The 121896-nt window shown below is 38.9% G+C and overlaps 2 protein-coding genes and 1 long non-coding RNA gene across 7 annotated transcripts; all 3 read right to left on the reverse strand.

Moving 5' to 3' along the window:
* Window positions 1–2122: 2122 nt before the first annotated feature.
* On the reverse strand, window positions 2123–6035 carry LOC139822897 (uncharacterized). The gene is made up of 3 exons (XR_011734637.1): window positions 5761–6035; window positions 5183–5318; window positions 2123–3921 (listed from the first exon to the last, which is right to left on the reverse strand). It is a non-coding gene; the product is annotated as an uncharacterized lncRNA (long non-coding RNA).
* A 24016-nt stretch (window positions 6036–30051) lies between these two features.
* LOC139823435 (CYFIP-related Rac1 interactor B) lies at window positions 30052–48344 on the reverse strand. 4 transcript variants are annotated; one of them, XM_071795989.1, is made up of 7 exons: window positions 47530–48344; window positions 35321–35457; window positions 34805–35029; window positions 33813–34147; window positions 32770–32849; window positions 32546–32672; window positions 30052–32266 (listed from the first exon to the last, which is right to left on the reverse strand). In XM_071795989.1, exons 2-7 carry the CDS (start codon window positions 35403–35405, stop codon window positions 32129–32131), a joined length of 990 nt encoding a protein of 329 aa, XP_071652090.1. In that variant the 5' UTR covers window positions 35406–35457; window positions 47530–48344; the 3' UTR covers window positions 30052–32128. The 4 variants fall into 4 exon arrangements, with proteins under 4 accessions (XP_071652090.1, XP_071652092.1, XP_071652091.1 ...); XM_071795991.1 differs by lacking the exon at window positions 47530–48344 and adding an exon at window positions 42239–42263; XM_071795990.1 differs by lacking the exon at window positions 47530–48344 and adding an exon at window positions 38301–38632.
* Window positions 48345–51541: 3197 nt separating this feature from the next.
* On the reverse strand, window positions 51542–121690 carry LOC139823437 (tRNA dimethylallyltransferase). Of its 2 annotated transcripts, XM_071795993.1 has the most exons (9): window positions 121419–121685; window positions 104123–104260; window positions 103024–103382; window positions 84070–84205; window positions 63459–63574; window positions 53262–53358; window positions 52493–52606; window positions 52132–52317; window positions 51542–51832 (listed from the first exon to the last, which is right to left on the reverse strand). In XM_071795993.1, the coding sequence occupies exons 1-9, from the start codon at window positions 121557–121559 to the stop codon at window positions 51695–51697; spliced, it is 1425 nt and encodes a 474-aa protein (XP_071652094.1). In that variant the 5' UTR covers window positions 121560–121685; the 3' UTR covers window positions 51542–51694. The 2 variants fall into 2 exon arrangements, with proteins under 2 accessions (XP_071652094.1, XP_071652095.1); XM_071795994.1 differs by lacking the exon at window positions 52132–52317 and having other exon boundaries at window positions 121419–121690.
* Between the last annotated feature and the right edge of the window lie 206 nt (window positions 121691–121896).

Genomic DNA, 121896 nt, shown 5'->3' on the forward strand with positions numbered 1-121896 from the left:
TTTTTAAAATTGAATCAATCACCACTTTCCATATTATAATTGATAAACGCATTTTGAACGCCAAGTAAACAAATTAATAATTCAACAAAGTTATTTTTAAATAATAAACTCACATTATTATTTAATAGCAATAATATATTAAAAGGACTGATTATTAGGACAACTGAATTATAATAAATTCAAACAAGTCAGCTGCATAAAAATATTTATTATTAAATATTAAAAGAAAATGTATTTTTAGTATTTAAAACATTTTGAATAGCTGTAACATTGTATTTCTGCTCATCATCTTCCAAAAATTCGAAAACATCGAAAATTCGAAAACATCCCGAATGGTGTGCGAAAATGGATGCATGTAAAAAGGAAAAAAAATACCCACCAACGATCCACCTTGCAGCAACGATTTATTCTCAGCGAAGTGTCGCAAGAACCAAATTGACGGAATCGTTTAAAGGCGCAAGAAAGCCCACCATTCCGGCTTCGCGCTTAACCGAAGCATTTCCCGTTTTCTATCTTCGCCTTATTCCTCTCGCGCTCCCTGCCCCCCAATCTTCGCCGCTTCTTTCCTCGCAAGGAGACAAAACACTGTCGTCTCGTGTGACGGTGCAAAGAAAACACTAACAAAACACCCCCTGGTTCTCCGAGCCCCGTCTAACAAACGAGCCATGACACCCTCCGCGCCGCCTCTCTTCACCCACCATCCCATAATGGTGTTGGTAGGGCCGCATATGACGTCACACGCGCCCAGAGATACACGTACATGAAGATAGAGCCCGAAGGAAAACCCGCGGCCCTGGAGGAGAAGTAAATCCATATTTTACACCACCACCACCGCCGCCGCCGCCACCACCATCGCCGTCGTTCTCATCTCGACCCCACCATCACCATCACCACCACTAGTAGAGACACCGTTAGACGCCTTCGCTTGTTTCGCCGCTCTTCACTCCTGTCTCGTCCCTTCGCGACGCCTCCGCCGTCCGCAGCTTACATACATCCCCTTAAAGATCACGCATCGGCCGGCGAGGGATGAATCCGACAGCGCGAAGGGGGTTTCTTCGTCCGGACGGACACTCGTCACCGAATAGCTTCTCTTCTTCTCTTTCGCGGGCCAATAATAATGGGCGCTACACGTGACGGTGAGCGAGGGGACGCGTAATTTATGGAATTTCATATATGAGGATTTATATATCCTGGAAATTTTGTAAACGCGGCCTGAGAACTGTCGACAGCATCGCGCGCCAAGGCCTGCGAATAATTGGCAATGGGGTGTTTTAGAAACAAACAGCGCGACATACGTTCATACATTCTATAATATACAATAGTGTAAAATATGCATGAATTTAGATTATATATGTATCACTTTATTTTATTATTTTATTTTATTACTATTATGCTTGCAATAGTTCACCAATTGAGAAGTCGTTTTAAATCACAATAAATTAATAATTAATATGTTTGCATAACTAGTTGCGGTCATGAATTTTAATCGGCAAATTGATAATATGAGAATATATGAATAAATATGCCATCTTTTAACCACAAAAATTCTGACACAGAAGAATGGTATAAATTACGTATGATTAACATCAGCAATAAAAATCTTTTTTTTTTAAACGTCAATGATACTAGCGAGATGACATCGTTTCTTAATCCTTTTAATCCTTTACACCAACACACCTATTATAGCTCTGCCGACAGTTAGTTCGCTTTAATCCGCAGTTAAAACAGAACTGGACATTGACCGATCGTTGTCGGACAGGTCGGACATCTGGTTAGCCGGATTTCACGATTCGCTCGGAGCTAGATTAATTATTTGGTTGCCGTGTCTCTTGACCACTTGCGATAAATCGCGAACTAAGCCTTTCCCGACTCGCTGACGAAGCAAACTGTAGAAACTATATGAACAATATGTATCCAGCAATTTAAGATTTGTATTTTTTTATATACATATCGATTTGAAATACATAAAAAAATATCTTAGCGGTGGAATCTTTGGGTTTTATTTTTATATAAATATTATACTCTATATTTATTTATCGGGATAAAGAAGAATGACGAAAAAAAATTGATGCAAAATTTGTTAGAGATTTAACAAATTTTTCGATAGAGTTGATTCGTTTATTTAAGATATTTCCATAAATTATATAAAATACTTATTACTAATATATCGCTATATATAGATATTATAGTTATAGACGTACAGCATAATGAGAATCAGTTTTACGAAAATAAGACGAAATTCCATCACGGAATAAGATATATGTCGCACAATAAAATACTTACATTAGTTCGTATATTTTTAACGTTGTATTTATAAATATATCTTTGATGTGCCGCTTTTGAAATAGTTCTGGCAGCATGCCAGCAACGCCGACTCCGCTCCAGCTCGAAGGAAATAGAGGCGATACATTTTGGAGTTTGCAGTTCGTTAAAACCGTAAAATTGACACGTGGGGTCGAAGCAATCGGTCGCGCCGGCAAGGATCAATAATTCGATCTCGATATAAATTCGGTGGGGACAGGGGGATCGTTTCTCATCCGCTGGGGTCGCAAACATACCTCGTGGATGGGGTTGAAACCGATCGCCCTTTTTTTTTCATCGATCACTCCGCCTCCCCGCCCCGATGCATCGCTTGCTACTCGCGTCTCCGGAATCTAATTTCATCGGTACGCCGGCACGTTGAAAGTATTATACCGAGAAAATGTGACGTAACGTCGATATTTCGCGTTTAGCCGTTTCTCGTTTCTGGGGAAACTCGACAGCTTGCGCGATTTTTAGACGGATCTTAAGAAAATTGACAAATTACATTTGTTCTTAATAACAAATTTTATTCAAACAGAAAATGAGGAGGTAGAACGGGAACAAGACAAACACGTTATTTGTAGGCTTATTTAAATTAAAACTTGAAACTTATATGAGGTATCGCGTACGGTACTCGACCTCGCCACTTCAATACTATTTCTCGTGCCGATTACGCGCAGGATCCCGTTGATTCAGCGATTCCGACAAACTGGTTGCAGTTTGGCAGTAAAACCGATACTTTTTTCCACGCACGTCCGCACGGTTCGTGGCGTTTCGAAAGTTTTCATCGAGCTGTCGCGCGATGTCGCGACGGGAATACCGGGAAAATCGGGGGTGGAAACGACGAGGATCCGCCGATTCCCGTGCGGCACAATGGCAGCTCGATAAAAATTGGCACAGCTTTATTATGCAGCCCGGGTGTTAAAGCTAGGGTCGTCTGATGAGTCGAGTCGAGTTCCTCCTCTGGGAAATACTCATCGCCGCCAACCCCGTCGCGTAACCCCGTGCTCTCGTGGCGGGCATCTTTCGCACGAAATAGCTTGCCGTTTTTCCTTGCGCTTACTTGTCTCCTCATTCGATCGAGTATTGAATGTGCTTACTATTCCGCGAATACACGACTAGGGAAGTAATCGATGCGGATTTTAAATTTGTGTCCATACATTCAAAAACGATGTTTAACATAAATCAAATATTCATGAGCTCTATATCGATTGTCATAACCATAACATCAACCATACATGATATGCGTTGAAACTTATTTGATTACAATAGTACCTGTAACAAATTACAAGAGCGGGCAATTAATAAAAGAGCAGGGTTTATGTAGCTTGAAAAGTTAGGCATTCTGTCTACGTGCGAAATTACATTTGATATTAATATTTACTCGAATTGTACTTCTGCAAGTGCAGTTCTGTATAATTAATCATTGCGAGACAGGTAGAAGATTATCTTTTATAAGGGCTGGTGGGAAAAAAAGGAGGGAAATTTTGTGGGAGGAATGAAGAAGACAGGAGAAGCAGCAAAACGTAGGCGAGACGTGCGTCGCTTACGTTATTTCTCAGCATAATTCTGTTAGCCTCTTATACTCGATTGTGACGTTTCATCTTATACAACCTCTTCCTGCAGAGAGAATATATAAATATGTAGTTTCGTTTTTTAACACCTTTTTATCTCTATAGTATCCGTGACTTATTATTACTTCATTAAAGTTATTTTGCCAACTAATATCCATTTCTATCAACGCAGATTAACTTTAATCAAATCTAAAAAAAAAAAAAATAAATGAACGTAAGACATTAACAAAACGCGTGCAATAACGATAAAAGCATGTAGCTGAAGTGTGCAATTGTTGGATACGTTGCGTGAATTAGACGCAGCAACATAAAGACCGTTTCACGGAAAGTGTCGTCGTTGAGACACGTAAGGGAACCATGGTCATCCATAAAATCCGAAGGGTACGAACGACTACCATCTCTTTTCCCGTTTCCCGGCTCTGTCGTTAACCCCGAATAAACTCCTGGCACGAAGCTAATCATATTTTCTAATCCGAAGCTGGAGGGAAAAGAGCAGAACAGAGTCAGGGGAGGAGGAGAAGAAAGCTCGCGCGTTCCTGGCTATCATATAATTTTTCCGACAAGAAGCACTTACGCCTCCTCGTCCCCTGCTGTAGCCCATCTACCCTCTCACACGGAAACATGTTTTGCGCCGAGCGGAGGGCATGGAAGTGGATTTATATCAAATTACGTAGGAAATTTCTTAAGTTTCACACGAGGAATTTATTTGATTTTTGCACGACAGAAATAAAATAAAATCTACGGTTAATCAAGTTGCGTACGTATTAATCAACATAATAATTAACATATATTTCATGTTTTAATCGGTTTGTCGCGTGGTAGTATTCTTTTTTAATTATTAAATATAATCAAACTTACGTAATTGAGTCTTAGTTATACATTTGATTGGTTTTTGATTAATTAATATATAGAATTATATTAATAAAATATCTTTCAAGCAATAAGAAAGAAAAGGATTATATATAGAATAATGCAAAAAAGAATAGATTGTAAAAGAGTTGCGTATTTTCTATATTGATATGTATATAAAATGTTCGTGTATAAAGTATTCGGAATCAGAATTAAATTTGTAGTGGTTGAGAATTAACGAACAATGACTAATTAGAGAAAATTTAATTTTGGCTGATAGGATTTAAATAAAACTGTTAATGAAAATAATGTGAATAAAATAATGAGAACTAAGCAAAATAAATTGCAAAGATATTGTCTTTTGATACTTATATTTAAATCAATCAAGAAAATATAAATTGACGAAAATTTATTAATTTATACAACATAAGTACAACATTTTACAATGAATTACGAACTGCATAAAGCGAATAGTATACGAGTGCCGCCATCTGTGATCAAGAACGTTGCGTATGTTTAGTCCTCGTTCTATATAACCATTCCTCTGACTGGATACCGTACTTGCATTCATTTATTTGACCGCCAAATTGACATCTATGAATATATCCAATAATAATTATTATTTTGTTACACACACACACACACATATAATTGTCATATTTTAGTAAATATTAAATCTAAAAATAAATAACCAGAATAACCGAAGTATTAAAAGCATTCTGAGAATCTGTTTTTCTTTCTATATCAACTTGAGCACCACAGAGTACTATTTTTATTACATTTATTCCGTTTAACGCAGAAGATAGCTGTCATACTTAAATATAAACTAATCTAAATTAAGATATTGCAGAAACTTAATAGAAAATATAGTCATTTGACGTCATCAGCACGGCGAGAATACGGCCGAATGTTTATAAAAGGTTCCATTAAAGCGGGCTGTGCGTTATCTTCCCTCCGGATCGTGTCGCGGCGAAAAAGTTTGAAGGTCTCCTGCCGGAGACTCTCGCGATAAGGATTATATCGAGCAAAAACTTGCCTTCGAGGAGTCTTCGAAAAATCGGCACCGACGTTCCAACGAGAAAAGTTACACCGTGGTTCAAGGCGTGTAACGAGTGAACTCTCCGCTGCACGGCGGGGTGAGGGAGCGCACGAGGAGGCGAAACATGTCGGAAAGGGGGTTGGTAGAAATTAAGTCGCTTCCCCAGTCCCGACGTTCCTCGAAACGACACCTCTTCTTTCACCGTCTTCCTCTCGCTGCACGTTAGATTCCGGAATAAGCTCGGCCACCCCTTCGTCGTGCCAACCCTCCTCCGCAGCCCCCCGGCCCCCTCGCCTTTACCTTCCCCTGCTGTGACTTCGAGCACCTTTCCGCGCGACGGCGCGTGTATGCTTGTGTATGCACACGCGCATATGTGTACGTGTAGAACCCCACCAGAAGGGTGGAGGACCTGCGCGTGAGGGGTAGGTGGTACCAAAATGGCCGAAGCCGCACCCACGAAGGACGAAAGTGGGAGCGAATGAGGGGAATGAGAGAACGGGTGGGAGGATTATACACGACGATGCATGTGTGTGGCGGATACACGTGAATGTAGCTGTACGCGTGCGATACATACGTCTGGAGTTCCCTGTATCCTGCCAGAGGGATGGCAGGATACACAGTTTTGGCCATACCTATGCGCTATTCGAAAGGTATGGCTCGGTACTTGAAGCAATTAATCTTGATAATTAGACTAATTAATTAATTAATTTACCTGCTAATTAAAATTAGGAAAATTGAGAAATTGTTAGACCGAGTTTTCTTCACTTGTTAAATGAATATTTTATTATCTCAAAAATACACGTTAGAATTTGAAAAGATTATTGTGTCTTTCATGTATTGCTTGCATCAGGGATTTCTAATTAGGCAATATAGTAATTAATTTCATAATATAATCAATATCTGGCAATTAATGTGACAACGTTAATGTTACTTATGTTACAGGACTATAAATAGTTTTAGTGTTGCTAGAGATAAAGATTTAATTAATTAAAATACAATTCTGCAATGTAATTATCATCAAATTGACCAAAAATACCTTAATAACTTAAAAGAAACTTAATAATTTATTTCTCTCACATAAAACTTTTCGAAATTAATTAGTATTTTAATAGAAATATATTATTTAATCTTTCTTTGTCAATTTTGCTAAATATCTGTATAATAAGAGTTCTCATTAAATATTTGTAGAGAGAATGTATCATTCTTTCTTTCTCTCTCTTTTCTCTTTCTAATAAATCAATTAGTAAAATTTTCTGGTAATGGCAATTATACAAGAAAGCGCATTTAGCGTGATAGATTGTTAAATATTTAATTAACAATCTCGCGAAGATTTGAGCAGACAAATATGTTTTATGAAACTGTGTAGAATGACGTAGACTCAATCATAAGATTTGAGCAACTAAAATACAATTAGCAAAGTCTATTTAAACTCACGTAGTCACGTCAATGATCGCGCGAGGAGCAATATCGCTTTCCTCGAAGTAGAAAAACATGCAGATTCGATCGATCGACGAGGACGAAATTCCAGCGTGTTCTTGGGGGCTTCCTGCGGGAGACAGAGTGTCCTTTTTTGTCACCCTAAATGTCCACCCTCTTGCCAGCAAAAAAACGGACACGGAAAACACGCACGGATCTAGATGCGTGTGGGGATACTCGCGCACTTGTATGTGTGTATGTGCGCGTGTGTTATTTTTTCCGAGGCATTAAGCTTGCTTTCCTGAGGGCAGGGATGCCTACTTGTCGATGGGGATGAGGTATAGTTTAGTTTAGGGATTCCACGCGATACACAGTTCAAGGATTCTGCCGTTCTAATGTGTCCCGCTGTGTGTGATTTGTTCACAACAATAGTTTTTGAAAATTCTCAATATATAATCCAATAATATAACTGGAGATAGTAAAGTTTTGCCTGTAAGCATTTAATCGAAATTTAGCATAGTACACTTTTTTGATGCTGCATATAACTGCATATAAATGTTTTCATCTCTGGAGTCCACATTCTTAAAGACATCATTTAATACTCTTTATACCAAGTGGATTTTGATTCGTGGCGTTAAATGTTTTATATATATATAACGTCCCGTTATAACGTCATTAAATTTCTCATTTTTCTATTCGATCACTAACAATAAGTATCTGTAATAAAAAATGCATGATTATCGCCAGCGGTAGTCGTGTCCGCGTTCGTTAGTAAATTCCGTTATATGAAAAACCGTTTTTACAATCTACGCAACTTGAATTTCGAAAACGACTATAATTCTAAGGACAGCTACACACACAACGACTATAAATCTCCTGATCGCCGCTTCATATCAGCGACTTTGCTATCGTTACATTTCCCCAAGACGCGTCCGCAATAATGCAACAGAGTCGTCCCGGAGAACAGCGGAGGCTTTTTACAATCACAAATGTAACTCGAGTTAACTCAGCAATCCATTCTTATTGCTCGTGCAGGCGACGTGGGACGATTCATCGGCTGCGCCGTGCCGCCATACGCCGGTGCTCGGTCACCGCTCGGGCCTCTCTCGCCGAGGAAGACGGACTCGATTTCCATTCATTTATTTTCACTGCCATTTCACTGATTGCCAAGACTCCTCCACCCCCTCGCGCTCGGCCACCTTGGCGGACGTCGCAACCTTCGCGATTCCGCCTCGCTCTAAATTCTCGGCTTCACTTTAATCACCAGAAGTGCAACCTGTTCCTCACCCGGTTCCTCCTGAGGGTCAAGCACCCTATAACCTGTCCCTGACGGCTTCGAACTCCAACCTTTCTCTTTCTTCCATTGCGTGCAAAGCACTGCTTGCGAGATGCTTCAGTCAGAATCTTATCTCTTTCGTATCGTCTGTAATATTAAAATTAAATAAACGAGTGTGCCCGATGTTATCAGCTGGTGGAAAAACATAACGATTTGATGCGAATTGCGCTCTACGCTATGACTTAAGATACCACTATCGTAATGACCAATCCTCGAAATACGCCTCCGCTGATGTCGATTGCCAACTATTTCTGAAACAGAAAAAGGGCTCGAAAGAGGAACAGAAAGACTGAATATCGTGAGTATGGCCGTTCATTAATAACTGACCGGGACAAAATGTGTTTTTGGCAACGAAAGTCACGTATCCCGGATAAATGGTCATGGAATGAGTGGGGGAGGGGGAGGTGTAAGGGGAGTGGAATCGGGCTCGTGACATTAATGGCAGAAGTGGGACGCATAAAGCACGGGAAATCCACGGAAAAAAGGGCAATTTATGAGTGCTGGCAAAAAATAATGGTATGATAATGAAACGTATCGTAGTGAGCGCCGACCGAGCGTGCGCTAACATACTTTCTTTCGAAACTAGTGACGAAGGGAAAATAGGAAATGATGAAGAAGAAGGAATAGGGAGAAATAAGCAGAGCGAGAGAAAGACAGAGAGGAACACAATGAACAGCGAGAGAGAGAGAGAGAGAGAGAGAGAGAGAGAGAGAGAGAGGGAGAGAGGGAGAGAGAGAGAGAGAGGACGAAGGAGACACAACCTTCCCCGCTTCGAGCGGAGAACGTGGGGAGTTGACTTCGGGGGTGGTCGAGCGTGGATCGGAGAATGACGCGTGCGTGAGCGAGAGGGTAGATAAGGAACAGAAAAAGAAAAGAAAGAGAAAGCTCCAGTAAGGATAAGGGCAAATCCACGCTTATGAGGCGCGCCAAGACAAAAGCCTCCATTCCGAGAGAGCCAATATACAACCGAGCTGCAATTCGATATAAATGCATCTGCGCTACACTCGTAACCCCTATGAGCTTCGCGGATTCGGGAAGGCGGAAGGGAGCCAGAACGGGAGAGATAGGGCGGGATGGCCGACCGAGGATTAGGGAGCAGGTCGATGGATGTCTCTGCTTGAGCGAAAAGGCCGTCTTATCTGTCGCGTGGATTAATTAGGAGATCGAGGGTTTTTCGGGATTCCGTATAAACAATGGCGTCTTTTAGATGGAAACACGAAAGCCGTTCCGATAGCAATTGGGATAAATAGAATCGTCCTTTGACGATGGAGATTAAAATCTAGGTTTCGAGTTTTCGAATATAAAAAGAGATGAAGGCAACAACGTTTTATTGGGATATGCATGTGAAACCTGCTATTTAAAAACATGCACATTTGCTGTAGATTCTTTTCATTTATTAATTTTTTACATAATTTAAAATGTTACGAGCATACTCTATAGAACAATATTAATTATCAAAACATAATTTATATTAAATTTTATATAATATGTGTCATAAGATGAAGCAACGTTTTCAGGAGTAAATTCTTTGATTTACAATTGTTGAGGGAGGTATCGAGTTTTCAAGTTATTTATAAACGAGTGACAATATCATTTAGCAATTATATTTTACTGTTAAATTCAGTGCATCTCTTGATATTATCTTCTTTAAAATTTCGATTTGCGCTATTTTTATGCATAAAAAATATATCATTAAGTCGTTATATAAAATTAACAAATTATATTATTACTTACGATAATAATCATTTAGTTTTGAATTAAGATAATCGCGCTATTAAGCAATCACGAAAGTGAAATTATCTTGAAAACAATATAGCTTGGGTGAATCAAATCCAGATGGTGATCAGTCGCGACATAAATAATCGGCGTAAATATCCCCGGAAATTGCACCTACATCCCGCCATAAATCCGCGACGTTCGCTGCGAGGGTGGCCGCGTTGGTGAAAAATTCCGGGCGATCTCGCGGCGCTTTTCGGTAAAAGAGCCATTTTTGTTTGCCGCTCATTCGACCCGCGGATATAAGCCTTTGAGGCGAAGCCGCTGGAAGCTAATCTAATCCTCGAGTGTATAGCTGGCTCAGCAGTGGACACGCGCGCGCAGCATGCATACACATACATACGTATACGTGACGTACATATACGAAGGATGAGAGAGATGTTGTGTAATACCTGAAAGTAGCATTCGTATGTATGTGTATGTGTGTCACCGGCGTGTGTGCGCGATGAGGGCGGCGGAAAGAGAAGGCGCAAGGGGAATCGGGCGAGGGGGTGGCGGAGCCAGCAATGGCGCTCCGTGTGCGGGCGTTTATTATTATGATTATACTTGATATCCCCTGCCCGAAGCAGGGCCAGCGAGCCAGCTAGCGAGCCAGCCAGCCAGCCTGCGAAACTTTCCCTCCTTTCCTTTCCGATATTAATATTATTTTTGCCCGGGCGTAGCGGCCGCCATATATCTCGCTCTGGGCATAAAATCCATTCCCCGTTCCAGTCCCCCCCTTCCACCCCCTAGACCGCCCCACCCCCTTTCCGTACGAGGAAAGAGAGACGGAGATCGCGGAGAGAACTACCCTTGTTCGCGCGTCTCTCTTCATCTTCTCTGGTCTTTCTATTTTCCATCTCGTTCTGTCTTCCCACCTCCCCCTGCTACTAGTCGTGAGCAACTCCGCTGGGTTCTATTATTAATTAATGGCGGGCCGGCCATTTTCCTTCTCTGCGCTCAGAGTCCTTTGCCTCCGCCGAGGATACGGCGAGTAGGTACCTTCGGCTGATTAACGTGTCTGCCGCACGCGCCTTCCCGTAATAGCGAGTCACCGAGATCAGGTGCGCCGGGTAATGAAAAGAGGACGTTGATGAACACTGATTCGCAGGATGAACACTCGTAAATAAGCTTTTCGTCGTACTTCTATCTCGACGACATTACGAAGACTCGTAATCGCAGCCCACGAAATTGAATGCGCGAAGTCTTTGAAAATTAGATCAATAAAACTTAAAAATAGAAAACCTACCTTTTTTACGCTGAATACGACACGCGAGTGTGAACTCGTGCGTTTGATGATTCACTCGAAGTGATCGAATCGAACTGCTTTTCGCAAAAATTTCTTGCAAACGACGATTCACTTTTATATGGTAAGAGTATATAATTTCAAAAATCAAATCTCTCTCTCTCTCTCTCTTTCTCTCTTTCTCTTACTCTCGCAACGTCGAGGTTTTATTTCGTGCCTCGACATTTACTAGTGAAGCTCGCGAGCATCGCCGATGTATATTCGTTGTGGTATGAAACATTCGAGAGCGACGCGATACGTTTCTTTCCGCTGCGTCTATCCCGATATCTGAATAAAGAACATCCAAACGCGCAGCTCTCACCGATGCATCAGCCATGCTCGTATAATCGATGAGTAATAGCGCGATGCACCCGTGGATGTTGCAACGTCAATCTAATGCAACGCATCCACCGGCGAGATTGCGAGGCTGGAACTCGCGAAAAATAATTCGTCAGCATTCGTGGCAGCTGGGAGTCACGAGTGCTCGGCGGGACGTATGGGTAGATGGGTGATTGTCGTCGACATAGGATTGGAAGGGGCTGAATGGAGGCAGGAAGGAGGAGGAGGAGGAGAAGGAAGCGCGGGTGGTTTCCGAGCTCCGTGTGAGAAATTTTAAACTACGATCACCTCGGGGGTAGCCCCGACGTTAGTACATAGAAAGCGGAAGAAGATCGAAGACGGTGCGGCGGGGAGGAAGAGAGCCTGGGGGAGAGGGGGGAACCTGTATGGCTCGAGATCGACCCAGAAGACGCCCATTGCCAGGTCCTACGTGCAGGACATCATAGGACACGGGGGTTGAGAGAATTGCTCATTTGTTCGCCGTAGTGACGGGGCCGGAGGATGCCCTGTAATGTCCTACAGCCTCCTTCTACTCTTCCTCTCCCCCATCTTCCCATCTTCATCTCTCTTTTTCCCTCCGCGCTCTGCCACTCTCCCGGTCCCCCTCCTCCGTGCTACCGCCACCCCGCTTTAGCCGCCCCTCTGGCTCTCTCCCGTCGTGGCGGTGTTCGATCGAAATTCAATTTCCACCGACCCACCCCTCTCACCTACCTACCTTAAGCTCCTTCCTCTACCTCCTTCTCTACATCTCCTACGAAACCCCTCCTCACCATTCGGGAGACCCTCAGCACCCGGGAAAGGAAGCCACCGGCTGCATTCCGCACGATAAATTACGCGGCTCAATTATTCACGGGAATCTCCTGTTTAAGCGACTACCACCACCGCCCGTCCGCCGCCGCGCCGGTATCCCGCCAGGCGCGATGTAAACACGAAAACAGGTGATTTTAAGTGGTCGGCGTGACGCAGCAACTATGACCGATGATGTAACCACGGTCTCGATGTCGGAAAGCATGAATTTCAAAATACTTCGGGTGAATTTAATTAAATAATCGCATATTATTCTGTAATTAGCGAAACGTTGCAATTTGTCGAGTCGAAACGTATGAAACGGGATTGAAATGATGCGAATCGAGGTAAAATTACATATTTTTATTTTGAAAAGAAGCATAATGATAAGACACAAGAGTAATTGCATTTTGGTGAACAATTGAATAAAATATATCAGTTGAAATAAGTAATATAGGTTTTATAATTTAATAAGATAAATATTCATTGAAATTTTATATTAATTAAATATTTATATTAAAATATTTATTCCATATTCTCCCATTTATTCATCGTGTTTAATGCTTGACAATGAGCAATTTTACATAATAAAATTTATTAGTAAGTTTTAGGAAAATTATCACATTTCTTTTTCTATTATTATCTAAATTGTAACTTGCATCTCTTTTTGTAGAAAATTTAATAATCACAATATAATGTTTAAAGATGATATTTTTTTTTGATGTAGTAAAATTCTTCGGGATGTGTTCAGGATTATTTTGTCAATTTGAAGACATACAACAAAAATTATTTTAAACACATTGCGACATAATCAATATTAAAAAATCGGAGTAAAGTGCATTTGTTGCATACGGTTTTGTTTATGAAATTTTTTCTTCCGAGGATTTTTCTGGTATCGTAGCCATGTTACGTATTCTTATGGCCGGTTGCCTCTCGTCTGAATGAAGCAATGGAGAACCAACCCACCATCAAACCAACCCCACCCACCACGGATCGTACCTATTTAAATAGCTTTTTTCCAAGGGGAACTCGAACGAATCCCACCCCTTCGTTCCTCAGTGCCGCGCTAGTTACTGCGAATTCCAAGATCCTTTTCAGAGCCTGAATAATTCAAAGCGAGGATATCGCCATTTTCTTTCTATATTCCACAATCGTAACATTACTAATATTCTTAAAACAAATAATTTCCCTTTATAACTGAATCTAAATAAACACGTAAAAGACATGCCATATGCCATATCTAACTTGATTTTGATAAACTTAGAATAACATTTTTGTGAAAGAAATGTCAATAATTTGTAAATTGTAAGCAGCTAGAAGTGAAAGCTGACGTTGAATTAAAATTTAAGAATGCAAATAGCCAATAACATTTTATTTTATGAAATTTTATTTGCAAGTAATTAATACTTTAACATTTCATCTTGATTTGTCTTATTAAAGCATTTAATATTAAAAGCTTCAAAATTATTTATAATAATTGATGACATCTAATAAAATATTTTTTAAGAAGAGATTAACGATAAAATGGCCAAAGAATGACTATCTCTCTCACTGTTTGTAAACGTATCTCGTTACGCAGAATTTCGCAACGTTATGCCGCTAACGTGCGCCATGAATTTCACATTGGATTCATAAATCCGCAATTTTACCGACTCCATAAAATGGCAAACAGCTACAACGTTAGATATCGTTTAGAAAAATTAGATATTCCAAGTATCTCGTCCAGCTGGTTAGTTTAGCTACCTTTTTTGTTTTAAAATGGCGAGTTTAACTCGCGACCCAAGTTGGATCACAGCGACACATAGAAGGGCGCGATATAGGCGCATATACGCGCCTCCGAAGAAACGACTAGCGCGAAGGAACGGCAGGGTGGAAGCGGGTGGCGATGGAAGAAGAGAAGAAGGAGGAGGAGGAGGAGGAGGAAGGGGATGGAAACAGCCGTCCTTTGCACACAAAAGCAATAACGCTGGGCTGATATTCTACGTGGAGCCAGGCCACGTCGTCTCGGCCATCCGCCTCGCCGTGAGACCTTCTCGCGAGAGCAGCGAGCCTTCTCTCGCCCAGGAGCATATGAGGGTGGCCGCAGAACAAATACATTAATTTCACCCTCTCCCTAGCCTCTCCGCCACTCACCGTCTCTCCGTATAAACACACGCCTGGTCTCCGACACGCGCACGAATTCGCCCTCATCTTTCCGTTCTTTCCGCCTCGCTCCCTCACCCTCTCGCCGTTTCTCTTTCTTACTCTCCTCCGCTGGAGATACACGCGCGCTCACGCTCGGAGACACGGCGCGCGAATACACATACACACACACTCGCACGCATATGCACACGCACAGAGACACAAGGGAGCTACCATCGCTAGCTAAGTCGCGCGCGCGTAGCATGCACACACGCCTATATGTGTGTGTGCCGATGCGCGTCCTCTGGCATATAAGTAAACGGGGTGCAGAGTGTATGAGGGGGTGTATATGGGTTGGGGTAAGGGGAAGAGGCCGGCGAGGGAGGAGGGAGGGGGTGAGAAGAGGGTGGTGTGTGGTTGCTATGGAAACGCCCAGTCCCTCTCTTATAATTATATGGGGAAAAATGGCTCGCGGACTTTTACCCCGCGTTACACCCCTACCGTCCTTTCTCCCGACTCCGCTTTCTCTCCCTCCCCTACCTTTGCCATCGCGGTGGCAGCTCCGCTTCTTCTTCTGCTTCCACCTCGCCTTCTCTCTCTACGTACTCTGCCTCGCTCTCTTCTCTTCCGCCACCTCCTCCTCATCCACCTCCTCTGCCTCACCTCCTCTGCCGACTGCTTCTTCTACGCCTTCTACTTCTCATCCGGCTTCACCTCGCCGTCTCATCGCACCGCGGCACCTACTTTGCCCGCCTCGGGAATATTATGCTTGCACCTTACCGGGGCGACTGTGTAACCATCCTTAACTCGCTTTAAGGCTGACTGCTCGACGCGTCTTGGATTTCACGTTACTTTCCTGACACCGCCGTCGTTTCTACAGTCAGATTCAAAATTGCTCGTTGCAGACTTGGCTGAAATATTATTGTCATTTATTATATTAATTATATTAATCATTCCTCTAGTATTACTATATTATCAATGAGGATGCTTAATTTCAAGCAAACAGGTCATACATCCTTCTTTTTTTATGATTGTTTTGCACACAACACTATATGATTGCAGTATATTTATTTTACTATATTTTATGTATTACTCAAAGATTCTTGAATTTCGTATTCATATCAGCGATCATGCATATCACATTCAGACCTTTTTTTATTTTTACGTCCGCATGTAATACGTGTATCTTTTGGCAGTTGCTCCAGAAATAAGAGACGTAACGTATTTCGAAGCGATTGATAACGTAACCGAATCTCTTCCGCGAAATAAAGAGTCTTTCTTTTGCTATTTTTATAATATGCACCGAGCGAACATCACGCTCGTGACTTGCCAAGTCGACTACGTGCTCGTTCTTAAAACTTGTCTTAACATCGCTTGATGTCTCATGAACATACCACGTAGAGCTTTCTTTGTGTTTCTATCGCGTGTTTCAACACTCGTTGATCCATTCAGTACTTGTGTTTCGATTTTAATTTAATCTTTGTTCCCCTAATGTAATATATGAAGTATGAAGTTATTAAGGAATAATTTCTAGCTTTAAAGGTTTAAAAACGTTGTTGCGAAAATTTTGATCAAAGAAGATAATCGAGAATGCTCTTGAGACACGGTAGGATCAAAAGGGGAAGAGAGACGGAAGTGCGAGGGAAGGACGGGTGAGACAAAGATTCGCCGGCAGATAGCTAATAGCCTTTGGTCAGCATTTAGTGGCATGCTGTAACGTCCAACCTCTGCAGCAACGAAACACCCGGCAAATTCTCATTTCAAGTCGCTTAGTAACGGCAATTGCGCGCAAGATATATATTTGTGTGTCTGTACAGGTGCATATTGCGCTTGCGAATGTACCAATATCTTTTGTACATGTTTGAAAAATGTTCCATAAGGTTTGCAAAAATTCGCGAGAAAACGTTCAAATTCGGGATCGATTCTTCTTTTAACAAAATATGAGTTTTATAATTATAGCTTTTTTTTTAATTAAAAGTAAAGATATTAGTAATTTATGCTTTGGAGAAAACAGAATTATATATATATTAAATTACGAATTTCTGTCAATGTTTATAGTTTTTTAACTGAAACGTGCTCACGCGTAAATACACAGTTGAATTTGAAGCAGTTTAAACAAGAGGATAAAATTTAACGAACATAACTGCGATTTCTTTCGTCGGCATTTAGCGGCAAATCTAAGCGACTGGCTGGCGATTTCAGCGCACACACACGGCGAATTCTTATTTCAGGCTGCTTCCCCAGATAACGGCCATTGCCCGCGAGATAGGGTAGCACGTGTGTATATATTTCGCGTGCGGGGATGTCTTCGGGTAGGATGTGCGGGGCAGCGGGCAGGTCAAGAGTGGTGGAGAAAAAGAGGCAGCCGAAAGAGAGAGGGAGCATATTGCTCCGAAGTAATCCTACTTGATCGCGGTTTTCGGTTTCTCCGTCGTGTGCGTGCGCGTTACGCCGACGCAAGTGTGCGCGTGCGTGTACGTGTATGTGTTCATTTTATACGGGAGACTAATACTCGTACGTGAGAGCTCGAAGGATTACTGCCTTAGGAGCCGCCCCGACTTCGCCGCTTCTTTTCCCACCCCTCCCCTCCCTGCCCCCCGGCTTTCGTCCCGTCGAACGACGGAGAGTCTTTAAATACCCTCGGGATGCGAGTGTCCTGGACACTGAGAACGTGTTCGGACGACAAAAAATATAATTTCAAATCGAACCTGCCGCCCCGTCGTCTGCGGCCTTTACCGTTCTTCGATCCTAAGAATTAACGCACTTTGAGGAACTTAATACGGGAACTCTTGAAAAAAATTGCAACTAAACTGAAACTGAAAATGAAACTGAAAAAATGTGTATAGAAAAAATTGCATAATCACTCTCTTATTTAAACTTTTTCTTTTTTACAAATTGCAAGTATCATGTTCTTAATTTCTAATTAATGACTTCATACTTAGCTCTAAATTGTTTTTCTCGAGATGCAATCGAGTTGAAGTTGATCGGTACATCTCTTATATCTTTCAATTTTTGTATTATTCTTTGAATAGATAATTTATTTAACTCGTACGCACTTACTTTGATATAATTAATAAGTGTGTGGTCATGTATTAACGTGCATTTGACCAACGCCACTTGTTAATATTACAAATGAAGTCACGAGTCGTTTCCTCGTTACAATTTATCAGAGACCGTTCGAACAAAGCGGGTGCATGATTAGTCGATTTAATGAAATAATCCCCTTTGATCGGCCTCCTTCCCCGATCTCGCCGCTCCTCCCTGACTCTCCTTCGGGATTCCCTGGCATCCTCAAAGGGAAACACTTGAACCAGAACGTTTTAATTGCGAGGCCCGTAGCGATCTCATTGTTTCCGCTCGGTCTGCGAGTATACCGCCGCGATAGCGGTCGTGGAAAAAGGAAGAAAATGTGCTTCTTAAAAAGTCGCCGAAAAATCTGAGGGGACATGCCCTTTGATTCTGAGAAAAGGACGGTTGGGTGTGCGCACACTTCTCTAAAGTCTCTCTTTACCTTTCTCTCTAACCCATTGCCATTTCTTTAAACTCCCCATCTTTTTTCATTGTTCCCTCAGTACCCCGCGGCGGTCAAATTCATTATAATTGATGTGCTTAAAAGCTAGCGCTTTTAAAATTCTCAAACGTAGATTATCACAAACGATTAACGCGTCAAAAATTAAATTATGTGACTTTACGTTGAGTTATTTGAAAATCTCCGTTTTTTACAATCGAGTGTTTCTATATTTCGTTTATTTGATTAAAATGACATCTTTCTGATAAGATATAGTTATGTAAAACGTCTGCAAAAGAAATTTGCACACCGCAGTGACGTAATCACGGGTGATCGTAAATGCGCGAGAGGACTTACTGTTGAAGGAAGATCGATAATGTCGGAGCATTCCTCTTTCTCTCTACCTCTCTTTTTTTTTCTCTCTCTCTCTCCTTCAAGAAATCTTGGAAAACGCAAGAAAATCTTGGCGCACAATGACAGGGGAACAACGGATCATTGGCTAAGCCGCGGATCGTTAGGATTAATGAAACGTTTCAGCCACACTGCGGCGACGAAGCGGAGCACGGAGGGGTGAGAAACGAGGAAAAATGGAAAAAACGGAGGCGTAGAGGCCTCCGGCGAGGACGCGAGAAAGAAAATCAAGATAAAAACGAGTGGATGTTGACATAGAAGAAGCAAAGAATATGAAGAGGCAGATTGTAAATCTGAATGAAACAAGTAGAGAACTGCAAAATTAATTTTACATTAATTAGCTTTTATTTCCCGCGTGAGCAAAAGGGGGACGCAGAATGAGATTAAAACAGGTGGAAAATTTTAACCGAGATTAAGAAATGAGATATTATAACTCAAGAGTAATGTAACAATATCTTTAGTTTAAACATAGGACAAATCATATTTCTTATCTATAAAAAGATAACATCTAAATGGCCAAAAATATTTTCCATGTGAGCTCTTAAAAAGAAAACTATCTCGAAAATATTTTTTCTAAGAAATAACTCTAAAAGTAGAAATTATACAATTTTACCATTCCACGAACGGCAGGCAACGTGCGAATAATGGCGGTAATGTCGCGTCACTCGACGACAATAAAGAAAGCCGGGGAGGAAACAGGACGAAAGTCACGAAAATATTAATAATTATGTTAATGTCGTAATATAAGACTCGGTAGAGGAACATGAGCAGGGATAGAGTCAGAAAGAAAAAAGGGAGAGAAAGAGAGACAGAGAGAAAAATAGAGAGAGAACGCAGGGGTGGCTCTCTCGACGTCAGAATATCTCCTTAGTTCCCTACGATGGGGCTGGCTCGTCGGGGGTGTGGGTGGGGGTGGATCTTATTTTTATCAATATCTCGCGAGTTGCGCACGCGCAGCGCGCAGCATCCCTTCCGACGAACCTTCGAGGTCCACACGTAGAAACAGACAGAGGGAGCGAAAAAAGAAATGAGAGGTAAGAAGAGAGAGAGAGAGAGACGAGTGATAGGGGAGGAGAGACGGAGAAGGAGGAGGGTGAAGGGCGCGCGTTCGTATGTGTATGCGCGTACGCCTCTAATGAGTGTGTGCATCGAATACAGGTGGTGGTAAGCAGGGAAAGAGAGAAAGAGAGAGAAAAAGAGAGATGGAAGAGGGCCGCCTAAGGACCCCCCTAGGACAAAATGGAGCCCGCTTATACTCCGCTGCTACTGCAAAGTGCATCCTTCTCCGGAATCCTCCTCCCCTCAACCTCCTCTCTTACCGTCTCTTTCTCATTCTATTTCTCTTGCATTCGTCTTTTTCCTTCCTTCTCTTTCTGCAATACTCTCTCCTCCTTCTTTCTCTCTTCCACTTTCTCCCTTTACCTTGTCTCCTTCCACCGGTCCAGGTATTCCCTCATGCGGATGCAAAATCGACGGAGCTTCTCGGGATAATTGCTGCTCCGGGACTCGATTCCAGACGCGAGTACATCTCGAGTACACTTGGAGGAAAGCTTTGCCCATAGTCGAGGGGAGGGAGGGGGGATGGAGAGAGGAAAAGAGGGCGCGTAGCGATTTCTCGTTTGTGAAACGTTTCTTTGGACACGATACGGTTTGTTATCGTTCGCCAATATATAGCTTCGCGCGCTAGCAGATACGGCGAGTCCTCCAGGAAATCTCGCGAATATGTCAGGAATGTTTCTCCCGACGGACTACAGATAGATGTTGGCCTGCTCCGAATACGTTACAGCTTGCACAGCTTCTTGAAATGCAACTTTACTATGCATTGTTTAATGGCAGGAGAAATCGAAACTCCTAATTTTGAATTTCTGATATATATACATATATACATGTATGTATGTCGATTAGAAATGTATATGAGTATATATGATCGATATATTATAGTTGAACCAAACGATTTAACGTAGATTTTCATGAACTTGATATTCACAATGTCGTTCATTTCGTAATAAAAATAAGTGACAAATATGATGTAAAGAAAGATATAATTATACTCAATTTAAATAAGAAAATACAATTGTATAACGAATAATTATGTAAACTGCATTTTATACACAAAAAGAATCGAGATTGTAAAGTAAATTATGAGTAGGATTTAAAAAGTGGAACATAGTATTTTTTATTTGTTTCATACGTAAATCGAAAAGCAATTTTGTTATATCAATAACGAATTACTTTCTCGCTCGAGATGATATAAAATAATCAACTAATTTCTTTAATATATTACACATATTAACTTCTTGTAATAGTTATAAAATAATAGCAGATATATTAATATGATCAGAATCAGAATAGAATCTATTATAGATTTGCATATAAAATTAGAATTATGATCAGCTTTATAATTTTCGTGCACAACTATTTAAGCGTTTGCATTGAGGGATATCGCGATATATTGCTTTCTGGCGTGCAAAAGGGTCGCCCTGCCTCTTTCTTTGTCACAATTTCTCCAACACATGCTAGCTCTTCTTTTTTCACTACCGGACAGTCGTGGTCGCCTTGTCGCGGGCTCCGATCCCCGGCTCCTTAATTATGAATCACCACCGTCATTTACCTTTATTTATCGTTGTGCGACTCCACTTGATTTACCGCCACGATTCTCGCGCCTATTATTCCTGTTTTTTGTTCCACCGCCTTCGAATTTATTATTCCGCCGCGAGATTCCGTTTCGTCTTTTATCGGCTGGCGTTCGTTCTGTTCCGTAAGCCGATCGATAAAATCCACATTGTTACATTATGGTGAATCAAATCGCGTTTCTGCAAAGCGCATATTGACCATCTCGGCGATGCACGAATCGCAATCGTATGCGTATAGCAATATCGATATAAACGCTCTACCGTGATAATATTAACACCGTCCGTATTAATTGTCATTAAGCAAGCGAAATGGTTTCAAGTGTTAGGGCCCTCTGGAAATTGCGTTTCCTCTTGGATGACACAACGCGGATATATCAGCGACGACTGTCTCTGCCTTTCTTTTCTCAACTCATTCTCCGTTCTCGTCCTTTTTCCTCTCGCACCAGCGAGAGATAGATATTATTTTCAGGCGGCGTGGCGGGGATTACCAAAGGCGAGAGGGTAGGTGGGGACGTTGGCACAGGGGTGGATCGGGTGTTTTGCAGCGCGAAATACCCTCCATTACACCGTGGGCGTCGTATATAAAAGATTATTTTTCTTTTCTCTCACCTTCTCTCTTTTCTCTCTGTCTCTTATTTTATCTCACTTTTTTCGCTCTCGTCGCCCTTTTCTGGCGCGCCTCTCGCTTTCCGACGACGTTGGGGGGTGAGTTTTAAGAGGTGACGTGGAAGAGGTTTCGCCTCGGCGTTTCCTTCCTTTCTTTTTTGAGAAATTGTGGAAAATTAGCTGCACGATGCTCGGCGCTTCGTTACGTGACTCGTCGCGAGAAACGAGGAGAGAAAAGGATCGTTTGTCGGCGCGGATAGAGAATGGAGGGACGGAGGCGCACATAAACGACAAACGAGTTCACGAGTCGCTCGCGAATGTTTTAATCTCGGGGGAGCGTAGGGCGCGGGAGAGAGAAAGCGTTTTCTTTTTAATGGAAGGCCACGAAGACGGCGGATAAAAAGCGACCTGCTCGAATCTATGTCCCTCGTGTCTCGAATTTTTCATATCGCTTTTGTCCTTCCTTTGTACATCGGGGCAACATTCAATCGCGAGTCGTGAGTGTTCCTTAAAACTTTTTTAAGAATTTATATACGCGTGCATCTTATGCGATTTAACGTACCATTCAGCAATGTATATTTAAAAGTATTAGAATTGTAAAATACTTCTGTTGAAAAAATTTGTGTGCATAAACTCCACTATTTTATTTTCGTAATGTATACTTCACCTCGATAATTTCGTGTTTGTACGTTCATACTTGAGACTAACAATTCTTCTCGATATGACGCGCAAAGTACACATATGTGCAATGTTTATGTACCACACATATATATTCTCACTATTTATTTATATATATAAATCGCTAAAATCCACCAAACTCCCTAATTTTAAAATACACATTTTCGCTGTTTATTTATACGTAAAAATCTTGCAAAATCCACCAAACTTTATAATCTTCACGAAATATCAATGAAGCGCTCTTCTTATTACACTTCTATTGCACATAATTCTCTATTGTTTATTTGCTGCTGATGGAGTTCGAAACGTTCACAGGTTGCACTCGAAATGTACGAAACTCGTGACGTTAGACGAGACACGAAATTTTCCGGGTTCACCGTCCCGAAGTAGGCCAGGTGAGTGACTGGCTGACTGAAAAATTTTTCTCTCCTAGCCACGAGGGTACAGATGCTGGTCTATAAAAAAGGACTCCACCCCAAGCACGGGTGCCCCTCAGAGTAAAAAAAAGTCTCCCCCCAGGAAAACCCTTGTATAAAAACCGAAGGGGGTCACTCACCTACCTACCGGTAGCGAGGGATAGAAAATGATCGCGAAGCGTTCACACGTGGAACATTTATGAAATTTATAATACACCATTATCCTAAGAAATAAATTATTGTATAAAATTTATTTTTTTCTGGATTCAGAGATTGTTATAATTACTAATTTTTATTACTCAGTATTTAATCATTTGAGTGTTTGCTAATTCGTGTTAACACAAAATTATTGAGATAATTATTATAGAAAATATGCATATATTTAAATTGGGTTATTGTTTAATTGATATTTTATCTTATAATTAATTGGTGGATTCTTTGACAGAATAATACAATAAAATAAGACAGTTTTACAATATGTATCTAACAATAACTAATCTTATATTATTAATTAATTACATAAAAATGTAATTAATTACATAAAAAATTTATAAAAAAGGATTAGATTCGAGACGATATAAGAATTTGATTTGAAACGAACTTTTTGATTTTATTACTATCCACAAGGAATCAATTAATCTGAAAGTAATAAGTCACAGAATGACAAGCTAATGGTAGTTTCTAGACGTCCCTATGACGCAGAGGCACAAAACACTATCCCGAAGAGATCGTGCCCCAGCTTTTTTTTATTCTCACGTTGCCTAACTCCACCCCTCCTTGCCCCGGACATTACCACTGGGTGGTTTTGAAACCCCACAGTGCCCGTAATCAAACACTCGTTATTCCTGTCCATCCAGGATTACGGGGTTTCTAGGATTTTTTCTCCAGGAAAAGTCCCGAATCCATGTGTATCACAACGGGATTACACGGCTGCCGCCCCGGGAGATGACCAACCGTTATAATCTTCTAGAAAAAAAAGTAACGGCCACCTAAGTTGCGTTCTGTGCCTTTGCGTAGCATCGAAAGCAGGACTCTATGATAAAATCTCCATTAATGTTAAATCACAAAGGTTTTATGCTCATTTTACTATTCGCTATATGTCAAATATATGCGACAAAGAAGTCTTACAAAATTCTATGGTGGGAATAGAAAAGCTACATTTCCATCTATTGTTATTTTCTTTTCTTTTTATTTTAAAATAGAATATTGTTGCTGATTTAGATACACGATGCGCGGTGATTTATAACTGGACTGAGAAGAAGAAAACGATAAGCGATACGAGATCGATGCTTACGAGCTGTTCGACGAAACGTTTTCCGAACCCCTCGAAAGGGAACGATCGGTTGGCGAAACATCCGTTCGTGAAACGGGACATGATCACGTATGTGCGGAAGCGGCCGATCGGTTTCGGGGTACTTTTTTGCGAAAATAACGGCGTTCCGTCGAAGAGAGGGAGTGTGAAAAAATGGGAAACATCTGTCGGTCCTCGATGTCTATCGAACGGATCGACTAGTTCTCTGCGCACCAAGATAGAGTGTTCTCAACGCGCGACCCTCATAATGATTGGCTTCAGTATAATCGCGTATAATTGAATTTAGAAAAAAATTTTTTAAAGAATTAAAATTAAACGCCACGTTGCGCAGAGAGGAAATGTCACTCAATGCAACTCGATATCACAGTTTTGAAAATAAGATCTTATTATATAAATGAAGCTATACCGTATTTAGCAATATTTTTAGTAGAAATAATTTTTCAAATGATATATTTTAATATGATATATTTATGACATTTGCATTTTTTAAATGTTAGTTTACCATTGATACAACATCAATATAATAACAGAAAACATGTCCTAAGAAGTAAATATACTTAAATGCAAGAATATGAAGCATATTTGGCACTTGGTCAAATTCAAATATCAAAATGTTAATAAATTCTTAATTAAAAATAATTAAAAATATATATAGACGTAGGATAGATAAAAAAGTAAATTTTACTAGAATATGTTGTCAGTTATCTCGAACTATCTTATAGGTGATAAATAATATTTAAAATATTCTACGCACATGCACATACACAAAAAGAATAACTTATATTACGAGGATGAAATTATCTTTCGTCCAATAGATATAATGATAAGTTTTACGAGAGAGTCAGCACGAAAATTGCTGACGACCAGAACGATGCAATTCTGTCAGGCACCGCGGGGCATCGTGTGAAAAAAAACAGAGGAAAAACTATTAGTTCTGGCCGAGAGGGGGAGGGGAACGCGAGAGGTTCGCGGGGGTGAGGAAGGTACTTGTAGATGGAGAACGGCAGGGAGAGACTGGACTTCCCTCGCGAGAGAGCTCACCCTCGAAGGACTCGCGCGCCGCCTTTCACGCTCATTTCATAAATTCTAATTTATCGCCCGCGGAAAATTGGATCCGGCTAATCCCCGTGATCGATGCCGGCCTACGTTCACGTATCTTGTAACACGTCGATGCCCGTGATGCATTATCGTCGGCAGCACCTGGAAGAAAAATATTTCCACGGTTCTAATCGATTTCGCGGCTTGATTAAAAGGTGAGCTCTCTAAGCAAACGATGAATATAATTTCATTATGAAAAGAACTTGAGATTATGATTCCATGATATGATGAGGCTATTTTGTTAGTTATTTATTAATTACAATAATCTCAGAAAAGTTATCTTTGCCACAAGAATGGGTTGCGGGAAACATTTTATCTTTAGTCTATTCTAGCCGTTAATAGATAATTTCATTCTCGTATTTATAATTGTTCATAAATTTATTATAAATGTAACAGTATATATATATATATATATATATATATATATATTCTTTTGTAATTTAGATAAACAACAAAATATATATTAACGTAAGAATTTTAATTCTGCATAGAGTCGCAATTACAACAATCGCAAAGTGTTCGAAATGTTTTACGGAACATTTTAATGTGGATCCCAAAATTAACAAACACTTAGTGCTTCATATACCTATCGAGTGCTATCAGTTTTTAATATCGCTGTGACATATCGTTTCGTAACTGCATTTAGATGCCAACTACCCTTTAAAATAAGCGCCAGCATGACGAGATTGAGGGTAGTTAGCATGTATTCTTCGATTAGTCGTTTTCCCTTTGACTGTTTTTTTCTCTTCCCAAGTAGTTTTTGTCTCATGCCGTGATAGTCGCCGTTTTTTCTGCGTCGGCCAATTTTCGGGTGTGCAAACACGGCCCATTGTCGTGGCGCACGCGCCCTTGCCGTTCTCCGTCTCGTTCCGTCGTCACAGGGGTAGCATGGCTCAGAACGCACCCTTTTTTCGCCCTATTCCTCCCGTCTCGCTCGCTCTTTACGCTTCGTGTTTCGTCTCTCCCCGTTGATTGTACGAACGGGATTTAAATATGCAAAGCGACTTTTTTTCAACGCCGCGTTTGCTTCTTCCCTTGTTTGGTCCGCCGCGCCCACATAATTACCGGGTGGCGGGAAAATAACGGACAAAAAACCGCGCGCGCGAGGAGCAAGCGAGCGGGACGCGGTGATGAGTTGGAAAAAAAGATAAGAAAAAAGCCGAGCGAAAAAAAGCCGATATCACAATTAGACCGGCCGCACTACGGGGGGAGGCTGCGTAATGTCCCGCATAGCGGATAGAAAGGGGTGGTACGATTTAACCACGTGAGGGGTGCTAGCCGGAACTGTAAACTCTGACATTATGCTCGCCCGCTGAGTAGACTTTTTTTTATAGCGAATCACAAATCGACACACTTGTGTCTTGTTACGGAAAACTTTTTAGGTATGCGCGAGGATATTCCATTTGCTATATTTTTTTATACAGAACAAAACATATTTTGCTAAATTCATTCTGTTAAATAAATAGTTCAATTATGATATGATTCTTAAATGAATGCTTTTTCTATAAGAAGAATTAATCTACTAATCTTTTAATGATTTTTAAATGACGGTATATGCGATAAAATATGGAGAAAAATTAAAGAGAATGTTAAATAAATAATATACGACTTTTGTACACATGTGTGAATGCCATTTTGTAAAATTATATTATTATATTATTATATATTATTCCATAATTTGCTTTTTGACGTTACAAAAAATACAAAATAGGGAGTTTTTGCAATACCATCTTTCAGATACGGTAACCATATCTTAATTGTTCAGATACATATATAGTGAATGTATCTGAACAATTCAGATACGGTTACGGTATCTGAAAGACGGTATTGCAAAAACTCTAATATTATGCATAACTTCACTTTTAACGACAAATCTTATTTATTCATCCTTTCTAATATTATTTCATATAGAGATAAATTTGATCATAGAATTACAATACACATATTACATTACAAGAATTTTAATGGAAACATAAACGATATTATTAGTTAGCGTTATATTCGATTTGTCTGCAGAAATCATTATCTTTTCTATCGACAATTCAACCGTTTCTATTATCCATTCTCCTTAGGTCCATATTGCCTTTCTTCTCTTTAAATTGTCGCTGTTAAAAAAAAATCGCGATATGTATCACTGGGATTTTCAAGTGGTCGGTCCGAGAGAAATGTTTCGTGCGAGGAATTAATGTACAAGGTGTGTCGCGTGGATTAGTCTCATTATTATTCCCCCGAGCGAGGCGACGTCGTGCCTCAGGGTGGTAAAAAAGAAGAGGAAAAAAACGTCTCGGAAGATTAACGAGCGAGCAGCCCTTATGAGCCATCTCGACGCCTCGAAAACCGCGAGTGAGAGGGACGAGAGATAGAGAGAAAGAGACGGGGGGTAGCGAGAGAGGAAGGAGGCGAAAGAAAAGATGGATTGCGAGGAGGAATTGGATATCGCAATTAAACAGTCCGCCAACCTTACAAATTGGAGGTTGAATTTTTTTCCTACTTTAGGATCGCCATCAGGCGTTGCTGCAGCCCTTAAAACATCGCGAACGAAGAAGGGGTGCGGAGAGAGCGGGTGCTCTCGTGGTACGGAAAAAAAATCCATAGGGGTCCCTCTGCGCTCATCTCTCTCGCACCGCAGCATCCAGCTCGAAAAAAAAAGAGGGTGAAGCCAAAGCGAGTTGTGCGTGGCGTCAGGGGATGAGCGGAGGGGAAACTTACAAGGGTGGTGCTGATGGTGGTGGCGGTCGTGCTAAAGGCAAAACAAAAGCTGGGCGACATTCTCGGACGCCTTCGGAAACATGGCCGCTCGAGAGAGAACGTAGAAAGGAATTGCGATTGTCAAATTGACTGAGATCGATGATTTTTAAACAGATTTTAAAACAGATGCGTCAAACGATAAAAATTATTTACGATAGTCGAGCAGATGGTTTCATTAGTTTAGGTTTCATTTATAGTTAATAGAGCGAAAAAGAGCGGGGGATATAAAAGAAATTTTATTATAGGATTATATACAATACACAGATTGAAAGAATAATAGAATAATTTTGAATTTTTTGGTAAAATATATGGCAATCTGTATATGACAGTAAAAAAATAATTGATTATTAGTAACTTTACGAAAATACGATGTAATTATTTTAACAATCTGTTTCTCTCAGAACATTGCAATGTTACGTCTTAATTTTTTATTAGAGAAATAGGAATAATTAGGAATATTAAAAAATCACACATTTAATACAAATTAATGTGAAGAAACTTATGGTGTAATGTTAAAAACAGGCTACTTATATAAGTTGACTCATAACATATTATTACTTAATTTATGATTAATGTAATGATGACGATTATAATTAATTATGATGAATGTAGTTTATAATAATGGAACATGTAGACACAATATGGATTACACAGCATCCGAGTGTAAACAATTTAAAAATATCATTCGCCAATTCACATAAGAGAACCACGCGATCCTATACAAGATTAGAAACTATCTTGATCAAACTTTTTTTGCAGCGGGCCGATAATTAAAAATTTATCTCCGCTGTGGCTTGCATTTATAATGGCAAAAAATCCATAGTGAGCGACCGCGCCCATCATATATAATAGATGGTCTCCCCTTCTCGGTCAACCTTCTCTCATCTCATTTCGCCGGTTCGACCAACCTCCACCTTCCGCTTCCATCCCTCCGGCCTCCCCCGAGCACCACCCACAGACTCCAGCCCGCTTTCAATCAATATTTAAAGAATTGCGCCTTAATAACCGTCGTGGCGTCACGTAATGGCGGGCTTCGGCTCTGATGCGTCACCTCTTATAAGGGTCACGAATCTTTCTGCCTGTTCTCCCTCCTAAAGCTTTGCTCTTGTGAGTTATCGACTGATAATAATCAGATGCAACTGTACACGATATTGTTAATCGTTGATAACATTTTATCAATTATTGATAAGACAGTTCTCATATAAAGATTCTCTATATAGAATTATCTTATCTATTTCAAGTTATGTAATTTTAAAAATGCGCATCTCTTTTATCTCTTATGAAAAAGAAAAGTTATAAAACAACAAAAAAGGTAAAAAAGATATTTTATGTTTACATACGCGCCTGAAAGTATGTGAACATATTGTTATCTTCAGACAAATACATTTAAGTTTTAAAATTTAATATAAAAAGTTATCTTTTAAAATTTTTTCATAATTGTTTCTCTCGAATAAAATTTTTTCGTAATTGTTTCTTTGCATGTAAAATATAACATATATTTGGATCGTGTGTGATGCATTGGAAAAAAATATATGAAAATAAAACGGTTTTGCTAAAATGTATAAAAATTTTACCAGATACAGATTTGAAAGTAATTATGTTAGACCATCTAAATAATTACATTGGACGCTCAAGCTAGTTAAACTTTTTTGCAATATTATCTCTCTTTCATCACGCTTAGCATGTTATTATAAATTAGCATTATAAATCAATAATGCATGATAGGAAGAAAATTCCTCGTGAGAACAGTTGCACATGATGTTTATCGCAACGCAAAAATGCGCGTTTGAAAGGAACTGATTCATCGGAATAATAATTACTGAAATAATTATAGGCTCTATGCATTTCAGGGGATTTTAATTTAATTCAAGTACAGTTTGCGCACGTGCGCGCGTGTAATACGTGCGATAATAATATTTCTCGTGTTAATTGACATTGAATAACGTTACAAAATGAAGCATACAATGAACGGCACTTAAAAATAACTAAATACTGTGTCTCGTTTTTTTTCCCTTAATAATTACCAAGGCAATAAGTCTGGGCACTTGTCGATGGAGTGCCAATGTAACAGCAATACCTGTAGATGTAGATAATACGTCATAACAATCTGTATATACAGTATTTGAGTGTGTCTGAGGTTTCCCTACTAATAAACGTTTCACGGTAAAATCTTACGTAAACGTGTGTTCTCCGATTACGTGTACTTTCACACAAGGTTCCACATTATGGTCGGCAAGCAGTCTTCAAGGTATTAATCTCTAAAACGCGCAAGAAGATGTTTTGTGCTAAAGTCAGTTCGAAAACTCCTGTAAGATTTTTCCTGATATTTACGTCATATGTATATATAAAAACCGTCTTAAATGTCTTTATCATAAATCTTTTTTGTTAGTACGACAGTAAAAATTTGCAATATCTGAGGATTGTTTTATTAGTCCGGTATCTTCAAAAATCCGATAAAAATTTTAAAAATTATATACAAAACTGATCGAAAACTGGTCAAGTAAGTGAAACATAATATTCTATAATTTATAACAAATGTAATTTGAAGATTTATAATTAATTATTTAAGAATGTGTTACAAAACCGTGACGAAATTTTTGATGCAGCAAACTTTGCAACTTAATGTTGCATCGATTGGATGAACAAAATATTACAAATTTTCGAGGATTAATCTGCGTTTGGCGGATCTTTCTGCATTAATATATAAACAATGACGTAATACCGCTGAGATATATTGCGGCATGTGTGATTTCGCTCGTTACTATTATTATAATTTTCGTAGCATTATTCGTAATGAGAATATTAATAATATAATGATACAATCACATAATATATAATAATAATAAATCACATCTTTGACATTCTTATAGCTTTACTATACACTAAAAGCATCTTTGGTTTTTTTAATTCTTGAATCGCGCAAAAAGATTGTAAAATGATTTTAGATTTTAATAATCAACCCAAATCATCCGCAATAATATTTGATACTTTTCAAACATTGGGTTACCGATGAAATGATATTATCGAGATTATACATACTCGGTGATCCGGCAGTATTCGACTCTGCAATTCACACTCTCACAATCCACCCTCTCGCCCGCCATTCAACAAAGAAAACAAGAGCTAAAAATCTCCATAATATCCATAACGTGATTAAAGCTCTCTTCGTAACATCTCCAAAAGTCCACAATTCATGTTACCTTAAATACACTATGATATGCTCTAATTAACTTTTCATCCCGTATAATTAACTTTTCATCCGGCCGGAAATCATGTCAAGTGACGACTTTGGTTGAAACACTGCACCAAAGGAAACATTGGCTATGGGGAACAATCTGTGGCCATAAAAATCTATTGTAGCTTCTATCTAACTTTCCTTGTCGTTGAGAAATTCCGCGAATTGAGGATCCGCGAGGTTCGCTATCGGGAGACATTAATGCCAACAAACGTTTAATCAAAATGATGAATAAATCACGGAAGATTTGCCGATTCGACAATGCCTCGCTGGCAATAATCGTTTCGCGGTATAATAATAATATCAGTAATGATAATAATAATCGCACACGTGTGTTCGCAGACGATCATAGGAAAAGGAACGCGCAATTGATCGTTCTGCCGAAGTCGATCATTACGTTACCGTGTTACTTAACGATTGTTGTTCGAGGACTTCAAGTCGCTCGGCAGTTTTCGGGCAGCTTTTGACATAGAGCTTTCCGAAGATACGCGTGGTCCACCATTCGCGTGTAAGAAGGAAGCTCGACTGACGCGGGTCGCACTTTTAAGCGCGAACGAAAGATTCTTGGACCTACGTTCGGTTACAAAAACGGTCGTTCGGAACGATACCGCTCGAAAAGTGTCTGAAGGAAGTGCGGCCAGCAGTCTCAGCTTCTGATACAGCAACCGCGTTGCTTCGGTAATCATGCGGCAAGCAGATTCTTTATGTTCTTCGGCGTGTTCTCCTCGTTCAAGTGCTTCGTGGTGTAGCGAAGGGCGTTCAGAAGGCCCTCGCTCTTGCAAGGCGGCTGGTCCTTTAATAGCTTCACACAGCCTTTGACCTGTTGGATTTAGACCACACATGAAATCGAAGGAATATAGACGAAAGGAGATTCTTATCTGCGGCTTCTTACAACGAATATTTTTCTATAATATTTTATCTTCAAAATTAATTGTTTTTCAGTATTTTAACTTGGATGTTACAACAGTTTCAGTAGAAGTATTGTATTATTTATATAAATATGCATATACAGATATAGAAAACGGAATTAGGATTTTTAACATTAGTTAACAAATTTTTTTTCCTAAAATATTACGCCGCAATTTTTTCCGATACTTACATCCACATTCGAACCCTTTACAAAGGCACCTTGGGGATGTACATGATCGTAGAGGATCACCAGACCCACCATAACCCTTAAGACAAAGAGTTGAGTCTCTTCTCGTTGGAATTGCGCCAGCAGATTCCTGGTAGAAGATATTTCCCAAATTAGCTTCACGAAGAAATTCCTACCTCCCTTGAGGCAAGACTCTCTCTTTGCATATTGATGGAAATAATACTTACGGATTTTCCAACATTCGAAGACACACTTTTGCCATTGTACCAAGCGTTTCTGTAATGTTTTCCCTTGCTATATCTTCATTCTAAAAAAAAAAAATAAAACACAGTTTTGTAAGCAATAAATATATCGCTGGAAACGGTAACTTTGCTATCCTAACAAATATTTTTTATATAAATTTTTTGATATCTGTTGGAAAATTCTGCATTTAATAGGCATCATGTTACCATAAAACACATATGTGTACAAATTGAAGATGGTCTTTATTATTGGATTATTATTTCGTTATCGATTTTAATTAAAAGCTTGCATATACATCATGCCGTATTTATTTCTCTGGCTGATGTAGCCCATATAGAGCGCTCGGGTAATTTGAATCGCAGACCAGGATACCTGTCAATTTTCCAGTTCAGCAGAGCCATTATTCTCGTCGGCAATTTTTTTTCCCGTCTTGCCATTACATCGCATGTCGATCACGTAACGCGGTTATTTGTCATCCATAATCAATACGAACGAAAGCCCGCGATTCATTGTAACATTGTTGAAAAAGTCTTCGTGCTGATTGATAAAAAATGTCTTGCAAAAAATGTTTTAACGAGATAGATAGGATTTAAAATATTGCCGCTATATTTTATATTTATCTTTCTATTTTATAACATCAAAAATGTAAAATTGTATTGTTTATCAGATTCAATCTAAAAAAATCTTACATTTCTTTATAGATAATTTTTAATATAAATTTTAAAAAAATAATCATCAAGATAATATATTCGCGATATTTTAAAATACGATCGATCGAGAAATATTATCGTTTAGTTTTAGTACATCGTTTAATTGCGATGAAATCAATAGTTTTACAGGGTTACAAGAACTAGATTTAGTTCTCCAATCGATCGGAATGATTAAGGGAGATATACCGAGAAACCGCGCCTGGATACCGCGGAATTTCGTCTAATTGCCAGTTAGCATCTGGCCGGATCAATAATTGTCCGGGTAACAATGGGAGGTCGCGCGGACGGGAACAATGTAGAGAGGCGATACCACTTACGTCCATCAAGAAAGTAATGGTCGCGTGACTCAGAACTCGAAGCATGGGTGTCGCGTGGGCGTAAAACAAGGACATTCGGTTGGCGAGTTCGTTCCCGACAACTAGGTCCTTTTCGGCGTTGTCCTGGCGCGCCAGCGATGCCCTCGTCAATGTTCTACGATAGTAGCTGAAATCATTCTGAATCGCCGGCGTTTTCATCTTGTGCTCGTCAAACTTCAATACAAATTCCAATATCTCCGCCAATTGCTTGACTAGCGCCTGCTGCGTCTCCAGATGTTGGGTCGGTGAAAGGTTTCCCGAGCACAATTGTCCCAGAATTTTCGGCACGACCCTTTCTACATTTACATATAATAAATATATAAAAATTATTACCAATTTTAATATCCAAATTTAATTATGCGAAGTAGAAATTTTCAGTAATTTTAAACAAAATACGTGCAATAATTAGTCGATATTCATACATGTAATATAATACAATATGTAATATAATACATTATGTAACCCAAAAACAGTATAACATATAACGTAATAATATGGAGAATTAATGGTTACATATAACAATAATAAGAAACAAATAAATAGCTAATCAATAATTTGAATTTAACGTTGTCAGGAATGACTTCTTTTAACCAAATTATTACCAAATAATAATATCAAAATATGAAAATGTAGAAGCTTAAATATTGCATTTTTACTACTCTACGTGACGTTGCTAAGAAAAATATTTACGAAAAATATGTCGGATCTCGAGATTAGTACTGTTCTAAAATACTTCTCCGCGTTTTGCATGTTTCATAACCACCTGTACCTAATATAATTAAAAGTTTATGCCACAAATATGGCTAAAAGTATTTCTCGGATACATGGTGAAGCATTCTCAGATGAAGTTTTCCCAATATTCGCACCGATATCGAGCTTCCGAGAAGCATGCCCTCGTGTAATATCGTTATTTATAAAAAGAACTTAGCGTCAATGTGATTAATGAAACGTACCAAGTTCCAAGGAAAACTCATAGAATCGTTTGAGTTTTGCGACGAGAGGTGCCACGGTCAGGTATGCTTTTCGTTGACATTCCTCCGTGGGTGCCGAAATCGCCTCTCTGATTTCTTTCCCGGCTCCTTTGTAACATTGTATCTCCTCTAAAATAGACTCCGAATTTTTCAGTACTCTTTGCACCGCCTCGAATGTCTCGCGTTCGAGGTCCGACGGTTGTGCGTCTGTAAAACAGACAAATAGGACAGTTCGATAATTATCGACTCACATATGTCTCTTTACTATACACAGAAGGTTTTGTTACGTCTCGCTATTATAAAAGAATTATATTTATTTTTTTATCGTGTAGAATTGTACGTTATTTTGTAGAATTTGATTAATATTTTTATCAAATATCTATATATTATGAAATCGAATTATATATATTATGCAAAATATTAATACACGATATGTAATGCGAAAAATGGCACTTGGAATTAAGGTTAAAACTTCGCGAAAAAATCATTTGTACTCACTTTCGAAATCCAAGAAGACATCGTACTTCTGAGGGGTGCAACAGGTAGACTCATCTCGAGCCAAAAGACTCAAAAGCTTGCCCATCGTAAGTGTACAGCTTCTTTCGACGAGAGCCACTTTACAACGTGAAAGGCATCTGCAAGTCAAAGCAATTTACATGATGTGAGTTTTCATGTGATTCGACTAACAAATAATCATTTAATCATAGTGTGGCACTTATATAATACTGCAACATTATTCAAGAATATTTTTTTAAAGTCGTAGTTATTTTAACCAATTTAGAAACAGATTGTGACTATAGTGAGTATATAAATGAGTGGAAACGAACGCTTGTCATATGAAGTTAACTTTCAAGATACAAGACTTTATCACTCGATATCGTACGGTAGATTGAATCCTCGATATTGTTCATTAAATCTAATTCTTTCGGAATTCCGGATTTAAATTCATCAATAGATTCAAGACTGGATAACAAAAAAATGCGCATATAACTTGTATGATCATTGTAATTCTCTGTTTAAAAACTCGATTCGAAATATGTTGGAAACACTGAAATTAAGCCCGGAAATTCTAGAATATTCCACGTATAGAAACAATTCTAGCATAATGTATAAACAGATACTTTTCTTGCTAAAAGCACAAGGAGAGCTCACTTCAGGATTATACCTCGTAGATACTCGCAGAATACTTGAAATATTAATCCGCGACGAATGCAAACTACGGACTGACTGTTTAATATGATTGAGTTTCTGTTCGAGCTTCAACCGCCGAGTGGTAACTTGTCACTAGTCCGAGACTACAATGAAATTGAAATTTCAAGCTGTAGTCCGAACGTATATATTCACTCGGTATTACATATATGTCGAACCATTAATTCCGGATAGACGACACACGCGCACGCCTGGACAGCGCGGATTAACGCGTATCCGCATCGATACCGCGAAATAAATGGATTCTGCGAACTCGTCGGCTGGGAGATGAATCCCGTTGATCAGTTTCCGCGAACGGAACAACCCTCCCTTACCTGAAGCGTTCGCGAAGGGGTTCCATTCGGCTGTTCGCATCGACCAGGACACCGAGGATGACTCACGTGAGAACGTCGCGATCGCGTTTTACGCCGCGCGGGACCCGACGAGAGAGCACCACGTCCGGGAGGACTGAGCTCACCCTTGTCACTTGCGCACGAGAGGACTTGCGATCGGCTTTACGGTTTCTAAAATTGCAAACGGCGGGATTCCACCGTTCCGTCGTACCGGCCGCGTTATTTTCGGCCCGAAAGTACATTTCGCGCTTGTCATCTTCGGTCACCGAGCCTCTCGGTTTCTCTCGGGGAAAATGATCGCATACTGCGCGAAGATTGGACTGCTGAAGTTTCGTATAATTACGCTGATAGTTTTCACGATGAATCGACTTGAAATGTGATTTGAATTTAATCGACGCAATCCGATCTTAACAGGCGAGCTTGTTTGGAAGAACAGTTATGAAAAGAGCAAGAACTGGTTTTTCCAGTCAGTGACAAACTTGATATCGTTTCATTAAAATTTCCATCTGAAAGTTGATATTAAAAGATCATAAATACGCCCACTTTATAGCTGATGAGAAATTCTTTTCTGTTAAAATAATAATCGATTCGCCGAGATCTTGAGACGATTGAAAAGCTGGACTTTAGGACGTATAAATTTCTGAAGTATTTATATACTTCTAAAAAGAATTGATTAAATAATGAGCAATATATTGTGGTATAAATATATGCTACGTACAGGTTTATATAAAAATGATATATTGCTAATAATAATAATATCGCTGTACCGATTGCTTTACCAACGGTAAAATACATAACACATTTCATCAATAACTGCGGACAATATCGATGTGCAACGTAAATAGCCGTCGAGCTGCAATGTAAAATAAATGTTTGCGTTTGACATTCCACTGGAACAATTTGAAACAAGGGCGTGGTATTTGTTGCGATATTTGCTTGTATGAAATTATTCATGTTTCTTTTTATCCGCGTATTTCCCCTTTCCCCTCCCCTCCCCGCAACATATGCTTTTGATAAATATCAAAATGTGCGCTTTTAAAAACATATCTACGTCTTTAAATCGTAAACAAAAGCATATATTCTAATAATAATTGCGAAAAAAACAATCTAATTATCAACTTTCTAATTATCAGTAGAAAGGATTGCGCTCTTCCAAAAAGTTTCAGAAATATATTAAGCTTTTCCGTAATAAACATAAAACACGATAGAAGTGGAGAAAATTAATGATATCAAAAGTCATCTTTTGTAGCTGAAAGAAAATTTTTTACTATAAAATTTCAAAGCCTTATCGTACTGCAATTAAAAACGCACTTGCTGCATATTGTTTACATGAATTATTAACGAGTTCCATGACGTCTCTAACTACGGCGTTAATATTCACAATAAGAGTACTATGTGTTTGCGGATCCCAACCTAACGCGACATTCTCATATCATTACGCTAAAACAACAAACCGGCAACTCATTCAAAATAGTTTTCCCAACGTTCGATGTCAGAATTCTTGTGCATTCGCAAACGAGGAATATAGAGTTCAAAGAACCTGCATGCACATCAAAAACTTCAAGCGTTTCTCTGATTGATTGATAATACAACAAAATCATTGCGCACATATAATTTTTAGATTATAATTACAGTATCATATAAAAATCTCGACCTCCAAGATACCACGTTATAATTCTTACGTATAAATAGCTATGATATAAATGACAGATCAATTTTGAAAAGATGGGTATTTAAACAAATCCGGCTTGAAAGCTTAGTTTCATTAACGCCGGCTATATTTAACTATTATCTTCATTTCTTGTGTAGGTATTAGACATGGATGGAAAGTAAAGTTTAGCTTAGTTTAACTGTTAACTGACGTAATTTAAAGTTAACTAACGTAAACAAAAACAGGAACGTTAAGGAATAACGTCGCTGGATCAAATAATATTTACAGTGTCACAGATTGACGAGGTCGTTGCGATGTTTTCCATCTACTTTCACACGAGCGTTATAGGCTCGCTGTCAGGAACTCGAATCGTGGGGGTCGAATCTTGGCAGCAGGCTTTTACGAGGACACGCCGAGAATTCCGAGCGGCGTTAATCGCGTGACGTTTGACAGGCTCACCGTCGCGGAATCGCGGCGTAATCGGCGCCGACGGCGCGAACACATGACGGCGACAGGTGCACGCCGAATGGGACGCCGGTGGGAGCGTCACGGGGTCAACGAGCACGCGAGACGGGTGCAACAACTGTCATCCGGTGGCCGGCCATGTTGTAGGTCGGGGGGTTGCTCGTGCTAGGAGCGCGAGTCCTTCCCTTATTTGGTAAAACGGCGGCGGCGGCGGCGGCAAGCTCGTGCGCGCGGAAAATCGATGGGGGGTTGCTTTGTGGCGAGGGTAGCGAGATGGCGCTTGAACGGGGGGGGTTGCCGAACGAGTATCGAAATATCGCTCTCGTGTAAATTTAGAAGCTGCAAAACAAAAGGTAGCTCGAGGCAGCGAGGGACGATTTATCGAACGCAGGAGAAGACAATTCGATAGATACGCGAGAAGATAGGAGATCGATAACGGAGGGAGTCAGGGGAGAAATCACGATCCGGAAAGTTACGGAGGGGACTGTGAGCCATTCCAATATCGATATCAAGATATATTTCAGAGGCTTCTCCCCGTGAATCTGTCACGATAAATTGCAGAACTTATTTAGACGGCCACTTTACTTTAACCGCTGAGCCAGAGGGTCGCGCCTAGAATTTTTGTTCTAACTTTCATAGAGGAACAATCTTTCAAACTAGAAACGTATTTGCAACCTGATATAAAAGCAGAAATCTTGATCAAAATTTTATACAACGTTAAAAAGAAGAAGTTTTTTTATTAAGATGGCTTTATTTATATTAAAAAATTGTATAATTTGTATTTGATGTTAAATTTGATAAATAATCTAAGATTGAATATTTTCCTTTCCTTTTGAGAACGCAGAGCGTGATGTACGCAGCCTCTGCGGTTCTTTCTCGCTAATCCTCAAATCGATATCTTAATTTCAATCTCGCGATATCTTAGTTTCAATTAAAAGATCAATTTCAATATTTATTCAAAAGTTGTTTCAAGCAAGTTCAACATTGCCACGACAAAACTCGCAGGCATTCAAACACGTGTCAAATGTGCATCCATCTATTTAGTGAAGATACTCTGTTTTGCGTTCAGTGTGCTTTCACGTAATGAAATCTTTGATACGAGAAAAATGCAGGTATAGCGTGCACAATAACTGCGAATAGTAGAATACACAACGGAAACGTTTCGAAACCTGGGGCGCAGTTTCGTACACATTATCGATTCTACGGCGTATACAATGGATTGATTCGCCGTCCAATCCGAAAGAACTGATATCCCTCACGAGACCGTTATCTCAGATAATAATAAGATTGATACACGTGCGGGAGAGATGGGTATAAATGCCGAGTGGTCGATACCACGTGCCTTGCACTATTACTATCGGCACTAATACTACTACTTACTCATTTCACGGACCAACAGGGTGACGCCGACGTCACGTAAGGGTGACCGACGTCGCTCGGGGTGGACCGAGTCGCTCAGGGGGAAGATAATCGAATTAGCATTCGCGTCGTTCGGCATCGCACTAGCTCGCACCGATGCCTTTGTGGGTCAACGCTCGTCGTATATAAACAGACGTCTTCGACGTGACCGATTTCGATTTTTCATGCCCTACGGAAATCCTGCGGTAGCAATCTCCCACCGGGTGCTCTATGACCATTAACTTCTCCGTTATAATTGATCGAAGTTCGATTCCATTTCTCACGCGACAAAGGGAATTATAGAGAAAGCTTTTATAAATAGAATCCGAGCGTCAATCGAATGAAAGAGAAACTAATTCAAAAAGAGAATCTCTGTAGTAAAATAAATGGCTAATGACTTATGATTTAATATGACTTGTGTCATTTATAAATGTAATTTGCAACGTTAATCGCAAGTCCTTAAGCTTCATAGATTTTAAAAAAAGTGAATTAATCACACATTTGTACAAATCTAAAATAAAAACACAAAGAAATATATAATAAATACATAAATTTTAAATCTATGTAAAGAGGTAAATAGACTAGTATTTTATTATTTTATTCTGCATAAGCGATTTTTATAAAAGATAAATAATATTTAATTTGATTCTTTATATATTTAAACATTTGATTCTCAAAATATCTTCAATTCAAAATAGTTAAAACTAGGTCTTGATTCCTTTTATATAAAAGTAGTCCATGCCAGAAAATTTATCTCAGATCTATGAATATTACATTATTCTTGAGTATTTTAAAAGTAAAGAGTCCAAATATATGAAAGGAAAAGTTCTTTCTTTTTTTTTTATTCGATTGAGTGTCAGCTTTGCTTTTATATTCTTCGTTTGCATGTCACATGCATGACATTCGCTTCATTTATTTTTGACTTAAGCATAATACAGTATATTAAAAAGATTAATAGCCTAGATATATTTTATTATCATATTACTAACTCACATGCATATCTCATTCCATATTTTGAATTAAGTTTGGAAATATTTGGTAGGCCTCTTTAATCAATTAAAACAAAGTGTATCAAATCCTCTTGTTATACATAGTCCATATCGTACATATTTGCAGTGACGTGTGTTCACAATTGCAATGAGCGACTTAAATGTTGTTGCGGGGAGATTTTTGCACCTCTTTCAATACCGCGATTGGATAATCGTCGGAAACTGTGGGCGAGGATAATCGACGCCTATTAAAGGCCTTTTTGTGCATCAATTCCAGCAAATCAATTGAGATCTCCCCATCGCTATATACAACCCTCTAGCCTGACATCACCTCTTGCGCATCTACGCGATGCGACGCAATAATTTTACGAACCTTAAGTCTCTTGTTTATCAAGAGCCGCTGTACAGTAATTTGATCTCTTTAGCTTTCGATTACATTTTACATTAAATACAATTTTTATTTTAGGCAGATAGAATTCATAATTATTGAAAGAAAATTTTTTGTCGTTGCAAATTGTTGTCTTGAATTAAAAATAAACAGGTTTTTAAGAAATTATTTTTTTGAAAAATATCTAATTCTAGAATTATTGGTAAATTATTCGACGTATGCAAAAAAATGTAACTAATTCGTCGCACGCGTTTGCACTACAAAAAATTTTGATTTTTTTGTATGACAAAAGTGCAAACACTTGTCATACAAAATAAATATAAAAGAAAACGAAGGCATCTCTTTTTGTCTGAGTACGTCATCGTCAGGGCATACTGGACGATATAAATGTCATCAGGCGTAGCTTCACAAAAAATATCGTTAGTGACTTGTGTCTACAATATGTAGGTATATATGAGGAAAAAAATCTGGTCGTATATCTTTAAAGAAGATGTATCGGAGTTGGAAGTTTATCCGCACTTTCATCGAGTTAATGAGCGTCGCGTTAATTAAAATTTCCATGTTAATTACGGTATACTAAGGAGGAGCAAAAGTTGCACCAGAACTTCATCAATATTGATTTATAAATATGAGGCATAATTTGTCTTTTAATATTCAGTCGTTTAACGCGAAGTTACCGAAACAATTTTAATTCTTTATAATAGTTCTGACATTTTCCGTTCGGGAGAGAGGCGTTCAGCAAAATGTCGCTTTTTACATAGTCCTTATAATTTATAATGTAACAATGCAAACAAAAGAAAGATAACATTCTACTTTTTTAACATAGAGAATCAAATTTATGAGACAAATAGCTCTACTTTAGTATCTAAGAATGCTTCGATGTATCCGCTTTATCTTCAGAAACTATAGTACATTTGTTTTGATCCTTTTATTAAAATCACCAATTTAAACATCTTAATTTCCGTTTCTCTCTGAATGACTTACTACACGCAGTTGTCCTCTCCCATTATGTTTCCAGTCACGAGGTCGCCCGGACGAGGACTGATGCGGTCCTGACAAGCGTGTCCGAACACCGGCACGCATTAGCGCGCGCGCTTAATATGGTAAACGTGCACGCGGCTGAAATGTCATCGAGGCACGCAAGAGACAGTGTGCTCGGTGCGTGTCTTCGCGAGGACACGACGTGCTCGTTAAATCGTACACGCGCGGACACGACACACAGAAGCGCGCGTCTTCGCGGCCTAAGATCGTGGCTTCCAGCCTCCCTCATGGTGTGTGACCCTGCCCTCTTTATCGATAGAGCGGAGTAATTATCGGGGTTGACGAGCGGAGACGAGAACTTGATACGTCCGATAAATAAAGGGAACGGAGGGGATGCATTGCGATACCGTGTAGTAGTCGGCTTTCCAAGAGAGTCCATAAAAGCAGTTTCGAGTCGAGGAGAGAGTTACCGGCGTGTCTTCGATTTGCTGAAAAGGCAAATTGCACGGCTCCTGCGGACTCAAGATAGCGATTTGAATCCCAAGAGACATCGTTGCCCACTTACGGCAATGATTTTAAAGATTATCTATCGTAGAAGTGCACGGTTGAAAAAAGCCTCTTTGAGGATATCCTCAAAGGAAACTCATTACGTTCACGTCGCTGATAAGCTCGAAACGTAGATAAATACGATAAAGATGTAAAGGAAACTACAAGAAAAGATTACTCCGTTTCCTCGTAGGTCTGGCGATCGAGAGACCCAAAAATTTTATCTAACATCTTCAAGAATGGATTTAACAAAACTTGTTGTCGTTGTTTTAATTTGATTACCAACTTAGTATTGCGCGACTTAATTGCATCTTCCGATGAGAAAGTCTCTCACGTCCGTTATAGGATAATTACATAACGATTACAATTATGCGGCGTTTCTCCTCTGTGATGGTTGAAAATAAACAATAATGAGAACGAGAATAGCCACGGGAAGTCGTCGAGGAAATGTAGTTTCATACCAGAGATTACTAATTAATTAGGAGGCGGTGAGTTCAAAGAGCGTATGAATATTTGCGAAGCTAAACGCGCAATAAGAATGCACATTGTTTGTGAAATTAATGACATAATATGCTATTATTGTTCTACATGACTACAAACAGAAATAATCTGTTTATTATTCCGGAAAGGAAAGTAGGTATGTGATTCTGCGATTGCCAGAAATGAAGTTTAGATCGCAGCATTTTTCTGAATGCTTACGCCACTGGCCAAGCAGGGGGGATATCGTCATATCCCGGACGAAGACAGGAAACCTCCAAGTAAAATCCCCCTCCGGTCGTACGCACGTATGCGTCAACGAGCATCGGCGTACGTTTGATTGTAAATGAAAGCAGGAAAGAGAAGCGAAAGCGGAGCGATGAATAGTGAAAAAAGTGCGATTAGCGCGAATATTTCTCATTGATAACGGGGAAAGCGATTGCTCGATTCAGAATGAAAGCCTGAAACGTTTCATTTGAATGTTTAATTCCGATTAAAATGTCGATTTAATTATATTAATTTAAAAAAAAAAACGATCTCTCTTTAATTTAGGACGCTGGCGCTGGATATCAAAGCGTGCGTCTTTGTTCGGTAGGAGTGTTGTTAAAGTCGAAGAATTATAGATGTATATCACGACGAACGTTAACTGTCATTTCGGTATTATCTGAAATCACATAAACGTCTTAAGCATGAAAGCAATAAATTACAGACGTGCTGGGATTGACCCAGAAAATCGAAAATTGCGGCACAAAGTGGATTCGTAATTGGAGTGAACGGCCCGCGTGGCATTATAAAATGTTAAAGCTCTGACTGCACGCACGGTTGCTGCGGTCTAATTTCACATATATATATGTACACCAAGTTGCATTTGAGATTCCAGGGACACGGTATCCGTTTCAGTACCCTTAACATTTAGCGCATGACGTAACGCTGATAGTTACCTTATCTTACAGCTGTCGAGCAGATAAAATATCTTCCATTCTACATTTCACGTGTAGCGCATCAATGAAAGATATTCTTTATTATGTCTAGGAATGAAAGATAATTCAGACCAGTGTTGTCCAACCGAGTATCTTCGGTTCTCAATCCAAATATTAGAATACCGATTATTCTAGAATAGATATAGCTATTATTAGAATAAAATTCGCTAAGAATGATAGCTTCTCAAAACGCTCTGCAATTTTGCAGGTGTTATTTTATTTTATGCAATTAATTACAAGTAATGTCTCGTTTAGTTATCTTACGCTTAAATAAAACGGACAGTTCGTGTACAGTTCGGATGTTGAAGTTTACTTGCGTTACAAGTGCTCCGGTTTTCGTCTCGCGTCTGGCAAATATAGATCATACAAATGTTTAAAAGCGTTTTCCGATATCCGTGGCGTTCTTCGGAATCAACAAGTACGTCGATCACTGTATATTCGGCGTATTAATCTCGCGATATTTGATTTTTCGAGAGTTTTCAAAATTGCTAGGCTTTCTGTTTTTTCCGCTCGCTCGCCAATTGTTGCGTAATATCGTGATACATATAATCTCCGCGCATACTGCATGTTCCGCACCGTTGAAATTAAAATACTGTCTCAAATATTTGTTAACTTCCTGTTTGCAACTAAAATACGTTTTTTTTTTTAACTTTTAATTCTTCTAGTTTATTATAAATAGATATATCTTGTTTCACTACAAGAAAAATGATCTCCACTAGCAAACTTAATTCCTAGTGGAAAATTAATGAGCTGAATAGCACGTTTAGAGAATCGATTTTCGTCTGGCTTTTTCGAATGGCCCTATTATACGGAATTTTCGATGATACCATCCGATCGATGAAACATGCCGGCAGCAGTTGATGAATCTGCGCTTATGCTTTCCCCTTTCCTAGCGAACGATCGAATGACCTACTTGTTAATTGTCGGTAGGTGCGCCCACGCTCTAATTAACGGCAAAGACTGATGTGGCAATAAATAATTCAATTAAATAATTCACGATTGACCTGCGGTCAATAACAAATGTGTAAAGTTAAAAGTATCAGCTTGCAATTAATAAGGCGTTCCGAGATTTAATCGATGCGTTTCGCGGAACAAAATCTTAATTGAGAAGTTAAGTCTCAACCGTTAGACGCAGGTTCTTTGCGCGTTGACGTTTTAATTCAAGCGAAATGGAGCGGAATCGAGAAGACGAGCAAGGCGCTCGCAGAAAACAAACGTTGTCACGTCTGAGTTAGTGATGAGTATAACATCCGCTGTCGTTGCATCATGATTACATTTACGACTGACGGCCTTATGGATGATTATGCATCAAATGCGGTTTCCAAGTTCAACCCCCCCGATGCAGAAAAGCGACCTAACAGGAAAATCATCCGGCTATTCCACGTTGCCGGTGATGTTAATCGCTTCAGCAGATGGGGTCTTTGCGAACGATGTATGACCTCGCTCGAATCAATCCGCTCGTTTCGAGTTTCGCGGTTTCCTTCGCGATACAATAAAAAGTCCTTCCTTCACAAAAGCGACAATCGCTCGGTGTAAAGCTTGTGCTTGTTTTAGTGCATTAACCCTTTGCTACATAGTATCCCATATATATAGGACACCTGTCTTTGTGTAACAATTTTGATATCTTTACATTCCTGAGATAAATATGAATAACATAAAAATATCTAATTTTTTACACTAGCAATAAATTATAAAATATCAACAAAAATTAGAACTTGAAAGAAATTATGCTGGAGAGAAAAAAATAATAAACATGTCCTGAAAATCTTTACATTAATATTTTTGAAGTTACTGATTTCAAATCTGCACTCAAAATTTGAAAATTTTAAATAGCAGGTCTAATATAGCGGCCTAAAAAGCATTATTAATACTTTTAAAGAATGGAACTGCTGATATGTGACAGCGTCTGCGTTGAATATTGATTACGTGAGAGCCGTACAATGAGATCGAATGCATTCCACACATTGCGTTCGTGCGAACATTAATTCGTCGAGATGTTCCGGTAGAACTGGTATTAACTGCAGGAATTAACTCAATGTAGACAAATTTTGATTTACTTATCTTACATCGTATTAATTAAATGTTTCCCGTGATGCATCGTCCTTTCTCTTGTTCTAAAGCAGTTAGATTCTAAATTACTAGTTTTTTTATCGGAACAAATATGCTTCTCATTACTGTGCAAAATCAGTGCATCAAGTTCTATTAATAAGTTTTCTGCTTTCGTAATTATATTAACTTTCTAATATCTTTCTACTTGAAAAACAGCGAATGAAGGAAGTTTTTCATAAAATGGCAATGAGAAGTTTCTCTCTTTAAATTTGAAATTTCCCCAAAGCGTAGGAGAAACTTGAAGAAGCCGGATCTCTATCGCTTATCGGTATGTTTTAAAGCTGAAATTTACAATTCCACGTGTATTAAGCACATCGTCTTCTTTTGCTTTCGTGTCTTATCCTTCGCGTGTTCGAAGCGAACGTATATGTATTAGGATTTACCTCTATGTGAAAATTAATTCCACGAAAGTCTGCTATACATATAAATCCTACAAATCATTGAATATGCAGAGATTGCGGAATTGAAGAATACGTCATCAAGTAAATCGTGTGTAAATCATTCAAGCGAAAATATATGATCGAGCAGCGTGTCGATTGCTATTCAACAGTACAATTTCAAGTTCGTGAATCATCTCGTGCGTGTATTATGTATTTTGTGACATTGAAAGATTTTTATCGTGACACACACATCGGAAGTGGTACTTTTTATATTATATAAAAATAATAATAACGACAGTCGTTGATACAACGTTATCTTTTAACCGCATATTACGTGCATTATTTTTCTGGAGATATTTATCACGGAATAAGTAAGACGCATTATTTTGTGAGGCTAAGAGCTTAGGGGTTACCGCGATAAAAACGAAGCGATAAAAGTATAATCCGTATTTTAATCGGACGTACGGACAGCACGGTAAAATTCAGGAACAAAAGAAATTTTTCAAAGAAATTATTAAATTGCATTTCGCGATTTAGATTAGTCAATCAAACGTACGTGTTTCTTGATATTTTTAAGATTAAGAAAACATAAAGACGTAGATGAAATAATTAAAGCTTAATGAAGTAATTCATATCGTTATATATTATCTTTACATGTAATTATGTTATACTTCCTTTTAAATCATATAAATCTCGCACGTTCCAACCGTGACATTTACAATTCAAACATTCGTCCCAAATGACAAACTTATGGTATTCGCACAGGATGTACACACAAAATACGAAGAAAAAAATTATTTACCTTCAAACGAAGCAAGACGAGCCGTGACATTGTTATAATTGAGTCATTAAATGAGACACGGTTAGACTCTTTCACGAGGAGCCACCAAATGCATCGCTCTTCTTTGTTAAAATGTACTCTTGGTTAATGTACTCTTCCGGTATCCTGGGCCAGACAGGAAACCGCACCGAGAATTCCCAAAAATGACTAATTTCGTCTCGTAGCCGCGAAAAAATTTCGTGTCGCAACAGATAACGTTTTATCACGTGCACAGACCACACACAACGTGCCCGTGGGCTATCGCAATAATGGTTCCCTTGTGTCTGCCGTTCAAGTCTATCTCGTCTCTAATGTTTACTCAAACGTCCGCGTGTTTAAAATCATCGGTCCCACTTGGCCGCAGCGGAGCATCGATCGAACCGATCCACCGCTCGGCTGCGCGCTTCTGTCTCGTGAAGAAGTTTTAAAATACGCCCGCGATGACTTGTCGCGCTTACGCGATAAATTTCTCGTCAGGGGGGGAAAGGGGGGGACTTCGAACGGTGTCTCCTCGATCTCACCAGCGAGTCTATAATTTAACTGACGTTTGATAAGGAGGGAGCAAGGTTCGGGAAAGCACCAAGTTCTGAACGCTGAACTTCCGTACGAACGGTAGGACCGTAAATTCGGCCTCCGCACTCGACGGAGTGCGACGATCGATTTTTCGAAAATACCACGGCAGCCGACTGTGTACTTTTTTTCTCGATCAACTCGCAGCACGACGCGGGGCACGGCACAGCACGGCACGGCACGGCTCTCACGAAGGTTGTTACACCACTGTCAAAGCGACGGCGTGCAAGCAAACGCCGAGACAGTTTCGCTCCGCGCGGCCAGTCAGCTAGACGCCCCCACTCTCGACACGTCACTGCCTCCTGCAGCGTGGATCCACGCAGCAGCATCGCCGGTGTAATACATTCTGCCGTGTCAGAAAATTCGCGATTGTACATAAGAATTGCGCGAAACTTAACACTCACTCAGCACGAGAGGCTGCGGCCATGTATATGACTTTAATTCCATTTAGCAAATCAGCAGCTTTAAGTCCCAAAAATTACGTCGATTCTCTGAATAACAACGCTCCTGAAACGCTTCATGATTCATCAAAAATTTCATCCCACGCGTATCAAAGATAAACGAAAGATATCGTTGTTCCAATTTTATTTTTTTATTTACAAGAATTTTTATAGAAATCACAGCAAATGCTTTTTTTTAGGTTTATTATAATATGTCATGTACGAATGCTGTAAAATTCGCTGGAAAACTTTCTCTCTAAAAATGCAATTATCTACAGTAGGGGAAGATTCAACCGCTTCGTCCGCTTCTATCTAATGGCTTATCTACTTCGATCGACTTATCGGAGCATATCGCATAACTATCGCATATTAGCGGATCAACGCCGCAGAAAAGTACGATAAGAATCGCACGTCAGAAGGGCAATGACTCATGAAGCGACGGGCAAATGTGAAGCTGGTTGTCCAGCTGGCACGTAAGTACCCGCACATGTTCCCGTCAGGTGCACATGACAACGCGGGAATTCGTTCGTCGAAAGAAAAATTTAAACGGATAAAAATTTACAAGAGATTTTTCGAAATAAATATTTTAGATAGTAATCATGCGATAAATTCATTGACGTATGCGGAAGATCGATTTATTGTCTTTAGAGCAATTTAAGAAACGTAAATTATTATAATGGATCGTAACAGCGAGCGCGAGCGGCATGTCGTTCATTATTAGTATGATTTATCATGTGATTAGCAAAAGGAGGAACAGGATGATTAACTTAACGATCCATTTCAGAACGGCGCGATTCCTTTTGTGCCGTAACTTTGTGACTCACGCATCGTGTGAGACTACAGTCGAGTCATTATTCTCTGTAACAGTGATCTTAGTGCGCACCTTTGTGCAAAATCGAATCTGTTATAGCACTTCGACGCCTGCCACGCCAGCTTTTTGTTCCAATTTGTGCAACTATGGAATTTCTCTCTCAGCGCCGAGAAATATCGAAGAGAAATATCCAAATGAAATGCTGACGATCTCTGTTCACGTTAACGTAACTGTTGATAGCTTCGCGAAAACAATTTCACCGCGCGATTATTTTATTCCTCGCGTACGTGACAAAGACGCATTCCGGAATGTTTAGTTTTTCGTTCCACTCGGTTGTTGGGAAAATTAAAGTCCGTCCGGACGGAAATCTTCGGCGGAAATCTGCGATCGCTAGACTTTCGCTGAGCTGCGAAAGATTCGCTTTCAAAGATCCGCGTACTGTTTGCGAGCCGAGGAAGATGAAGAAAGAACCAGTCGCTTCCTACTCGAAAGTGCTTCGCCGACGTGCATAAGCGACCTGCCTTAATGCAACGTGCATATGTAATAGCGATTAGTGCGTGCCGGGGTACAATGACTCGGTAAACGGCGAACTGCACGCAACCGATGCATGCGTCTTCTCGAACGTACGTCGCGTGACAGCATATATTAAAATAAAAACATTATACTGGTGTGTATTTTCTCGTATTTACGATATGGCACCAGTAAACCCGACAGCAATAAAAAACGTAGATATATCGCGTTTTAAGGTAAAGATCTATACGAGTTGAGAATCCTTGAAATCATGAAAATCTTATTTATTAAAAAAAAAAATTTCCAAGTTTAATTTTGATATCTAGTAATTTTATTTTATTTTATCTCATCTTATCACAAATAGCGCCGATAACATACGATCGTTATGAAACACTACCTTCAGCTGTATACGAAATCTAATTTATACATATCAAGATTCCGCAGTGCTTTAATCATGACATTTGTGAACGATTGTTATTGTAACGGTTCTACGCTTTTCGCGGTTATTATTATTAGAAAAGCGGAAGAAACTCATCCGCGTGAATTAATTTCACTCTAACGGTTGAAAGAGCATCCTTTCGCATTTCAACGTAGTACAATCGAAGCAGCGTGCATGTGGACTGTATTGTACTCCTGGTCGTATTGTTCGTCTGATGCACGGATAACTAAACACAACTGACTATTCAATTACGTTATGCATTTCTAATATCATTCTCTGCACACATTCGAACCAACGCAATGTAAGGGATGATAATTTTGAAAGGTATTTGTCTTACATTGTTTAATTCTTATTTATTCTACTTTATCAATCATAAAACAGAGCTATCGATTTTACGATTTACAATTATTCCGATATTTCGCAGACAGATATTTATACTCGTCTTGACCGACTTTTTACTCTTCAGCAGTCTTCGATCAGCTTTTATTTGATAATGATCCAATACGAATGGTCTTTAATAATATCTTGGTGACTTACTTTATTATTGACTCTCGCTCGGTGACTTATCTTATGTTGGTCAGTATCTCGTCGACTCTTAGAAATCCAGAGAATATTAAATTGTTATGTTTTGAAGGAGTCGTCTAACAAGGAGAACCTATAGATCAGAAATCTTATTTGAAATTTTACATATACACATATAAGTGCATGGCAAATAACAAATTTATAAATTTTTAGTCGATAGCCAAAAATTAAACTTTCGGCTTTTGTCGATATATCTTCAAGTATTCAATTCGAATATAAAGAGATGCTTCATATTAAAGTTTTTATGATAAAAAAACATGTTTATTTAATAAAACTAGTAATATTTTTAAAACCCTATCTCTTATATAAAAGAATATCTTATGATCCCTTATATCAGACTCTGTATAATGTAATTTTTATAATTTTAAACAAAAAATGTTTTATAAAAGATAATTTTCAGATGTTTTAAAAACGTTTTTTAAAACGTAGAAAAATATCAAAGATGTCTGATTTGAAACATTTCTTAGATACATCGTACGAAATAATTTCTTACAGTCAGTCGGTTTGCAAATACCACCAAGAAGTAAGTTACTGACTAGAGACATGGCAGAAATCTGTTGTATCAGTAACTAATAAGCAAATTAGCAACTGCTAACAATGTTAATTCTTATTTGCCTATAGAGGGTAATGAAGGTTCGTTAGATTAGAAAAAACAACTTTATTTGTTAAAAATTATTTACATGATAATTATTAGTAAAATACAATGCAGATAATCACAGTTTCAATGGCTTAATATAAACGCAAGAACGAATGTTCGTGCAATGTCACAACGAATACTGATGAAACTGATATTTGTCACGAGCTAATCAGTTGACTTTCTTGGGATTGCGCATCTTCGGTTATTTTTTTCTTCTTTTTCAAGACTTTCATGTGTTTTGCGCCTTTCAAGTGAGCCTGCCATTGATGCTCTTCGATAAATACTCTCTCACATACCTAATTAACAAAAGAGATCTTTTATTTTGGGATATAGAAGCATTTGACACAATTTTATTGAAAAGATATTGACAAAGCTTGCTATTGAATCGCATAAGTCAATTTTCGATTATCCACAACTTAACATAAATTTAAATAATTAAATCTTTATACTATTCACGAGTGTAAAATAAAGCAAAACAGTTTCATGAAGCTAATATTATAAAAATATTACGTTTAAACAATTATATATAATGTATATAAAATTTTATTTCGATCGCATCAGAGTAATCGATTAGGGTCACTTCTTTATTAATTACCTTGCAATAGTTACATATATTTGTACTACTATCGGTGGTCTTTTGGTTCTCGAAATTCTCGTTTAGTGGTCGCTGTTCGGGTTTTGCGCCGTGTAATATTGCGGAAATGATTGCTGCCGCAGGTTCTAAGACGCGACTGTCCCAATTTGTCACGTCGGAGCAATCTAAAGAATAAACAGGGGGAACCTCGAAAAAAGCAAAGCGGTCGTATGATTTATACTTTACTCAATTTAGTTACTTATGTATTCCGCGCGTGGGGAAAAAATAATTTACGCGGCGAAGATTGATTTATTTCAATCAAATTGCTAATTGCAATATAAACAAGTATATCGTTAATGATGAGGCGAGGTAAATGAATTACCTGTCGATCACCACGCCGAATCAGTCTGTTCATCACCCATTTATCTTGCCTCTTTGCGTATCTCCTAGTGACGAGTTTTAAATCATCGACTCCTTGTTGCAGTAATTTTTTCCCCTGTATAAATTTAGTCAGATATCGATCTCTCACTTAACAAATGTCTCAAACGTATAACAGAGATTTTTGCACAATAATACAATTCTTTTCTGTTCTTCGCGCGCAACTTTACTTGTATTAATAATTTTACCGTGTGAAGTCGAGTAATAAAAAAAATTGTGCGTGAAAATTTTATATAAAAAATATCATTAAATAAAATATCATTCGCGTCACACGTTCAAGATGTAAAATAGTAATTTGTCTGCTGTTCTTATTCAACTTTCGCTGAAATGCGATATATCTCTCTTTTTCTCCCGTTCCGCGTCCCTTTTTCATCTCTTCTTATAATTGCACCGGAGGTACAATTTCGTCGAGCCGTCGGGATCGATAGCTTTTAATAACTCTTGCGAATGGTTTTTGTCGCGATATTAAAATCGGAGAAATTCGTAAAAATCCATTGTACAACCGTGAGAGTACTGTGCAACGAAAGGAGTAAAAACGACGAGAGAAGAACCGCAGACGGAGATACCGCGATACGACCGCGAGGTAGACTACGTTGCCAATCGCGCGGTGCATTTTAACGACAGAAAAATAACCGGGGTACCAGCTGCTGAGGCGAACGGCAATCGCGGACGTATAGCTCGTATCGATGAACCATCTCATGCTCGTTGCTTACCTTCTCGCTCGCGCGTTCCTCCTCGGATAGTATAAGGTAAGCGTGAAACTCCTTGAAACCAATGCTCTGGAAGATGCCTTTCGTGTAATCGGGTGACCTGGAATGTAAACATTCTCTCTTGGATCGCGCGTTCGCCGGTCTTTCCTTCCCCGTCCCTTCAACAGGGAGTTCTCGAACTCCCCCTCTCCCTCCCCACCTCTCTCTCTTTCGCCCGCTTGTCCGTCTTGCTGAAAGTGTCGCTGATGATCGATTAACCGAGATCCCCGGACCCTCAACCAGGATGTTTGCACCTGGTGTACCGAATGCGATCGTGCAATCAGAGAAATTGAGCGCGACTTTTTTGTCGATCTTTGAACGCGGACGGCCTTTTAAATTTCGGTCGTGCTTAAAGTCCATTTAAGGGATATATTTACGGTTTAATTTCAGCGAAATTTGTAAAGCGCTTATAAGCTATAAAAGAGAGAAAGAGAGAGAGAGAGAGGGAGGAAACAGATTATATTTAATAAAAATGTACCACAAAATAAAATTATGTTGGAGCAACGTATGGATATTTTACATCGTATAACAATCGTTTCAAGTAAAAAAAAAAACCGAAGTCTGACACCAGTGAAATCAATCAGCGAGCAATGTAAATTTAGTCAAAATAAGAAAAAACTAAAATTATCTAATTATTTTCATGCATAATTTTACATTCAATGATACTATAGAATTCTTTTTCAGACATATAACATTACACGTTTTAATGAAATGTATTTGAAAAGTTGCGCTTGCAAATTAAAGAAAAGAAAAAATTTTTTTTGCAGTCTGAGTCTAAAATTAATTGCAGAATTACTCGGTTTGCAGAATTACAACGAGATAAACTATATATCGCTCCGATAACGTTAAATGAAGAATTTTAAGCTTCTTAAGATTTCGATAGCGTAACGAATTGCGTAACGCCACGCGTCGCATATAGCAGAGGAAGTGCAAAGATAACGCTGATAAGAATTTTTATTTGCAGACATGGTCATCATATATTGCAATTATGTATAATTTGAAGTATGATATCATTCAAAGTTTCCGTGCGTAACTGTATGCGTTTGCGTTAAGTGAAGTTTGATTAAAAATTGCCCGCTAAAAGAATCGGCATTGAAGCAAGATATGAATTAATCGGGCGAAGCGCTCGCGATGTCATTGGGTTGAAAAAGTGACTGCAAAAGCTTACCGTCTACTCTAGCAAGGTACGATTTTTATTTTATTTTCTTATCGCATAACGTTATAGTGTCATCTTAAAATAAAGTCTGATTCTGAAAAGATGCGATCCCTGATCTCCCGTCATTCAGTGACAAGCTCGTTACTAAAAATTCGGTGTTAATTAACGTCGCTTTACAAAAAAATATTCCGAGTTGACGCAAGTTTAACATAGATAAACGTTGCTGGTTGATTTACCGTCCATTCAAACGCATCCCAGCTCAGGGACTGGCAATATGGGTGCGTACGCTTCGATTTCGTGCGAATCTTATCACACGCGTCCGATTAGCAATCGCGAGACGACCTCGCTCGACGTAACGCCGACTTACATACGGCGGGAAAAAGCCGGCGCTATCGCAGGCACGACTCACTGATTTCGCACATGTGTCAATGCCAAATGCATGTTGGCGCGGAGGAATATCGGATCCACGGCGCCGCGCGTCGCGCGTGTGAGTTTTGTTCCGAATGCAAATTCTCAAGCATCGGGATGTCGATCCCGCAAGACGGTGCAAATAAAGGATAAGTCAAGCCTGAGATAATTTATTCCTTTCGAACATTAAATACCGATATTTCTTTTGACTGTCTCCTATTGACACAGCATATTCGCAGCTTCTATATTTGTACTTTCTGTAGTTAGCAATTCATACGCAAACTTGCTTCGTGATAACAAGTTTTAAACTTTCCGCGAATTTTTAATAATCTCATTCATTTTCATAACAACGTAAGTAATAAATTTGCTGAAAGTATGAAAATAATCGTATAAAAATAGAAAAAAGACAAGTAAAAATAAGAATAAGCATATAAAATAACACGATTTGATAGTTAATGAAATATCGAGTTTTCGGTTCAACATTTTTATCATGATATTATCAATTACCATATATTAATTTGTTATTAAATATTCTCAGTCTTTTCATGATATATTGGTACATAAATACGTTATCGGAGAAAGTAGCATTATTCATTTCAAGATTTTAACGTTATTTATAAGATCTCGGTTCAGCGAAGAAAAATAATTAGGCTGGCTTTCCTATTCGTAACTGTCAACATTTCTGCTCGAAACGAATATAATAATGATAATAATAAAGCATTGATAATATAGCCATGATGATATTTAACGACGGAGACCATGGTCCGCAACTGGTAGCAGCAATGATAGCACTTTGTGCGTCAGTAACAGTACTAGAGCTTGTGATTAAGATAACGACAGAGTGTCAGCAATCAGCGTCGCGCGAATACGTAACCGCTCTAAAATATTTTTACAACCTGTTGCCAGGCAGCCATTACACGCCGCACGTCGCGCGGTATTACATTTTCTCCACCGCGTAATGTAGAGTTAACGCGGGTTACCGCGAGAAGGAGAGAGATAATCGGCCGCTATTGCCAGGATTTATGGTCTTCGTGAAACAGTAGCATGCTATCTTTCCTCCTGTGCGCACATTTCTGCTCATTTGACATCTACCGCGACCAAAGCGGTTGAATGCAAGTGACAATGTGTCGTGAACAAAAATGAAATGCATCGTAAACAAAAAAAGCTCTCAGCTTATTTTAATCTTTTGCGAAAATCGTTTAATGTATGCGCATGAACGTGCAGATGAAAGTCGGCGATACTATAAAAATCTGTCGATAAACTTTCACCGATAGATTTTTTGAATTGAGGAGTTCAACCGAGAAGAAATTAAGACATTGGTTATGCAACTTGGCTAATCGAACATTGTGCAGTCTCTATCTTGTAAATTATTTCTCGAAGAATCTTCTCTATATTATTTTTTATATCTTTTATTTTTTATCCGTCCAATTTGTTGAATTTGTTTCTTCAAATGTTTTAATATATAATGCAAATTTTACAATAAAACCAATATTCGATAGGAAGATAAATTCCTACGCGCTTGTCGTAGTATGACGTATTCAACAATCTTCCAGTTTTTTAATCCAAGGTTGAAAGATTTACATTGATGCCTCGCGACAGTCAATTCTCGATAATAAGATTATGTATGTTACATTGCACGCGATTGCACGATTAATGGATCATTGCGAATTAATAGAGCGTAATATAATGGCGTTTAATTTTTTTAACATACGATCGACATCCAATAAAATCGTCCATCCTTATTTTAATCGCTTCTTTCACGATTGCAATCAACCAGCCACTTGAACAAAACGTGCTGCTCATCTCGTTTGCGGAACTGCGCGAATTAAAAAAATCTAATCTTCTAATCTTCGATCGCCGTTTATCCGTTGAGCGTATCTTTGTTGATATAATTGAAATTAATTAGGCATCTATATAGCAAATTTATGTGCGATCAAATCGCAGAGCAGTTAATTACCGTAAAAAGTATAGTCTTTTTGATAGAGATGTTAAAGTAAAAGAAAGATATCTATAGTATAAATTGGCAGTGATTGACAGGATAATCAGTGATATATCATGATAAGTCCACGTGCCATTTTCATCGGAATGTTATCTAACCTGTCAAGAGTACCTATATACCGTAATTGACAGACGTAATTAAATCTATAATATGCGCAGGAAACGTTTAATTTCATTTACGTAAATGACAAACTCAATTTTGATTATTACTCGTAATTTATCGAAGAGATCGAGAGATGCTCTCTATATAATTTAACAACTATGCGAAATATTATCTAACTTCTGCAAATATTATTTTTGCATCGATAAAATATCAATGGTATATTACAGAATATAAATATTTCTCAGGATATCCGTCCGCTCTTGGTAAAATATATGTCGACTTCATGGCTAAAGTAAATAGTATTTATCAGTGAAGCTCTGACCGAATATCTAAAATATACCTGAGTTTCCAATAATAATGCGTAATGTCGATAAAACGGGCGAAATGCTGCTTCATATTTGAGTTGCGCTTATTTCATGTTTCGGTTCAATCGATATCGGTCAATAATTGATTGTAAAGGGCATAAGATTAAGCTAATATTAAAAGACTAAAATCGATTAGAAATCGATCAATTATACATCTAGCCTATCTTGTTATAAATCGAAGATTTATCTATTCATATAGGATTTATCTATTCCCTCTAGTAATGTTACCTCACTTATCATTAACGATATTTCTAAACTAGATTTATAGTGTAACATATATGATAAGGTGCGATAAGATGTTCGTCTGTACCTACTTTATGAAATTGTGTCAACAATTCACTTTATCGTAAAAATATTTCCATTATTACGTTGCAACAAATATTGATATCCTATATATTCGGTAATTAAATGACACGAACGAAAACCACCACGACATTCCTCCTGCATGTAATTATTTGTATTGTTCATGAGTGAGAGAGAAAAAGGAATTAATAGGCGTATAATGTGTGAATGCATCAGGAACTCATTTCTTCCTAATTGATAACATATACATGGGAATTATATATTTCTCGTACACTATGCAATGTGTCATATTTTTAAAATCTCGACATGCATTTATTATTTTTTATTATCTTTATATAATTATTTATCATCAATGTAAAGGCAGTTATTTATATTTTTATTAATTTATTATTCCGAGAAGCATTTAAGTCAATTGACAATCGTGTCGATATTTTCGGCCCTCTTCTCGAGCTCTTCCCTCGATTCAGCTCAACACCAGCTTCGCCAACGTTGTAAGCGCCGTAGCGACAGCAACTGCAAAGTGCACACCGCCGCGCCGGTGTCGATGTACATCGCCGTCGCGCCATGTGCACGTATAACTATACGCGGGTAGCCGGTTAATAAAATTAATAATTAATGATAATGGTCGAGCGATATATTATAAGCATCGATAGCGGCAAGGCATACCCGTACCGATAAGAATTTATCCACCTGCAGCTGGGAAAATCGAGCGATATCGAGTCGTGAGCGGGCGAACAGGCGCGGAGAGAAATTGCGAGGGACGAGGGAACTGTACACAGCTGTGGCGAACTAGACTAGAAAACGTTTTCGCAGTTGAGACTGATTGAACCCACCTATCTACGCTATATCGCCTGGTTCTGTATCTAATCTATATACATCGACTGACTCTGCCTGCAATAAGAGGACCGATAAGAGGAACGTCGCACGCGAACGCGATCGACCGCACCTTCCAGCGGGAAAGGATCGCGAAGAGATTCGTTCCGATGCTCGTCTCGCATGACTCCTCCCGGTCATACCGGTTGGAAGAACCGCGGCCAACTTTATTAACAGTGGAAAAAAAAAACAAAGAAAAATGACGTCTCGCGTGATAGGCTTTGAAATAAACAGCCAAATGTAAATGCGAAAAATAAACAACTAAACCACAAGTTTTATTTCTAACTCGACTACGGGTGGCGTGTGCATAAAATGTGTTTTATTTTGCAGTATAATGTCCATTCGTGATTAAGTTTAATATATTCTACGTACTCTACGGGTTTATATATCACACTTACCGAGTAGCGACAACACTTGCTGTCAAACGCGCGCGACGATATCAATTAATCGTCTAATTAATTCTACTACCGGGAAGGAAACCTGCTGTTGCAGCGGTTGCTCTGATATGGCTGATACCTTCTTGCCCATGCTATTTCGCTACTTTTTTTTCGTTACGATTCTATCTGCGCCGCGCAGATCACGGTGCTATTTCGCAACCTGCAAATCGGAGACAGCTCGAGGCTGGCCGCTCATCCGTGTGTACGCGAATGAGATACAAGCGAACGTGGTCCGGCAATAAACGCGAGCGTGACCGATGCCCCTCTATTTGCATTGCACGACTTTCCCGCTATAACAAAGATCTCGGTGAACGAAGAGAGCGCCGAATCGGCGTAAAGCTGTCGCCTGGTCAGGTAGAAATGGCCGGACAACGAATTCGCGAGTGATCATCGATTGTTGATTTATTTCGAGAGTAGCGTGAATATTTGGAAGCAGGGAGCCGTAAAATATAATTACGCGAAAGGAGGAATAACTTGGCGTGAGAATCGAGAAAATTTCTGCAACGCTGTTTTGCAAGCATGCAGCAGCGAGAATTAAACGACAGTAATCCGTAACAATCGCTTACTCTACTCTTACATTAAATGGTAAACTAGAATAACTGATCATACTTTCGAGCCACTTCTATATTAGAACTGTATTACATTATTGCGATTCCTAGGAAGATCATTTTTAGGGTATGCATTTTATTTAGCTATTATTAAGGGATTATATTTAGGGTATAAATTAAAACTCGATTCTGTTCTATCAGAACTTGATTTCATTTGCAAACTAATATTCGAAAATCTTGTTAAAATATGTAAATAGGTCGCAAATCAATATTCTCTCTATTCTACCTAAATTCATCGTGTTTCAAACACAGAACTGGGCCACTTACAAATTAATTTCATCCGCTACATCAATTTCAAAACATTCTGAGGTGAGGAACGAATTAAGAACGATCAATCAACAGTCACACAGTCGAAAAACTTCGCGGATATTATCGCGTGCTAATAACAATGGGTTTCTTTCGCGTTTATCTTCCTCGCGAGGGCAAGACGCGAACGATAAGCAAAATATTTCGCGGCGGCCATCGGATTCTCGCGGAATTCGATGACGCGGTGTAAATACCTAGTCGGATCTTTCTCTCTCTCGCGGCGTGGAACACGGCAAGTAAACCGAAGATCGCGGCCCGCAACCGACCGCAGAGTTCGTGATTTAATGTGTTGCTTTGCTCACGTACGAGCAACTTTAAATTACTCCGTAAAGTAACAAAACTTAACGAGTAACTTGTGTGTGTAAAATGTACAACGCTTCGAGATTTTTGCGTAATATTAATTAACGCTGCTGCATAGATAAAGCATTCGTGAGAAACTTTCCGACGTTGTTAAATAACAATTATATTGATATTAAATTGGCAATCAATATCAACCTAATTAAATCACTTTGTGAGAGACCTTTCTCTTTTATTACATAAATGTCATTATATCTTCTAGATAAAAGTTATTAAGAAACAGGATGTGGAAGATTTAACTTGTATATTCATGTAAGAAGCATCACACAAAAATGTGCTATATACGTTGGGCAAAAATGTGCAGTATACGTATAATGTGACACGATGCGCAAAGTGGTAACGTTACACTGTCGCGCGATACGCGTTACTTCCCATTCCTTTCTAGAAAAAGGCAACGGCAGGTTCCGTTCGTGCAAGTTCGTCAAGTATGCGAGCTGGATTAAATAATCGTACTGGAAATCACGAATCACTTCCTCTCTGAGAGAGTTTACGTCTCTCGGCCGGTTCAGGTTGATCGAAGAAATTTTCGCGCTTCTAGTTTGTATTCCGTATCCTATTCTGCATTCGTGTGTTACGGCGTTTATTTTTGCAAACGCCTGTGCAAACAATTTTAAGTCCGCTGGACCATAAAAATACCGCACAACTTTTTGCGCGTTCCGCGAATAGTTACACGTAAACTCGAAGTTAACTAATGTCTTTTCTGATCGCTCGCGATTTCTTACCGACTTCTGGCTTGCGGTCAAGGAAGTTCGCCGATTTTCTTCCGCGACTGAACTTCTGCCACGCTATTATTTATCACCCGTGGCGCATTGCTACGAAAGATCGCGATAAAATAAAATAATTAGTTTCCAGACCGCACTTTCTTCGCAGTTCCTCTCCCGAACCGAGCTGTCCGTAATCAAAGCGCGCGATATTTTCTCTATGCTCCCCGTACTACTCGTTGTACTTTCTCGTGATTTACTACCTGTCACGTCTGATCAATCATCTCGTTCGTAATAAAATAATTTACAATTACCGCTATTATCTACGCTCTATCGCCCGCATCATTTATCTCTGCAATCGATAGTTCTGTGCTCTCCGTACTCTGAATATATCCATCACGCTCGTGATTAACTTGAATTGAATCACTTGAACTGCCCGCTTCGCAAACATAATGTTTAATTTTGGTATTCTCGAATCTCTCTCGCTCGTCCCACGTGAGCCAAACTGTAATTTTTCCGCCAAACACACTCGCCCGTGAGTCGAGTTCGATCGCGTATTTACCTTTGAGTTAGTCACGCGTTTGTACACAAGAAGTGCGCGCGTCCTAACATCAGTCGTATCGCTAATTGCGTCTTTCAATTACCACGGTTCGTCGAGTAATTAGCATTCCATGGTGTACTCGCGTTTCCGAGACGGCGAAAACCCGGAGTCAGTTCAGCTTATGGGAAACCGGCGTCTCAGTCATTTAACCACCTTCCTTCTCTGTGAAGGACCAGGGGACTAGAGGCAGGGAAAAGGAAGACGGCAGCTCATTAGACGGTGATTAATTTTCGGCTCGTCGCTACGCGCACGTAATCACGCGCTCATACTTTTCCTCGTGGTTGGTTACTTCCTTTATTTTCGCGCCGACATCCGGCCGCATTACGCCCGCGACTTCCGGAAGCGAGGAAAGCGAGGTGGGACGACTAAGAGGGGGCCCCATTCACTAAACATGTCTGCATTAACGGCAATACGAGTCGCCAAGCCACATGTCTCGACAGCATGCATCTATACATGCAAATTCAACGACACGCGTGTGCATTCGTCAAGATGCATGCACGATAAAAATAAAAAAATTGGCTTTTTCAATCTCCAACTATAACTACAGCGAGAAAAGCTGATGTCGCTAAAGAATGTAGCGTTGATTCCGTTTCCAAAACAAATTGCAAAATACAAAGCATCTTTTCACGATGTCAGCTACTTCTTTAGGATTTTTGTTGATACTTGAATATTTTACTTATATGTATATGCATCGCGACGTATTTCGATATAGACTTTCTTCGAGATATATATTGAGTTAACTATTAATAATTGAAATAGAAATGTACTTTAACATAATTTAAAATCTTAAAACATTTAGCCATTAATAATTTTTTCTCATTCGTGCTTTATTGATTCGTGCAAATCAATTATATTCTAGGTTTTTTGCTATTTAACATTACGAAGAAGTAACGCGTCTCTGACTTCTGATGATTTGACTCATGTACATTACATATGCATAAGAAGAATATGCGGGGTATCCCAGACTACTAATTAATCTTTTCATTTATAAATTTGTTAATCAATTCAGAGTTGATGCTCGTTTAATAAAACATTCTGTTATTGTCTTATCTCGTTTGCTAATTAATATTTAAGCATTAGCTTATAATCAATTTGTTTCAAGTAAATATTGTAGAATCTTTATTCAATAATTAATATATATCATATAAATTCTACTTTAACAAAAGTAGAATTTGTTTTATTACCAAGATCTATGGTGTAAAGTAATAAAACTTGCGTGCAGGAGTAAAAATTATCTGTATATAAATCGCGGCACGAAATTACATTTAGAGCGTTGTGAAGGAATTTTATCGATATCTCTAAAACCAAAAAAGACGTTCGAAATTATCTCGGATGATAAATGGCACATTAAGACGGACAAAATCGAGATGTGCATCGAGAGATTTTATATATTGCGAGGAATCACATAAGCGCTACAACTTTGTATATTGATCCACTCGTTATCCTTGACGCATTTCCATTTACATTCTCCGCTTGCAATAAGGAAACTTTTAATGTATCCGCAAAGTTTCTTCAGAAAAGACATGTTAATTAGGACACTGATTGGAATCAGTGAAATCCTGCATCAACTCACGTACTTCGAGCGCAGCATTAATAACAATCGTTATTTAATCGTCGACCGTTAGGATTTCCATCACAAATTCGACACGCATGTAATTTATGATACCCACTTTTATAAAATGTCTGGTTTGTTATAATAAGTATCTAGTAAAAAAAAAGATGGATTATATATAAATTAAATTCTCAACTTAAAAAATTCTATAAACGTGCTCTCTGCAGATTATGAAATATCAGCTTTAAATGTCGATTTAAACATTATCTATGCACATGACTGAAAATTGAGAGAATTAAGCGGAAAAGGAGAGAGAAAAACGACAGGCGAGCAAATCCTTGAACTTGTATCGAATTCCGCGTGATGCAACAGTATGCTAAGAGGTGCACTCACGTGTTGGACTTAATCCGTTGTTCGTTGTATCCGCGATGAAAGTCAAGTAGTTCCTGCACCAAACCGGCCTCCATCATGCCGTCGACCCTGTCGTTCAGTCTTTTGTCGAGGACCTTCTGCAAGAAATTTCGAGGAAAGGCGAGGATCCCTTATTAATTAAGCATGACGACATCGACATATATTGCCTGTTAAGAAACCGTTCGGCTCGACCGCGTTTCCTAATGTTTCGAGCGTAGCGGTTCTCGAGACTACTCCGGGCATTAAATAGTCTATCGTACGACAGTGCGAAATTTTTTTTACAATCCGCCCGAACCAAATTTATAATAAATAAACGTTTTAACGATCGGCTTTACTGCGCTAGGAATCTAGGCGAACCACGAAAAACAGCGATAACATCGCCACGGTACATCCGATATGAAGTCGGTTTTTTTTTAATGCTACGGATTAAACATTAGGGCAAAAATGAGTTTTAAAATTTACGATTTGAAATAAACTAGTGAAAATACTGCATCGTAAGTAGATCACTACGTAAGTAAACACAAAAATGCTCTGGTATTCGTAGAACGCCTACCGTTCTACGATTGATACAGATAAGACAATCATATATATCGATCACTATACCTCGTTAAGATTACGATCCCATAAAGAAAAAAAAACGAATCGATATGTAAACTCAATACCAAGGACGGTCCTTGCTATCGATTAACTGTTCAACGACACCGGGAATAACGCGACCGTTCCGTTAGGAAGAAAAAAGTCCACGGAGGCCTTGGCAGCTATCCAAGGCGTTTTGCAATTGTTCCTCTTCTACATGACCTCGCTAATGGCGAAAGCGCGTTAGAAGGTGACGTGTCCTCGAGCCGGCTAACGTGTGGGATTACCGACAGACCGTACGTGTCGCTCTCGGTGTCGCTGATTTTCGAGCAGTTTTGAACGCGGGCGATACATTAATCTGACGTACGTAATTCACGAAGAAATAGACTTTGTACTTCATCAGCGGTATACGTATTCACGATGCATAGAATATCGTTGAAACCCATCTTGCAGGTAACGACACCTGTGCTGCGCCCAAAGGCGAAAGCGTTGTTAATATATAATCGCGTGGTTCATTTCGTGTATAATCGAGTAAATAAACTCCTTTCAGATTTACGAGATAGTTCGACGCGAGTCAAGATGCAAGACGATGCAGTTAAATGCACGCACGCGACAGCACATAAAATTCAATGTCAAATGCGGTTGTCCGGTTCTGCGGTTTAATTATCTAACATACCATAAAAGATTGGAAGAGATGAAAGCGTGTAATATGAATCAGAGAGTTGCATTAATCGCGCGAACGCCGAGTTCTTATTACGCGCACCACAATCGCGGAGGCACGAGAAGTTTAATAATAAAAGTGTTGCTTCTCCAATTTTAGTTTCCTGTACACAGTACACAGGAAGATTTTCGCGGTGCTAAAAGACCTTGGTCAATGCCCGAGTCGAGGCCGGGCAAGTCTCCTACAGAGCGTAAAGTTTAAATTAATTAAATTCCGCTTTTAGCAATCCTTACTAATGATAAAGTAATACTGATAAACGCTAATAAATAATAAGTGCTCGCGGGCCAAGCAGGATTAAATAATGGAAACAGTGAGATATAGAATGCCTGCTATAGTCGCGTCGCGGTAACGCATAACGCATGGCAAAGAGTCGAAACAGACTCGCTTGTCGTTGCTGACATAATTTCAAATGCTCGTAATTAAGTAAGCGCTTGGCGAGCAGCTCCGATCGCGATATCGCGCGAGCCGCGAGTTTGAGCTCTGATCGACCGTTCAAAATTAGAACCGCGCGCGTATTAGAAAGTAACCGGATGGCGAAGGTTTGGTTAAAGATAGCACCGACGACAAACAAAGAATATAGAGAGAGTGTGCATGTCTAAGACTTTGCTTTGCGCCATCGTGCCTTGTTAGACAAACAGGTATAATATTAGGAAGCGTTTCTCGCGCGAAGTCTTCGAGGATATTTGGACCTTTCCTTTCGGTGCCCGTCTTCGAGACGCGTCTTGCGAAATATACCTTAAAGAAAATTTAATGTATGCCCTGTCAAGTGGTAAAAATTATCGCCTTATTGGGATAATTAGGATATTGAAGTAACATACGATAAAATAGTAATCTCTACATCTAACCGTTTATTAAATATTAGATTTATTAGATAAGTATACGTTCATAGATAAAAAATTGTAATGCTAGTGAGAGTTTGTAAAGCTCTACGTCAGGAAAAAGCCATGTTAATTAATTATTATCACGGGTAATAAAAATAATTGCATGCCTTTAGGACTTTCCGCAACTCCAGATTTTAATTCATTATTGTCGGCATCACCGTCCGTGTTTTCTCGCTGTCGTTTTTATTTAAACACATATACGAATCGTCGATTGTGCGAGAAAATGGAATAGTCTTTGTTAACACTGAAGACGCGCCGTTAATGCTAGAGCCACGATCGTTGTTCTCACGGTCGTTCACGGTTAAAGCGCGACCTCCGCAACCCGTTTCGGCTGTATGTTCATTTTAAATCCCATTTAAATGCCGGAGCCTCGCGCCCTACAAACACGCCCACACACGTACGTATACACGCACGCACGTGGCGCACACTCACACGCGTACGTACGCGGCTCTCCTCTTCTCGTTTCATTCATGCGCGCCGCGACAGCGTTCGAACGCGGCTGTCGATGACGCAAGTTGATGGCCAAAGTCAGTATTTGATGACCACACGGTACATACGCCACTATGTGGCCAAACTACATTCCACGTGTGCCAGCGTGCGTGTCGCGCGTGTGCGCTCACGCACGCACTATGACAGATTTTACGGCCGGCACGAGTGGCATTGAGATGGGCATATACATATATATGTGTGTGTCGAATTTGACATCTATCTTTTCCACGTCGAATGTGAGGTAAGAGGTACGATTGTCTGGCATTTATAATCGTTGACAGCATTTTCAATTTCAGTAACGTGAGTACAAAGCGGAGAAAATTGACGACAGTTAAAAATACTTACTTTTTTCTTAAACAAAAAATCTTGTTGACTTATTGTTGGGTAGATTTATTTCCATATGTAGGTTCAAGAGATGAATTCACAAGACTTACTTCAGAGATATAATATTTTATAAAATTAAAATAAATACCTTTAATAAATTTACTCTTTCACATGTTACGATAATAAAAAGTTATATAGAGAAAATTTAGTAATGTCCGATTAAAAAGTTTTTTGTTTTCCTAAATTAAAAAAAAATGTAACGTTTAAATAAACTGGATACGCGAATATTCAAGCCAGAGTCTAAGTCCGATCCAGTGAGAGTCTCGTAGGTTCGCGAGCTAACAAGGATGCAAACAAAAAAATTATTCAATAGTCCAGGGAGGTGCGGGACGTTCCGCAAATAACACGGCAAATCCACTTGCGCGCGGATCGCTCCGCGCTTTTGCGTCGCGGCCTTCACCGAAATCAATGATCCCGTCTGGAGGTGAAAAAGTCAAAGGCCCGGGCTCCGCCGGCCGGATTCGGTAACCGCGTGCATACGAACGCCGGGCCCGGGCCGTCGTCGCCGTAGCCGTGTGGGCGGCGCTACCGGGAATACGCGATTAGATCACACGGATAAGACACGATTCGCCGTTCGCGGCGAAAACGAAACGGCGCGGCGCGGCGACGCGCACGTTCGGGCGCGAATTCCGCGACGTTGATGCAACGTCCAAGTTCCGGAGGACGACCGGCATTAATCCTCGAAGAGATCTCCTTCAGTTGCCCCAGACAAGGCGAAGGATAACGATATGCATTGTCATACCGTTGAGATACAGATAAAGCATCGATCATCTCGTCTCATGTATATTATAGCATCTTGGTGTTTACCCGTCGTCAACGTTACAATGTATGTTTATTCATTCGATATTCGATCTTTTTTTTGTGTAATCTGATCGTTTCTTATGATGCAAACCAATATTAATTTCAATTCATATGTCGTTTCTTATTACCACGACGTGATTTCCATATTGTGATTTACAGGAAAATTATATGTATAAAAAGAATGAGAAATATGGAATAGTGTAAAAGGTTATATTCTGACCAGTTACATCCTTTGGGATTTCACAAGCAAATAAGTATTCTATTTTACGATATTCTGAAATAGAACAGAGATAATTCTTCGTTTTTTCGCTAGTTCTTTATAGGTGAACTTGCGAAGAATTTGAAGATAGTTTCCGGTAAAAGCCATTGACCAGCTCGTTTCCCTCGATTTTTTACAGCAGATAATACCTTTTCTGGAAATCGTATAATATGGCACGCAAATGTAACAGAATTTGTAGTTCTTTTTTTTTCATAATATGTTACGAACCACGGGGGAAGAAAGGGAAAAAGACAAAGAAACTCGTTCTGTAATTTAGACAAATGATTTTCGTGGAAAATCGAGCACGCCCACGGCATCGCAACCACGCTTTCGTGCGAATCTGGTCGTTTACGTCGATTTTTCGGGTCCGCAAGAAAAAACCGCTGCGAGGAGAAACGAAATAAAAGGCCGTCGGTACAAAAAGCGGCGTATGTCGAGAATACGAGATCTGTTGGTATATTCATCTATTTCTCTTGAAATTTAATAAATAAGAGTGTAAACTTTTGTGCCAAAAAGAAACAATAGAGATTAGATTATATATAGGTTGCGACTGAAACAACTACAATATCAGAATAAAAAGAATATACACATAAGTCGATAAATAAAAATTAAAAAACGACACTTCAATTCCATTTCTAATAAAATTAAGACAAAACTTCCGAAAATGTCCATGTTCAAATTTTGGTCAAACTTTGTAAACAGGTTCCTGTTAGATAAAAAAGACATATACCAAAAGGATTTTTTGCGACTCCAAAGTTTAGCAACTTTTTAAATATTTTTTCGAATTAACTCAGTATATTACGAGCGAACTAACTCAGTATATTACAAACCAAAACAGCTCTCAAGTAATGTAAACAACCACAAAGTCATATCCGTCAAAGTCATAACATAAACATCATTGGCGAAACTTCAGAAAATCAGAAAAGTTGTAAACCCATGTGACAACTCGTCTCGCGTGAAAAGTGTATGCGTGGAGGCAGTAGGTTCCGCCATCCCCTGCGGGGGGCTCCACTACTTTTAAACTAGACACATAGTGTGCCTTACAAAGTACATGCGTGAACTTTTCACGCGTGGAAAGTTGTAAACCCATGTGGCATCTCGTTTCGCGTAGAAAGTTTATGCGCGGAGGCAGCAAGTTAAAAATGTTAAAAAAGTTGCTAAACTTTGGAGTCGCAGAAAATTCTTTTGGTATATGTATTTTTTATCTAAAAGGAACCTATTCACAAAGTTTTACCTAAATCGGAGCATGGACGTTTTCGGAAGAACAGCCAAAATTGAATAGGGTACAGTATTTTGGACATCTCTAATATTATAATACTAAAAAAGGTGCCAATTTCACACAATTTGTCTACGGCTTATGTCTTACAAACTTTCCATAACAACTTTAAAATTATGATGAATATGACACAGTTTCAAATATCTCATAAAATCCGAGAAAGTCGATTTGCAAGTAAAAGAACATAAAAAGAAATCAAATGTGTAAATCTTCAATCATATGATAGATATCTCCGTTAATGAGACGCGAATGGATCCTTAATAGTACCTATTGAGACGAGGGAAGAGTTAAGAGGCGACTATATAAAAAGTTTGAGGCATTTTTACCAGTCATGTTATTCGATACGTAAAATTATAGTTGTAACCAGTTCGCTATCGCGGTTATAAAATAGGCAATATCGAATGAAGTTTTCAGAAGAAGAGAGAAAATAAATTCTATTTCATAATCCACGAAACGAAATTGAAATAATTACAGAAATATCAAAAGTAGGCAAAGCACGTTAAATAAAAATCATTGTATGTTAAGTTTTAAATTGTTCTAAAATCTAGTACAAGCTTTCTTATTTTATATAACTTTTACTCATCTCTAGTTCTCACTGAGGATTGCACACATTTGTCTTTTTTTTTTTTTCGGCAACTCTCAATTTAGATCCGCTGGGCATAATTTCTCGATCGAAGGGGCCCGGGCGGCACGATAGAAAAAGAACGAGGGGGCAGAGAGAAGCCGTCATATGTACATGTGTGTCTGAATATACAATATATAATATGTATGTGTGAGTGTGACCCAAGGCATTAACAAGACAAGGGGACGAACACGAAAGGGTTCTAGTCTATACCATCAAACCATGATTCTAAGAAGAACGAGAAAATTATTCCGTTATCGAGGAACATTATATATAATATATACCTAAGCTTCAATATCGTATTGTTAACAAAAATACTTTCATACAAAAATCGCAAATTAAATTCGTTAAAACCAATATAGTTCGTTAACTCCTACTACCGTCCTTTTTATAATCGTTTTTTATGTGAATCGAGAAAGAAAGTTAATTAGCCATGAGTGCCGGTAGCAATTACCCGGTCGACTAACGGAGTAACCGATAATTAGAAACAAAAATATTACAAAACAATCTAATAAATAGCTGGTTCACGTTGTCGATAAGGACGACTGGATATACTGGAGAATTTATGAGGTTGGTAAGTAAAATAATCTCTGTTAGATCTTAGTGAAACGTGCAGGATACGTGCGCAGCTCCCGATTAGGTCCGATTAGGTCTGTGACGTTCAGGTTCGTTTCCTTAGATTACGCCGCGCCGCGGCCTTCTTAGATCATTTTCGTCGAGAGGATAAGAGAAGTAATACGCAGCGGGTATACGTGCGAAGGCGTTATCGTGCACACTCAATTACAGGGGAATCTTATATGCGATCCAATCCCGCGATAAGTGGCAAAATCCATTACAGTTGTTCGCGCGCGCGCAAATCCGCGCGGCGCGTCTCGCACAAATCGCACATAAATTTCCGACGTGATGTACGAGTTAATGACGCGACGTTAGTGACTTCATTCGTCCGTGGCATTCGGCGGGACGAGCTTTACTCGTGCTGCGAGAGCCATTTAATTTTACCACGTTTCGCCATACCGGACGACGGCGAAGGAACGTGGTTCACGCCCGTCTTCCACTCGGCAATCGAAACGCTTTTATTTGCCGAATGCTTTCAACGCGGCGATCCGACGTTGTACCTCCTAGATCATAGGTCTCTCGAATTCCAGATAAAATAAAGTTTTTGTGATGAGTAATCGAATCACGATATTATTCCAAATATTTATGAATCAGTCCTCTTGATCCTATTTATCTGTGATTTTTCTGTGAATTTAAGATAAAAGAATTTAAGATGCGATGTGATAGAATAACTATTAATATGTAAATATAGAACAATATATTTCATCATTTTTCCATGTCAATATGCATTCTTGATGATGTCAACTTATCTATCGCTTTTCATGAATTTAAAAAGGAAAGTTCAATACAATTAAATAATCGTTTCCTTCGTTTTTCAACTTTAAATATTTCTATATTAATCTGACATTTGTGAAAACATTTAATATGGAAAGAATGTAATAAAGTAATTTATCTGTAATACGATAGAGCTGAAAAGAATTAAAAAGTTTGTAAACCTGAATTAAATAGGAAGCCGTTGCCGTACCATCTGTCTCTCAAAATATCATTTAAAAAATTTTATATTCGATTAAGTCAGGAAACTTTCATGTCGTCCTGAGACAACTTTATTGCATGAAAAGCCGTGGATTAAAAGATCATCATTTTAATGCCGTTAGGGACTTCTGGGAATTTAGCGAACGAAACGAAAATAGTCGACGTTAGGGTCGAGAGGTAACTTTCGACGAGAACTCTTAACGAACGTCTGGAAGGTAGTATTCCTGTCACTCGGCGATAATCCTTCCCGCGGCTTCCGCTGGCTGTATCATCACGGGTGCGTATACGAACGGCGGTCGTAACGGCGCGTCGCGCCGTCATCATTCGCTCGCCTCATCCTTATTGCGAATTCAACCGAACAAAAGAAACAACGGCCTCCTGATATTTTCGTTCTTCTTCGCTCCGCCGTTCGCGGCTGCATTCGACGTTGCGCTTCGGGTCGAGTTGCCGGAAATGCCGTGCGTGCCGCGGCGTCTAAAACCAACGTAGTCAGATCCGCATGCGAGACGCGACCGATAAAAAGATGGGGAATGAGATGGGGAATGAGAGATCGAGACAGAAAAAGCTGACGCCGGTTCCGAATCGCGCCTGTGGCCTCGGGGAAAGTTTCGTTCAATTCCTCTCTCCCAGGGAGAGCGATTTCTGATCCCATACCCCATGTGACACGTATCCCTCGACCCCAAAGAAAAAACAGTGATTGACTCGGTGATATTAAAACGAAGAGTAGTTGGCTATCAGTTTACCGACAATAAAATGAAGATAAATGTAATTTATATAATAAGATAAGAATATGTATCGGCGAGACAAATGCTTTGACAACCGAAGAAATGCCGATAAGAAATATAATTTTAATTACTACAGTCCTACATTATCTATTTAAGAAAACAGTGTTAATAAAATGTACACGTTCAAGAATGTAAATCACTTATCTATTAGTTTTTAATCAACGAAAATATTTTGTTATATTATTAAAAAATACGATATCAATATTCGCGACAAAATACAATTATTTGATAAATTTCCGAAGGTACATAATATTTTGCAGTGTCGCTTGAATTCCTCCTGACTCGTCCAATTTTATGAGCAAATGGGTTCGTAACTAAGTAACGACAATAGCGGTCGTAGCCCTTATAATTGCTTTATTAATAGCGTCCACTGACTCGTGATGTTAACAGCACATTCACACCGCAACATCGTGGGAGGCTTATCTAATTTTAAAAGACGCTCCGCGCGTTGAAAATTTCAGACGTCGCTCCGGTGATTGTCGACAGATTTTCGACCATCGGAAGCTGAGTTCAAAAACCGCACTTGTATTATTGCAAAAATATCTATCATTAGAATGCTTGAAGATAGTCGTAATTTTTGGAGAATTTCTAAAAATTTTTAGTATTCTTTGAAATTTGAATAAAATTTATAGTCACTCGTAGGAAAGATCAAAGATAAAAAAGTACTTGGGGTTTAAAACAATGTACATATAATGTCTATCTTTATTTCTTTTCCTTAAAATGATAATTTATTTTTCATAATCAATTTTGCATTTAGTGCGATTTTAGATAAATTTTAGATAATAATTATATTAATTATTATTATACAATTTTTACTCACGGACGAAAAGAAAAATCATGATAAGTAATGAGGTAAACCATTCTCTTTCTCAAATACTCCCAAAAGTAAATAACAGTTCGGAAAATAAATACTTGGGACAAAAGGAGAATGCCACTTTCCCTCCCGTCGAACGTGTTTGGCTTTGCACGGAAGACTTTGATTTCGCGGCCGACTGACTTAACGGGTTTCCCTATCGACAGCTTCCCGGATTCTGAGGTATAGATTGGAGGCACGAGCGGCGCGACTTCCGGGATGATTTTCACGAAACCGAGATAAGAGAGGCAGACTCCATCCGTCTGGTCCAAAGGGCCAGAGAGTGATGCATTCTGCAAGTTTCCTTTGAAAAGTGACTCGAGGAAACTCGACCGTATATAAGAAAGCGATAATGCATCTCTCTCACAAGCGCACTTCACGTCCGGAATGATTCAAATGGTAAATTGAAAAGGCGATTGTGAATCCTTTGATATACATTGATCGTTCGCTTCAACAAGATTTCTGATTTTTCCTTCTACAGTATAACATTGGAAAAATAGTAACATCCATAATTAAAAAATTAAAAGTTATTTATTTACCATATGGCCTTTTTCGAGTTCTACACGCAAAACAAATGGCATTCTGAATGAAAAAGAATATCTTACACACACCGTTACTCCTAATTTCATTATTCCGAGATTTATGACAGCCAGATCCTCTTTTTATAACCCGAGTCCTTCAATTTTGCTGGGCTGAAAAGGATTAAAAACGGCCATGCTCTGACTCAACGTGTTCCCTAACGTAAGCGCCACGAAGGTCAGAAGTTACGACCGGAGTCTGTGAAATGGCGCGCGGATGCGAGCAATAAATTCTTAAGGACTATCCCGCTGAGAGGAGCAACATTATGGTTGGCCATTGTGATTGCCATTTATACCACTTTTCTTCGATTTTATTGCTGAAAGCCGAAGAAAGCCGAAAAATTACGATGCCAGTCGCGCTTACGCATCTATCAAATCGGAAGCGGTAATATAATATATACATGTATATATACATATAGTTTCTTTTTTAGATTTTTATTTAGATATTTTTTTAGATATTTTTTTTAGATATTTTATTTGGAGTGATAAAAATAATATTAAAAACAGTAACTCTATCGTCATTATTTTAGCTTTTATTGTCTGTCGTAATAAAATTATTATCTAGGAACAAAATGTGAAAATGACAAATAATCACGCGCGCTACGAAGAAGGAAAAAACCTATAATACTTGCATAAAATGCAAGAAATAACGTTTTACTGGATAACCTTCGCCTTTCTTTGCTACTGAACCGAGAATAAGTCTTTACCTATATACCTACACTTTATTGTCAGCAATAAAAGATATTGGATGACATTTAAGTCAATTTGCGTAAACGAATCTTATTTCCGCATTTGAAAACAAAATATGCTCTATTTATGTATATAATGCTATATCCATTTATTAGGTCCGATAAGCGATACCAAATATATTTGCCATTATATACAATAACTTTCCTTTTGTCCATTTTAAATAACATACCCGTCGTATACTTTATATTCTTATTTCGTCTCCAATTTCTATATTTCATCTCGATAAAAATGTAAAATCGTTTAATCATCCACATCAAGGCCGATCGACCGTCTTCTCTTTTCGTCGCGATGTACGACACATATCGGCGGGACACGTCACCGTTTTTGCGAGACACAGTACGACTATCGGCTATATCATACAGGAAGGCGCAAACGTATTCGCCGCCGTACTCCGAAGCCGTCTGGCCAGTCGGTCGGTGGTCGGTCGGTCGGTCGGTGGCAGGAAATGACGACACATCCTCGGGTCGCGTAAGCTCCTCGCACATAGACGACCTAGCAGCTGCCGTCCAAGTGACACTCCCCGGGCGCTTTAAAAGTCGCAGGCCGATCGCACGCATACACCGCGCAAGAAGAAATTGCAACACGGAGGATAAGACCGGGGAAGAAGACGAAAGGGTGGAGGGGGGAATGGGGGGAAGGGAATGGAAGAAAGAAACAGCACTCGGCCAGATGCGCGGCACATTTTAATTAACGTCCAGACATCCTCCGAGACGGATGACCCCGAACTCAGGGCCATTCGATGACCCTTTTCCCATCGCGGTGCGTCCTCTGGATAACAGGAAGCGCGCCTTTCTCCTCATTCTTCTCGCCTGGACACGCGAAATGATCTTCCTTATACAGACGTGGTATGGATGAGCACGTATGGCATTTCTCGAGAAGATATAATTTGACACGGGTTCTACAATTCGCATAAAGCCCATAAATTCTTTATTGTGCAATGTATTGCACTACACGAAATGGAGCATGTTTAACGAATGTTTCACGTTTCACATATACGATTCTTTATAAGACTCGATAATACTGTCTGTCCTCAAATATCGAGATGTGATGCAAATTTCGATAAAGAAAATCGATACAAAAAGCTCACTGGTCACCACAAGGTCTTTAAATTCTTCTAACTGATAAAGCGAAACATATTCAATTCGAACGAAATCGTAGAAATATCGTGATAAATTTGTGAACGAAATTGTATTATTGCCAATCTTTTCAGCAGAAAACAGAATCTCCCAAGATATCGATATGTTATATATTTTTCGCGCGATAATTCCATCTCTTGGAAACCACAAAATTCCGGAAGCATCTCATGTGAGATATTACATTACATAACGTGATATAACGTAAATGGATTTTATCGCGCCGGTCTGTGTAACCTGGGACAACAAACATCACGAAGGACTGAGCTAGTCTTGTCAGTCGATAGCCGCAGAGAATCGATCGTCTATCTCTTCTTGGAACGTTCCACCGAAATAAATACACATTCGATAAGCTTCACTGCATCTAATTTTTATCACACTAACATATTTTAAATTATGATAATCTGTACGTGTCATACATATATATCAAAGTTAATCTTTTATTATATCGATAATTATCAAAATTACTACATTTTTATCTTCTTCAAATAGATTCCTCAGAGTATTTCGATTATTTATCAATAATTTCTACGTAACTTTATAAAATTTTATATCACATAAGTAATATATAATTAAAATATAAAAACATTTTTATTAAGAAATTAAAGATTTTATATCTGATCTCACTTGTATGTTAAACGTTTGTTGAAGCAGCAAAGAGAAGGTTCTTAAAATACTAAAAGAGGAGGTTCGTAAGTTCAGAGATCTCTATTACAGATCGATATTCTACGAAGCGTTACTTTCAGACGATCTTTCCAGCTCCAGTAGCGCCGAGAACGGAATCGCTGAACGCGGTTGAGGTCGCGCGATTCATTCAACTTTCTATCGAGCGCCGAGCGACGCGGATGCGCGTCGATGAGGCTGCATACGTCGTCGTATAGTTGCACGCGCGGGATTACGTTGCCGGCGAGTCATTCATAAAAATAACACGGCCGGTGCACTCTACTACGAGAGACCGCCCTCGGCGTACGTACGGGCGCGTAACGCGAGACCGGGGAATGCATGCGCACACGTACGCACGCGAGGCTACGTACCGAGGTGGATAACTCGAGCTAGTAAGGGGCCGTAGAAAGTAGCTATACGAACCGACTCGAGTCAGACGAATTTTACGCTCGTCGCGCACGACGCCTTCGGCCGTCTCGGATGTTATTTTTCAACGTACGCTCACCTCACGTCGATCGTATCTGCCGATAAGGCGATTATCCATAAAAAGATGATTTTTTTCAAGGTTCGCGAACGTTTTATAAATCATGTGTTTTGACTTGTATTCCTTAATGCTGTAAATCACGCGACGGTTTCCATTAACAATGATAATGAAAGACCTGTCGTTGCGATAGTTTAACGTACTGTGTTCGGTATAATGTAAAGTCATTTTTTTTTCTACCTTTTCAACACTATTGATTATTGAGTATTAATAATCAATAGTATTTAATAATAAATACTAAATTAAAACGCAATATTTATATTAATTGTATTACAGGCATTAAATCTTTGAATATTTGTGAAATCATTGAATTTATTTAACATTTTAATAACTCTGTCCTTTCTGAATGGAGCATACGCTATATATATATATATATATAAAACTTGTTAGTTTCTAAATAAGTATAGTTTAAAAGAAGGAAATAATAATCTAAACGGTTAAACGATGTTGGATATATGCAACGGCGCTGCAATTGCTATTTTATGACGCCCCTATCTGGAAGGTACAGTTTAATTCTGTCCATAGAATTTGCATAATTTAATCGCGTCTGCGTGGACGATAAGTCATAAAATACAGCTTGTAGGATCTGGAACGTAACTTGCGTAAACGAAGTTACATCTCCATAATATTTTACGAAACGCAGAACAGGATCTTTTAAGTTCTAAATGCACCATTCATTTTGCGATTGCTAAAGAGAGGAATTTTTAGAGTTTATTACAAATGTTAAATTATTTATTAAAATGCTATTAATATTAATATGCTAAATATAATAGTTTTTAAATTATTTTACATAAAATACACGCGTAGCGAAAGTATAATAAATTCTTCAATATAAGGATCTCTTTTTCTCGGAAAAAAATCATGCACATCATGGATTCAATATAGAAGCTTCTATTGGAAAAAAAATATGTTTTTCTTCAAATGATTCAATGCTAAATGAATGTAAAAACACACGTATTTGCAATACCAAAGTGTAACTTTTTGCGTTTTGTAGTTACATATTTATAATGTTAAATTATATTGAATAAAGATCACGCGTGACGTTGTTTAGACAGACGGAAGTGCATATGCTTACAGTATTGCAAACATGCTTATAGTATTGCACACTTCGAACTTCCCACGCGGAAAGGAACCGAACGAATTACTGGATGAGAACTCGATGCAAAAACACCAATATGCATAAATAATTTCGCGAACAAATAGTCGAGGTGCACAAATAATAATTAGAACCATTCTTGAAAGCTAATAATCACGTTACGTGCATTTAGAAAATCATTGGCTTTAAATTTTCTCGACATATTTACGTTCCTTGTGACAAACATGTTTTTCTGTCGCTAAAATAGCGACGATTAATACAAATAATGCAAAAATAAGCACATAATTAAAATGATGAATTGTAAACTAATCGTCGAGATATATTGCGAGATAAAAATCCCCTTATTTGTGTACGCTTGAGTTGAATTATGCAAAAACTGTCATGTTCAAAAAGCATTGAAACGATTAAAAATGATAAATATAAAGTAGGTATATAAATATATATCTATACTTGTATATGTTTTTCTTGATAATTCTCGAAGAAGTTTTCGAGCTAAAATAGCAGAGTGTGCATCGCAAATATTATCACTTATTTGCACACACGTGCCGCATAATAATTAGACGGCTAATCCATCGTGCTGCAAATATCTTAATTCACGAGCGAAGCTCTCGTTGCCAGCCGATTCATCTGCGTGCCTAGAAAAATCGTCCCGTATAAAGTCCGCTCGCGACGATATATACCTACTAACCGCATCGACTTTCCCGGGGCAATTTTCGCGATAGCCCCGTCTTGGCAGTCGGCGGAATTTAACACGGCCCGAGCGATCGTAAAGCAGTGCTTGTCGTCACCGGGATTTTTCATGAACCCGCGCTTTCGCATCCGCAATGCGGACGAAATGCGGCACCTCGTCGAGTATCGCAGGCATCGCGGCTCTCGACGAAAAATCGCCGAACGGTCTCGTTAGCCTTAACGACTTGTAAAACGAAATTGCTGCGTTAACGACTCCACGCCAGGCTTATATCTATTCTAAGTTAACGGTTGGGTCCAGAATGGATACCTCCATCATGACAGCACTAACCGCGGTGGATGACAAAAAATCGATCTACGCAGCCAACGTGATCGTGTATCTCACAACAGATTTATGCTGTTGTCACAAATCCTACTCCATCTTTAACAAAGTGCCACCAAGACACACGCATCCGGCAATTTCGGAATATATAAGAGATACATGATGGATCGAACTGCGTGTGATTACGCAAATTTAAACGCACTCGTGCCACATCGTAATAATTAGTATTCGTTCCACAAATTAGATGTTACAAATGTCGCTTCTCTCGTCCACTTCCGACTCTCTTTCGCGACTCGTTCCACACTCGAGAATTTTCGTGCCCTCGTAAAATTTAGCTTCTCCTTTTGCTTCTCTTCTTCCTCTTCGCGAACAGGAAACTCTCGTTTCCGAGACGGAAACGCGCGCGGATATCTCGATAGAAAAAGAGACGGAGCAACGAAATATTCGCAGCAAAATACGAATGTTAAGAAATGCGATTTCTCACAATATCGCGCAATGATGTATCTGATTGTGCATTTATAAGAAAAATATTTAAAATGCAAAAGTGAAATTTGCAAAAGTGTGCGGATGATAAAAGAGATATATAACAGATTAAAAAAATATAAGACCATTTCAATCAACGCCGTTTGTACTTGAAATAAAATATTTATTCGTGTTTGTCCGTACTCATTTCCTTAATCTGGATTTGTATTTCCTTAATCTAGACATCGTGTTTTGGAGCACCCGGACACCCTTTAAGTCTAAAGGGTTTTTGAAAGCGTTTCTGATGTGTTACAAAAAATCTATAAAAATTCAGTATCGTGTCTTTAAGGTTTCAAAAAGTGTGATTTCTATATACTTACATATTCCGAAACTATTGCAATTTTTTTTTTAAGTGTTGAAACGTCAGGAGAAAACTGTAAAATATGAAAAATTGACTGTGCCTTAAAAGGTCCATGGTGTCCCCGCGCAATGTTAATGAAGCTAATATAATTTTATTAATCTCATTTGCATTTAATTTTATTTGGCTTCTTAATCTTGAACTCTAGAATAACCAAGTAATTTTTTGTTGCGATCCACATACGCACACAGATGGACACATATTGCTAACGTTATATTACTGTGACAATCGTATTGATGGATGTGAACTTTTATCGACCGACGATCTATATACAAACGTAACGGGAGAGACGGCACGTGACAATTTCTTCGCTGGCATTCGTAAATTTCGCACGACTCTCGACGACGTGTATCATGTGAGTGAAATTCCTCATATTTTTATTATAGAACTCGACTCATTTCGGCTCATTAAACAGTGTAAAATAGTTATCTAACGGAAGCGGAAGCGGAATTTATCGCGAACGTAAAATGGGACACGTGAAGCACGAGAGATATTTATTAATAAAACGGGAGACGACCGCAATGACGGAAATCGAGACATAATGACCGGGTGACACGACTACCGTCGCGGTTCCTAAATTATAACCGGTGATTCAAGACGCAGATCATTTTGGCATAGGGCTATTTAGGTACGTCGTAGATATATGGCGTGGAAATAATAAAGAATTCATTAATGGTTTGTGTCGACATAACTGTCGACGACAACGTGCGGTTTTAGCTGTATTGCCGATAATTTTGACGCAAGGGAATCTGCCAAGAAACAATATCGTTTCTCCGGATTTATTTCAATATAATTTCACCAATGACTCTAATTACTATTCTTATTTATATCTCATCTCATTTTTCACTCGCTCCTATTCATGTTTATACGTTCATTTTACCTTTACGCATATCTCTACGGTTACCGTCCAGAATCACTCATTGTTTCGCAACATTGTAACTAGTCCAGGCACCGAGATCCTCGATCACGCGAGAGAACTTAATCGGTCCACTTTATCAAAGGTGGCAGTTGCAACCGATAACGGGAAAAGCAAATCGTATCGCCTCTCACTCTCCAGCGCCCATTGCAATAGAAAAGGTGCGCGGAAGTTCGTCCGCGCGATACTGTATGCGTTCGTACGTGCGCTCACGTATGTGCAAGTGGTTGCAAAGGATCGATGGAAAGGTAGCGAGGAGGGAGGTATTTGCAATACGGCAGAAAAATCTGGCATTCCAGTGCGGCTGCTCGCGAAACGCAGTCAGTGATCCATGCATAAACGATGACGTACGAGCATTAAGCCTTTCTTACACTATTATCTCTATCTCTCTCTTTCTCTCTTTTCCTTCAATGGATCATAGAAAGTATGTCATTGTAAAAGTGACGTCATCAGCTATAATTTTAACCATAGTAGTACATTCTTTAGATTTCGCTTGTATATTAGTTACTTTCAATTTACAGAAATTCTCTCTAGGCGAGATTTACTTATATTAATTAATAAACATATTTGTTGAACATATCATATAATTTGTCTAATAGATCTTTTAAACTAATATTCATTATTTTATTTAAATTTAAATTAAAGTAGTTTTCTATGAAAATTAAAAGATTTCAGAGACTTAGACTTTTTTAAGAACTTCCAACACAACGTTGAAAATTAGGTAAATCAAAGTCAAGAATAAAGATTAGGAAGTTACTAGACAAAACCGATTTTAAATTGTATATTTTATCAAATGTATATAGATGTCTATCATTATTATCGTCCACAAATGGTAAGAGCATGATGAAATCGCATGCGATGGTTTGAAGTGACCAGAATATATACCGCGAAATATAGTATAACGCTCATTCATTCCCGAGTACGTTACAATACGGCATAGTCCACCTGATTGAGAAATATGGTGTGAACGGAACCTTACTCGAGAACTCGCCGTTACTTAACGCCGTCTGCTCTCGGGGAAAGTCTTAGACCACAGATCTGCGGTAACGTAAGGCTAAAGAAATTCTCGAATGGCCCGTTAGTACGGGCACCGGCACAGGCAAGGTTGCCGAGGGATCGACTTCCGATTTCGAAATCGTGCTGGGCACCGATCGTTTCGCGGTATTTAGGATACCGGTGGTTTCGAGCGGACGGCGGTATTTGTGTCAGACGGCCTCGCGATTTTTGACATCGCCGCCTGAAACGGCCGCGTATTAGCATACATCGGCTTCGCTGTGCTTTTACTTTTACGACAGCGAGTCTCGCGCGAACGTCAGACGAAGGTTAATCGATTCGTGACTTAATTAAAGACTAAACGTGTGGCGTAAATCTCCATAAATTCGGTAGTTTAACTGTGGAACGACGTCGTATGCATCTCTCGTGTCTTCTAGATTACGTAAAAAAAAAATCGAATTTGACCGTGAGAGGATAGATGTGCAATTACGTCAAGATTTTCTTGTTACATAAGTCGAGGGAATATTTTTGAGATATTATTAATCACAGAAAGTGCTAATTGATAAAAATCTCAATATACATCACATATATAAGTATAGTATAGTATATATTTATATTTTTATTATGTTTCTATGGAGCGTGAATTTCTATCAAAGCAACCGATCTGGCAACTGTCAAAATGAGATATCTCGCACAGTTGCAATCAATTCTGAGGTATTTATTGTCCAGAAAGTATTTCCTAATTTGCTTTCCTATTTATGAGCGAGTCGGCGTAGCAGAACCGCGGATAAATTAATAATGCGGAAAGTGCTATTGGAGAAATGACAGTTCTGCCGTGACAGTAGCTGCCGGTCGACACTTCCGCTCTGCCGCTTTTAAAGCCACTACTTCAGTGAATATTTCCGTTGAGGTAACACCGCGTAGCCTAGAATCAAAGTTTCTATCCGTTTTTATCCGAATTCGCCGCTGATTACATATTAGATCCAATAAATTTGCACGCCGTGCAATCAACATCATCGTCTCGTAATTAGCCAGCTGTAGTTTCACGAAATGTTGTTCATTCAAAGCACGCATGATTTAACATCTCGTTGCGAAACTGTGACACCGGTTGAGAAGACTGTAATTCCGAGAGGCAGTCAGAATAAATAGATACAACGCGAAAAAAAGTATATTGCACGAAATTAATAGAAACGTTTGCGTATAATTTACCTACTTTCTACATATAATTTTTATCTTCTGTTTTTTTTACCTATGCGTTTGCTACAATCATATTAGAAATAATGGTCGTTATTGACCGATTCTTATTTTATTTTTGACTAAACATTCCTTCCTCATCCTCAGAGCTCGGATTAGTTTAGCCGAGCGATATTTTCTGTGATCTCTGTCATGAGAAGCCTTGGATAGCGATTTCTTTCGAAAGAGTAGGCGGGAACGAAGTATCTGCGGCGCTGAAAGCGGCACCATCGATTATCCTGACCTATCGGAGGCGACGATAAACCAGACCGGGCCGCGTTCGAAGGCGATAAACTTTATCGTTTATCAAGGAAAACGAGCGGCGCTGCTGAGAGCGACGATACAGTTATTCCTCAGTCAAGTTCCAGACTCGAAAACGGACGGGCGATACCCCGGCCGGCCTCGTCCTGAGTTAACCCGAAACAGCTTGCGAGAACAAGTTGACGGCGACGAATCAGATAAAATGAGTCGCGTCGAATGCAATCCCCCCCCCCCCCAACAAATTAATATGTTGACGCTCCCGCGCGTTTCCGTCGTAAACGGCGATAATTCCTGTCCTTCGAATTTTTCTATCGCACCCGTAAAAATAAAACATTTATCACAATGCGCTGAATATGGGCGCCGTCGATTAGCGGGATGCTTTTAAGACATCGATAAAGCGAACCCCGTGGTGCACCGAGCACAATAAACTTTAACTACGCACGACGTGATAGCGTTTTATGATCAACAGTGATTACGCGAATACCTTTTTTTTTACTTAAATCAACGATCGAGCCGAAGATTTATTCATTATATTAATTCTTGTCACGTAAAAAAAAAATCAGAAATTCTTGCGCAAACATTTCAAATTTTCAGCAAACGGTAGATTCTTAATTACAAAGATAATATTAATCCGAAGATAGCAAGAATCTGAGGATACTGATAACAAGATTATATTACACACGAATAGAATTGTACACCTATTTTTATTAGACTGATAATACGGTTTTAAAGTTCGACCTTATAAAAATCAGCAGAACATTTTGCGTAAAAGATCCTCGTAAAAAAGAAGGATGTTTTACGATTGATATACTAAAAGTCGCTTTAGGCAATAATTAAATAGAAATGATTATAGATTTCGAACGACATTCAACGGGAAGTTGTACACGAAAAGTTTATGGAAGAATCAAATGTAAATTTCATTTACTTTAATCTATTTCATAAATCCATAAAGAAAATAGGTCTATATTTTTATGTCACCTTAAAATTATGCACGAAAATCAGTATACGTTAATCTCTCGTTTTGTTATTCACTAGTTTCTACGGTTATTTTGTCTAAACGCTCGTCATGAAATTTATACTCAAAGGCAAGACGAATCGAGAAGCAATAAAATATACTGACAGAGACAAATTGCGAGAAGTAATGGTCTGGGAAACACGATGGTAAGTTCAAACAGGAGGCGTAGTTCCGTCGTTATTTTGGTAATACATCATACGGTCTGTCTGTGACAGTGGTAGAGTGATATCGATCGCTGACGTATCGAAGTTTAATCTATCGAAAGAACGCGGTCACGCACGTCGAGCATACCTTATTGCAGCGCAGCCACAAGATAATGGAATTTGGATATCTCAGAGGTCCCCCTAATCCGCAGCCACCGGCGTTGCGTTGGGCTTTCAGAAGCTCGGAATGGGTTTTTCCATGCTGATGGAAAATCTCCAAAGATCTGTAACAGATTCGAAAAAGACCTTCATCAATCCGCGAATCTTAACTTATCTTTTTCATGATATGTTAGAGATATCACGTATAGATTCATATTTAAATCTGGATCTTTTGTATAAGTGCAAATGACATTGACATTAGTCACATCTTTTCCGTGGTCATATCTTTCCTTAACTTCCGTAAAGAAAAAAATCAAATTTTGTGTCATCATAGTCGAATTAATCAAAGCATAAAAATTAGCATACGTCAATATATTCTTATCATTGACTTATATTACTAGCTATTTGCCGAAGCAAAAAATATTTATAATGAAAAATGTATTCATATTATCGATGGACACAAGAATATAATTAAATCACGGAAATTATAGAGAATGATATCATAGGCATGTACGATATTGATGGACATGAATTGTATTATACGGATACAATACGCTATTCATCGTCTTGTGCATTCTCGTAAACTTGTCACTCGTAGAAAGGGATGACTATAATAGTCGTCTATTTTACACGTTCGATAATATTAAACTTCGCGATATTCAAGACTGGCTTTCGACGACATTTTCGTCACCGGAGAGAGATAGAGGGAGGGAGAGAAAAAGGAATTTTTCGTAATTAGCAAGTGCCTTGACGTCTCTCGGCCAGATGCCTAAGGTGATCGAACTCGCGTCTCGAAGATTTATGTTGAGTGACGAGTGACCGCACGGAAACATTCCGCAATTTAAAGAGAAAGATCGCGAGCAGTCGCCTACCTCGTGAAAGCGCGAACCGCATTATTAAAGGGTCGTTCGTCAAACGATCGGGGAGACTGGAATAGTGCTGGATAATTAGCGCGCGTCGTTTCGCGCTCGTTAATTACACGGCGTATTACGCCCTGTAACATCGTGATTCTTATCTCGACGTTAAAATAAAATCCAGCATCAAATTAGCAACGAACACTCGTCTATTAGTACGCATTAAACAGTCTCCAGGAATCTCGGTGTCTCGATAAATGCCGAGGTCCCGTATGTGCGACACAAACTAATTATGACTTCCGATCTTGACTCGTGTTATCGCTCATGCGTGCATGTGATTGTAATGTTGTCGTGAGAAATACGACTATTTATGCAAACATAATGCGTTGCGCGATTCTTCTCTCGCTCAAGCTGCATCCTATCTGCGAAAGGAGCGAGAAAGATTGAATGAAAACGTGCATGCGGTAGGGCATGACAAATCTCTGACGAGTGTCGCCGCGCCGTGCCGTATATGTATAAATACATGCATTGACGCGAGCCGGCCGGTGCAGCGGTGATGGAAACAAAAGTCTCTATAAGCCTGGCCAAAGCTATCTTCAGAATTAACGATCGTGTCCCGGCTTCCCCCGATCGACGACGAGGGTCGCCTAATTCTGTGACTGGGTCGTCGCCGGCGTCGTCGAGTAAACGGATCTCGGGAGAGGTGTCTAAAGACTGGCTTCAACACGGGCGAACTTGTCGACGACATCGGGTCTGAGTGTCGCTTTCTATTTCCGTGACGGTCGTCAGCGCCTCCTTCTAAGCAAGTCCGACGAGAGGCGGGGACAAAGGGGGGAAAAAAGATGAAAATTAGACGCAGGGCGGTGCAACGTTCTGTCCGGAGGAAACGGCGCCGCAGACGAGGTAAACGACCGAACGTCTCTGGCAATTGAGCGAAAGATATTGGCCTAGGTTAGGCTATAGGGCAAAGATATGTGACAGATGCTCTTTCAAAGAGTTCATAGATTTTAGGTCATTTTTTATCGCTTTAGATCATTTTTTAAATCGCTTTATCTCAGATTATCGTAAGTTTAAATGAGACAGTTAGGATCGTCAGATAAATAATATATAAATATCCATGATTTTGTAATGAAATTAATTTCATTGAAAATAATATTTCATAATTATTAGAAAATTACTTTAAAAAAATTACTATTTTTAATTTTTTATGTAAAAAAAATATTTGTTATATCTGATAGTTCAATCAGTTCGTGTTCAATCACACCAAATACGATTCGTTAAAAAATGTATGCATCACTGGTCTGTGAAGAGATAATTTAAATTGAATGAATATTTGAAACATTTATTCTTGAAAACAATCCTCGATGGTAAAAGTTTTTATCAAAAATAAAAACTACTCTCGATTCTGTAATCTCCAATTTGTACAGAATCATATTGAGAATCTTCTTCCAGAGAAGGCAATTTTGCAATAAAAACACACAGTTTTTAAGTTTTTTTAAAGAATCTCCACGAAACATACAGTTGTATATATAAGGAACTTTACGTTTATGTAAAGAGCTCTCCTGACAATTAAAAATCTTCTCGCGGAGTTCCTTCACGCAAGACAATTTAAAGTTTTCCAGCCACTTCGCCGCTTCCATCTCACTGTTTGCATACCGTATACACGCCCGGCATTAGTACGCAGATCTGCTAAAGAATTTCAATGAAAAGAGTTGAAGCAACGCGTTAAAGAGCCTCACGTGTGAATTGCGGCTGTTCTCGAATCGCGCCGTCTTCCCTCGCGACGTGTGGTGTGGAAACGCGGAACCAAACGATCGAAGTTATGCAAGTGCAATGTCGCACTTCGTGTCGCGCGTTTCTGATAGTCTGGTAGGCGAAATCCGACCGCCCGCGGGAATCCGCTATCGTTGAGGAAACGGAGATCGTTGGAGATCGGAATTTTTTTTTTTTCGGAATGTTCAAAACGCTGATGGAATCAAGAATAATATATATACTTCTCACAAAAATGAAATTACAATTTGAGGAAGCATCGAGAAACGCAATAAATAACGACGATAAAAATGTTGTTTCGCTAATTACAAGTCTCAAACGTGGATCGTGCGATCGGACGCTTGCCGGGTGTGAGAATCCGAAGCGTGTGCTAATCCTATTCTTGGAATTTATACGAGAAGCGAGCGCGCCGGTTCGCAATCAAAGCCCTAAACGTCTAAACATCCGGCACAGTATCTCCGGCGTTAATTAATCCGACGCTTTCATCAAGCCGTCGCGATTATTGGGTCCACCCACCCACTTATCAGTCACGGGCTACGTCACGTTTAATGGCATAGCTTATAAAATAATGTCGTAGCTTCTTCGAAAAGCGCGAATGCGGACGAGTCTTTCATGCCAATCAACTTTACGACATTTTGTATCATCAGGGTTTGAGAGAGTCGTAAATATTCTCTGACATGCAATGAATGTATTTTACGATAATTAACGAGATAGTAACTCTCGTAAATGCTCTTTCGTTACATAATAAAATGATAGTGTCATACGACGCACGCTGGTATCTTGAAACCATTGAATAACCGTTGATACTTTTTCACGCTTAATGATACCGCTTTATGCGAAATAGTATGAATATTGTATAAAATTATCGTAATATAGAATAATTAACAAGCCTGTCTTTTGTTAATATTCATACATCCTTTCTGAGCCATGAAAGTCAATAATATTATTTTACCAGTCATTTAATTATACTTAAGAGATATGACACAGATTATTCGAGTATTCTAGTTTTAATTGGGACATTAATTATTCTAAAACATTTGCGGTTAAAACACTGGCGTTCCTAAATGGAAGTTTCTATTTAGAAATCAGATTTCAAAATTAAAGAGTGTGAAGAGTGCGTTACGTATAAGAGGAAATACTAAATTTCGTTAAAAATTAATTGTTTTTTTTTTTTAGTAAGTTTTACTCGATATATGTATTGCCCTAAGCATTTCCATTTTAATTACATAACAGCGGATTGCACTGAATCTCTTGTGACTGATGCTGCAGTTCTCAATTCAATTATTCGGCATAGCTATAGTCTCGAGAGTCGCTGAAGCGAAAAGCTACGGGGCAGATCTCAGAAATCGTCCTGTCGATCGTGCGGAACGCCTCGATGACTCTCGAAGACAGTCCTCGCCAAATACGAAATTCCGTGTGCGACGTTGAGGTGGAACGCAGAAATCTTAGTTCGGTTCATCAGCCGTATCATTGAAGCGAATACATTCCTAATCTGTTGAATGTGAAGTCACTCGGATAAAGATAGACATTTGACGAGGTCTTCACTTAGCAATCTCCATTTTAATTAAGCCGATTCATTACGAAACATCGCAGATATCGGTATCGCGATACATTCGTGACTTTATCGTCAAGTATTGCGTGGTCCAAACTCTCGGAAAAAATTGTATGTCAAAGAGACGTTAAAACAAAATATCTTACAGTGTTTTAAAAAGAGATGTTAAGCACATTTCTTAAACACCGAGCCGGAGCTCTAAATTGACACACGTCGAGATATTAACAGAGATAGCGCATTTTTAATTTCGGATTAAACCTGTTGAACCTGCATATCTAATCTGCTAGGATGCAACATCCCGACGTTAAGACCCAAAGATGATCGTCTGGCTAAAAGATATTGGCGGGAAGAGAACGCGGGAAGAAAAAACAGGTATCTATACTCTGAACGATCCCGTTCCGATTCCGATCCGCATCGCAGCTTCGATTCGCCGTTTCTTATGTCTCCCTCTTTTCTCCGAGAACCGCAAATCGTCCGATACCGATTGTGCAATTCTCAGCGGCGCGTAATCAACGGGAATTGGAAAAGACGGCGAGCGGCGAATGGAAAAGGCGACTTTCTCCCGGGACAAGACAATTTTAAAGACACCTTCGTGGCGCGTCACTCCCACGAGACGCGATTCCACATCTCGATGGTTATTTTGTTACCTCAAGTGGAAACCGTCAATCTGAAACGCGCAACGCGAACTAACAAAATCAACTCTCGTATATCAATACATTTCTGGCATTTAAAATGCTCTTTTTTTGATAATTCGCAAACTTAAAAATAGAAAAGAGAAGATTCAAATTTCATGATGTTCATCTGAGCGTATCTGAGGGACAGTTAAAATTCCAGTCGATCCAATTCCAATACTATCACAATTTATCGAGGGATAGAGTGTCAATTGTTCGTGTCTGAAACAATATCCGTGTTGTCACCGAGATATTCGCATGCCATCGAGCAAGGCACGCGCGTGTGGCTTGGTCCATTATCTATTATTTATTTTATTCATATCAAGAAACACGATAGTACATATCATTGACGCGACGACACTCTCGGGTCTGGCTCCGTTCCACTCCTTCGCGTTTGCGCTCGTCGCTCCGATTCCCGACCCACGTCTAGCGTGTTTAGAGTGGTCTATGCCTCGCGAACGCGGTTTTACTTTGCACAACGTATTTAGGACGGTGGAATGAGGTCAGCGTAAATCCTAGCGATACCGAATGCCGACAAGCGGGCGCGCGGGCGCGCGCTGCGAACGACTCCGCAGCAGTTCACCCGGTGCGCGCGATTCGTTATGTCGTACTTTCCCCTACGTTAGATTTCTCGACCCGCCACCATCGTGCTCGCCGCCGCCGCGCGAGATATAATGCGGTTAACGCGAAATATGCAAGGAGAACGTACGCTGCCAAGAGATAATGCGAGATTAGAATTTTACGAGTCGTTCCGCGCGGCAAAAGACCACTTTCCACTCGCATTTTCGTTCGTAAGCGAGTCGAGCCGTTGCCATAAATCCTACCGCGCGCCGTGCCGACCATAAGATATGTACACGAGGGCTATATACACGCGTGGTAGATAGTAATATTCTTACTACTATTTGCGATTTCTCTTTGCGCTTCGATAATTAAAGGATTGAAGGTCTAAACGTTTGACAGAAGCTTCAAAAAAGGAAAGCGTATCGTTTAGAGAGATTTGATATCGGCTATGGCAAACAATACATTTACTGCACTTGTCATAATCTTTTAAATGTTACATGATTCAATAATAAAAATAAAAAAATTAAATTTTTTATTACAACTCTGTTTAATGACACTAACAAAAGCATTAGGTACAATGCATCTTCAAACACTTCTTATTGTATAATTTTTTACTCAAGAATTTTTATCTCAGTCCAAGTAATTTTAAATTTCCTATTCTTTTCTTTATTTTTATTATAATATGTAACTAAATAAAAGTTTCTAGAATATAATTATTGTATAGTTTTCTTAGAAAGTTAATTTCATATCTTATTGGTGTTGAAATGTTTGTTAATATGTAATAAAATTAGCATCTTTCCTTCTATCTATGCTTTGCAACGGTTAACATTTGCAACACTACGAAAAAAGCATGGTTCTCGAGCACTTTGCACTTTATTGCAGCCAACGTTCCAGTTATCGATAATTACATGATGCTGATATTATCCTGGCGGCGATGAAAATCTCGTATGATCTACGTTGAAACACGATCGAAATCTCCGTTACAGTGAATGCATCAATTAACTAATACCTATTCCGAAAGTTTTTGATTTATTGAAAAATAATATTTTTAATATAGACATGTAATTAGGCACGCGCTTTACATTAATTTTTCGAAAATACAAGAAAGTCAGATCATGAGCCGAATATAATTGAATATGTTTTTCTCAAAATATTGCATTGATTGCAAGTATAAATAAGAATTATATAAAAGATAGGCTATTTTATACTCAAAGAAAAAGTTCAGAAGCAGACAAAATCAGGCATTTCGTCGAACAAAGATCTTCGCCGAGATAGTCCATTCCAAGTGGCAATGACAGCAGTACCTGCTGCTTGGCCAAGGTTGTGCCAAGACTGGAGAGCTTTAGGCACAGAGAGATAGAAATAGACGAATAGAGCGAGATAGAGGGAAAGAGATAGAGAAAAGGAGAAAGGGGGAGTCATGGGTAAAATCTATCTCTCGGCGGAGAGTCCTGGAACGATGCCAAAGAGAGCGGGCAGACTTTAGTCATCCCGCAGGAGTCTCGCCTCGCGACGGACTGAAGTAGGAAGAAGCGCGCGAGAAGCGGCAAAGGCGAGGCTACGACCGTCGGCTAATAAAAGACAAGCGTAACGTAATTCCACCCGCGCTCCAATAATAGTACCGTCGTTTAACGGTGCTTCCGACGTCGGCGTTCCCGCGCCGGCAACCAGGACTATTCTCATCGTCGTACGCGCACGATTATTCGGGAATTCGGCAAACCGCGAGCGTCTCGCCCGCGCGAGAAAACGGAGAATTTGGAGAGGATTAGTAAATCAATCAGAATCGCAAGATGAGATGGTTTATGATTGTGTTACTCGATTGAACAAAATGTATCTATTTCTTGTAAGAGGTCAATTTTGACGTCACAAGTGTAGTCTATTTTTTTTCTAAGAATAACGGCAGATTTTGATCGATAATCAATCCGCGAAATTTTTCAGAAGATTCGCTTCGCTATCAGTTTTCTAAAAATTACGCGAACGATTCAAAATACTACGAAATTCTTTAATTGGTGCATTAACGCTCGCGCGCGCCTCCAGTGCGAGCTACTTCCAATTATTAACATCGACAACCGGCAATTCGAAATCAAACAAGGTACAGGCCACCTGTTCATATTTAGGCCTCGGTGCTAATAAACGCTCAAGTTAGTGCTCGGGGAGACTCGCAGAGATCCCGGTCTCTCGCTCTTTTCTCGAGGTAGGTAGATACATCCACTTAGGAGGCACCGGGCATCGTTGGTGTGAACACAGGTGTTTAGCGTTCTTGTCCCTATATCGCGGCGCGAAGAGACGATGTGGGAAAAATGGGAAGGGAATCGAGGTAAGACTTATCGGGCATAAACCGAACCGACGTAAAACTCGGTGGCGCGGCCGAGATACGGAGCGTAGGAAACAGTCGCGGCCGCGCGATAGCGAAATAATTGTTTTTCTGCATGAAACGCGTGAAAGTCAGCGCGCAAGATGATAAAATACGCCTAATAAGGTGTATACCGCGCCGGCAACGTGCATTATCGCGGTGTGCGGCGATCGGCTCGATCCCGCCGCTCGGCAATAAACTCGTTATCCCATTACGCTTAAGGGTAAAGGTAAACGTAATAAAGATAGAGTACACAATGTAACGGAGGACGATGTAAGAGTACGATGACAGAGCGTGTGATCGATAGAATTTCGTGAATGGCTGTAAGCAAACCAGCATTCGATTCGTCATTCATCTTTTTCGGGTTAAATAAACATGGAAATGATTAATTTCGATAACTTTATTAAAATTGCTTTACGTTCATTCACATCGCATTTATGATAAACCATATTTATGTTATTTATAAAATATGCTCCTTGTGAAACGAACATCGTGGGAATTTTAAAAAACTTTTTTGGAGTCGTTGAGAAAGAGAGAGAGAAAGTAAGACTGGAATTCTCTTACTTTTCTTACTCGAAAAGTAACGTTTACATTATCGCAAACATAATTCAAAAGAAATGAAGACGGATCAAAAATTACGCGCCGAATAAATTTAAGCAGACAGGCAATATTTGTCATCTGACCGCAAGATTACACGAAATATGTAAAACGGACGGATAAATTTTCTGGCCACATTATTTGTCAAGTCTACTTAACAAGCAAATTCACTCGGTTGTTTTATAAATTGCGCCCAATGATATATGGACAGCGATTACCGTCACATAAAGGGACTGGCAGAAAGACATTAATATCATATATTTCGTCGGAAATATCTTTAAAGAGAAATAACATTCCTCGTGATAATATTCCATAAGAATGTACATATAATTTCTAATACGGAGATTATATATTTTTTAAATTAAATAACATTCTCTTCATACTGCCACACTTTTATGTAATTTTTCGCTCATGTTCGGTTAAATATATAGCAATCTTATTTAAAAGTTACTGCTTGGAATATTTGTAGAGCAAATAGAAAAGATTTGTGATGGTCGATAAAATGTCTAAATTCTACAGCGCGAATAATCAGGCAATAACGTCTGGTAATTTAAAACGAATAAATTTTCAAATATTGAAGGCTAACACCTTAATCACGTTTCTCCTTCAAAATTCTTTGCCTGTAGAATAACGTGCCGTTTGCACGATGTAATTACATAATTGATAGATCTGCGATACAGGCATAACTAGACTGTCACGGTGAATTTAAATGGACCAGAAATAGAACGCGTGTCGACCAACTGGAATTATTGGAATTATTTCACTGGAGATACTTGAAAGTCCGGCTTTATGTGTCAGTCGTGGAGTGCACGGCTGTTACGCGTGCTTATTCACGTTAAATGACTATCCGAAAACTATTTGGTTTCATTTAATAATGAGCTGACGCAACTCGTAATGAGTATATATAAGAATCATAGATTTATGATGAAAACCGCTCGCCGCTTAGAAGGCTTATTTTTGCATACTTTGAATTTATGAAGTCGATAATTATGTTCAGTCAATAAAAAGGCCTAAATAAGGTTAGATCTCTAATATTTAAGTGTTATATACGCAATGATATCTGAATTTTTCAATAATCTTCCGATGTATTTAATATTTATTATACACATAAGCGTCGATGATTAAATATTTAACTGTGTCGTTGACATGTATGTCAAATTATTCGAGTTCTCCACAAGAAACTGGCCAACATATGGTATTTATATTGAACATGCTGTATCACATTTCATCATCTTTTAACCACAACCGTAATACAATATTCGGCAGATCGAAGTCCCTTGATGTTAAAATAGGTCATGAGAAAATTAACTTTCTTTCAATTTGGTGGCACTGGGGAAATCCAATTTAAAGGCAGTCTGACAAATATTTGTACAATTAAAAATCAACCCTTTTCAACAATTCGACAGTTCGGACAAAACAAATGTTCTAATGAAATTAAATATAATACCCTTTAATTTCTTTCCAACCTAGATTGAGTTTATAAAATGTAAAATAAGCATAAGGTTATAACACAATGTAAGTCATTAGAAATTAATGCAACAAAAGAGGAACAAGATATAAAGGATGCAATATTCGTAATTCTGCAAGCTATTGAACTTTATAAAAAGTGAAATTCGTGACCATAAAATATAATATCACTCAATTTCGCTTTTTCTTTTTGATGAATTTATGATATTGCAAGCTGTCCAGAAGTTTAATTACAAGATGCGATCGCGTATTTTGTTACATTCGAGACTCGCTATCGGTGCATACGGATATCGTGCGGGAATTTCGTTAAGAAGTCGACGCGAAATTATCGATCCAGCTATATTTCTTAAATTAATGCGACTCGGTAACGCAACTTTTTCTGCCGAATTCCATTTTCTTTTCTCGACCGCTTGAGCTTGATCGACGAGTCGTTCCCCGCAGTTGATCTTTCGATCACGAATCGTAATTATCGCATACTCGGATCGTTATGGAATTTATCAGTGAGAACACGCCCTACCGGAACGTTACGTAACGGTGCAGCACCGGGAGGCCCCATGGTGTGTTTCTTGCGGAACAGGCGCTTTAAGTAGTCTGTTCGTTGTGCGTCATACGTGTACGCACGTGTCGCTCGTTGTACCACCCACCTTTCTTAATGTTACATTTTCCTCGTGCCTTGTTACGATCGCCCCGATAATAATTTACATCGGCAATAACTTATATGGCATTTTTCATGAAATGCGACAAATACACGTGCATAATTTTCCCACAAGTGATGCTACACTTAACAGTTCGTGTAATTTCTCTCGTTTTACGCATACGCGAATTCTTTATCCGCGTGCAATCTTCAAAAGTTTAGAAGAATGAAGCTTTAGCAAGCATTCAATATCACTGATAATGAGATAACGCAACAAAGTATTATTGTTATGCTAAATCGTTAAAACAGATGAAATTCACGCAAGGCTATTACAGCTATCTTTACCGATGAAACAGATATCGGCGTACTGGCGGCAATATAAATTATTTCCAATAATTTCGCGATTTCATAATATTACGTATTATTATTACGCCGTATGAATCTAGATTTCTTGTCTACTATTCAATGGAAAGTGCAGGTTGCACAAGAAAAGAAGGTTAAACCAATTTTCTTGAAATGGTCTTCCCCATACAATCTTTCTTATATTTCTGAATCGATTTATCGAAGCATAAAAGATCATTCGCATGTTGAACTTAAACCGAATTGATATAAACTGGCGTCTTTGCGTATACTTCTATTCTTTTGCATAAAAAAAAAGGAACAAGCTATCGTGCAATTTCAGCGATCTCGCGTGAAAATATACTTTCTATCTTTCTCGCAAAAGAAAGATACGATCACCTGAATAAGACTTATGTCATAACCTTTGTTATTCCCTTCATTTTCCAAACGATCAAAGGTAGGCAAACAATAGTTCGCGATACGACTCGATGTGTGAGCGATTATGATCGACGAAGAATACTGTTTGACCCGAATATGGCAGGAGCGTATTTGTGGGTGTTTAACTTAATGTGATGATGTACGATCCATTAACTCGATTATTAACGACAGGCCGAAGTCTCGAAGAAGCTGTCGGGGTGGTTGGACCGTGAGGAGCCATCAGAGGATTAGAGTGGCGGCGACACTTGGCAAAGATTCAAACAGTGATTGCAGGTCTCTGTCTCAGCGGCGCGCGCTCGGAATATTTCGTCCTCGCGTTCCTCGAACAATTCGGACCTTCTATTCCTCTTTCAAAGCGAGTCCAGTTCCTCCCCCTTTTTTTATTTACTACAACGGCTCCTAGTCGTGACTCTGAGTGCATCGCCGACAGAACGGTGAAATATTCGATGCAGATTTGTATCGTGAAAAAGCGCGGAGAGAAAACTTGTGCATTTCGGTATTGCTTATAAGAAAATAGCAAAAGATTCGGAGATATCGAAAAGATTGGAGAACTTGCATAAAATTTCCTGAAAAAAACTTTGTAGTGAAACAGATGATGTAGAGAGAAGAATGTTAGAAAAAATAGTTATTTGAGATAATATTTAATACGCGCGTTGCTTAAATATTCCGTGTGTTATTTTAAGATCCTATACAAAAAATATTCTTAAAAGAGATTAAGAGGGAGAAGAGAGCATGACAAGCTTAATGTATTTAAAAAAAAATTAAACTAAATTATTAAAATACTAATAGCAATTCAGACAATAAAAATTAAATGGTGTGTGTATTTACCAATAATTACTCTTGAACTCAATGTAATATTAATTTATTACCGGTTATTTTTTTATTGGAATTGTATATTTTAATGATGCGAGAGATACTCGAGCCACCCGTGGCACAAAATTTCTCGGCCGACGAGTTTAAAGTGAAGTGTATAATCTTTTTTTTCGCAAAGTCAACCTAAACTATACCTGTTTAATTACTTCGGAACTCCGTGCGTTCCGAGGATCCACCGATCCCCGGCGGCTGCGTGACGGCGGTATCTTCTCCTGGACGAAGTGGAAGTATGATCGAAATTTGTTTCGCGCGCGCCGAACCGGAGATCGAGGGAGAATGAAAAGAAGAAAGAGAAAGAGGGAGATAGGCTGGCGGGGAGCGAGGGGGAGATGGAAAAGGAGCGTGAAAGGATCACTGGGCGTGTCCAGACAGATCGAGTCGAAAACCCGCTGCTTTATTAAAGCGGCGGGGTCAATGGTGGTACACCAGCCACGATAAAGACACGACATTCCCTTTACTACTCGCCTCTTAAGCCACTATCGCGCGATGAAGAACCGTGTTCATTAAAATGGAGTGTGGAACAACTTTTGGGAGATTTTCGCGAAGTACGCTATAATTTGCAGCTATTCCTCGTCCAATATAGTAAATTTTGAAATATTCACGTGGAACTGTCGTAATTAAGTTCTAACATCAGAAAGTGAGCCCCTAAGAGCGTTAAACTTTGCTTTAATAAATATAGCAATTATTTAAAAAAAAAATTCTGAGAAATAATTATGCATAGATACTGAACATATAAAAGAAATATTAAGTAATCTTTATATTTGCCATTGAAAATTAGAAGATATTTTGTGATAATTATAGCAATAGACATTCTCAAATACTCCACGTTGCAACTGTTCACAATAAGTTAAGAATGTGAAACTACATCCGCGTGCACGCAAGATAACATCGATCGTGATGTCATTGTAGAACACCAGGTGAATTCGAGAGAAGAAGATAACCGCGAAGGGATCTCGCGAAACACAAAAGCCAAGCAGATTTCAAATAAATTTCAGACGTTAAAGGGGCGAAGAGGCGTTGCTTTATCAGCGCCACGTACGCGAAGCCTATATGGAATCGCACTCCGCGTTGGCCACTAATCAAATACCGCGATCTACATAATTTGTTTAGGAGCAGTCATAAATCATTGCGCGCGCGCGAGCAGTTTATCTCGAGTGCTGATTCAGTGAAATTAGTATTATCGCGAACCGGCTGCGTTCTTTCTTCCTCCCGTTACTTCGTGCGCGCGCCGAGCGGAAAAGAAATTTTACATCCTGATGCCGTCGCCGCCGCCACGACCGCGGAATAATTCAGAAACGCGAATTGCAAAATTGGATCACGCATGCACGACTGACAGCTATCCTCCGAGATATTTTCTTAAACGTCAATTATATCGGGACGAGATATCTCTCGCGCATATTTGCCTTACGTCGAGTACAAAGTACCTGGTGATTTAATGTTTCTCCGAATGCTATATGTTATAAATCTCATCGTCACTCTGAAAGTGGCTAACACGTAACAAGAGGCGTGTATCGTTATTTAATCACATTCGTCCTCGCATCCATTCTTTTTGCGAAGAAATTCAGCAAGAAATGAAATAAGACTATTCGGGGAGCAGATTGGGGTGCACGAAGCCCTGAATTTGATAAGAAGTCGACGCATGGATAAGAACTTGACGCTTGGATTCATTACGAGGCATAATTATATACTCGAGAAAGAAAGATGTATATTATAAAGCCGTGCCTCTTTGCACTTTATTTTTCAGAATAAATTAACTTAACGTCTTAATAGAAGACCTTATTTCCATAACGCATGCAAAGATGCAACAAAATATTATCCGATTAATCTCCTTTTTATAAATACCGTTCACTTATTTCTGCAACTATTTTGTGTAATTATGTAATACAAAAAGATATTTATACTAGAAACATACGAGATACTAAATTACGCCACCAAGCTTATGAAAAGTCTTTGGCGGCGGTTTCGTGGCTTGGTATATGCGGATCAGAGAAACCGTGCCGACCATACGCCTGCTAAATTAAGCCTGATTTACAGCTTTTACTTCGCGAAAATTCTCTCTTCCTATCCGTACTCGGTGTAACCGCAACTTCGCCCGACTGTCCTGTGATTTATGAGGAAACCCTGTGTCCTCGAAGTGCGTAACATTGAAACGCTTTCTACAGTGTTACAAACAGAAGGGTACTGTTATCGATACTTTGTGGAAGGTGGTGAATTTAAGGGGGAGAAGTCGGGGGAACAGCGCGCTAACCGAACGCTTAGGTACAATGTTAGGAATGTTCTATATCAATTTACGGGCTGCACTGTTAATTCAGTCACTCCTTTTCTGTCTGCGGCAATTATAGTTAATATAAGAAAGAAAAATGTACATTTCTCTTGTTTTTCTAAACAAAATTAAGCTCCATTAAAATTGCAATTAAAATATTATTTAAGAAATGTATAATTTAGTATTTAAAACTTTTTATTTATCTCATTATCAAACGTATTGAATTGCTGTAGTCCCTGCCCATTTATCAATTCACGTTTCATCATTTACAATTACTTTCAAATAATAATTTAAAAATTCTCCTGCTACAGATAGAAATCCTATTTTCGACAAGTATAATTTCTACATTGTTAACGTTTTAACATCTGCGATAAGAGAAGATCGATTGCAAGCGCCAAAAATACTCGACCAGAAGAAAGGAATAGGAGACTCTGGCACACGCAAAATTCCTGTCACGCGATATCAATAGCTCGCAATTTTTACGCTCGGTAAAACGAGTAATCGTAGCTCAAGTCGCTCCACGTGATTCACGTGTGTGTTTACGCAACACAGCGGAGAAGACAATATTATCGGCGTGTCGCAGAAGTCGAAGAAAGGAACGAAAACACCCGGTGTTCCTCGTGTTCATGGGAAGGGCACGTTTTATCGACATCGGTATTGTGCGTGCCAAGCACGGAGCGTACGATGACATGCGTATGCGTGCTATGTCAACCTGACACGATTTAAATCATTATCATGTGCGAACGCGAATGAGATTCTCTTGAAACTTTACCTCAAGGATTCTCGAAATAGGTATATTGAGTTGAGTGCATTATGTCAAGATTAGAAGCCTTGAAACGCAGTGGAAAATATTTGCAGATTCGAAGACACCTATTGAGAGAAGTGCTGCATTGCCGACACGAAAAAGCCTTAAGGAAAAGTGGAATGACGAATGACATTATAAAGATTGACGGTGGAGTCTGCACGAAGATCATATTACTCAATAATAAAATCCAATCATAAAATCAGTACACGACGCGATTGATCATGTGTAAAGAAGTGACGGCTGGAAGCTAGGCTAAGTAAACACTTGTTACTCCATGCTCGGAAAGCGCAGCGAGTAAACACAATTTGAAACGTCTATGTCGAGCAAGGTGACTGGATAAAGAAAAAAAAAGGTACGACAGCTGGCAACGCGTGGTCCTTGCCCGACCTAGCCCAACCCGATCCAAAATATTCTATAGAGTTCGACGTCTTTTCACGTATGAGACGAAAGTGCGCGGGGATAGCTATCGCGGAAGAAAAAGGTTGCTTCCGAGGCACAGCTGGCGTTGGTGGCCATATTGTGAAAGCGTAACAGTTGTCCAAAAGACGTGCCTGCTCTGCTTTGCTCTGCCCCGCCTTATACCCTGCCCTAATTGGCCATTGTCGATCATTTTGCACGGCGACGTCGCATTCATGCCGAGGAAACTCGACGATTGTGAACGATCTGCGGGAGCTGGACACGCAAATCTTACGGAAGCTAAAGTCAGGTCAGAGGGACTGCAGGAAAATGCATCACTCCACCGCCTTGACATTCATTGATGATGTTAGTCGCAGCGTGGTACGCAAGAAACCGTTAATCATAATTAATCACAAGCATGACGGATACATGAAATAGTTTCAATTATCGTGGTGGGTTATACGGAAAAAGAATTGCTTGGTTTGATTAATGACAATCGCGTAGATACACGTGGGTTCGCGAAGACTCTAGGATTCACATCGCGTTGTATCGCTGCACGCAACCGCAAATCGCTATAATTGTGAACGTAGCTTTATGTAGCGTCCGCGATTCTGCGAAAAACTCCGGCGAAGTAACAGGTGGACCTACGGCGAATTCCAGCAAGAACTGGGACTCTTTCCATCGAATTCATGTACGTTTCGAATGAGAAACGTGATCGTGTGCAAAATATATTCTGCATATCAGACTACATTCATAATTATGGCATTCATGATATATTTCGTTCACATGTCTAAATTACACCTACTACTGAACACGCAGGTAAAGTAAGTTATAATTCTATAATAATTTCAAAATAATTTTAACTCCAAATAAACTGAAGCAATTACAATTGTAAGGTGGAAAATTCAATTCTAAATTTGGGAAGAATATAATTTTAATATAAATTTTAAACCAAAATTAAAAAGTATTAGAATTTTTAATTAAATTCCGAATAAGCAACCTAAAAAAATCAATAAGAAACTTGAAATAAAATCCCAAATAAATTAGAAGAATTGTAATTTCAAATTATATTTTAAATAAAATAAAAGAAATTAAATTCCAGTATCTCTTTAAGTGTTATATAATATATGACACTAAAAGAAATTCCCTTTTTCTTTATCGCACACAATATATAAGCTGATCTTATTAAATTAATAGATAAGATTATAATAAAAAGTTCGCTACTTGAACCGAATATTTCCTGATTATTTTCTCTCTTCAGCACATGCATCGATTCTTATCTATATTGTATTACGTATACGATGAGTGATTGAAGAGATTTCATAAATGACTCTACACTAACTTACGATTACAGTTGAGACACGTTTACATTTTGCCGATGCGTGCTATCAGTCGATTGCTTAACCAAGATAATGTCCTAAGCTCTCTGCGGTGCGATGGATGAAACGTTGAAGTCGAGACAATTTGATACATTATCCGTTTCATTTCTATGATTGACGTTATCTGATGATGGCATACATAAATGGGAATAAATCAAAATTTTGTAGGAAAGAGAAGGAGAAGAGAGATCTAAATGATAAAAATTATCCTATCAAAGTAGGTTGATTGATTATCAGTTAATCGGGATTTATCGAAGCAGTACATTGATAATTAGAGTAAGTTTGCAAAATACCTCCGTTTATATAAAATTTTAATTTTTATCATTTAATTTTTTTAATTTTTCCCACCGGTAATTGGATATCGTTGGATTACTTATTACTTTTTCCAAGATTTTTTAAGAAAAATAAAATAATATTTCGGGAAATATTCTGATTATCACTGATTATCGATACAAAAACAATTCAATTATTTTTTTAATGTGCTTGGAATGTCCTTTTAAATTTCACAAACTGATCTTTACATAAGGAAAGCATCTCGTTTATACAATAAACATGTACACTTTAAATATACTACGAAAATACTACGAAATTTTTGTTATCAACATATTACCATAAGTTAGTGCTAGCGAATAGTAAAACTCAAGTTATGTACAACATCATTGCATGGCGTATCAGCCATCTAATTAATTATTCAATTATGAGAACAATAGCATGCGGCATTAGCTATTTCACAGCCTCGCTTATTGTATATATGTATACATATACATGTATCAAAGCCATTTTTCCAGTCCAGTCTACTCCGACAATTCGATACGGGAATCGCCAAAAATAGAACGGAATTTCATTTAACGTTCCCCTGAATATTTCATTCGAATAACGTCGAACAAATTATAAGTGCCGCATTAAAGTTTTGAGTAGAAAACGCTTACTAATTAGTAAGAGAAAACTCAAGCTACGAAAACTCAAAACTCTATTAGACATTCGACGAGGCAGCCATAAAGGCAAGGTCGATTCAGCTGTTAACTCTTCATTATCTCTTACTTTCCGAATTTTTATCAATCTCTTTCGAACAGACTTTCCTAACATCACGAACCGTAGCACCTGAGAGTACTTCGTAAAAGTTTCACGATTTATCATATTATTCAACGCGTATATATATATATATATATATATATATATATATATATATATATATATTTCGAGCAAAAACGATGTGTAACTGTATCTTAATTCTCTCACCGAAAATAGGTCAAAAGTTTATTAGTCGCGATGAGGAAGCAGGATTTCATAAGTTCGGAACGTTTTCAGGACTTTACGATCGTCGCCTTGAGACTTATTTGCACGATAAGCAAGTGGAAAATGTTAATGAATTCAACGAATTAAATTAACACCTATATTCATGCGAGAGATACCGACCGCTTGATTAATGACCGTTTCTTTTAATATTAAACGTAATACGACAAGTGACATTACGATTGCCGGATATCAAATAATAATGATGGAGTTTGCCGCATAGCGCGTTTCAGTAAAACACTAATCGTAAATTAACTGTTCGTTGTCACGGATACGAGTGAAATTTGACATTTATGCACGCTATGATATAAATAACATTATGATATAAATAATATTTATTATTCAAAAATTATACGATGCAAACTCGTAATCAATTCCGTTTCAGATATTCATCGATATATATATCCTGTTTTAAATACTTAGTTATATAATTTTAGGCTTAAGGTAGAATGTCATCGTCCGTCAAAAGAATGATGCAGATTTCAAACTGTTTATAGAATGCTATAATGTAAAATGTATGACTTTCCACATTAGGAATCGCGTGATTATAATTAATTTGATATTCAATGTAATTAAAAATATCGCGCTCGCATTGCAATAATATATATTATATATAAATTTATTTACACTGCGCGCGTATTCGTCTAAACAACGGCAATCAGCATTCGCGTATCAACGATCGCAAATTTGCATCTTACCTTATGACTTTCCGCCTGTTGTTGGGATGCAATTTGCACGCCATCTCCGGATCGACCTCCATCAGTCTTCGGTGAAGCTCCTCGTTGCTGCCGTCGTAGATTCTCGCGTCGAATTTCAACCTCTTCGGCGCCGTCTCATCATCGTCATCGTCGCCGTCATTCAGCCGATCAACTTGCACATTATATCGATCGTCCGATCTGTTCTCGATCGACGCGCTCGGATTGGTCGCGCTTGAATCGTCTTGGACCGACGGTTCTTTCGGATCAGTTATAAGGATCTCCCATAGCAGTGATTCTATGTAATAGTTCGTACCACCGACGACGATCGGCAGTTTCCTTCTGGCCAGCAGGTTGTCTATCTACATCGATAGGAAAAGGAACGGTCGGAGTGTAGAGCGTAGACGAGAACAGGACCGAGCAAGAGATCCGCGCGGGAGACCGTGGCTAATGATCGTATCAAGGTCTTCGCGAGGATCAAGGGCGTTCCGATTGGCTTCGTCCGAAGATCTTTATTTTACGAAGTCGATTTCGCGAGCTGTGAACCCGTCGTGATGGTTTCACCGCACGCGAGATATCCAACCGGCGCGTAATTATAAACCTTAACACACAACAATAAGCGTCTCGTGCCGACCAGAAAGGGAAACAGAAGAAAAAAAAATATCACTTTCGACATCTGTGATTCATTGAACATTTCTTAGTACGTTTTTCATTAACACGCCCTGAGAAAGATGACTTGCCCACCTGATGATTTTATCTACTCACGATAGTTTCAGTTCACGGTATTCTTTTAACATTCTTTTAATTTTTAGAGAACATTATAATTAAGCTGTTATGAACTAATCCTTGTTTGATTAGATTAGATCCAAAACGCGATGCAAAAATAAATCACTAGAAATCGCATTATTTATGCATGTAACTTGTTATGGTAATCATTATTATCGCAAATTATGAAATTTTTCGCTAGTTTATCAGAAGATATAATCCGCGAGTTCTTAAGAGATTATAACGATCGTCTTTAATGTCGCGTAATTATAGCTGTCACATTAAACGTCGGCAATCTCCGTTAGCGCGGAAAAAGAGAACGAGATGTGACGATTACGATCGGCAGGGCCATGTCCCTGAAGTCGATTACGGAGAAGTTGGTCAGCGGATCCACGATGTCCAGCATGTGATGCGGCGCCGCCTTTCTTTCCGCCGGGGTCACCTTCGCGGTAACGATGTCCAGGCTTTTGTACACCTGCGGGCCGGGAGAGAATCGCCGTAATTAAATGTGAAATAACGAGGGACCGGCGAGACAGAGACCGGCGCGAAAGAAATACATAAGTAACGGCTGATAAATAATGAATGAATAGAAATAATGCGATATCGAATGATTCCGTTAATTGCACCGCTTGTGTGGTTTGCGGCCAGGGATAAACGCGGCGAATATAACGCAGATACGATTGCATCCAGCAAAATCGCCAGCACAAAACCGTGTCCGAGTCGAATATTACGAAAGTTCAAAAGCGAAACGTTTATCGAGTCCTTCATCTATAAAAAATTTTCGCCATCGGTGTAACGAGAATTAACAAATTAACGCGATTTCTTATCAGCGTTCAATTTATGATCTAGAATTTGATGCTTGAATTTCCCCATGACAAAGGGGGGGAGCGACGACGTCGCTCAAGAGTTCTCATAAGTTTTATAAAAGCCATTATTTTTTTCGTGAACAGTAATATCAGAAAAGTATAATCATGTGTTTATTGTTCCATTCTTTTTTAAACACATAGGTATTAAATTATTGTATTAAAACCTTTCGACGTATATATTGAACGAGTATAATTGGATGCAGTTTTTTTAAGTTACGAGAGAAAGAGAGAGAGAGAGAGAGAGAAAAATTTTCTCACATAAATCACACGTTACATATTTTTGTTAACGCAGTGTAAAATGTACACAGTTATAAAGATAATAAAACTAATTATCACTATTATAATCATCTCAATAATTCGAATTCGAGAATTCGCTGTCGGCATCATTTTTTCGTTGGAGCGTTTGTCAAAATTTGCATTTACAAGTGAATTTATGAGTTGACGATGATGTCCAATAAAGAGCAGGTATACATATAAGTCCGAAGTCATTGGGAGTAATCAGAATGTCCCTCACGCAAAGAACATCATACCGTTTCGAGTCAAACGCCAAAGAAAACTTTCCATCTGCAATCTATAACGCACATTTTACAACGCATTTATTATATTAAACAGATGATGTTTTCTTCTGAAACACACTAAATCTATAAGTATTGCGTCACGCTATTGAAACACACTTGAACCGCGTAACCAACAAAGATTGAGGTAAATGTCTAACCTTCGTTCCACTTCGCTCACCAGCATGAATGAGCTTCGATCAGAAACCTCATACATCGTTTCTACAGTGATGAAACGTCGAAGAGAAATACAGCGTGCAAAATATTAGCAAAGTACTCGAGGACAGTGACCGGCTACCGATGAAAGAGCTGCTGAATGTTCGAAACTCATTAAGTCTCCTTGAAAGTGTCGAACGTAAAAACCGAAAGATTTTAGAGGTTTGAAAGATATTAGCAAGATCGATTAACGACAAAAGTGTCAACGAACGATTCAATTATGCATAATTCAAAAAATAGTTCGCTGCCAGCCAATAATAAATATGCCTTTCTCTGCATAAGCAAAAATAAAGGAAATAAAAGTCAAATTATAAAATTAAAGAAAAATAGAAATGCATTTTCAATGCCCTAGTAATTATAGCTAAGTTATGCTTGCTCTCATTAATAAAATCTCGGAGAAAAATTTTCATCATTTTATGATATCTACATCAAAGACAAAGATAAATTAACAATATTCCAAAGGCGTCTGTATCGAATCCGTTAGTAGCTTCTCTCTCACCGACATTCCCACATTTCCGCGAAAATGTATCCGTGCTTTGGCAATGATATATATATCCGCCTTCCTTAATTCAAGGAGAATCCAGTACGTATATGAAGTACGTGCCTAGAGGCTCAATAGTACCTTCAATCACTTTTCTGCTTCGTTAATCGCACACGGTTACCAAACGAAGTTCCATCCGTACTTCGTGATTCGCTTACATAATGGCGAAGCAAAGCGAAGGAACAGTTGAAGTATTTGTGTAAGGTCTAATTCTACTCGAAGTCAGACACGTGCTAACAGGTTCTACCTCGCAACCGAATCTCGCAACCAAGACGTTTGGTCCCTTAAATTACTTAACGCACCAAACGACATTTTTTCCGTCTGTAGCGAAATTATTGATTGGCTCAATTACACATCGGCTCTTACCGTTTAGAAATCCGTACAATTATCGGTCGATTCTATCGATCGTTTTGCGATCTGAAAAAGATAGCTTTACACGCGTATCAACATTATCTTGTCAATGACGCAAGACATTTGAAATTTAGAGCCGCAAGTGGCAATCGTATCAAGGCATTTAAAACGCTTGGAGGCCAATGACTATCATTATCGCGCGCGTAGGGAAATTCACGACTTTTATGGTTAAATTAACACGTTGCCGTGTAGATATCGATCAACCTGGTAAAATACTAATTAAATTTCTTGCGCAAAATCGCAAAGTATCGGATCAATATCGATGGAAGTAAGATAATTTGTCAAGAATAGCAACCAGCGTGCCTGGCAATCCGTTAGATGCGCGCCGCCCGATGGAACAGGTACCCAAGGTTCTATACGTCCGAGATATCTTGAATAGCTACGTTCGCAACCTTCATTAGCTTTCATTCATCAAGCACTTGTCGGATGAATTGTTTTATGTTCAGTGGATTAAGAAATCGAATGCGACGTGTCGACAAACAAACGATCGAACAACCGTTCGAGATGAAGATCTTCAATTAACGAATTAACCATTCATATACACAATAAATTTATTTATCGATAGAAATGAGTTTAAAAAAACGTCAGTTACGTTTCGATTTTTTAATATAACTTAAAAAGAAACAAAGAGATTAAATCGTGATGTAAATATACGAAGAAATGAAAGCATAATATATGTAGCCATAATATAAAAATAGTCCTAATTAACTACAGCTGTATAGATTTTCGATCCTTCTTTTCTCTCCTCTTTTAAATAATTTCCTAATTAATCTATATAATGTTCCATTAACTCAATATAATAATCTCTGACATTTCAAATAAAGATTTCAAAATAATTCATTCACATTCTCGAAAAGTATCGTTCGCTGATTCATATTTATTGCGTAATCAAGAATATATCGCAAGCGAAAATGCTAATCGCTTACTCCACATTCCGTTGAACCATAATTCGCATACTATTTCGAAAGTGATCTCAAACAAATCTGTTCACGCGATCCGCACACGGATTAGCGTCCGGAGTTTCTGCCGAATTTATTACTGTCCAGTTTAGCACGTCTGGGAAACGGCGTTCTCCTCCCGCACGCGTTCTGTCAAGAGATCTCGAGAGATCAGCGAGAGGAAGAAAGTGACAGATCCTGAATAATACATGAACAAGATATTAGTGAAGTTCAATGGCAGAAATCGGACAATGACCGCTGCTTTTGATTATCAAAATTAGCTGTCATTGAGTAGAATCACTCCCATATTCTGTGCTTGTTCCATTTTAAGTTCCATTTTAAGCCGTATTTTAATGACATAAAGTGGATTTAATAACGTTACATGATCGAATCAGATTCTTTAAAGAATAGTTTTCTCTATAACATCTTTTTTGTTCTATGACAGTTTTGAAGATATACAAAAGTTGACATGACAAAGTTATACAAAAAAGATTTACGATGAAAAACCGACATCTCGAATACTAGAGCTTGCGGGGATCAATGGTCGAATGGTCAGTTCTAATTTCATATAAGTCCAAACACACCGACTTATTACATAATTAAGAACACCGAAGCGACAGCTGGAAGGATTAATCGATAGCTTAAGTAGAGCAGGCGTTTAGGTTTCATCGAGATTTAAAAGAAGCGAGACACCATTTGTCTTTTCTCGTTTTGTTCGTCACCTTATAACCAGTTCGTCAGCGGGCAAGTGCCATGGCATTCTATACGACGGCGACGTGACGTTGGCGGAAGTCGCGGCCGCTCTAGACGGATCTAATTCAAGACTTCAGAAATAGACGAGGGAAGGAGTGAAGCGGAACCCGAAGAGGGTGATGATGTGCGAACGTTTCCTAGACTCAAGGTCGCGAGGCTACGGAGGCTTGGAGAAGAGGAAGCCACGTCGTGTCGACCAATCGGAGCGTTTCTAACGGTGCTTCGATACGGGAGGAAGTTTACGGACTGGATATATTCTGCCGTCGTGATTTATCGATAACGCTCAAGAAACCTCTCGCTCGGCCTCTATCGCTTGCAACGGCAATTATCGAAGTCGCCGGCAAATCGTAGGGCAATTATGCGAGATTTACTGATCGACGCGTAAATTATTCGAACCCCGGGACTGGACCTTCGAGAAAACTTAGGTCGCCTTCATAGCGATCGCACTATGTGCCGAGATTCCCGAGAGGAAATCAAAGTTATATGAAAAAATAAGTGGATTTTTTCGTGATCGTCTGTGTGTGAATGAAAGATGTCATAGTCAATGCATAAAATACGCATTTACATGTTTGCGATACATTTTCTGAAATTTATGTATAGGTATTATATAAAAAGAGCAAACAAAGAAAGTGCGAATTCGTTGTTTCAATTATTCGACAGCTGAATTCCAAATCGCTTATCAGTTTTCGTTAAAAATACAGGTATTATTCTTCAAAAAATATGAAAAATTAAGTTTGGAAAGGTAATTTCCTGAAGTGGCTTCCTCCCGAAAAAAACAGATTATGATCTGCCAAATTTTAGTGCGGTATATTTGACTAATTGTAGCCAAGATAAACCGGGAAGATCATTACGTTGGTTTTACTATACTGAATATTTAATCAGTAGAAAGAGCAGATAGGTCGCGTAGCGGCACATTGTCGTCGTTGCGACATTAAAATTGCTTAGGCGAATCCGTCTGAAATCGCATAAGCATGTACGACACAACGCGCGAACCTCGTAGGATACCCGACCGGACAACGCTGCGACACAGTGACTTCCTGAAGCAGACACGAGGACAAATAAAAACTTCAATTTCGTCTCAGGCAACTTTTATTAAGTACGTCTTTTTAATATTTATCGGTGATTACGAATCTGACTTCGTCAGTTCGAAAGACATTTTTGCAGATTAATACTTCGGCACACAAGTATATATCGCCTTCGACTTTTTGTACGCGTGGTAACACGATTTGTAATCATTTCATAACGACCTCGCTTGAATTATTAGCGAAATAAAATATTTTCTTATTCGAGAATGAGATGCTAAAGTAATATATATTAACATTAACGTCAAAGAATATCAAGTACATGGTTAAAAAATCAGAATTAAAATAGCGTTAATTTTTTTAATATGTTAAAATCAAATTTGCATAAGTAAAGTTATTGATTAAGTCACAAGCATATAGTGAGATTTGTGTGAGTGATTTGAATAAAAGAATTTAAATAAAATTCGCGGAATATATTATAGGCCGCACAAAAGATTTATTCACACGATTATCTGTAATTGTTCGAAAATGTCTCGCGTGAAGCACGAAAGGGAGAAAGAGGACGGGTCCTTCTTCTTCCTTCTAGAGCGCACCCAGAGAATCTTAAGCGGCGTTCATATGCAAATGGCCGCGTGCACTTAAGGGTCCCCGGGTTCGTTCGAGTCATGCCGTAAAAATCCTCGGAGACGCGGAATCTTTCTTTGTCGGCTCACTTTTCACGACAGTTACTGCCCATCGGGCGGCTGACTTTGAGTCAAACTCAATGAAAGTTAGGGTTGGGCGAACACCGACAATAATGAATCGTAAGTTCGTGACTATATGAGCACCCGTGACTCTAAGCGAAATTAACTAATGCCAACGATTAGACAGACTACTCGACGCACGCCCGAGCAATTATTCATGTCGCGCAGAAACTTATCGTGAATAGATATCTTTGGTTGAAATGAAGCTCGATTGGCGAGTTCAACAATAGGTTCAAGAAATTATACGAAATCGCGAATAAATTATATTCAAACTTAATTGCAAGAATTGTACAATGAGATGCACGAATGACAAAATTCGAAGATCTCGTAAAAATAATTTTTTTTATTATTTGTAGAAAATATAAAATTTTATTTTGCCAAAACACAATGAATATTCTGGTTAAATATATGCGGTGAATTCACTTCTTTATACTGATAAATTCTTCAACTAATTTCAGCTTAATTCTTTAACAAAATTATGAAAAAAATAGTGTTTAAGCTATAATATTTAAAATCAATAATTTTTTAATAGTATTACTTCATAACAAAACCTTATGTTTAATTCGTTAAAGATTGTAGTTTAGTAAAATGTTAATTAGTTAGAAACAATTAATTACAAAGAGTTGCGACAAACAGTGACAAATTTTTGCTGAGAAAATATTAAGCATAAATAAAAAAAATTCTTATTAACATTTAGATATACTTTAAAGTATTATTACAAAAATATATTTATTAAACTAACCGATATGATAGAAAATAAATGAAATGATGTATAATTATATGTATTATATTTAATTACTTAGCCATATACGATTCGCAATTAGGTTACGGAGTAACCGGTGGGCTCCGAGACTACGAAAGTATGCAATTTGACGGTCTTAAAGACAAGTATCACTCAAGTAGATTAATCTGGAGGTATAACGACAATGAGAACAAGCTCAAACTTGTAAGAAGCAGATGCCGGCCCTTGAAGTATTCCGCGAGGACCGTATCGCTTTGGGGTACCTGTACGAAAACTGGTCCGGTGGAGCGAAATGGCGCATACAAACGATCTCGTCTCCGCTCTCTCCTGGAGAGATGGACCGCTCTCCCTCTGCCTCTCTCTCATCTCTTTCCAGCATCTCTCTTCCCCTATTTCTCTCTCAGTCTCTCTTCGTCGCGCTCCTCGTCTCTCGATCGGATCGTCCGTCTTCGTTCGACCGCCGTCACAAAACAGCGTCCCCCATGCATGTGTTCTCGACTCAAGAGTTTCTCACGTCATCCTCTTATCAAGTTCAGAAACCGGTCCTCCCTCTTTCCCTCCTCGTTGTCCGCGATCGCGCGCAAATCATCGACCGCGTAGGCGAAAGATGCCGATCTACTACCTCCGGTCTTTCCTTCCTCCCAGTCTTTAAAAACCTTTATTCGTCCGCATTTTTAACCCTCAACGATAGAGATAACGGTGAGATAAGAAATTTTCGAATAACTTCAGAAGTCAGCAGGTTCTTTTTTCAGCTAAAGTGTCTGATGCAATCTCAGATTTAAGATTTTTTAAAAATGCTAATTTAATATTTTGTAGAAAATTTTGCAAATTAAATATTTTATAGGAAGTAGAAAATTTCGTAGTTTTAAGAGAAAGTACGGCATAAAATCAAATATTATACCCAAGAAGGAAGTTTTAATTTTTCACATTCCTAAAACTAAATCTCACACTAATCGATAATAATAAGTAGACACTTTCACTGAAACTATTTCGATAAATGTGCGTGGTGGTTGACAGATAATTCTGAAAGCAGTTATGCCGACTGCTCGATGAAGGATTGTACAATAGTAATAAACTTTCGCTCTCATCAGTTGGCGCGACTTAAAAGCATACCACTTCCCTCGGATCTCTTAGTTATCTTTATCAGAGTGTGCCGTAGCGAGCGGTGTGCAATAAATTACGGCGAACTATATTTAAGGGTGGCACTTTCGTGAATGAGACGGATTAAGGAGACAGAACACTCGAGATCGGCTCGAAGGTGTCATTGCCGTATATCCCGATTTCACGCGAAAGTAAGTTTAAAACGTAGAATTACGAGGCAAGACGTGAATAGCTATATCGCACGAGTGCGCGCGTCGTCCAAGAAACCGCGAAACTGGCCGCATTAATGCTCCTGACGCCGACGTTTGGATTCGCGCAAATAATCCACGGACGACCGGGCCCGTGTACCACTACGTCTACTTGGCATTTATGATAATTAGTAGGAATGTACGACGCTAATGGACTAACCCGTCCGAGTACATGTTCCGCGTAAGAACGCATATGCAGAGCCCGGGCTTGTTCTTCTACCTTTATTCGCGCTGCTACTTAACCAGTCAGTTGTCACTCGTAATTACTATACGGTATAATGGTTTTTATGTGCTCATATCTCCTAAATATACTATATTTTGTTGCGCACTTGTGTATTCTCGTTTTTATTACAAAATATCCAAGTTTAATATAAATAGAAAGTATGCCCTTAGAATTCCTGATCAACATTATTAATAACTAATCCTAACAAAAATTGAATTTTGCTACTCTTTTTTAAAAAAAGCTCTTTATTTTACCTCGATAGAGAATCGAAGAGACTCCTAATTATCACTACCTATCGTGGCATATTATACGCATTATGATTACCGACCGCGGTGAACACTATAGCATCACCACGTGATTAAGTAATAATTAAGGAGCGAATAAAAGATAACGAGCATCTGACTCATCCCTTATATATTTCTCATCCTGCCAAACTATGGACGTGCTCTTTGTAATTCTTTTACTTATGGCTTTTATAATGCTGATTAGTCGCGTCTCGCATCGCTCGTGGCGCGTTAATTAGATATATGCGAGAGAAAATTGATTGCTACATAATACGTAAATTGATAAAAGAGGATTGATAAAAGGATACTAATCGTTCGATCGTTTTCTCGGTCTAGAAAAACGCGATCGCGCGCCAAGTGCTCGAGTTAATTAAGTTTTATAATGTTGTACAACGCGACGATTTATCGTTGGGTCTATTCATGGAAGAACTTTTTGACTTTTTTTCCTGATAAAACCGGTAATGCGGCGTCTTGTTATCGGAAAGGTTACACTCAATGGACAAGATATGAACCTGCTCTCCCGCATCGTCTTTGAGAAACAAAATACATATCTTTTTCATGAAACCCGTTCCTGCCTGAAGAAGTAAATTAGAATGTAACTGCGATACTTCCCAGCTCAATTTAATTAATAAATGTAGTTAATTCAATTAATCTTGAAAAATATCATAATTTTATCGCTCGAGAAAGTAGCATGACGGATAATGTTTTTACGTGATGTATTATACTGATGTCTTCTCCTAATTAAACAAGTTTGAAATACGATATTATTTTCATATTACATATACTGTTTATATGTATACATTCAGTATTTTATAAGATTTTATATACATATGCACATACACAAATCTCAATGTTAACTGGAATCGTTAATAAATATGATAATCAGATTTTAAATTAAAGTTCTCTCTTTCGAATTGATTCACTGTAACTTGTTCTGTATTGATTCTTCTGGTTACCAGCAATATCAGTTATAAATCACTACCTATCTATCGTCAATTTAAATCATTATGTCATAAAAGTTACTAATTTTTATTCAATTCGTCGTCCGCTCGTCTTTAAACGACATCTTGTTATACAATATTTCCCGAGGAGGATAAATTCTGACAAGAAGGAATCTCCCTAAAATCTACATTCAAAAGGCTTTCACCTGCTGCCTTGGAGAAGCATAACCTTGATAGGCCAATTATGAAAACTTCGCAAGAGAGAAGATTGTTAGGTACGTGCCACCGTTCAGCCTTAACTATTCTGAATCTCATTCACGAGTAACGAATAACGAGGATTCCTTAGTAGACCACGGAAATCATGGCATCGCAACGATAGAACTCAAAGTAATAAGCCGAGATGTTTTCTGCTCTAGCATTTCGTTCTAATCGCAAGCGTAATATTCGCACCGCAAATGCTGTCATATCCTGTTGCAGCATTTCTACAGGAAAATATTCTTACGATACGAGCTCTGTTTACGCCTAACATCTGTAGAAATTGCGGCTCGGGAAACGTACAATCGCTAAGTCGAGCAATATTTATAGGATATTTGCTTCTTTTGCGTCGGAAACGAAAATATATTTTCAGAGAAATGTCAGAATTAATTAAAGATGTTAATGTCAAGATGTATACGTGTTGATAAACGCGAAAAAAATGATCGAATCAAATAAATTGGCTTCTTTACTAGTTTTATCCTATTTCGTTATCTCCCGCGATTAGTATCTTTTCGAGTCTGATTGCTTAATGAGTGTTCTAACAGCGGAAAAATTTTTCTGTAGTATTAATTAATTAAACGATAAGATCTGACCTCTTATACAAATTTGATTACGCGGCAGCATTGATCGATGCTATAATTTTCACACTTTAGAAATGTTATAATACAATTAAATCGCTTTTAAATCGTAAAAAAAAGATACTTGCGTGATAGGAATGTTTGAGACAAACGAACGTTGAGCTGCTGCTGCATCATGATCGGTATTGCGGACACGATCCCCAATTTCCATAGTCTCGACCCACGAATTATCCGCGCGAATTCAAGCGGGTTTAGTCCGAAAAGCGTCTGGACGTTTTGAGGTCGATAACCCGCAAAAGCAACGAGTATTTTTGTCATTGCGCATTAACGCACTCTCGCCCACGTGGGCGGGACGAGCAAAAAGCTCGCTAAAAATTTGATGAAATAAACTTCGCACTACGTAAATATTGTTTCAAAAACTAGACACGTTTGTTATCATTTCATTAAGTAATGGCACGTTGTTATACATATTTTCTGCGGACAATTATTTAAACATACATCTATAAATAATAACAGGAATAATAAAGGAAATAATCGTTGACAACTTTTGAATTAATTTTTCTTAATAATAAAATTATTATATTATCAATTTTTTAATTTTATTACAAGTCACACATTAAAAAATAATTTTAAAAGATATTTTAAATAAGTCAAGTGCTATTTGTTTGATTTTCAAAAATTTTGTTTTAATTTAAGATTTAATTTTGTCAAGTTGAAAATATTGGAAATTTAGTTCTGAAAAGTGATGGGATTTAATCAAAATATGATTGCATTATTGGGAAATGCTTTAAAACGTAACATTAATTAGCATTGTTAATATTCATTACAGTATTCAAATAATATTTAATATAATAATAATTGTAAAGAAAACTTCTCAAGAGCTAACACATCAAACCAATCTCTCTTATCTTCTTTCTAGATAAAATTACATCACATCAATTGGCGCCAAGGTACTGATATATTCCTCTCTAGATATATTCTACATAAAACTACCTCATGTCACTTAACGCCAAAGATACTGATATCTTACACGGATAATCATACAATTATGACAGCATATTCCGAGGGAAATTACATAATGCATCGCGAGCAAATGCACCAACTTATCACAGAAGTATGACTAATTGTTCTCAGCATTAATCGTACACGGTTTGAACTGATGCCGCATAAGTAGCAAGAAAAAAACATATAATAATAATGCAATAAATGATATTAATTGAATTACGTTTTTACACTCACGTTATTATGATATTCTCGTTAAGTAAATTAAAATAAAGAAAATGTATGTCTAACTTTGTCAATTAATATTAATAGTAATCAATAAAACTGATAAATTGCAAGAAGTGTTAAAGATCAAAACCATAATTAATTAAATCATCTCGTTGTTAATCTTAAATAATCTAGAAGTAAAGACTCTCTTTTCTTTTTAAATGGAAATTATATCGTGCGACAAATATTCGCGCTCATATTAATCTCGAGATTATAAACGGAAAAAAATTGCCACGCTGTTACGTAAATCTGCAATAATTTATATATACGGGATTTTTGGATACAGGAGATAATTTACAATCATGTGACACAATTTGTAAACATTAAGATATCCTAGATTAACGTATGAAATCCTACGATCATTTCTCGCGCTACCAGCTCTTCTGTCTGCGATTTATGCGAATAAAATTTCAAAATTGTTACAGGTATTTTAAGACATCGGAGAACACCGTCGCTACATTCTTAAACGAATCTCGCATAATGCATAATTAATAAGAGAATGAAGAGAAACAGAGTTAAAAGCATCTTTACAAAAAGGCCCGAGAATATCCATTGAACAATTGACCTGATTTTGACATACACAACACAATTCTAAACTAGATTGGAATCCTGAAATGCGCTATAAACAAGATTATCGATAATCAACTTTAACGTGCAATCTCGACCATCTGCCGCTTTTAAATTAGAGTACTTCTCGGTACTACCGTGCGTAAAGGTGAAATCAATAACCCCGCGTGAGTGATAGCAAATGCTGAGAAAAAACTGGGATGATTACGATCCTTTGATATTATACGTTAAATGATGTTAATGTTGATTGGCAATTACATCACTTCAGCGTTCTACAGAGCTAAATACATTCATTAATCGTTTGTAATTGTTACATGATTTCACTCGACATCTTGATAAAGGCTTGCACTTGCAACTCAGCGCCGTAATAAAACAACGGCTGCGAGCGTCCCGAGGCATCCGCGTCGACAAAAGAGCCCCGTAAATCTCGCGTCATCGCGTCGCCGTGGATTTAAAACCGGTTGGGGGGGCCTGCTATATAACCAACTATAACTCACGAGTTTTATCACGATTTTCGTCGGTCATAATGCACACTGTCGCAGCTATCGAAGTGCATTCGATTGCGCCAATTATTATATTTCTGTGCGGACTATTGCTGTCAAAGATGGTTTTCGCGAGAGAAACGGCGCCCTGTTTTTCTTAAATTTACATCCGGTTTCAATTCGATAACCCCCTTAAAATTATGAAGCCGTTTATTGTATCGGAATTTTAATTAACACACAAATTTGCATTATACAACATTATATAATTTTAGTTTTGCATAAATAGTTTTGTTACTGCCATTGTATTTTCGTATATTTAATATATGCATAGAAAACGTCATTACATATGTTCATTGCGGACATTTTACTTATACAACATTAATTTAAATACTCTGCGCAAAAGAAATGAAAAGATCACGAGATAAAGATAAATCCTGATTTCTAATTAATAATTGCGTGATCGCAATTATCTCATTTGTGCAATAATGAAAGTAACATCCTAATGGAATGAAGCGAATTCTGCTGCTCTCGCAGGTATACTCTAGTCGCATGAATTAAAATGAAAGTTTCCATGCGTGGCACGCAGCCGGTTTGCCGGAGACGGCGAGTACTATTTTGAATTCAAGGACCAAGGTACATTGCCTTCCGCGGATCAGTGCCGCGATAAAGTATCAACGAATTTCAGCCGCTATCGCACGCCTTTGAACGCCCCGGTATTGCGGAATTAACGGCGCGTATCCGTGAGAATACGTCACTTTTAACGCCTATTATTCTCAGCCCCGGGTATATTCGCGTGATACGAGGCAGGAGGCAGCCTCGTCGATCCCTCGGAATAATACCTCGGGCAACTTTGCATTTCGCTGTGCAAGAAGGACTCTACTTATTACGATCGGCACACGTCGCCGAAGTTTTTACGCAATCCGGCTCTCGCGAAGCGCGCGGACGGAGCGCGTCGCGAGACGAATCCTCGCGTTAAATTTGTAATCGCGCGCAATTACCCTTTCGACCGCGCAGTTCGTTACACAGAATTATAAACTAATTATACTTTCATGCCGCTTTCATACGTACAGCCGAACGTCAGCGTATTCCCCCGGTGTATTTCTTGATGAAAGGTCTCGCGCCTAAACGTTCACTTTCTCAAACCGTGTATCAAGTGTGCCGATTGTAGCCTACATAACTCGCAGTTACATATACGGTATCAATGCGTGTAATATATACGTATAAACGATATATGTACGGTAACAAAATGCACGTATCGGCATTGCCAAAAGGAATGGAAGCATTCGTGCACGAAATGAGATAATTTACACATTTCTGTATGTAATTACAGCTCGTAATTAATCTCGTACACGACGCGCAAAATTAGTTATGCGATTATCGCATAATCCTGTTCTAGAACAGTTACTTTTTATATTCAAATTAGAATATCTCGGTCATATCCATTTCAGAAAATATAATTCTTAAGCAAAGACATTTCTTTAACGAAACGCTCTAAATTTTACAGAGAATTTTTTATTCTTTTTTAAATCCACGATTTTATATCGTCACTTACTTTTATGATTTCCAGAACAGTTGAAATATGGGCTCTAATAAAATCTCGTGAAATTCTTACGAACTATTGGAAACTGCGGTTCTTCACTCGCTCATCAAAAATGTAGCGGATCATCTTAATAGATCATAAGAGAATCACTCGCAGTCTTCCGGCGGAATTCCAGTACGCCTTCTTAACGGCAATATTAAAATTCTACGCGCTGAATATTTCAGAAATCGATTTAACGTTTTGCTAAAAGAGAAACTTTCGATATATGTTCTTCCGTTTAATTAGTTTTTAGACAAATTACGTTTCTAGACGTTCTGATATTCCATATAAATAAAATGTTTATTTGCTAAATAATCTCACAAAAAATAGAATAATATTCTAGTCAAACTACGATTTCTTTTTAACATAATTTATATCTGCACTTAATTGCATTTTTTTTTTAAATAGGAAATTAAAAGCAAATAATGAATTTTAATTTTTCAGAGAATTTGAAGCACTTAAGAAAAAGATATCTAATAAGAATAACAAAATCTAACAAAAAATTTCATTTTAGATTTTTCTCCACTTATCCGTCTCTCAACTATTCAATTCAATATATGTTCTTGATATTACATCTTTAATAGAAAGAAAATAAGCTGCTGCACATTATAATTACATTTTTTACTCGCAGAATAATCAGTATTTAACATAGACTTTCACAGCGGAATCTTCAATCAATTTAGAACAGCTGAACTTTCTTGAGCAAAAACTCAATGAACGAATATCTTAATGAGAAAACGTTCTGTGGTCTGGAGCATAAGGCTTAAGCAAAAGACTAAGAACATCTCCGTCTGGTCGTGTGAGATACGTCCCCGGAGGATTCGCTCGTCGCGAGGACGAACAATCCCGGCACTGATCGCGATTTCCCAAGCGAGGACGCCGTCGTTTGATGTTCGGGTCCGCGCGAGGGCGGAAGTTTCTGAATATCTCTTTTTTTTCCTCAGGCACGCGCGTGCGTGGGCGTCGCGCCGTGACCGTCAGGGAACGATTTATGCACGCGAGTGAAGTCACGCGTGGCCACGAGCGGGAAACGAAATTGGAGCCGATACGCTCCGTGTGAAAAAGCAACCGAAATAAACGGGCACGCGCGCGCGAGAACTCGCCGGCAGACCCCGAGACGAATGAGCTTCCTCGCGTACGAAACTGCAACGGGAAAGACGGGGATGATCTCAACTATCAAAGTCAGATCATCGCTGTAAAACTTAAAAAGGCAATCGAAACTGTCAAAAAAGAATATTTGAGTCAAACCGATTATTCAGAGAAATTTTTTATTAGCAAAATCATGTTGGATATTTCTCTAATTGTTCGTTTATTGTGCAAGAAACTAGAGAACGCGTGTAAAAATTTAGGAAAATGATTAGAGACATTTATTTCTACTAAAAAATGACTAAATGTTAGCGATATACTCGTGGATAATTCAAAATGTTTCAATTTACAATTAATTTCTTATCGCATTGCTTAAAGTTAATCTTAGAAACAAAAGTTAACTTCTTCTTACTCGCCTCTTAACTCCTTTTTCATTTACTTAACTGAATTTTATGACGTCAACTTGATTTTTTCAAAATACGCGTGTTTAAAAATTGAATACAAAATATAGGACAGGAAACAATCTGCATAAATTAACTTTTCGCATATCAAATAATTATTCCAATTAGAAGTGAATTCGCATTACGAAAACATTATTGGACATATGAAGTATTGAAACACACGCTAATTGTTTTCTTCGAAAATTGGATTCTTCATACAGTGATTTCCGTGCGCATTCTCATATGAATTCTATCTGCGATTCCCTTGCTTCGTCACAATAAAAGAATAAACTAGCTTCAATCTTTTGAAACATATCAAATAAGTATATATGAGAAGCAAAGGAGGAATGTTAATGCCTCTCAATAAAAAAAAAACCTTCAATAAAAACAGAAGAGAGCCAATTTGTTTAAGAAGATATGTAATATAAGAAAGACTGATCTTTGACCATTCGATAAAAAGTGTCACGATATTAATTCGCCGGAAGTTCGTTCGACCGGAAGTCAACGGGTTTTCTCCGGCAGGCCCGCTGGAAATACGGAATTCGATTTACATCACGATCGCGGCGCGGCTGATCCTCGTGTCAAGGCCGCCATGCGATTAGATTACCGGACGCGCCTCCGACGTGCGCGACAATTAAAGCGGCTACTAATTTATGGGCCACGAGCGTGTGTGCTCCACGCGTGGCGGACCTGTGTGACCCGCGGCTTCGCGGAACAACAGGGAGAAGACACTCGGTCGTCGCAGCGAAGACGTCAAGACGCTAACGATAACAATGACATCGATTATTACGGCGATAACAATAACGTATCATCTGGCATTCTCACGAGATTGATAATAGCTATAATGACTTCGGGGAAATACAAACACCGTTTAGGAGCGTTCTCACGTGCGTGCCTTATCAACGACGCTCTATGTAGCATGTCGTTGACGTCAAACTATGATTTGCATTCGCAACAGAAAGAGAAAGAGAGAGAGAGAGAAAGAGAGAATGTGTGAAAACAAGAAAGAGAAGGTGAGAGGAGGCGCTGTTCTTTTCTCACGTATTAAATCGCTCTAACCAAGTGCCTCGTCAGATGGATTTAAAAGTCAGCATTACGAGCAGGCAGATTTAAATACTGCCATTACAGACGGACGGATTTCACTTTCGAGTACGCAAACATCTCATGACGTCGCGATTTCGATAAACGAGAACGTAACGAAGAGAAAAAAAAAGAATTAGAGAAAGTTGAAAAATCAATATCCATACGTGAATGGGACTTCACGTTGAATACAGCGTTTAATTGGCGAAAATATTAATTCGTTCAATCCGTCCGTAACGAGATTTTATTTATAAAGAATATAATTTATATGAAAGATATAATTTCGCAATAATCGTTATTGATGTGTTCTTAGAAAATTGCGCTTTTATCGCGGACAGCGTCGTTGAAGCGAGCGCTTCCGCGTCAACCTCGACGCCCGCGCCGGGGAACAGATTGATCGCGCAATTCAGTTTTATCGCGATCACCGCGCGCGCTCGTTCCTATATATATTGGAGCACTTCCGCCACGCGGTCGTCGCGCACACGTTTACGTTCAATTGAGGAATACCTGACTCTTCCCCGGGTTTACCGGCGAGTCCGGCGCAAATTATTCGGACGGACGTTTTTCCGGGGAAAAACGGCGCATTCCCGGCCTCCGTCTCTCGCGAGTTTCCTCGCGGACGACGAACAAGTTTGAAAATCGTGCCCCGCGGGGGCCTGACCTAACCTCGTCGTCGCGCTGCCGCGTCGGGAATCGGGCGTAATTGCGACTCACCTGCATGCTGTCGGCCGAGATGATCTCCCCGCTGAAACGGCGCGCCAGCTCGATGCTCAGCCGCGATTTTCCGGACCCGGTGGCACCTAGGATCACCAAAATTGGCACACGCGACATCGCTACCTCGTTGCGATCGACCATCGTAAACGCGGTACTGAGCGCATGCGCTACGCTGCCGCTCACGAGAGCGCCCGCAGCCCGCAGCCCGCACGATCCGCTGTGCACGCGTGGCGAAACGGCGGAACGCGGACCGCGCGCTAGATTTCAAAACAATGGAGAGCGAGAACGACGACGAGGAAGACGGTTCCCTTGAGTCTCTCGTCCGGGCTGCGTGCGTAAGTTCGTCGTAAGCGATCTGGAATTATAACTCATAACTTCATCTGTAACTTTACGTCTTATTTATAATTTTGTATATTAAATTATGTCATAATTATGGGGATATAAAAAATAATCACACCAGAGAATAATATGACGTCTT

Source organism: Temnothorax longispinosus, chromosome 12 (genome assembly GCF_030848805.1).
Source record: "Temnothorax longispinosus isolate EJ_2023e chromosome 12, Tlon_JGU_v1, whole genome shotgun sequence".
Classification (NCBI taxonomy): domain Eukaryota; kingdom Metazoa; phylum Arthropoda; class Insecta; order Hymenoptera; family Formicidae; genus Temnothorax; species Temnothorax longispinosus.

Excerpts from the sequence above, each read along its gene's own strand:
- LOC139823435 (XM_071795989.1), bottom strand. The coding sequence starts at position 35,405 with ATGGGCAAGCTTTTGAGTCTTTTGGCTCGAGATGAGTCTACCTGTTGC. Across the intron at positions 35,030-35,320 it reads TGTCTTCTTGGATTTCGAAA|ACGCACAACCGTCGGACCTC; the intron begins GTGAGTACAAAT and ends TCTGTTTTACAG. Across the intron at positions 32,673-32,769 it reads CTTCGAATGTTGGAAAATCC|GAATCTGCTGGCGCAATTCC; the intron begins GTAAGTATTATT and ends ATCTTCTACCAG.
- LOC139823437 (XM_071795993.1), bottom strand. The coding sequence starts at position 121,559 with ATGGTCGATCGCAACGAGGTAGCGATGTCGCGTGTGCCAATTTTGGTG. Across the intron at positions 103,383-104,122 it reads GGGACATGGCCCTGCCGATC|ATAGACAACCTGCTGGCCAG; the intron begins GTAATCGTCACA and ends CTATCGATGTAG. Across the intron at positions 52,607-53,261 it reads AGGAACGCGCGAGCGAGAAG|GGGAAAAAATTACTGCAACA; the intron begins GTAAGCAACGAG and ends AAATTTATACAG.